General features: G+C 51.5%; 5 protein-coding genes across 19 annotated transcripts in view; 2 read left to right on the plus strand and 3 right to left on the minus strand.

The window, feature by feature from the left end:
- Positions 1-2,174, plus strand: part of PIGU (phosphatidylinositol glycan anchor biosynthesis class U) — a 21,740-nt gene extending 19,566 nt beyond the window's left edge. The window contains exon 12 of the mRNA XM_021416434.1: positions 480-2,174. Within this exon, the coding sequence (XP_021272109.1) occupies positions 480-593 (114 nt within the window). The 3' untranslated portion in view covers positions 594-2,174. The remainder of the gene's footprint in view (positions 1-479) is intronic.
- On the plus strand, positions 3,742-8,015 carry TLDC2 (TBC/LysM-associated domain containing 2). Of its 2 annotated transcripts, XM_021416437.1 has the most exons (6): positions 3,742-4,320; positions 5,032-5,193; positions 5,982-6,134; positions 6,293-6,388; positions 6,791-6,864; positions 6,951-8,015. In XM_021416437.1, exons 1-6 carry the CDS (start codon positions 4,288-4,290, stop codon positions 7,084-7,086), a joined length of 654 nt encoding a protein of 217 aa, XP_021272112.1. In that variant the 5' UTR covers positions 3,742-4,287; the 3' UTR covers positions 7,087-8,015. The 2 variants fall into 2 exon arrangements, with proteins under 2 accessions (XP_021272112.1, XP_021272111.1); XM_021416436.1 differs by lacking the exon at positions 3,742-4,320 and having other exon boundaries at positions 5,078-6,134.
- On the minus strand, positions 10,496-37,169 carry SAMHD1 (SAM and HD domain containing deoxynucleoside triphosphate triphosphohydrolase 1). 4 transcript variants are annotated; one of them, XM_021416430.1, is made up of 16 exons: positions 36,951-37,169; positions 36,802-36,868; positions 31,506-31,575; positions 29,486-29,646; positions 26,786-26,901; positions 26,344-26,414; positions 24,914-25,069; positions 22,651-22,751; positions 22,436-22,544; positions 22,235-22,326; positions 20,922-21,037; positions 18,223-18,362; positions 15,599-15,694; positions 15,010-15,114; positions 14,488-14,625; positions 10,496-12,444 (listed from the first exon to the last, which is right to left on the minus strand). In XM_021416430.1, exons 1-16 carry the CDS (start codon positions 37,132-37,134, stop codon positions 12,322-12,324), a joined length of 1,845 nt encoding a protein of 614 aa, XP_021272105.1. In that variant the 5' UTR covers positions 37,135-37,169; the 3' UTR covers positions 10,496-12,321. The 4 variants fall into 4 exon arrangements, with proteins under 4 accessions (XP_021272105.1, XP_021272108.1, XP_021272107.1 ...); XM_021416433.1 differs by lacking the exons at positions 36,802-36,868; positions 36,951-37,169 and adding an exon at positions 36,209-36,305; XM_021416432.1 differs by lacking the exons at positions 36,802-36,868; positions 36,951-37,169 and adding an exon at positions 35,927-36,075.
- On the minus strand, positions 41,157-62,443 carry RBL1 (RB transcriptional corepressor like 1). 4 transcript variants are annotated; one of them, XM_021416971.1, is made up of 22 exons: positions 62,049-62,443; positions 61,815-61,948; positions 61,491-61,691; positions 60,344-60,408; positions 60,123-60,251; positions 59,849-60,009; positions 59,091-59,140; positions 56,273-56,459; positions 55,300-55,466; positions 53,623-53,760; positions 53,021-53,108; positions 52,438-52,575; positions 51,356-51,520; positions 51,042-51,177; positions 49,385-49,651; positions 48,653-48,831; positions 47,529-47,705; positions 46,946-47,017; positions 46,493-46,577; positions 45,114-45,280; positions 43,809-43,973; positions 41,157-43,561 (listed from the first exon to the last, which is right to left on the minus strand). In XM_021416971.1, the coding sequence occupies exons 1-22, from the start codon at positions 62,199-62,201 to the stop codon at positions 43,391-43,393; spliced, it is 3,195 nt and encodes a 1,064-aa protein (XP_021272646.1). In that variant the 5' UTR covers positions 62,202-62,443; the 3' UTR covers positions 41,157-43,390. The 4 variants fall into 4 exon arrangements, with proteins under 4 accessions (XP_021272646.1, XP_021272644.1, XP_021272645.1 ...); XM_021416969.1 differs by having other exon boundaries at positions 53,021-53,124; positions 53,623-53,735; positions 62,049-62,269; XM_021416970.1 differs by lacking the exon at positions 61,815-61,948 and having other exon boundaries at positions 62,049-62,177.
- CHD6 (chromodomain helicase DNA binding protein 6) lies at positions 63,245-121,482 on the minus strand. Of its 8 annotated transcripts, XM_021416967.1 has the most exons (38): positions 120,109-121,482; positions 114,854-114,909; positions 106,182-106,678; positions 103,191-103,338; positions 102,596-102,745; positions 100,956-101,021; positions 100,438-100,496; positions 99,982-100,099; positions 98,669-98,755; positions 98,236-98,385; positions 97,813-97,934; positions 97,013-97,256; positions 96,390-96,566; positions 94,407-94,550; positions 93,352-93,607; positions 92,612-92,822; positions 92,046-92,241; positions 91,511-91,675; positions 90,640-90,819; positions 89,173-89,283; positions 87,902-88,104; positions 87,301-87,503; positions 83,319-83,478; positions 82,908-82,997; positions 81,930-82,033; positions 81,510-81,639; positions 81,178-81,238; positions 80,440-80,497; positions 79,485-79,704; positions 77,208-77,416; positions 74,537-76,099; positions 73,781-73,929; positions 73,299-73,505; positions 72,332-72,778; positions 71,489-71,680; positions 69,735-69,854; positions 68,330-68,434; positions 63,245-66,733 (listed from the first exon to the last, which is right to left on the minus strand). In XM_021416967.1, exons 2-38 carry the CDS (start codon positions 114,884-114,886, stop codon positions 65,843-65,845), a joined length of 8,226 nt encoding a protein of 2,741 aa, XP_021272642.1. In that variant the 5' UTR covers positions 114,887-114,909; positions 120,109-121,482; the 3' UTR covers positions 63,245-65,842. The 8 variants fall into 8 exon arrangements, with proteins under 8 accessions (XP_021272642.1, XP_021272640.1, XP_021272639.1 ...); XM_021416965.1 differs by lacking the exon at positions 120,109-121,482 and having other exon boundaries at positions 102,596-102,724; XM_021416964.1 differs by lacking the exon at positions 120,109-121,482 and having other exon boundaries at positions 87,304-87,503; positions 98,251-98,385.

Genomic DNA, 137,116 nt, shown 5'->3' on the forward strand with positions numbered 1-137,116 from the left:
CTGAGGCTGACCTCTGAAGCTGTGGTATTTCTGCTGCTGCCTGCAAGGTTCTTACCCTGTCTGAGTGGAAATGGCAACAACAATTAAAAAGTACTTAATTGCAGTCTGCAGCAGGGGACTTGGAGCTTTTGGGTTGAGTTTCGTGACAGCATTTGCATGGAAGGAGTCCTGTGGGTGCGGCTTAGGGGTGGTCGGTAAGGCTGTGGCACAGATGGACCTGCCTTTGTCATACATTTTGGGCAGTTCATGGAACTACGGTCTCCTTCGATGAGGTGTCTGTGGGAGCACACCGGTAGCAAAATAGATAAATTTAAGTCTCCCATTTTTTTGCTGGAAGGCAGAGGCCAAGGAGTGTTCACAGGATCACAGAGCCTTGTGATGAACAGCCTAGGAACTTCTTAAATCCCTTCAGAGTTTATCACAAACACATGTCCCCCTTTTTCACATGACTGATGTGTCTGAACATCTCACTTCTGCAGATCCTGCTTATCTCGGATTACTTCTATGCCTTCCTCCGGCGGGAGTACTACCTCACTCATGGACTCCATTTGACAAGGCAAGATGGGACAGAGGCCATGCTTGTTTTGAAGTAATGGTTGAATCCACCGTTTCGTGGGCCATGGACTACTCTAAGGAACATGCAAAGCTTGGTGTATATGGGGTGGGTGGGGAAGGTTCCCTGGATGAGGTCTGGCTTTGGGAATGATACCTACTGAAAGAATGGGCTGAGGTTCTTCTGGGAATACCCTCTGCGGCAGTGGACTCAGTGTGGGCTAAGAGCTGCAAGTAGAACCTTCACTGGAGGATCTCCCTTCTTTCTTCAGCTGTGCTTTTCACTGAGACCTCAGCCATCAACTCTGGGCAGTCCAGCCGGAACTGGAGAAATCATTTGAGCTAAAAACAAGGCTCAGTCTCTGTCCCAGAAACTGCTCAGACCATAAACTGTTTACTTTATGTCACTGCTTCTTGAAGGTGTTTGTTTCTCCTGGAAATTTCCCCATCACAGCTTTTACCAGTAATGCTCCTGTTTGACACGAGACAATGTCCGCGTACTTGGTGCCAAAGGCCTGCCCACCGTTGTGGGTTCTGGAAAAACCATGTGCTTGGACACATCAGCAACTTTTGAAGCAAGAAGGTGACTGAACAAACTGTTGGAAGGAGGAGCTGCTGCCAGGGGAGCTCTTGGCGCTCACACCACTACTGAGAACTGGAACTAGGGGAAAGCAGGAGCGGGGTGGGTAGTGTGTAAATGTTCTATCCCTTTATGAATAGATGCTCCCTTGTGAGGAGCTACACAGAACCGTGTCAGGGTCTCAGAGGAAGGAACACTACTGTGCAGACAGTCTCCTGCTGCTCCTTATTTCTGTATGTTAACAAAGCTTGGCAGTGCAGGGCTTGCATTACCCTGTTGTGATAGCTTGGTGCAGCAGCACAGACATGGAATGAGCAAGCTGTGTTCCTGGGCTGGGGACCAGGAGATGTCAAAATCTCCCCACAGACCAAATTCAGAAGGTGCCTTGGACTCCACTGTTGTGGAGTTGTTGGGCTCCAGGTGTTTCACAGCAGCTTAACAATGCAGGATAGTCACTGTGCAGTATTACTCCCTTGTATATACAGCGATGGCATCTTGTTGCTGTGTGTGGAGGGGTCCATAACACGCTGTCCCTCAGCTCCCCTGCTGCTTCCCTTGTGTTCAGACCTTTTCTCCAGAGCTTCTGCTGCTGCTGACCCCATGAATGTGACCTACCAGGGGAATCCACAGGGCTCTGCTGCTTGCATGTGGCACTGGGAGTTGTTAACTGCAGTGCTGAAAGCCGCCTACAGTGTTGGGGCAGGAAGTGATCGGTGTGCCCCACTCATCCCAAGAAGGAAGTTGAAGGGCTGGTGATTTGTCAGCATGGAAACCGAACTGTCTGGCCCAGAGAAATTGAGAGACCAACATGCCCAGGGCCTCCCCAGGCAGTTCTATGAACAAATCTATTTCTTTTTTTTTTACAGTTAAAACTTTTGCCTTACTGCACTGCTATTAGCGCTTTTGCCGGGGGGATGTTACTGCGAGTCCAGCTCAGCCCGCCCTGCGCTGCAGCCCTGGGCTGGGGGTCACACAGGCAGGGCTGCTCCGGGCTGCCCCGCGTGGCATGGCGAAGAGCACAATAAATTGTGCAAGTTTTAAATTTCGTGTGTCCTCCGTGTTGAAGAGGATTAGAGGGAGGAGGTGCACAGTCTGTCACCTGGCGTTCGGGGTGCTTTGGGAGAATCGCAGGGTTTGTTTTACTTTTGTACAGGGAGAGGAAAGAGCAGGATGCATTGCCACTGCACTTTAAGGAGAAAAAATACTCCCTGACTGAGGGGCTAGGCTTAGGGTCAGGGGTTAGGGTTAGCTAGAGGAGTAGTGACTAGTGGGCTCTGAGCAGCACGAAAAGGCAAACAGGAATGCAAGAGGGGGCTGCTGAGGAGTATCTGGGCCTTGGGGACACCAAAGCTGCAGATGGGTCTGCCCAGAAGGCGCTCACAGCCCAGCTCAGGAAGCAGTCACTACCCAAGGGAGGACACTTCCTGAAGCATCACTGTGGGGTACCTGAGAGAGGTGTGCAACTGCCAGCACCAAACTGGGCTGGCTCTGGTGTCTTGTGGCTATGGAGAGGAAAGACAGAGGTAATTGCATCTGTGTTTTCCACACAGTACCCATTTTGCAGCTCCCTCCTTCCCCAAAATTGAAAATAAGTCGCCTGTCAGGAGGGAGGCAGTAGTGACACTGATGACAGAAGGTGACCGGACAGCAGCTGAGGGCTCCAGGCAGCAGCTGAGCCTTTGTGGCTGTGCCCAGTGCCCTGCTCCCAGGTTGGCTCCATCTGGATCTCCTGGGGAGCAGCGTACAAAAGCAGCCCTGAGCAGTGGTAACAGTGTGCGGGAGAGCATGCGGTGGGTGAAACATGCTGAGCATCCTTGCTCCTAAACAGAAAGGGATGCAAGTGCTTGGTGGAGCTTGACTATACACTTATGGCCTTTGGCAGAAAGGGAAATTGGCAACTCGTTCTGAAAGATACATGAAAGATTTTACTCCTTTAAACTGCTATTTCTTAGTATTAGAGGGAGACTCTGCATGTGGATGATTCCTCACAGCTGGCACTTGCACATCTCTGTGGCAGGACACGATCCTGCAGCACTGAGCCCAGCGGGTGCCTGCACCACGCATGCTGGTGTCATCATGGAACCCAGGCAGGAGATGGGGCCAGAGACAAGGACAGAGCCAGGATGGCCACCCTAAGGCAGCCCAGGGAGAGACTGGCTGCCTAGTCCTGAGCTTTAATGGGGCTCCTGGTGAGGGGTGCCAGATCAGCCTCCTGGGTCCACCAGGCCCCCAAGTCCTGCCCAGCTCCGTGATGGTGGCCCAGTGCCAGCCATGCCAAGCACTGAGACACTCAGCTGGGAGTCCTGCTGACAGAGCCTGGTGGGGTGAGTGGGTGGAGAGTGAGCAGCCAGGACCCAGGGATCTGCAAATGGGACAGGAAGCAAACCCTGAAATCTCCCCTGAAAGTGCTGGGGGACCAGGCACTGTGCAGCGAGGCAGAAAGAAGCCATCAGGCCATCCTGCCACCGTGCAGCATGCTGCCTTGTGCCATCAGCTGCCATGTATGATGTTTGCATAAATGGAAAGTCATTCCACAGCACGGGCTCACCTGGTGCTGACTGTTATGGAGCATGGGTATTGGGACAGCAGCAGGAGGAGGCTACCACGGGTTCATTACAGTCTCTCGCTGGCCTGCAGTAGCCCCAGGCCAGGGCAGGGGACACCGCAGCCCAGAGTTTCCTTCTTCCCGCAGCCATCAAGCCCAGCTCACCTGGAGCACCAGTTCTCCCAGCTGCCCATCCACTGAGTGCAGCCCAAGGCCATGCATCCCTGCAGCTGTGCCATCCCCAGCGCGCAGTGTTGACACTTAACACAACTATTGCAACAGTTGTGTTGTGAAGAGCAACACAGAGCGCGACTTGTTTGTTGCTCCCAAAACAAGGGACCTTCATGCTGTTGGTGGTCAGTTGAGCCCACGTGGTGGCCAGGGTACAGAGGCAGTGACAGCCACCGGGCTGGCGGCAGCTAGCACCTGCCCACTCATCCCAGCTCCACCAAGCTGCAGGGCTCCACACCCGTCCCTGCGTCACACTGACACATTCAGGGCTGGTAGAGGCGCTGGGGGTTGGGGAGGGGCCAGAGAGGTGAACATTAACCTGGGGCGGTGGCAAGGTGTCCCTGGCAGCGCAGCACCCAGCACCCCAGGAGCACCCGGGATGAGGGGGCTCCGTGCCCACTACCACCTCCTGGTAGGTCTGGCCGTGAGGGGACTCACAGGGGGCGCGGGCTGGCAGCGTTGGGGCTGGGACACATGGCCGGGCAGAGAGACAAATGCCATTGCAGGGCCACTCCTACCTCTCCCCCTTGTCCCCTGGGGTGTTTTCTGCCTGTCCCCACTGTGGAGAGCCTGGAGGAGCTGCTTGCTTCTGCCCTGCTGCCCTCCTACATTCAAGCGGGGGCATGGGCTGCAACACACAGCTGTAGATGGCTGAGACTTGTCACCAGCTGCAACCTGGCCCAAGGTGCATCTATGTCCTGGGGCACAGGGCCAGGGTAGGGGAAGATGGAACTGCGATTGGCTGCAGAGAACCCTTTCATTGGGGCTGAGGTTGGGCTGAATCTGTGGAAGCCTCTGCTGCCTCTTCTTCCTCTTCCTCCTCCTCCTTTCCCCATCTCCTCCTGGGGCAGCCCTCACCCTTGAACTTCTGTGCAATGATGGAACTGGCTGGCAGGGTGCCAGGGAACGCCATGCCATGGCAGCATGTGTCACAAGCGGGGCAGGAGGCTCAGCCAAGTGCCCACCCCTGGGGGCCCAGGGCTACATGGCCTTCGAGCCCCCTTCACTCAGCCCCTGCCCTCTGCACAGGGTGGGAGAGCCCCATGTGGTGCAGGTTTGGGGATGCTGCCTCTCAGGGTGAGGGTGCTGTCCCAGAGGAGTAATTACCTCCATTCACCCCTAGCCTGACCAGGACGAAGATCTGCCCACAGACTGCACGGAGCCAGACAGCGAGGGGCAACCAGGCTGGGAGGGGGCCCCGGTGGCACCCCCAGCCCCAGAGGAGCCACCAAGTCTGGTGCTGAGCACGCCAAGCAGCATCCTGCAGGAAAGGGAGATTGAGGAGGTAAGGTGCCCTCGCATGCCAGGAACTGGTCCACGCAAGGCTGGGTGGGTGACAACTCCTCTATCCCCAGGGATCAGAGGCTGGCACTGCCAGAGAAGGGGTGCCAAGCACTGGGGGCCCCATGTGGGTTCCCAGTGCAGTACCTCCGTTACCAGCCCCCCTGCATGGTTTCCTGTGGAGGGCAAGGGGAGGGGCACAGATGAGTGGGCAGCTCCCCAAGGACCCAGTGAGGGGTGCCTTTGGGTGACAGTCCTGGAGGTGTAAGGCCCCACACCCCACCAGAGGGTCAAGGTGTGGCTCATCCTGAGACAGCTGCCTGGTCTGCTCCTGCCTGAGTGGTTCTCTGGCCTCCTGCAGGGGGACTCAGGGTGGGGATGCTTGGGGAGACCTCGGGAGGATGCCAGGGGGCTGGGAGGATACTCAGAAGGACCTCTAGGGAAAAAATGCTCTGGGAGTTGTCTGAGGATGATGTCTGGTGTTGGGAGAACACTTGGGAACACCTCTTGGGCACGTGAGTATGGGTGAAGATGCTACAGGGGAAGACTGCTTTGTGGGGGGAGGATGCTGGGAGAGAGGATGGTGGGGTTCATCCCGGCTGGGTAGGAGGTGTCTGGGAGCACTTGCAGCCCTGCTCTCCTGCTGCAGGTGGGCAGGGAGGGGTGGGGAGCAGGGCTGGGGGTACAAACAGGGGCTGCTGCCCACGCCAGGATTCCCTGCAAGTAGCTGGGAGGGGGCCAGGCTGTGGTGAGGAGCAGCCTGCTAGACCCTCTGAGCCCGCTCTGCCCCAGCTGGGGCCCCACCTGCCCACCCGCCTGCGGCAGCAGCCCTGGAACCTGCTGTACTGCACTGCGCGGGATGGCTTCAGCCTGAGGACCCTGTACCGGTGCACTGGCCAGCTGAGCTCCCCAGCACTGCTGCTCATCCGTGACACTGAGGCGCAGGTATGGCTGGGACCTGTCACCTGGTAGCTAGAAAAGTGGCTTCACCTGGGCCTGGCGCTTCCTTCCTGCTGCTCAGCGGATGCGAATGTGCCAGAGTCCTGGTGCAGTTCGTACCCCCACCCCACAGCGCTGGCATCTCTCTCCTCTCCCCTTGCCAGGCCTTTGGTGCCTTCTGCACCAGCCCCATTCACGTGAGCAATGGCTTTTACGGCACAGGAGAGACATTTCTCTTCTCCTTCTCCCCGGAGCTGAAGGTAGGGGCTGTTGGACCAGAGGAAAGGGGGATCCTGGGGACGGGGACCAGCAATGCTCCATGGCCTGCCCTGCTGGAAGGACCCTGAAGTACTGAAGGGTTTGGGGAATGGTCCATGGTAATGCAGCTGCACTTGTCTGCCCACGAGCAAAGACACCAGGTCAGCTTGCCCCATGTTCCAACCACCACATGAAGGTCTGCGTGTCCTGGTGGGACTGGTGGCATCATGGATGGCAGCTGTTCCCTGGAGGGGGCAGGACAGCAGCAAAATGGCACCCACACCTTGGCGAGGCCTCCCTCTGCTCTCTGAGGCTTTAAGTCATGACCATTGGGTGCAGGGCCCTTCCTGTGGGTGGGATGGGGACAGGACGGGGACACCTCCACCTGACTGCTCTCCCCACAGGTGTTCAGGTGGACCGGCAGAAACAGCTTCTTCCTGAAGGGAGATGTGGACCTGCTGATGATCGGTGGGGGCAGGTAGGGGCAGCCAGCCACGGAGCTCATGTGGCTGAGCAGGCGGCAATTGGAGGGCCCTGGCTGAGCACAGCTTCTGCGTGTCCCAGTGGCAAGTTTGGGCTGTGGCTGGATGGGGACCTGCACCGTGGGGGAAGCTGTCCCTGTGAGACCTTCAACAACGAGAGCCTCTCGCCAAGGGGGGAGTTCTGTGTCCAGGACCTGGAGGTGTGGGGCCTCGCCTGACGGGCACTGGTACCACAGGATGCACCTAAAGCTACGGGTTGCGGGGCCAATCCCCACTGTGCCCCGTCCTGCAGGCGCTGGGAAGGGCAGTGTGGACAGGCCCCTGGGGGATGCTGGACCTGCAGCAGCACTGCCGCGCCATGGTGCCCACAGTGCCTGCAGGCCCAGCCCTGCCCGCAGCACCTGAGAACACAGACCAGCAGAGGTGGGGCACAGGCCCCGCAGAAGGGCACGAGGCAGGAGCCATGCAAGTCCCGGGGGGAGCAGTGAGCCATGATTGCTCCCAGCAGCACCTGGGACAGCCCTGTCCCATCAGCTGTTGCCCTCGGGACAGTGGGAGTAGGGCTCGTGGGTGAGAGGCTGCTGGCCACCAATAAACGGGAAGAGCTGTGCTCCGAGCCTTGTCCTTATCGTGGAAATAACTAATAGTTCCATGAAGCTATATACAGAAAGCAGTGTGGGCCCCTAACCAGGGGCCCAGACCCAGACCCCCAGCCCAGTGCTGCAGAGCAAAGCTAGTTGGGATGGCCCCTTGTGCCACATCCAAGCACAGGGCCATCCTCCCTGAGTGCTCAGGCAGCATGCACAGCCCTTCCCCTCCACACAAATCCTTCCTGCTTTGGCTCCTCACACCTTCTTTATGACACCTGACATTCCTTTTGCTTTTCTGGGGGGAAGGTTGTGGCTGGGCACGGGGCTGGAGCTCCCACTATTGCCATGCTTTCACACGGCATCACCTTCTGATAAAACCTGTAATTCAGTGGAGTTTGGATCCCACCCATCACCCCAACGGCATTGCTTTACTTATACTCCCCTTACCCTGTACGCACCTGCACTGAACTTCACCAGACACTTCAGTCTCCCATGGCTGAAGATACACGTGATGAGTTCTGAATCCCCATGAAATAAAACACAGCCCATTGCTTAAACCTCACTGTTGTTCTGATGGGATCATGTCCGAGTGATGAGTTTTAGCAAAGCTACTAGCCCATAGGTGCTGGGGCTTGGCGGCAACTGTTGTTTTTTTCCAAATTCTGCAGGACGCCCTGTGGCTTCAGCTGCCTGTGCTTGGCTTGGTCCCACGGAGCTGTTTATCCTCTCTGCGCAGGCACGGACCTTACAAACATGTACCCATGTAGCCCGAGGCCTCTCCTTGCCCTGCCCCAATGCCCACTTGTAGCTCTGCTCACGGTGCCCTCGTGCTTCGTGTTCTCCCATGCAGGGAAAGCTCTGGATAACCACACTGGGAGATCACTACCACCATGACACGTGGGCATCACGGGGACGCTGGGGCATCTCTCATCACAACGCCCATTGGGTTCCGCTTGCATCTGGCAGTACTGGGCCTGGCTGGGCTCTGCCATAGAAGGGTCCTGCAGAGGGAGCCAGCTTCAGCTGTGGACTCCCTCCTCTTTGGAGGGGCTGACAGTCATCTCTGCTCACTGTGTCCCCTCTTCCATGGGATGAAGGAGAAGATGGGGATGCTGCTGTGAGCACTGAGGAAGACCAGAACATCTCCTCACCCACCTTTCCCCAAGAGCTCAGGGCAATGGCCAGCTGTGACTGCTTTAAATGTGTTTGGTGGTTGATTGAGGGAAGCTGTGTGGTGTCACAATGCTTGAACAGAAAGTGCTGGGAAGGAGAAATCTGAGAATTTTTGAATCCAGCAGCAGGGAAAGTTTCACCTGTCAGCTCCACCTGCACAGAATGACCAAAGTGCAACCGCTCTTTGATCCACCTGACTCACCCGCTCCATCTCTGGCTGAACAACACTGAGCAACATGGATCCTGCAGCCAGCAAGGTACGCCCGCTGCTCTGCACAAGAACTAGTCCCAGAAAGTGCTGCTAGGAGGGATGGACATCCAAATGAAATACGCCTTGGTAATAGAGGAGATGGGGAGAGCCGTAAATATTCTGATGCACCTTTTCAAAGGGCACATTTGCCTGCAGCAGTTCAATGCCTTAGTTCTCCTACCCTTGTGCTTCTGGGTGTCGATGTGCAGCAGTGGGTAGGGCCACCACACAGCACCTGCATCCCGGCTGCTGTTTGACCAGCAACCTCTTCCAAGTTCCTGTCCTTTCCTTACAGCAGGATCCCAGGCTGTGTTTCTATTTCATCTTGCAAAAGGAAATAGAAGCAACTGCTCTACCACCAATTTCAGGATGTGCCACAATTTGCAGTGATGCAGTCCCCTGGAGCCTCCTCTTCGGCGGGAGGACCATCCCAGCTCTCTCCTCCTAGGAAAGATGCACCCATCCTCCCAGCAGCTTGGCAGCCATTCCCTGGGCTCTCTCCAGTGTGTCCAACTCTCTCTGGTACTGGGGAGCCCAGACCTGGACACTGTGGCCTCACCAGGGCCTTTTCTGCAGTGGCTTTGCAGCTGGATGCTCCCTGCATGCCCTGGTACCTCCAGTTGTTCCTCCCCAGGGGCAGGACTGTGCATTTGCCCTTGTAAAAATCCATGAGCTGCTCATCAGACCATTTCCCCAGCCTGTCAGGGTTCCTCTGGATGGCTGCATGGCCTTCTGCTGCATCAGCTGCTCCTCCTGGTTTGGAATCCTCAGCGGCCCTGTAAGGGTACACTCAGTCCTGTCACCCAGATCATTTGTGATGCGGTGGTACAGGCCTTGACCCACTACTGACCCCTGGGATGAACCTCCAGGATGGCTGCATTTGTCCCAGAATCAGACAAACAAGCAGACCTGCCAAGGAACAAAGGGGCCATAGGCATCTCACCTTCATATCATCCGCAGATGAGCTGAGAGCACATCCTGAGTCATCATCCAGCTGCAGATGAAGTTGCTTCATGACAGCCCGGAGCAATTCTAATCTGAACCTCTTTAATGAGCTCATCTGCATTGGTGAGCAGCAGGTCCAGTAACAAGTTGGTTTGCCTAACACCTGCATCATGAGCACGCCTTACACCTCTCCCACCAGGGCTGGGGCTTCCTGCATTTCTGCACCTGCCACCAGGTGCACCAACTCTGCGCGCTCCCTGGGCTGCCCACCTGCCTTCCACAGCCCTCCCTCTGCAATGCCCTGCAGCAGCAGCCTCTCCTCTGAGCACTCCGAGGCAACTCCTGGCAGCCCTGCACTGCCCTGCTTGCACCCTGAAGCACCCAGCGCTGTGTCCAGCAGCTGCTGAGCTCCAGGGAGGAGACTCCATGGCCTCTTTGGACAACAGTGTGTGTTGATGACCGCTCAGCTCCTGGTTTGTTTCTGTTGCTGAACTGGCTCCACCACAGCCCCACTCCCATCATAGTTAGCTGCTTAATGCACGTGCACTCATCCCCAGGTTGGTAGTGCTACTTCCACAAAACAGCATTAGTCCTTTAGAAGTTCATTTGGCTGTTTAGCCCTGCACAGAGAGAGTACTGTTTTTAATGAAATTCACACACTGCAATTCATTAGAAGAATATTAAAATCATTGTTTATTAATTTATTTTTTAGCACAGAAAGGCTTAGATTATCATGTCTGAGAAAAAGAAACGCTTTGTCTCAAGTCTACCAGATGTTAAGTTGTAAGTACTAGTTTTTGCTTAAGCTTGAGCAGAAAGCTTTTCCCAAATATAAAGTGCACCTTTTGTAACAGCATCAAAACAAACCCAAGGAACAGCGATAGAATTACATTATTGTGGAACAATACTTGATTTCACGTAGATAATGGGGATAAATGCCTTCACTCTACAATGTTATTCCTTCAACCATAAAACAAGTACTTCAAAAGCTTTTATAAAGGTCCCTCCACCTTTCAACAGTTACCTGGTACACTGCAGATGTGAAATACTCTTACTGACAGGAAGAGCAGAGGCGGTGCTGCATCACCATTAAACACAGGTTCACAAGCAGCTGAGTGCAGAACAACTTCTCGTTGTTTCAGACCGCATCTGGAAAGCGGGTGAATACCCCCTCTCCTTACATCTGCCTCACAACCACCAGCTTCCAGACAAAGGAAACAATCAGACAGCAGAAAAGGGACACAATTTTCTTACACAGCAACTTCTCGTGTTAGTCTCAAAGCTTGGCTGTCAAGACTGAATGCTGAACTTCTATTTTCTCGCTTCAGATACAAAAATCCAAAGCTCTTTTCCAATTTCTGAGCATTATTACACTTCGTGGTTTTAATTTTGAGGGTGGGTTTTTATTAACTAACTTCACTTAATGAAAGCAGACTTCAAATAGAACTCCTTGGACCTGAGTAAAACAGGGGAAAAGTCTTCCTTATTTGCTTTTTGATGGGACAGACACTTAACAACGCTCGCACTAGTACTGCCCATAGGGTAGATTGTAAGAACCCTTATTGTCCTATAAGGGAGATAGAAAAAAATTCTCCAGAACAGCAACCATCGAGCCAGAAAAACAGGGACGGGATGCAATAATCCAAGGGTTTCTGAAGAGCCTGTGACTACCCAGTGCATTGAAATGCGGAAACAAGGTGAGCTGGGTGCAAGGAAAAGCAGAACCACACACAGCACCTGCAGGGCCCACTGCCACGCTAAGAACCAGGCACATGAGCACAACCCTTGACCAACAGCCACGTAGCTCTGCTTTCCTGCAAGCACCCCAACCACGGAGCTTTTGAGTCGTTTTTGCAGTTCAGTGCAGCAGTAAAAAAAAAAGTTACATTCAATGTATCAAAAATGCATTATAAAAACAGTAAAATGCTGCATTGTCACTGCAAGGCAGAGTTACTTCAATAAAAGTCGTGTGGTCACTTTCATAGCAAGAGGCCTGCATCCCGATGGGCTTTCTGAACACCAGAAAAGTCATCTTTTTTAAAAAGATCATTACAAAAAATAAGAGGTGGTGGAATAATAAAGTTTAAAAGAGAGATGGAAGTCTTTCTACCAGCTCTAGTAACATTGCAATTACCTTCAGAAGGGATCAGGACAAGAAGCAGCAGTAACAAATCCACTGCGCTTCTCGTCATTATGATGAATATTTTTTCAAATGAAGTTCCTCTTGCTACAACAGTACCAATACATTCAAAAATAAATGAGAACTGAGTTTGCTTTGCTATAACAGGTTATCTGTTAGTTTTGTAGAAGTTCAATCCAAACACGCACTTAGTTTAAGTGCACACATATAAAACCACTGTATTGTAAAATGCACTGCTGCATTGCTCTGTTTTTTTTTTTCCAGTTCATTAGATTGCATTTTAAAAGAGCTGCTGCTCTGCTCCGAGCTACCCATCTTCTGAAGCAGGTGGTTGAATAGTGCAAAAGGAAACGCATTACTTATTGAAAGAAAGCTTCTGCTTGCAGCTGGGTTCTGAAGCTGTCACGTATTCATCCCCACTTCTGTTATTCCAGCTTTGTTTCAGTGGAGTCAGATGAGGGGCAATCACATCACCATCCTGTTATTAAAAGTCAGAAAACATTCAATACAGTGTATTCATTTTCACTTGTTGTGCTAAACCAGGGAAAAGTGGCTTGCTACCAGACTTCACAGAAGAAATAAACACAAGGTTCCAGAGGCACTACAAATCAGCAAGCATGGAAGACACTGCATTGCAGAGATGGAAACTGCTGTCAGTCAGTGGTAGAAACGGGTGGGGAGAAACAATTCCCACATATATAAGAAACCTTCACCATTCGTAGTTCTCCTCTTCCTAAATTGATAGCAGCAAATTCAGGAAGCTGAAGAGAGTTCTATTATGGGCACTGGTATACAACTTGGAAACATTACTGTAAGTTTCTGTACCATTACTGCAAGTTTTTGCTCTGAATTCCCCAGTCTCACATTAAAAGCTCTGCACCTACCAAGGGCAGTTGCTTGGAAGTGCCTTCACCATTTTAAGGTACATCCCATACAGTAACTAGTATGGCCTAGGCTTTGTGCTCATACTTGTCAGACATGTATGTTAATCTCACCATCAAATACTGCAAGGGCAGGACAGAAGAAGCAGAAATAAGCCAGGATTGCCCGAGCACAGTCAGATGGAAGCCTCTGAACTAGGGAAATGCGGCTGCAGGGTACTGCTGTGCTCTGCAGGCTACAAGCAAAGGCAGCCTCTTATGTGATCCATTCGCAAAACGCCCTTCAGAAAGTAACTGGAAGTATCATGTAGGAATGAACCCAAAACAAAATTGCTCGTGCCTCTAGTTGTAGCTCTAGCACAGGAGAACACTAATCTACCACCTGATCTTTCATTTCAGAGAATGTATCTCTTTCCTTGAATGATATTTGCAGGTGTATCTAGGAAAGAAGATGCAAGATCAGGGATGTTAACATATGCAACAAAAAGGAGAAGTGTAAGGTTCACAGAACAAAGTGTTTACGCTGCACTTCTGAAGCAACTTGCAGGTTTTACTTTGAGACTTGATCCCAGAGAAGAGAAAATACCCAATAAAAGAAAACCAAACAAACATGAAAATGAAGAATGGCTGTTCCTTCTCATGGCATGACAATTAGACAAAAGCCAATATGAATAATTGGGAGAGAAATGCAGCAACAGAGTTGCCAGCTCATCGACCAATCCTGTTCAGGCTTCCAGCCTGACCCCTCACACACACAGTGGAACAGCTCCATTAGCACATTCTAGTGAGAAAAACTTGCTTGATAACAGTCATAACTGCTACCTTACAGTGAAGTATAATGTTGGAAGAATCAACACACAGTAATTTTATTAGATAAAGACATCCATCTTTCTGCAACAGAGACACAACAGGGAAGCTACATCATGCATCTCCAGTTCACAGCTAGAGTTGTTACGGGCTTCTTCATCACTTTTGGCAGGAGGAATGCAAGGCAAGGTATACGGACTCAGGTTCTGCTTTAGGTTTTCCCTTTTACTTGCCATGGCAGCTCTGACACCTTTCCCAGTGCAAAACAAAACTCCAGAGAAGCTGTAACGAGCCTCTCCTTCTGCCTCACAGCTGGAAACTTGTATGCCTGAGATGTGACAGGAAAGGGACACAGCACAGGTAAGGCCTTCCAAGCACTCAGCCTGCACATTAGTTGCCTTGAGAGTAGAGGTTTGCATTCGTGATGCCCCGGGGATTTTGCACTCTCAGACCCAAGGGACTAACCATGAATATCCAGTGGGAGCAGTGATTTAAAAGCTAGTGAGCAGAGAAGAAAAAGAGGTAAGGCAATAGGAAGAACTGATCTGACTGCTTCTCTGGATCTTTCAATCTCTGTGGCATTTTAAGCCATTCTATGAGGAAACCTGCATCAATGAGTATCTGCGTGGATGTTAGCTATTTTTAAATCAACATGACTTCTCCAATGACTAGAGTTAAACTGGGGAAAATCTGTCAGTATTTCAGTGAAACCAAGCATAATCAGATGTAGGCCACAAGGAAAACAGTGGAAGCAGCTCTGCCACAGAGACAAGGCCTGAGTCACAAGATTTTTAATGAAAGAACATGAAGAAAATAATACATAAATTTGTTACCTGTGGTTTGGTGAAATCCCTGTTTATACACCACTGAACAAAATATTGTTTTGCAGCTGAAACAATAACCTGATCCTGATGCTTGCAATAAACCCGGATAACCTGCTCTGAAAAGGTCCCTGGTAAAAGCCTTGAAACCTTTGGAATAAAAAAAAAATACACAAGTAAGCAAATAAGCTTTAGTCCTTCTTTGAATTTAGAGTCCTTGGAACTCATCTCAGTACAAATTGAAAGCAGTAAGAACTCTCTCCCTATAATCCTCGAGTTTTATCGAGAAATTATATTTTCATAAGAACAAGTTAAAGGCCGTTCATATGTAAAGGCTATCAGGACTTCACATAGATCACCAAGGTTGGAAAAGGCCTCTAAGATCATCCAGTCCAACCATCCACACGGAAGGACACAGATGCCACCATCCTCATTCACAACTACTGGAAGAACCACCATGAAGCACTGCGATCGCTCCCACTGCCAGCTGTGAAGCTGCCCTTCAGAAGCCAGCTGAGGAGGATAAAAGTCTACCTGTTCTTTACTGATCTTGATGGCCTTAGAAGGATCAGCCTTGCAGTAGAAGAGAACATTATCAATGGGGTTCTGATCTTTCATTCCATAATCCATATTGACAACCTTGCAAGCAAAACAAATAAAAAAGACATTTGTTAACGTTTGTCGTTTGTTTTATAACAATAAATACAAGTAGATACGCATGATACTTCTGTAAACGACAGCAATCAAATAGAAGAGTAATTAACAAATGATTACTTAATGAAACAATCTTTTCTTGCACTTCTCACTCTGCAGGAGCTGGGTGGGCCTTTGCATGTGTAGCCCAGCACTGGGGAACGGCCCCACCGCATGGGCAGAAGCGTGCCTTTCCTGCAGCAGCCTGCGCCTCCCCAGCCACGCAGCCTGCTCAGGCAGCACTAAAAGCTCACGGTATCAAACACGAAGTTTAAGTAACAATATCTGCATCTGTTTGGTACACCATCATTTGCATGGCCAGAGAGAAGCGCCCACCTCCCCACACCTTCACTTTATGGGACAAGACAGACCAACGTCTGTGTGCAACTGAGCAGGTTTAGTTCTAAGCTCACTCTGGAAGGATAGTTACATCAACTATGAAGTCCTCAGCCGTTAGCTCCACATTTGGAGGATCCATTTCTGGCTTGGAGTTAGCAATGTCAGCTGCCAGGCCATCATATTCATCCTGAAAAAAAAGAAAATGGCTCTGATTGTATTTTTGCATCATCGGGTAAAGACCTACAAGCAATCTGGATGTCAGAACCCTTTTATACCTTAGGCAGCCAGAACCCTACTACTAGATTTCAGAAACAAAACAAAAACAAGCTTAACAAAATACCAAGATCCAAAGAACCTGGCAGCAGGAACCAAGGAAAGCACATCCAGGATATTTCATGAAAACAGAAACTTCATGAAAAAAGAAACAACTTCCAAACAAATTGTTTGCTACCACAAATGCATTAGGCAGTTAAGTTCCCCAAAGCTGAATACTAATAAAAAAAAAAAAAGTTCAGTACAAATAATTAAATGCTGCAGGATCTCACCCTCTAATAGTTTTTGTACTAGAAAAAAACCAAACACTAAAAAGTAAAAAAGAGACAGACAGGATCGGTAACATCATTGATCACTACAGAAAAGCAGACAAAGCAAGCTCCTCGATGAGCTTCAGAGGGGATCGCACCCACCTCCAAAGCAGAAATCCACAAAGAGTCTTGTCTGGTCTTGGACCTAGAACATTCCTGCCAATAGCTGGGCTAACGCCGAGCATACACGGTGGGGTGGAGAGATGTTATTTATGGAAAGGTGCATACCCTCTTTAAAAGGTTGTGGCTGGGCAGGAGAGAGAACACTGCCTGCTTAGCGTTGGCCAGGGCAAGATGCAAGATTTGATGAAGGAAGATTTCCTGGGAGCACCTGAGACTCTGGGGAGAAAAACTTAGAGCACAGAGCAAACAGTAGACAGCTCCAGAAGGGAAGGAATTTGGCAAGCAGATTTGTCCACTGCAAAGACAGAGGGACTGCTGAGAGAAGCAGGGATTACCACGAAGTGTATGTGCAGCTTGCAGAGACTCAAGAAGCCAAGGAAAGGTTTCAGCTTAGACTGAGGGCAAGTCCTCCCCACCAGCCTCTCAAGTGACCCCCACACAGTGCAGACCAGCGGCTGGGTACGACAAGGGCACCACCAGCAAGCCAGCCTCCTGTCACAACAACACAGTGTTTTTTCAGAAAACAGTTTTTTCTTCTGAAAACATTTCTACAACTATCAACTTCTGATTTTCTATTTTTCTGGCTGTCTGTAAATAAAACTCTTTCCAGTTTTCTGTAAAATATTCTGTGGCTCAGCAACATAAAGACAAGGATGGGTGGGAGAGAACTTTTGACTCTGTAGGGCAACTGATGTCATCTACCTGGACTTCCGAAAGGCCTTTGACATGGTCCCACACCACATCCTTATCTCTAAATTGGAGAGAGATGGACTTGAAGGATGGACTATCTGGTGGATAAAGAATTGGTTGGACGGTCATTGCCAGAGGGCTGTGGTCAATGGCTCTATGTCCAAGTGGAGACAAGTGATGAGTGGGGTCCCTCAGGGATTCACCTTGGGACCAGTGCTCTTCAACATCTTTATCAGCAACATAGACAGTGGGATTGAGTGCACCCTCAGCAGTTTGTGGATGACACCAAGCTGAGTGGTGCAGCCAAGAAAACAGAAGGAAGGGATGGCACCCAGAGGGAGAGGGACGGGCTCGAGAAGTGGGCCCACAAGAACTGCATGAGGTTCAACAAGGCCAAGCGCAGGGTGTTGCACTTGGGTCAGAGCAATCCCAGATATGTGTACAGACTGGGAGAAGGACTCCTTAAGAGCAGCCCTGCGGAGAAGGACTTGGGGGTCCTGGTGGGTGAAAAGTTGGACTGAGCCAGCAGTGTGCACTTGCAGCCCGGAAGGCCAACAGCACCCTGGGCTGCATCAGCAGAGGGGGGCAGTAGGGCGAGGGGGGAGTTGTCCCCCTCTGCTTTGCCCTCATGAGACCACATCCAGAGTACTGTGTGCAGGCCTGGGGTGCCCAGCACAGGGCACTGTGCTCCACAGGCTGTGGAGCTGCTGTAGCAGGTCCAGAGGAGGGCCATGAAGATGCTCAGAGTGCTGGAGCACCTCTGCTATGGAGACAGGCTGAGAGAGCTGGGCTCGCTCAGCATGGAGAAGAGAAGGCTTTGGAGAGACCCTTTTACGACTTTCCAGTACATTAGGGGAGCTTACAAGCAGGAGGGGTACCACTTACCAGGAGTATGGTCTGATAGATAAGCGGGAATGGCTTTAAATTAAAAGAGGGGAGATTTAGGTTGGATGTTAGGAAGAAATTTTTTTCTCAGAGGGTGGTGAGGCGCTGGAACACGTTGCCCTGGGAGGCTGTGGATGCCCCATCTCCGGAGGGGCTCAAGGTCAGGCTGCGTGGGATCCTGGGCAGCCTGATCTGGTGTGGCTGGTAATCCTGCCCGTGGCAGGGGGTTGGAACTAGATGATCATTAAGATCCCCTCCAACCTAAGCCATTCCATGATTCTATGATTTCTGGAGTACTGCTTAAGCTTTTTAAAAAACAGAAAAAACAATCTCTACCAACAACAAAAAAACAGGAGAGGAAAAAAGGTAGTCAGCAACTGAGAGAACATTCTCAGAAGGGCAGAATTCAGAATCTCCCAGCAACGAATATTACCTTTGGAATTTCATTCACTTTTTCAGGTTGAGTCTCTCCTAAAAACTTGTATAATTCACGCCGTTCTATTTTATGCAAAATTTCTCGTGCCTCGCTCAGTTCTGGACGACTTGAGTGCAGAATTTCCAGGTAGATATTATCTGTCAAAGTGGTAGTGATTTCAGTTAACTATGTTAAAATCGATCGCCACAGCAAAACGCACATACAGGGACAGAGGCTTAACCAATGAGAAAAACTGAAGATTCAGGAAAAATTCACACTTTGAGAGAAGTGCTGAACATCCTAGACATCTCAGACAACTGAGAAGCCACTTACAATATGATCCCAAATATCCCCAGGTTTCTTTTGCCGTGGTTTCAGAGCAGAAGGGTTACTTGTGGCTGTCCTGAAACCGCTGGGGTCAGGATGCTGCTCACCTGTCACACAGCCAACACAGCTACCTTCTGTGCATCTATTTGCATTCCCCAGCCAGAAATAGCCGTGCAGCTGCGACTTGCTGCAGGTACAGCTCTGCAACACCCCACCTAGCACAGCAAGAAGCTGTTCCCCCCCCCCACACACACACACACACACTGCCTAGGTAAGTGACGAACCACGATGACCAAAACACCTTTACCAAGGTTAATAAAAGTGTGAAACTGCCCTCAGGGAACAACAGACTGTCTCTTCAGCTTGAGAGATGAGATAACCCAGAGAAAACAAGAAGGCCACGAACACATATTTGTGTTAAGGTAGTATTAGCAAGGAACCGTTAGCTGTATCATCATTACAAAATGGATTTGCTGTCAAAATCAGGAGGCTACAAATCCAGAACTGAAAGGTGGTTCTTCACCCATCACAGACAGAAGCTGGAGAACCTGCTGCTGCAGATCCTCACAAGAGGTTGAGCATTAGCAAAGATCCAGATGGCAGTTAGTTTCACAGAAGCATCGCTCACCATGGACTACTGAAAATAAGCCTACTGTCCTCTCAGAATCCCCCAGCTTGCAACCACTAGACGCAGGGAAGGAAGCGTCTTGGTTTAGGATGAGAACACGTGTCCTTTCACCATTACATCTGATACCGACACACTCTCCTCATTCGTCTCCTTGCTGACCAACTCTCCCTCTGGATCAGGAACACCCCGACACTGATGTTCAGCTCCTCACTGCTGCAGACTGTAAGAGGCAGGGGACAGACCTGCTCTCCTTGCCCTGAGCTCACCAGATGCCGCAGCTCAGCTACAACAGGACCCTGGTGCTCAGCTCCAGCACTGATGCTCTTACAGACCACACAGGTCCTAGTCCATGCAGAATTTACTCTTAATCAGGCTGAACGTGGCTACGGCAGATGAAGGGTCACCAACAGAAGACCCTCAGCAGCATAACACAGATTACAGCACGCAGGACCCTCTGCAACAATGCCCTCAGCCTCCACCACCTTGCCTGTGGCCAAAGACAAGAACTCCTGAGTGTCTCTGGTGGCCAGCCAAGGCTTGATGGTAGAGACTCAGGAAAGCTGCCTTCCCACTCAGGAAAGAAGTTTTGGAAACTCTTGTGAGCAGTAGCTCCCAGACACAGCAAGAGCTGCCAGTCCTTGTGTTTGCAAGCAGGCTTGCAGTGTTCCCAACAGAAGAAAATAGAATACATGAACAAATTGCTGTACTGACTAAATATAAAGAGCAGCAGTCCTTCTGCAAGGACTGAAGCTTCCTCTGCCCTGCAGCTACTCCAGCCACAAGCCCCTCAGGAGCAGCAGGGTTTGCCATGCCCACACTGGCCTCTGCTCCCCATGCCGCTGCTCAAAGCCAGCACTGAGCACCAACAAGGAGCACTGTCATGGCTTGCAGTGAAGGACAGGAGGGACAGGCAAAACCAAGACACAGCAGTGATGAGAAGACTGAACTACATGACGGAAAACACAACTCAAGTCAGCTTTTGGGAATTTAGTAATTTCTCGAAGTTTTTCCTCCTCACAGCGCTGACCCTTGGAGAAGTGGCTGCTAGCAGTCAGGCTAGCAAAGTCTAGCAAAGTCTAGTCAAAGTTCAGTCTAGGAAACAATCACAAGTCTCATCTCATTTGTTTCACTATGTAATCATACTGGAATTTCCCCACAGGACTTCAAGTGGACTGCTGCTCCTTGTATTTACCCTACAAGAACAATATTTACAAGACCTTGTCTAAGAAAATAGAAACTTCCAGGAATAAACTAATTTATGTATTGTTTTCTTCTGTTGCATTTGCAAGAAGGGTTGCAATGCCTCAAGCAAATTTAACTAGATCTTAGCAGAGCCCTTCAAAAAAATCTCTCAGGGTTAGTTTCACACAACACACACACAGTGCTCCTCTACCTGATGTAGTTACGTGTAGCACTGCTCTGAGCTGACTCACACCCCATCTGTGACAAGTACAAAAGAACTAGGGCACGGGTATGACTGTATGACTGGGTTTCAATGCATGCAGAAAACCAGAAGTTGGTGTTTCTCTCTCTCCATAAAATTAATTTAAACTAGAATGTTTTGCTCTTCCAGCAAGATGTGAGAGCACACAGATTGGATAGATGTTCCAGGTCTAAATTTCCACCCGTGCACAAAAGCAATACTTGAAGAGTCCTAGTCATGGGCAAGCATCCACTGTGTCAACAGCTGTACAAACAAAGAGTCCTATTCTAAGAGGTACTCACATTCTTCCACTTTAAAAGAAATTCTGAGAGCTCATACCAGTCAGCTTAGTGTAGGCTTCCATGTCCTCCATCGCTGTAGAAATCTGGTACAATCTTCCTTCAGAGCCTTCTATTTGAAAAAAACGGTCTGCTTTTTGAAAGGCTTCTGTAATCCTAGTTGGAAGCAAAAGAAGGAATTAAGCAACGAGGTGTTTCTAGGTGATGCTCAAGAGTAAAAAAATAAACATTTTAGTTACATTATAAAGAGAAGACAAATGAAACTGTGTCCTAAACGTGCAGCAGAGCTGCACTGCAGTACGTCCCAAATCCATGCTGTCATTTCACGTTTGAACGGAGCCTTTTCCATTTACTGAAAATAGGTTCAGATCAGACCTTAACTTTATTTCAAGAAACGTGTAAGTCTGCTTCGTTCTGCTTAGGACTATGGGTTTAATAGTGCTCAGATGGCTGCAGGACCCTGCAAGACACTGACACGGTCAGCCAGCTGCAATGATGCCCTCAGAAGACCACAACCTTTTACAGACTCAGTTAACCGAGTGAACACCAAATTTTGTAGAGATAAAGCACCAGCTGTGTGCAGTATTTTTTCAGGTGGGGAAAAAACATATATAATATATTTATTATATATATTATATTATATATCTTTTTCTAAAGATAAAGCTATATAAAGATACGTATCTTTATATATTTTCTAAAGTTAAAGCTCTTCCAAAGTCCCTAGTACTTCCTGAACCATGTAAACCTCCACATTGTTCTTTCCAAACAGAGCACAGTTATTTGGCAGTCAAGATCTGTATTAAAAAAACATCTGGGGATACTTTTTAAGAACATTAAGCAGAATAGCGTTACCAGGAAACTTGTACAGGTATCAACAGGACAAGTACAAACAAAGGCAGACAACCAAGTTGGCCCAGAGCTATTCCTGCTGCAGCTTTACACAGACAGGCCTCAGCAAAGCCACGGTAAAACTGCTCGTTACTTCCACCTATGATAATAATCTTGTTCCACTAAGCACTCAGTTGAAGCGAAGCTGTCTCTAACTTGCAGATAAAGATTCAACTCATGTTGTCAGCAGTTATAACAGCATAACAACACCTCAGTCCAGAGCTTCTTCAGGGCTTTAGTCACCTGCTTCTAATTGGATTTAACGGGGAAAGATGCTGTTGTCTGTCTATTCCACTATTTTTTTGTTTGTTTTTGTTTTTTTTTTCCCCCCCACAGCCCCACCCCAGCCCCGGGCTGGCTGCCCTGCAGCTCAGGCTGCCCAGGGCCCAGCAGGGATGGGGCACACACAGCTCTGGGCAGCATAACGATAAATGATGTGCAAGACAAAGGAACCATAATACTTGCATTATTTCAATGATGTTGCCAACCTTATGCTGGTACGCTCGCCGGTGCAGGCAATTTCGTGTGTGGAACATGTCATACAAATTCCCAACTTCCTGAATCAAAAACAACCAAACAAAACAATCATTTGCTTCTTCCCTGCTCACACTTACCTCACAGACACGTTGCTGCTGAGCGCTCCCCCAGCTCACACGCACTGCTTACCTTGTCACGGGCACAGATGTGCTTCTGGTTTCCCGCTTCACAAACACGAGTGAATTTAATTAACCGCCTATAATCAAAATTATTTTGGATCCCTAGGTGGTGGCAATCCCTGAAAATATTCCACAGTGAGAGCTTAACAGTGAGGTCACACTTGTAAGTAAAGCAGTGTTGTTTCAGTAGGGATTTAACAGAAGCAGAAACTGTAAGGTTCGTACCTTGCAAAATAATCCCATTTGTCAACATCGATGCCATTTTTCTTGTTTGCTACTATCTCATATAGGAAACTCTTCTCCTTTGGTCGTCCTCGGTAGGGCCACTAATGACAGAGGAGACAAGAAGAAAAATCAGCAACAATAAGAAATTTAATGATGCAAGCAATGATAAGAGGGTTGCTCCAGAAGTAATGCCTCCTACTCAAGTGTGTTGGCCCATGATGTCAGAGGCAGATGTAACAGTGGGTGTGAGCACAGCGAGGGGCAGCTGGTGCATTTCAGCACTGGCAACAACAACAGTGGGTCACCTCTGCTGGTGCAGATTTGCACAAGTGCGGCATGCGGGCTCTTGTTCATCACTGGTGAAAATGCACAGGTACTGGTGGTGACCACGTTGAAAAATAGCGTTTTGTAGCTGCAAATTTGCTCTATCAAACAGTGCTAATGTGCTCGTTGTATCTGTTGTGGTTTCCATATAAGTAAATAGGAGGCGTTACTTTTGGAGCACCCAATGCAGAATAATTTTTCTGGCATTTTTGACTTTGCCTATGATAAACATCTAACATCAAGGTAACAAAGAACACAAAGACAACAGAAGAGATTCAAAAGTTGCGTTGTGCATAACAAGGCCAGAACAAGGACTTAACAGAAGACTTCCTGGAATACCAGGAAGAACAAAATCCACACTAAGAGGATTTAATTCCCCTTTCTACCAAAGTGAAGCACGCAGCTTTGAAGTGTACACAACCCGTAGCAACAAAGAGAGGAAGAGGTTGGAATTATTTAACCCCGAGGGGAATGAATTAAACCCACCCATGTCACTCCCTTGCAGTCCTCTGCAATCAGCTCTACAACGTGACAGAGCGTACTTTTAAAACAACTATGTTAAACAATGACTGTTCAAACAGCCAGCTGACTTGAACTCTTAACCCACAACTGAGGAGTGACTCAGCCACGAGGCAAACAGCAAACCAACACCAAAACATGAAATACAAAATGCACATAAACTTCTCTTGAACATTTAATGATTCTTCAGTTAAATAAACATTGCTTTGAAATTCTGTGGGGAAAATTACTTAATATGTATGGTTTTAATGTTAACATTAACATCACAGAGGTATTAAAATGGATGCAAAGGAGAATGGAAATGTGCAATAAACTGTGGGAGGAGAGCACATCAAGGATAAAACCATCCTGTGCTGACAATAAAGAGCTGTTACAGGGACAATGATCAGGAGCGTAGATCACAGCAGCAAGATGGAGGAATATGTAGTTTATGTCAGGACTAGGATTGCAAGGTGACAGTGTCACAGCACAGGTGCTCATCAGCAGAAGAATCTCTGCTCAGCTAAGACCACCACAACCCAAATGACTGCCAGCAGAAGACTGGGCAGATGTCAAGAAGGTTGGCAGCTCACATACGATGCTTTTTTTCCTGTTATCCTGCTGAAAAAAACAAGCACGAGGTCCAAACAGGGAACAGGCAAGAACTTGGCCCAAGATCATCAGAAGCAGTAAGCAGCAACACTTGTGTTCAAACAACTGCAAGTGTGTAAAATCAACTTGCAGACTTTGTGAGTGACTACTGCCTTCCCATAAGATCTTGTATTAAGCTTTGTTATGCTGAATTTCCTACGTTTTGTCTCCACTGCGCTACAGCGCACGTGGTAGCACTACACACTAATACAACAGAAAATAATGGGTAAGTGCTAACGTTTAGGGTGACTTGTTTAGGCCAACATGCAGACTTTGATTAGGACCAGGCTGTCGTGATAGATCTCCTACGGACGAACTCTTAATTGAACAGATATCACTGATGAAAAGACAAGAGCAAGAAAAAGGAGGAGGACTTGATTCTTTCATAGAGTTGCAAAGATGAACAATTACGCTGTCTTCTTCCTTGCCTCATGAGGCAAGGCATTTCTCCAGGTCTTATCCCTGCGCCTCTGTATGTGTCACTGGGATAAATCGAAATGTTTTGCTACAGTCATCAAAGCTGCTGAGGCTCTGGCACTTCTCACATACTTTGCGGTGACTCACTGCCTCATTTCTGCCAGGTGGCAGCTTTGTTATCTGGTACTAGCCTGTTAACTTACACCATCTCCATGTTTTCTTCACCTGGCCGATTAAAAACACAACAATCTCCAAAAACAGAGAGAATAAAACAGAAGAAAAGGAAAAAATATGTACTCTCTTCACAAAATTTACTCTCAGAACAGTTTAAGATGTTTGTTCAAATAACCTCTCTAGCAGTACTGCAACTCACCGATTTCTCACAAGTTGTTTCATCTATAGGCCCTCCTATCTGTTCTTTGATGAAGGTCATGTCTTCCTCCAGGACGAGACCATACTTTTTCATGACTTCTTCTAGATTATTGGATGTGATCAGGTGCTCAAACATTTCAACAGAAGCAGTTTCATGCTGTGAAAAATTTTAAAAAAAGATACCTAAACATTACATTACCATGTCCAAGCACCTTCCTGAAGTGCCACAGCTTTCTCCTAACACAGCAGCACTGCCTGGTGCACTGGCAGTGATGTGCAAGTGCAGCACTAGGATGATTTTCTGATCATTTTTTGTCTACTCAAACGGGAAATCACTCTGTTTGCAGTGTCCAGAAACACACTCTTAAAATGATGGGTGCAGCTGTAGTGAGTTCTGCCTCTTCAGAACCTCACCACAGGAACTGACAAGACCCAGCCCTTTAATTTTATTTTCCATTGCGTCTTACAATGAGAGATCAGAAGACACAAGAGGACACACACGCGCAAGTATCTCAAGGTATTACACAGAAGCTCAAGAGCACTTTCTCTTCCGGGGAGATCACAGAATCGCAGGGGTTGGAAGACAGCTCTGGAGCTCCTCCGTCCCAATCCCTAAAGCAGGTCACACAGGAAAGCGTCCAGGCAGGTTTGGATATCTCCAGAGAAGGAGACTCCAGCACCTCTCTGTGCAGCCTGTGCCAGGGCTCCACAGTGAAGTTCTTCTGCTTATTTGCGTGAAACTTCCTATGTTCCAGTTTTTGGCCACTGCTCCTTGTCCTACCACTACACACCACTGAAAAGAGTCCAGCGTCATCCAATTGCCTCATGGCCAAGCTGTTATCCACAGGACAACCAGGGCCTTCTCTGCAGAGCTCCTCTCCAGCTCCTCAGCCCCCAGCCTGTCTGGTATATGCAGTTATTCCTCCCCAGGTGCAGGACCCTTGTCGAACCTCATCAGGTTCCTCCCTGCCCAACTCTCTGTCTGCCCAGCTCTGGCTGAATGACAGCACGGCCTTCTGATGTGTCAGCCGCTCCTCCCAGCTCTGTATCATCAGCACACTTGCTGAGGGTAGACTCCATCCCTTCCTCCAGGTCACTGATGAAGATGTTGAATGAGACTGGATGCAGTACTGACCCCTGGGGAACACTGGTGACAAACACCTGCCCCCACTTCTCCTCACACCTCTATTTCACTGGTGAGGCTGCATCTGCTCACAGCAACACTAAGGGGGTAGATATCCTCCAGCCACTTAAAGAGAACAAGAAAAATCATGATAAGATCATGATACAACTTTAATTATGCCATCAAAATGATTCAATAAGGCCAGATGATCACTATATGCTCACAAGCTCTGGCAGTCTTTACAGATGAATTATTTTCCCTTTAAAAATCAGAGTTTTTTCTTTTTACTTTAGTATTGAAATGCCTACCTTCCAGTTCAAACCTTCACGAGCAAGTGGAATAAATCTTCCATCAAACATGTGCGAAAATGGCCCATGACCTTAAAAATAAAGATCACACAGGTTTAATCTGAGACATGGTTGTCAGCAAAAATACCTCGAGCAAGCTAAGGATCTGGATTCTCTTATATTTGACTTGATCTTAACATCATCTATGAGGAAAACACAGCTACAGAACTCTAAAACACCATATGAAAACAACACAAAAAATTGTGCAAAGTGCCTACATACTCATCAAGTGGACTTGCCTCCACAGAGGTACTCCGCACCACACAGGAATAGACAGATCCTGTCTCGGGACATGGCCATGCACTGAGCAGCCTGAAAGAGCTCTCATTTTCTGATTTCACAGCCATCTCTTCCTCCAGGTCAGCGTTCAAAAGAGAAACAAGCCATTTCAACTCTTGCTCACCCAAATCGTGACAAAGCCCAGCAATTTCCACACAGAGGATGTCTCGTTGGGTTATATCCAGTTCTGGTTGCCGCTCCTTCAGTTCACGAACCAGACATCCCGCAAGGTAGCCCACGCTGTTGCAGAAAAAAACCCACAAACACAGGAAGTGAATACAACAGTATTTTATCTTGAACAGAAACAGAGCAGTTCCCCTAAGCTGCTTTAAGTCACAGCCTTCGTCTGAAAGATAGCACACAACAGATAGTTAAGCCCTGACCTGTAAGATGATCACAGAAATATTATTTCGTGTCATAGAGCTTGAGTAAACAGTAACACATTTGAAAGGAGAGAGTATGAGATACTACACCCAGATTTGGAAAGAACATCATCCTAAAATGGTATTCTGCTAACTACGCAGATTCTACAATTTCCTCTTTCCCATAAATCAATGAGTTACAAATCAACTTTTGGTTTCATTTCCAGGTTCAGCTTTCCCCTCAATTAAGCAAAGCTTCTGAGTTTCACATCCTTGCAGACTTTTGTTTCCATGTAGTCATTATTGCCTCACAACCCTACGCGAAAACAAATGCCCTACCAGATCCACCCAGCCCTGCCCCTTTACTTAACAGGAGGCTACCTGAGATCCCTCAGCAGCTCTAGTATTTCGTAACAGACAGACACAGAATAACATCATTGTATAAGTGAGCCCTCTATATTACTGCCAGCGTGCTTCCTGAAGCATCAGAGCTTACAGATCACCCTTCTACTTTCAGTCGGTGCAACAACAGAGCTCCACAAAAGCATTCTGTCCTTTCAAATTCCTATTTTAACAGCTTATCGTAATTATTTCACTTCCTTTGTCCACTTAATTTCAGGGATGCTGCACATCTTAAAGCAAGAGAAGGTTTTATTAGAGGTACTACAAGTCCACAGGGCCTGCCAGGAGTGAGCCCAGAGCACTGAGGGAGTTAGGGCATGTTACAAGTAGGCTCCTCCCAACAATTTACCAAAGGTCTTGGGAGCGTGGGGACTGTGGCCGAAGGCAGCCAACGTCACAGCCATCCACCAGAAGGACATGAGGGAAGAGCCAGGACCCTCTAGACCTGTCAGTCCAGGGAGAAGTGATGGAGAGGACTGTCCTGGGAGATACTGAAAGGCACTTAAAGAACAAAGCTGGTATCAGGCACAGTCCACAGTCTGCAGGCGCTCATGAAGGGAAAGTCCTGCCTTGGTAATTTGGTCTCCTTCCATGGCAAGGTCACCCGCTTGGTGGATGAAGGGAAGGCAGTGGATGCAGTTTCTGTGGATTTGTGAGGCCTTTGATGTTATCCCTCGTGGCATCCTTCGACAGATTGTCCAAGTGTGCAACAAACAGGTTCGCGCTGCCCTGGGTGATGAACTGGCTCTGTGCTAGAGCTCCAAGGGCTGTAGGCAATGGGGCTACATCTGCCTGTGGCCAGTCACTAGCACTGTCCCCCGCAATGGGAACAGCGCAGAGCTGTGCGAGGGGTGGCTTGGAGCAGGCATTAGGAAACGTTCCCTTACCTTGAGGGGGCAGATGGCTGGTGCCTGTCCATGCTTCCGTGCTCAAGGGGCATTTGGACAGTCCCTCATTACCTGCTTTAACTTCTGGTTAGCCCTGAGGTGGTCAGGCAGTTGGACCAGGTGGTCTTCAAAGGTCCCTTCCAACTCAGCTATTCTATTCTATCTTTTACTAGACACAAGTTTACTGTCTGCTTTTATTTTATTTTACTCTACCAATACACACAAAGCTCACTTCCTCTATTTTAACCTTGCGGAGATCTTCAAAATGAGTTGAGAATAACTGTCTTAAGTTTAACTATATGGATTAATAGAACTGTTCGGAAGAAAAGGCTGCTGCTGCCACTGGAGTTTTCAAGCACCTGTTTGGAACATTTTGTTTTTATTCCCTGTGGTTTTTGTATTTTTTTTTTCAGGCTCATCAGATGCAGTCAGTTCAAGCTCACCTCACTAGTGTGAACCTTTTGCAATAGTCTTTCACATTTTGTTGGCTTCACAGTGGGCAGTGGCCAGCCTTGCTCTATTTCAGCACTACAAAAGCAAAGCAGGGCTGGACAGATCACCTGAACAAAAACATTGACTAGTTTAAGCTCCCTGCACCTTGGGATATACATTCAAAACAACCTTAAACCTATCAGTAATCAGCTTTTCTGTGGAGTGTGAACGATTTAGCAACACCCTGGAAATCCTTATGTCCACAATCTGTTTCTTTAACTTACTGAACCGCTAACAGCCTGACAACTTGCCCCGATTGCATAACTACAAATGCAAATATTACAACTAAAATCCATTTTATCTGTGCTAGGCAATCTAAGGGGATTACAGTAGTCTGACATGTCATTTATAGCAGTCTCAGTACCCTTCCCTTCATGCTTTTAAACTCAAATTTTGACCTAGGAGAACATAAAGCACTCACCATCTCTAATTAGCATTATTCTTACCAGAAAAGAAGAGGGGAAAGTACTGACCCATCTTGCAGGTTTCTTTTTCTATCTTTAGTAAACAAAGTCCACAATCACACAGGCTAGAGAGGAAGATTCACGTGACAGAAAATGCCATGACAGCAGTTGTCACAAACCCTCAAAGGCAGCAATGCTGGCACTCCACATTTGTAGAACCAATCTCAGAGAAATTCAAATGCAAAAGAGACATGCATACAAGGCTACATCACCTTACCCTAACGAGTGTTCAAAGCGGTTGTGAGAGGCTCCTGGAAAAACAAAGTAAGTGCCACCCAGCTGCTTAATGTATCGCAGGCGCTGAAATTGAGGCGTGTCAATGATGCGAACAAGAAGAGGGTGTATTTCAATGTGCCCATGAACTGGATCATTAAAAACCTACAAAAGCCAAACAATAACGCAATCAACATTTATTTGACTTTGAAAGTTAACAGGGCTAACACAGAGTATATCTTTCTAGATATCCTTTAGGATATCTTAGGATATCCTAGGATATCTAGGGTCAGGTATTTGGTGGGAGAGGCAGCACTGGTATAAGTGATTGTTTGGTTTCACCTTTAAAATAGGCATATTCTGTCTGTCTTAATCAAGATTTATCCAGGAGAGTTACTTAGGCATAGTATCAGAGAAGGCAGAGTTGTGCATTTCAGAGGGCAAGGCAATTCCAGGGAACCTCTAGAAGCGCTACCTATTTAATTCCAATTCTTAACACTTGAGAAAACCACTGTCTTTATCAATGACATTTGCTACTCCACTTAAAGGAGGACACTGCAGTGCATGTTGGAGATCGTAGAATCAGAATGGCCTGGGTTGGAAGGGACTTTAAAAACCATCTACTTCCAACCCATACCGTGGGCAGGGACACCTCCCACTAGATCAGGCTGCCCAGGGATCCAACCTGCCCATCAACACCTCCACAGCTTCCCTGGACAACTTCTTCCAGCTCCTCCCTACCCTGAGTAAAAATTTCTTCCAAATATTTAATCTACATCTCCCCTCTGTTAGTTCAAAGATGTTACTCCTTGTCCTGTCACTACTCTCCCTCACAAAGAGTCCCTTCCCATCTCTCCTGTAGCTCTCTTTAAATACTGGAAGGCTACTGTAATGTCTCCCCAGAGCCCTCTCTTCCCTGGGCAGAACACCCCTAGCTCCCTCAGCCTGTCTCCATAGCAGAGGCACTCCAGCCCTCTGAGCACCTTTGTGGCCTCCTCTGCACTCCCTCCAGCACGTCCATATCCTCCCTGTGCTGGGGACCCAGGGCTGGATGCAATGCAGCAGGTGGGACAGGGACAATCCCCCCCCCTCGCCCTGCTGGCCATGCTTCTTTTGATGCAGCCCAGGATGCAGTTGGCCTTCTGTGCTGTGAAGGCACGCTGCTGGCCCTTACTGAGCTTCTCATCCACCAACAACATCAAGACCCTCTTGCAGGAATGATGTCAATATCCACTAAGAAGTGTTTGGTTTGACACTGCATGTGTTTTTTAAATCTAAGTGAAAGGTCAAAGAGTGGAAATGACAATTCTAACCTTCTTCACAAAACAAAATCCCAAGACAACTGAAATCTGGAGAAGTATTCCCTGATCACCTCTAGGTATGCAGATTAGAAGACTTGAGTAACTAGTTACTTACTAGGGAAGAGAAGCACAAAGATTCAATCCTTGCATTAAAACAGAAGATGAAGCCATTTCACAATTTACTTATCTCAGTAAAATACTGAGGCAAATAGGGCTTTTTTGTCTTCTCTCTCCTCCCTGTCACCAAACTGGCAGGGCTGCAGCAGACGTGCAGACAACAGAGGCGTGCATGCTGACAGGCAGCCCAGGCTCGGTTTAAACCAACACAGACTGCTGTGAGAAGCTGCTGGACATTACAAACAGCAGAAGGGAAAGGCAAGCTGTTAACTGAGACCAGAGGCTGGCGTAGCAAAGCACAAAAAGCAGTGGCTCTACAAGACAGAAGACGTGAAAGGGCAGCTTCTCACATTTCAAACAGCAGCTCATTTCTTATCCAGTCTCCCACAACCCACATCAAACTCTTAACTGCTGATCTTAATTCTTCTGGTTAGCGTGGTTTTGAGACCACCAGCTACTGAGAAGAAGGGCTTGGAGGGAAAGGCACAGCAGCAGCACCAGCTGCTGGAACCAAGCAGGAAGGAAGGGAAAGAGACGAGGAGAGAGATATGGCTGCAGGTGCCAGCAGGGTGCTGGGAGCAGAGCCCCACACAGCACTGCTGTTACCTTCATGATGTCCACTGTCTGTCTCAGCTGGTTCAGGCAGGCGAGCACTTTCAGTCTCTCATCTGGGAGGCTAGGAATAAGATAGCAATAATAAATTATTTGAAAGCAAAGTTCACTAGGTGCTCTCCTTCACAATCTGCATATTTAGCAAATTACTTGTGCAAGTCTATATTACTCTGATGTTCGTTGATTCTTTCATGGAAATATTTCCATGGATTTTTCAGAAAAACATTGAAAGCATTTATCCCTCTACAGTCAAATAGAGGAGGAAAAGCCCAACTACCTGCAGAAGTACACTAAGCCTCAATCTCCCAGTAGAGCTGCTATGCTGAAGCCACATAGCCTTAAAACAAGTCTGGAGGGAGAGATAATACACCTCCTTACGCCCACTTTTATTAACTGTCTGCAGACTTTGTCCTTGAGCAAACTGGTTTCAGCCTCAGTACAACAGCAAACACCATGAGAATACAATTTGATATCTTTTACACTTTTCAGCAATTAACCACTGCGAGTCCAGTTTTACAACAGTTTGAATTTAAACTTCGACAGAAATTAATACTATAAAATGTCAGCTATTAGCAAAGACAAATACTGCTAGATGCACTACATATTTTCAACCGAATCATTTAATGATTCACAGGCCATATAAACAGTAAATGCACGATGCCTGAGCTGCTGGTGGGCTTTTCTGTCTTAATCAGTCCATCTTCCCCTAGCAGGGGAGGCCTCGAGCTGCAGCCTCTGCTGCTGCCACCTGCAAGTCTTTCACTGTCTCTACCTGCAAACACAATGAGAAGCATGGCAGTGCTGCTCAGAGCGCTGCATTACTTCATACCTTAAGCAGCTCAATCTGTACGGAGTGGTCACAAATACTTAGATGCTTACAAGGGAGCTCCTGAATGAGCCCACTACTTACAGGGCAACAGAAAGCAGCTAGAACTGAAGACACGAGAACCACTGTATCTGCCTGTCCTTCTGTGCTGTGATAAGATGACAAACTGTCTTAAGACCAGTTCGGGCAGAGCCATGTCAGAAGCTATTTGCTTCCAGCCATCTACATTTACTTCACTTCTGCAGAGAAGATTTTTTCTCCAGACTCTTTTCTAAGATGTTGAATCACTTTTGGACCAAAGCAGAGAAATATTCCAGCAAACTTTAAAAACTAACACCCCAACTCAATGTAAAGAAATGGTGCCCAAGTTACTAATTCCAGCACAGGTCTCAGTGGATATGACTTAAAAGCACGCTAATAAATCAACCTCACAAGTATGTTTTTGGAAGAGCTGTAATGCTGCGGGAGGTACAGTGACACCACCACGCAGTTGTGTCATCAGATAACAATCGCTCACAAGGACACCCCGGGTCACACGAGGTCCACGAGGTTCCTGGTACTTACGGGAAGGCGAGGCAACGCAACGCACGGAGCATTAAGAGCAGGACAGCACCTCCCAGTGCTGAGCACAGGGCGCAGCCTGTTGGCTGCAAGCACCTGCTTACACTTCAAAATGCCACAGAAACTCAGGAGCAAGGAGCGAGTTAACTGGAAAACAATCAGGTATGCACAGAAGATAGCACGAGGGCATCTTGACAAATTACCAATGGCTGCAGCTACGGGAAGAGCAGAGAAAGGATGTATCTGTTCTACTTACACTGCACCCACGTAAACATTGTCCACAAAGAACACAGAGCAACGTGCTTTTCTGCTCCAGAAAAGCCTCTCAAGCAGGGCTGAACTGCACAGTGCTAGTGCAGCTCTGCACCACAGGACCCATCCGTGGGAGGCGATCCCAGGCAGGGCAGAGCTGCAGGTGGGTGCTGTGGGGCATGGAGTCCCTGATCGATGCACCACCCATTACTGGGTTCCGCCCCACCTCTGGGAACACTAACAGCTTTGGGCTTGGTCTCCACCACATTACGGTCCTGATGCAACTGGTCGCTCAAGAATCAAATCACAAAGAGCTCTTTGTTGTTCTTCAGAGAAAGAACACCAGACACTTACTTACTTTGTGTCCTCTGGATGAGGCTGCCTCAACGAGAAGATTACACACACAGAATTGGTCAGGCTGGAAAAGACCTTCAAGATCATCAAGTCCAACTGCATCCTAACCATACTGCCCTAACAACCCACCACTAAATCATGTCCCCGAGCACCACATCCAAATGGTTTTTAAACACATTCGGGGATGGTAACTCAACCACCTCCCTGGGGAGCCTGTTCCAGTGCTTAACAACCCTTTCTGTTAAGAAGTTTTTCCTGATATCCAACCTAAACATCCCCTGCTGCAACCTGAGGCCATTTCCCCTTGTCCTGTCACCTGTCACCAGTGAGAAGAGACCAGGCCCACCCTTACTGCAATCACCTTTCAGGTATTTGAAGAGAGCAAATTCTTCAAAGTCTTCCCCAGACTAAACAGCCCCAGTTTCTTTAGTGTCTCCTTGCTGTCCTTCTTCGGACCTGCTCCAGCACCTCCATGTCCTTTCTGTACTGAGGCGCCCCAATCTGAACCCAGCACTCGAGATGAGGCCTCACCAACGCCGAGTACAGGGGCAGGATGACTTCCCTAGCCCTGCTCACCACCCCATTTCTGATCCCAGCCAGGATGCCATTGGCCTTCTTGGCCACCTGGGCACACTGCTGGCTCACATTCAGCTGACTGTCCATCAGCACACCAAGGTCCCTTTCCATCAGGCAGCTTTGCAGCCACTCCTCCCCAGGCCTGTAGGGTTGCCTGGGGTTGTTGTGACCAAAGTGCAGGACCCGACACTTGGCTCTACTGAAACTCACATAATTTGCCTCGGCCCATCGTTCCAGTCTATCCACATCCTTCTGTAGTGCCTTTCTACCTTCTAGCAGATCAACACTCCCTCCCAGCTTGGTGTCATCTGCAAACTTACTGAGGGTGGACTCAATCAAGTAATCATTAATAAAGATGATGAATAGGATCGGCCCCAGTACCGAGCCCTGGGGGAAACCGCTCGTGACTGGCTGCCAACTGGATTTAACTCCACTGACCACAACTCTCTGGGCCCAGCCATCCAGCCAGCGTTTCACCCAGCAGAGTGCATGCCCATCCAAACCATGGGCAGCCGGCTTCTCCATGGGGATGTTGTGGGGGTCAGCGTCAAGCATTTTACTGAAGTCCAGTAAAGTCCACAGAAATCATCCTAAAGGATAAAGGTACTGCTTTCCCAGGGCTCCTTAAACTATCCTCAAAGCAGCTGTCTTTGAGAGGGTGAAAGCTTGCCCCTTCCCATGCATTCCCTTCCACCTGCCTGCTTCCCCCACACCCTTCCTCCCACCACAGGCAGAAATACAAGAAGCCTGCAGCCCCCCACATCCCTTCGGGACCAAACTGTTCCACAGACATCAAGTGGACAGCTCTGCTCACCATCTATATTTCACATGCACCAAACCTCATGCCATACACAACACCCACTTCAAGGAACACGAGAATGCATGGACAACCCATAGCCCTGTGTCATGCATGGTTTTATGATTTTTGGTTATCGGTATTCCACATCATAACATCATGTAGTGTATGTATCCGATGTGGAATACCGATAACCAAAAATCATAATCAGCCTCCAGGCTTCTGGCATTCCCAGCTCTGCCCTCTGAATGCCTGAGAACAAGGAACTAGACGGGTGCATTTATTGCTGGGGTGACACAGAGCCCCAGCACAACTGGAAGAGATCTTCCACACCCACAAGACTCACCCGACCTAGAGAAGCCTGGAAGCAGCGCACAGATGTCCCCTATGCCCAAGTACTCAGTGTGAGCACCTGATGCTCAGACAGGCACCAAGGTACTAAGAGCAACCAGCCTTAAGGAATAATATAAACAGGAATTACGTAGGTCACTCAGGAAGTAACGTCTTCTATTCATTTCCACGGAAACTACAACAGATACAAAGAGCATAGTAACACTGTTGGATAGAGCAAATTCTCAGCCACAAAACACTATTTTTCAAAATAAACACTACCACTAGCTGTGCATTTTCACCAGCAGTGAACAAGAGCCTGCATACTGCGACTGTAGAAGTCTGTGCCAGTGGAGGTGATACACAGTTACCGTCACCACTGCTGAAAAGCACCACCCACCACTCACTGCACCTACATCCGCTCTGTAAATGTTCAAAAGCATCAATGAGTGCCATTTTTTTTGCACGGAGCAATTCAATCCCACCTCTTCGCTCCATATGCACTTCCATGTCCAATGCTGTTCTGCCAGATGGCCCCTCTGTCACACGGCAACAAAACGGCATGGGATACTGGTGGGAAGGTTCAATCTCAACTTGCCATCCCACCAACACCCACCTCTGGCACTGTGAGCCAGCATCATAAAATAGGAGGCATTACTTTCGGAGCAGCCCTCGCCCTTCTCTGCTTGTTGTGTCAGTGACACAAACGCCCCAACGCACCAGCAGCCGCCTTCCTCGTGACTCCGCATCTTTATCTGCGCTCTTTAAACATCCACAGTCCAAACCTTCTTTGCAAAAGACAACACCACCTCAACAACAACATCAACTTCCGACAGCATCTTCCCTGCTCCGAAGCACAGCTCCTCTCCCCGTCCCCTCGGCTCGCAGCGCCGGGCTCACCCAGGTGCACCCCCCGCAGCCCTTTCCCTGCGGAGCTCTGCACGCAGCACGAAGGCGGCTCCGGCACAGCTCACCCGGCACAGCTCACCCGGCACAGCTCACCCGGCACAGCTCACCCGGCACAGCTCACCCGGCACAGCTCACCCGGCACAGCAGCGCCCAGAGCCCCCAGCGCGCACCGCTCCGTGCCCGCAGTGTGGCCGCGGAGCTGCACCCGCCCTAATAACAGCGTTAGCGAACCACGTGAGTGGAGCTGAAGTGCGTGGAGATATCTGGGGGGGGCGGGACCGAGGCGAGCAGGGGAACTGGGTGAGGGCTGCTGAGGACAGAGCAGTGCCGGGAGGGACGCGGCGGCGAGCGGGCTCAGCCGCAGCACAGAGCCCGGGGCAGCCAGGCCGTGCGGACACGGCGAGCAAAGAAACAGAACCTCAGCACGGCTGCGATGGAAGGGCCCCCCAGCCCCACCCCTGCCTTGGGCTGGCTGCCCTCAGCTCAGGCTGCCCAGGGCCCAGCCGTGGCCTCGGGCACCTGCAGGGCGGGGGAACCCACAGCTCTGGGCAGCAGCGCCGGGGCCGCACCGCCTCCGGGAAAAGAGCTTCCTCCTCACACCGGACCTATCCCCTCTTTCAGTTTCAAGCCGTTCCCTCCGGGCTAGCGCTGCCCGCGCACGGGGTCGCCCCGCCCCCCACACTCACCAGGCGCGGGTGATCCGCAGCGCGCAGGCGGGCAGGTCCAGCAGCATGGCCCCGGTGACGCCGCTCTCTGCGGGGACGAGCACACGGTGAGCGGCGCCCAGCACCCGCCCGCCCGTTCTCTCGCCCGTCCGCTCGCCCGGCCCCGTTACCTCGGAAGCGGCGCAGCAGGCCGGGCTCGCCCACGCCGCTGCGCGAGAGGTGCTGGCAGAGCCGCTCCGTGTCCCACAGCCGCGGGTCGCCGTCGGCCGCGGAGCCCCGGGAGTTCTCGGCGAAGCCCTCGCACCGCGCGCGCTTGGCGGGAGCCGCGCCCCACGCCGCCGCCGGGCTGCCCATCGCCCGCTCCGCTCCGCTCCGGCCCCGCCGCGGGGCACTGGCGCCGCCGTGACGTCAGCGCGCGGCGCGGCCCCCGGTGCTGCGGCGCGTGGCTCTGCCCCCCGCCCCGCGCGGGAAGCGCCCTGCGGCGCGCGCCCCGCCCCGCCCCGCCCCCGTTCCCAGCGCGACGGAACAGGTGCGCCCCGGTGCCCGCATCTCCGCGGGGTGCGGACGCCGCGTCCGCAAGGTCCCCGCACCCCTAAAGACGAGGAGAGCCCGCTCGTGCGCTGGGTTTGCACGGAAAGTTCTGGGAGCAGGGCTGCTGTGAGCAGAGCGGCGGGGCGGGCGGTGCCCCTGCCGTAGTGGACTTAAGGGAGAGCGAAAACGCTGTGCGGCAGCAATGACAGGGTGAGGAGATGCGGGACAAACAGCCCCGCGGGCACCCAGGCGAGGGCAGGAGGTGCTCTGCGCGCGGAGCGGCAGCTCCCCGCATCACGGGAGAGGCCCGTGGTGGAGCAGGCTGTCCCCGTGCAGCCTATGGGCACCGCACAGAGCAGATCTCCACGTGCAGCTATGGAGGAACCCATGGTGCAGCAGTGGATGTGGGCTGAAGGAGATGCAGCCCACGGAGCCCCACAGGAGCAGAGCCTGGGCCGGAGCAGCAGCCCATGGGGAAGAGCTGCAGGGAGCAGAGGGCCTGGAGGAGCTGCCACCCGTGGGGCCCCATGCTGGAGCAGTGCCCGAAGGATGGGCCCCATGGCACAGAGCAGTGGTACAGCTGCAGCCCATGGGAAACCCACGAGGCATCAGCTCAGGAAGGACAGCATCCATGGGAGTGACCCCTGACAGTATCAGGTGAGCAATAGCCCTGTTCTTATCTCACCACAAGCTTTTTCACTGCATTCCCTTCCCCTCCCCTCCACAGTGGGCAGTGGGAGTGTGGCTTGGCAGGCCTCAGGCATGCAGCTCAGCTCAAAACAGCCTAATACATTTCTGTGAGTCCTTGTGCTCTCATGGCAAACTCTCCTCAGAGATGTAGCAAAAACAAAAAAAAAAAAAAAACCAACAACAACAACAAAAGAAAACAACACAAACTTTCAGGGCTTTTGCAAGGTCTCTCCGTGGAGCAGCAGAGCCAATGTAATGCTATAGCAATTTGCTTCTGTAAATGAACACAGTTTTCTCACTTCCACGTTTGTGCCCGGAAAGCACACGCAGTTCTTACTGCCTGTATGGCTGAGCCTTTCCACACCTGCTGGGGAGTTCTGAGCCGTCCTTCAGCCCCCAGCCCTCCCTGCTGAATGGGTCAGCGCTCAGAGCTAAGGAATCACAGAATTAGCTAGGTTGGAAAAGACCTACAAGATCACCTAGTCCAACCATCCACCTTCCACCAATAACCCCACTAAACCATGTCTCTCAGCACATCATCTAAATGTTTCTTGAACACCTCCAGGGACGGTGACTCAACCACCTCCCTGGGCAGCCCGTTCCAGTGCCTGACCACTCTTTCAGAAAAGTAGTATTTCCTAATGTCCAGCCTGAATCTCCCCTGGCGCAACTTGAGGCCATTCCCCCTTGTCCTGTCACTAGTTACAAGAGAGAAGAGGCTGACCCCCAGCTCACTACAACCTCCCTTCAGGTAGTTATAGAGAGCGATAAGGTCTCCCCTGAGCCTCCTCTTCTCCAGACTGAACAATCCCAGCTCTCTCAGCCGCTCCTCATCAGGCCTCTGCTCCAGACCCCTCACCAGCTTTGTCACCCTCCTCTGAACACGCTCCAGGGCCTCAATGTCTTTCTTGCAGTGAGGGGCCCAAAACTGGACACAGTACTCGAGGTGGGGCCTCACTAGGGCTGAGTACAGAGGGAGAATGACTTCCCTACTCCTCCTGGCAACACTATTTCTGATACAAGCCAGGATGCCATTGGCCTTCTTGGCCACCTGGGCACACTGCTGGCTCATGCTCAGCCAAGCATTGACCAATACCTCCAGGTCTGTTTCCTCCACACAATTTTCCAGCCACTCTGCCCCAAGCCTGTAGCGTTGCCTGGGTTTGTTGTGGCCGAAGTGCAGGACCCGGCACTTGGTCTTGTTGAACCTCATCCCATTGGCTTCAGCCCAGAGATCCAGCCTGTCCAGATCTCTCTGTAGGGCCTCTCTACCCCCAGGCAGATCGACACTTCCTGCCAGCTTGGTGTCATCTGCAAACTTACTGAGGGTGCACTCAATGCCCTCATCCAGGTCATCAATAAAGATATTGAAGAGGACAGGCTCCAGCACTGACCCCTGGGGAAAAGGAGCTTACTGGGGAGGAGCAGCTCAGCCCTGTCAGAAAAACAAAACTGGCACAAAACAAGAAAACAAACGAGAGATCTCATGGCATCTGTGGCCATGAAGCAGGCAGCTAACCTTCCCAAATCAGTGCAAAACCCGCTGATATGCCAAAATCAGACAGATACAATGTAGCAACAGGTCCAGGGGTTACCAATGTCACCCTCTCTAGCAGGAAGTAAAAGGAAAGAAACCAAAGGCAATCCCTGGGGAGTTGGCCTGAGCAGCACAAAGTGAACAGAGTGCAGAGAAACTGAGACAAAAAGTATTTGCACTTGTTTACATGTGATAGACGCAGACAGAACTGCCTCTCCTCCCTTCTGCTGCTGTGCACCAAGGCTCTGACTGGAGCCTGGTGCAGGCAGGTGGTCGTGATGAATATCAACCTAATGCACACCCAGCAGGAGCCCCTCTTGGAGAGTTCTGACAAATGAAGAGCAAATGATGAGATTATTTTGGGGCAGGGTCTTGTTTTTTTTAATTAGTTTTTAACTTTAGACATCTCTACTAGCACTTCCCTGGTTCTGGTGGGCTCCCTGGAGCAGCCGTAGCTGAACAGCTAGTCAAAGCAGCATTCTCACACTCAGCTGATAGCTGTTTCTCAGGAGCTGCTATTGCAGTGATTAGTTATGCACTTACTGTAAATGAAGATTACAAGAAGCTTACTTTCGACTGTTGCTCAAGCATCAAATCACAGAAACACCCTGCATGACTCACAGGGCTGGAACATAAGAACGCTTCCTCACAGGAAACTGAACTGAATTTCAGTTTCATTTCTCCACGCTGCTTAATCACACTCTCGCCCCATTTTCTTGAGGCTCAATGTTAGCACGCTTGGGATGTGGCAGCCTCATGTTAATGGATCAAGTCCCAGCAGATCTGTTGTACTCTTCTTGATGGTGTTAACAAGCTTTCTTCCTCGGACTCTCTGAAATCCCAGAGTCTTATTTCTTCCTCTGTACTGCCCACGATGCTTTCCCCTCATTGACACTTTTATCTACAAAAGGGAAGTTTACAAAGAGAAAAAAACAGCCCCATTTCCACAGCTATGCCCCTCAACATCCTCTTAGGCTGTTAACTCCATTGTAACATATCTTCTGAAACCAAATTTTGACTAAAGCTCTGGTGCCAAGATTTCAGTACAGCTGAATCCATACAACCGAACCACCCCACTTTTTCCTTGAGCAGCTGCACAAGCAAAATTCAAAAAGCTCTGAGCACCGAGTTGGTGCCAACTTTGTGCACGTGCGCAGAAAGAAACACACCATAAAGCCAGCTGGTAAAAACCTGAACACCTTCAACGTATGTTTAAAATCCACCTAACCTATGGGATCAGGGCTGTTGTGACCAGAAATGCCCCACGTGGCTGCAGAGCAGGAGCTCAAGAGCCAGGAGCCATGGCAATTGTAAGTGCTCACCTGGGCAGGGCCACTGGCCACGGCCACTGGCCACTGCAGGACCGTCCCCTGCTCAGCATTTCTTCAGTACAAGCATCACTCAGTCTCTTCTCCAAGAAACCACATCTAACTGTAGCACAAACTACTAGAGAAATCTCAGGAGGAAACTTCAGGTAGATCCAATATAAGATAACAAATTCAAACTGAAAAAGATACAGAAGAAATGTGAGGAGGCACAAAAACAACAAAGGTCTTCGACATTACGGGAGATGCAGACAGACATAATTTAATGAATGACCACAGAAAACAGAGCAACCTCGGGTTAAAATATCTTTATTATATAATATATATTTACACGTGAAGGCACTTTAAACCGTTACAGAAGTTTCACATACACTACTGTTTCAGCTGTTCAGCAAGTCCAAAAATATTTTTCACATTGTCACCTACACAGGTGAAAAATCTGAACTGCATCCAGTTGTAGTACATCCATTTTTCTAATGAAAAAAACACTATGCTTAATGACACCAGTGAGGATCTTAGCACCATCGGTTCTCTGCTGTTCCAGAGAAGGCTGCAGGAGCACGGGAGGCATGGTGGTACGGAGAGAGATCTCAGGGGGATGGGACTTGACAATCCTTGAGGCCCCTTCCAACCCTAGGAATCATCAATGATCTTCAAGGGATGTTACACTACAACCGAATCAGCTATGTTCTTAACGTGCAATACTGCTGAAAAACTTAACCCTGTTAAGCCTGATGTTACATTCATCACCCAGGAAGGCTGCAATCCTCCTGCAAGTAGGGCTAAATCAGGATTCATTTCCCCCACAATGCCGGAGGCTTCTAGGGAGTGGGTTAAGCACTGAAGGGATATGGTTGTAACAGCACAGAGGAGTGGATCAAGACAAAGTAAGTTTCTGTTGTACATTTTGTCTCACGATCTGAAGACAAATATTCAAACTGAACAAAAATAAAGGAACTGAACACTGACACAGTAGTTGTCTGTGTCCATTACCCCATACTACAGCTCCATACTGTCACATCTTTTGGAAATGAGCACCTTTTTTTGGAAATAAAAAATCAAAGTAGTTAACAGTTCAAAAATGAACTGGTCTGTAAACTTCCTATCCTTGCTGAGTAGGGTCCCTGCACACGTACAGTATGCATACACTCCCCATGTTCCCTGGCCAGATTCACTAGCTGAGGCTGTCTGAGATCACACAAGCTTTCTTCCCCATAAGTGCAGCACAGCAGACCTGGCAGCACATACTAAACAAACCAAACAACGAAGTGAACAGAGCCCTTTGCACAAATCCTATGGAACTGCTATTTTTTTCCAGCATAATACACACACACACACAAAAATACAGTGCTGAGAAGTTTCTGTATGGCTCTAACTTAATTACATTTAAAGAAATAAGATCAAAATACTGACTTACAGTAAACTCAACTTTTTCAATTCTGGTAAAACAAATCCTATAAAATCCCTCAGTGCTAACAACTTAGTTGTAAGAAACAGATCCTGGAAGTTACGCATTTCCAATGAAACCAATCCTTTAGTAGCTATAAAAGACCTATATACAAACATACCTTATCCGATGGGTTTACTTTCAGTGTAGATACTACACAACAAGAGAGTAAGATCTTAAAATAAAATGTAGAGATATATAATATGGTAAATGAATTTGCACGTTTCAACAGCTGTAAGGCAGTGAAGGCCCAAGCTGTTTTTCCAACTGTAACCAACTCGTACGTCTTTGTAGTTAAGCTACAATATCAACAGCTTCTACAGCAAGGCAGCAACCAAGCTTCCCATTGGAAAGGAGCAGCTCCCATGACAGCACTCACTGGCTTAGGAGAAGGGTAATTCAGACTTAGTATTCAGAAAGGTATCTCAGTGCTTTTTCAGTTCTCAGCATCCAAATTAAACTACTGCTGTTTCTACTTCTTGATTATTGCCACAGAAGCTCTCTGATCCGTGTTATAATGTACACCTTTGCTGAAGCTCTAACAGGAGATAATAGCAGAGGACATCAAGTCACGCACTTCAGAACTGTTCCACTCTTCCTGAGACTGAATCAGTCTGTTCTCCTCTCCAGTTACTCCACATTCTTTTAAAAATAAGGCACTTAAAAGGTTCTACCTCAAGTACCAAAGCTTGAGAAACTTAACCAACTTCACTCATTTCCATACTGTTTTTATTCTACAAATAAAACGGTTACTAGAAGCTGAGTTACACTCAGAACTTCAATACTCTAGATTAGGCTCAAGAAAATCCATCACAGCTTCCTGCAGATCACTCTTTTCCTAAAACAACTCAAAGAGAGTAACTTATAGTACAGTATGTTCACTGGGAATAAAACCCACCTTCCATTCTCTGTCACTTACTACCCAACTCTTGCTCTCTGCATCCCGTGGAAGTCAGAGGTTCAATGTTAACGAAACATGGCATTTGTCTGTATATACCACATCGTAAAAGGAAGCAGTAGCAGAACAGCTGCATCAAAGTGTTGGAGATAGCTCCGAGATCCCACAGAAAACTGGCAGTTTTAGTGATTTGCTCTTTCACTGACAACATCCTGAAGGCGCTTAAGTAGAACGTCATCATTTTCCTGGCAGAGTCGCTTCATAGGGGGGTCGGTGTCATTATCAATTGTTATCGCTCGTTTCTTACTCCTGTGTTCACCTTGTTTTATCATATTGTTGATATCCTTCAAACTCTGTGAACGAGAATTTAAGAACAAAGTAACAGAAGTTACTATGACTTCATTTCAAACGTGATTTGGTTCTCAATTATTTGAGAACCTCTCTGCTGAGTGAGTGAAGAACTCCACGTAAAGAACTCTGTTCCTCACCACAAACCGAGGAACTATTTCAATGGATTCCCATTGAATTAGAGCGCATTCTAGTTGTGAGATGAATTCATCCTCTCCCAAATCAACCTCTTTCCACCCTTTTATTTTCTACCTTGGAAGGGCTCCCATTAAATTTATACAGGAGCGCAGTTCGCGGTGTCAGGCAGGAACCGTTCTTGTGAGGTGAAACGTAAACAGAGTGCTGCTGAGAGATGCGCCGAGGTGAAACCGGCTGCTGCTTAATGCTGGGGAACGGAGACAAAGGGGGGGCTTCCATCTGAAAGGAAGGACGGATGCCCAAAGGAGACGAATCAGAAATTACTGAACAGCAATAAATTAATGGAAAGGCAACATAACATAGCCGCATTTCCAGGTTTTCTTTAGAACATTTTATCCTATAGCAGTTAGGCAACCGAGCAAGTATCCACAAAACCCACGGAACAAATGTGGGAAGGCGGCTCCAAAAGCAGTGCCTCCTCTTTTATGCTGCTGGCCCACGATGCCAGAGGCAGATGTTGGTGGGATGGCAGTAGGGGTTGAATCTTCCCACCAATATCCCGTTCCATTTTGCTATCATATGACAGATGGCAGCAGAGGGGCAGTCTAGCAGAACAGAGTTGGACGTGAGAGTGTGTGTGGAGCGTGGAAGCGGGACTGAATTCCTCCATACAAAAAAACAAACAATGGCACTCACTGATGCTTTTGAATATTTACAGAGTGGATGTGAGCACAGTGAGTGGTGGGTGGTGCTTTTGCAGTCTGAGAGAACAGTGTCTGACATGGGACTGTGTATGGAGCAAAGGGGTGGGACTGAATTCCTCCGTGTGCAAAGAAAATGGCACCCAGTGACATTCATCAATGCTTGTGAACATTTATGGAGATCAAACAGTGGATGTGAGCGCAGCGAGTGCTGAGTGGTGCGTTTCAGCAGTGGTGACAGTGGGCCATATCTGCTGGTGCAATTATTTTTTCCCCCCTATGAGTGCAGCATGCAGGCTCTTGTTCATCACCGGTGAAAGCGTACAGCTAACGGTGGTGAATGTTTTGAAAATAGTGATTTGTAGAATTTGCTCTGTCCAACAGTGTTATTTTGCTCTTTGTATCTGTTGCAGTTTCTATGGAAATAAGTAGGAGGCATTGCTTTTGGAGCGACGTATGTATTTTTCAGAAGTGCTAACTCAGATGTTCCACAGCCACTTGAGCAAATGAGCATTGCTACGTAAAGAAGCTGAAAATGGGGTTGTAAACTGAACTGCACAGCTCCCAAAGGGCTGTTAACATTACACATATCATTATTCATAACTTTTTGACTTCTGTAACCAGGCCAGGTAAATACAGAACAAAACACTGACGCAGAATGCCAGGAATAAACCAGCGTCTGGTTATTAGAACAAAACTCCAAAAACATTTTACTTACTACATGATCCTGGTTTGTGATATCGTACTTCAGTGCAAAAGATTTTACTCTTCCTACATAGACCGCATTGTAAAATTTAATGAGATCTCCTCTCTCCTCTGTTCCCAACTCAGTGGAGTTCTCTGCTGCAGATCTTCCCAAGGAATTACCAGTTCTCACAGATGAGTCTAATTATAAGAGAAAGCTTCAGATTTCAGAACGTGGTATTAAACTGACTTCTTCAGATTTAAATTTCTAATATCTAACCGATAAAAGCTCATTCATGAATTGACCAATTAGTAAGATGAACTCATGAAACATGCCTCAGACAAAGATGCACTGTAGGCAGTTATGAACATCAGAGGGAGTTATGAATCACTGCCAGCAGACTAGTGGATTATGGCTGAAGTGGATAATGCAAATCTGCTACAGCTATTTCAAACTTAGGAGTAAGAAGTATAGCAGTACTGATATATATATATTTTTAATAGGAGTAGTAAAAAGTTGTTTGGTTTTTTTTTGGCTCATCTTTTTGGGGCTGTTGTACAATCCCAGTACAGCAATAATGAAATTAGACAGGATGTTGAACAATGCTAAGGTACTCGGAACCTTCACCTTGCCAACACTCAGTGTATGTACTATGCAAACTTGCAATAACGCTTTAAGCAGTCTAACAACTTGCAGCTTTTAGCTTCTGTGAAACTTTCTAGTCATCAGCTGGCAAAAAGAAATAGCTTCTTCATCTACTCGGACCTACTGCAAGGATGCCATGACATCATCTTCGTAATTCAGTGGTGGAAAAACGCGGCAGCTGCGCAGCAAGGTTATTGCAGTTAATGTGATCTCTTGCCTACTTAAGTCGGGTCACTACCAAACACAACGTTCTGATTCACTCTTCACACTACTGACTACCAAGCAAAACGAGAACACAGAAGAAAGCCTCTTGCCATCCATGCAATATGAAACAAAACATTGAAAAAAACCCAAAAAGCTTCAGTTGATATCTGTAATTCTTTAGTACATCTGCCTCGTGTTACAACAAAAGGTTGTCAAAAGTTGTTCTCAAAAAGCAGGAGTTCATACTAAATAAAGGAGACACTAATCTATTAACAGCATTCAAGCAGGTGCTAGACAGGATGCTGAATGTATAGGAGGATCTGCATTTTCCTTAAAACAAACACAAAACACAACGTTAAACATTTGATCAACTGGAAAGTGTGTTTTTTTCTCTCTCTAACACAGCAGAGCAGTTGATAACATGGTTTATTTTTCAGCAATACACTTATTTTTCTAACAAAACTTCCTTCCTTCCTCTTTATTACTTTCCTTCCTCTTTATTACTTGACAGTTCAGTTCCATAAAAGCATGCATTCTAAAAAAATATCAATTACTTTACTTACCTTCTGCCATCTGTACATTTTGGTTTGCATTTCTGTCCAAAAGGGCATCGGCAGAAGTGTTTCTTAACAAGACGCTCCTATAAACCTATAGGACGCAGAGGGGGAAAAACACACTTGACAAGAAAAACAGAAAAGTCAGAAGATGATCAGGTGCTGGAACAGGCTGCCCAGGGAGGTGGGGAGTCACCGTCCCTGGAGCTGTTCAAGAAACGTTTAGATGTTGTGCTGAGGGACATTGGTCAGTGGGGCAATATTGGTGGTAGGTGGACGGTTGGACTGGTTGAACTTGGAGGTCTTTCCCAACCGTAGTCATTCTGTGAGTCTAACAGATGAAATCCATCTGAGTAAGAATGACTACAGCAATGAAGTTGACTTTTCCATTATCATCAGAATCATTTGAAGGCCACCTCTGTCTAACATTTATACAAAGGAAAGGTGCCATCATTTACTCACATGGCTGTTTGCTTGTGGCTGATTCCTGTAACTTTTCATTATATCCTGGAAAGTTCTTTCCTCTTTGGTGACCTGGAAAAGAAAAGGCTACTGAAGACAGTGCACAGACAGAAAGATCAGGCTGCTCAGGGGCAGCGTACTCAGTTAGCTTCCTTGTACCTAGATCTTTCATGAGCATTAACATGCTGATGGGATGGTTCTAATGATGGGAATATGAACAAAAATACACATTTCCATATTCAAGCATTTTTTTTTTAATTTCTGATAGTAAAGCTATTTGTTGCCTAAGTTAATTAGGCATCATTCCTTTTCCAACTTTTCATCCAGCGATACTAAAAATTAAAAAAGGAAGTATTATCCCATCAGATGTATTTGTGAATTTGAAAACCTATACGTCTTAACTTTTCTAAGTAGAAAATGAGGAAATACTCAACAAAACACCACAGAGGTATGTACACACACATACAATTTTAGTTTTCTTTCATATGTCAGAATTGCTCTTGTGCTACAGGACTCATTTTTCGAGCCATCCGATTTACATTTTCAACCGAAATAAAACTAATTCCTTAAGCCTGCATGTTACCTTTGCCATGATATAAAAGGCACAGAGGAGAAGCTGGTCCAAATGTCTGTCCTTCATTAGATCAGCACAATGAACCAACGTGAATTCAAAACATGTCCATATCTTCCTGCGCAAGTCGTTGGAGACATCCAGCTTTAAACACAGATCACGCAAGCGCACGCTTGCCAGATGGTAAACCTAGAAGAGAAAGACGCTCCGTAACGAGTCAAGCCAACTGAGCTTAACCTATTCTGCAGAAGTGAAAGCTGTCACTGAAGTACAGCTGTTTTACATTTCAGTCCTTCGCTTCCACAAAGCTTTCCCCTTCTGCCCACAAGAATGTCTTCAAATACTAAATTGTCAACTCTGTTCAAATGCTGGATGCTTACAGGAAACCTGATTAAAAATATTCTATTCCTTCTGTATTACATCACTCACTCACTACCATGGATGTATTCAACCCTCTGGCTATTACCATCCACCCAGTTCTTCATCCACCAAATAGTCCAGCCTTCAAATCCCTCCTTCTCCAGTTTAGGATATAAGGATACTATAAAGAAGAAAATCTCTGAAAACAACTTCTCCAGCAAGAATGTATTTCCCTTCCCTAAAAAAGGTTTTTCTTTACCACCCAGTTCTTAACCTACTCCTTTAACTCCTCCTTGTTTTAAGAATTTCCTTCTTCCCAGAAACTTGAAGATAGCGTGTGTTTCATCCCTGATTTCTGAGGCCTCACACCAGAAAGATCAGCAGCACTCAAGATCTCAAAAATACAAACAAGAGAATCTCCTGGTACAAGATCCAAAAGGTGGCAGTTTTGAAAGACCAAGTCACAGGAGGGCAATTTCATTTCTGATACATCTAACTCTTGCAAATGGCCATAACAAGAGACGAGAACTAAAAACTGACAATGTTTCCTATGAAAGCTGTTAAGAAAAAAAAAAACAACCATCTCACGATGGTGCAGGGCAAGGGATGAATGGGTTTACTGAATTCTCTGTAATCTCTTATCCCTTCTCCGAGCTATATGAGAATTCTTCAAGCCACAGAGCAGGTATGTGAAGACTGAAAGATAATGTAAGCTGCTCATGGAGTTTCAACACATCCACGGGGGTAAATCACACCTTCCTAACAAAGATGCTTACCTTCCTGTAAAACAGCGCCAAGGATCCTGTTTTCTTTGGTTTGTTTCCTGATAAGAGATGCACTTCTTGTTCCTGATTCACCTGAGGGTAGCAGGGAGCCTGAGGCTCTATTTTAGGTGCCTGACCTAGATTCATCGAGATGGGTATCAATGTGATCCCACCCAATTCGTTTGCGATACCTGGAGATAACACATGCATCCAAGAAGTGAACTGTTTGCTGCCACAATGATACATAATAGAATTGCAAATCCCAAACTCTTTCACAAATATTTCATACAGAAGATATTTCATCCTTCTATATCGAATGCTAAGACGACCAAGTCTTCATGAACAATAGAAAAGTACATTTCCGGTAATGCTTAAAGGAAGAGCATGGTTATTAGTCGTCTTAGATTACAGCAGACAAAAACTAAAGCAAGCAGGAATTAATCACTATTAGAGTTGAGAAACAAACCAATGCTTAATCTGTGATGAGATTTAACTGTAAGAAGGAAGAACTCCACAACTTTGTTTGCCAGGTGGAATCCTCGGGACTCTAGCCAAATATCAGATTAAAACACAGAATGAGATGTTAGTACAAAAGCTTAAGTTTTGGTGTGGCATTTGTTTTCTTGCTTTTTTTAATGATCTCTTAAAAAAGGAAAAATTGATCCAAGATGTATGCTCCATCTAGCCAGATCTTAAGAGTAAGCAAAACATCTCACTTGGAAGAAAACCAGAAAGAATTCATACCGTGCAGTGGGATAGTAACTTTCTGTCCTGCTTTTCCCGCTACTGTTGCTGTTGTCACAGTCAGTACTGTTTGCCCAGGAGAGATGGACACGTTTTCAGCAGCAATGCTTGATGCTGGAGCAATTGTCAACTTAGTTCCCTCTTTTAAAATCTTTTCCATCTGCATTTCTTTGGGGCTGTCATCTCCGAAGAGTCTTCTCTTGGCACTTCCTGCCATAGGCGAACTGTAGCGCTCATGCACAGAGATTGGTGACAATGGCTGCATGTCTAGTGCACAAAGGAGAAAGGAAAACATCTTCAGTGGAGCAGCTGAACAGGAATATTTCTCCGTAGGAGAAGAAGAGGCTATCTTATCAAACTGTAAAAACAGACTGAAATGCACTATTTCTGGTTAAGAAGTAATCTCACAGTTCACTGTTTTTTGGCAATATGAACAGAGACCTACAGTCCTTTAACTGATTTCTGTTATCCTGTAGTTATCCCAGACAGTTTGGTTTCGTAATCTGATAGCAACAGGAAAGACAGGAGTAACCAAGCTACCAGTGCCGCCTGTGGGCAGAACATTTCCCATAGTGCAGAAGCCTTCTGGCTAACCAGCAAGGTGAAACCGATTGGACACCTTACTTCCACTCTGCGAGGATGGTCTTCTGGGTACAAGGAGCAAACAAACACTTCCAATCCCCATCATTTTCCATCTGAAGTAGTTAGGAAGAACACTTCGTATCATACAGATGGTTAGAGGTGTGTGAGAACCTGGTACCATCTCCAAGTTGCCTTCCCTTCTACTGAACAACTCACCATAACATCTACAGCAACCATTAATACGTCACTTTCCTAATACACTTGAGTATTTAAAACAAAAGTTTTGTAACATCACTTGCCAGATGAACACAAAAGACAACGTCATCACAGCACACAAGGAAGAACTTATGGACTGCTGTTTGAGATATGGCAAAAGCAGCACTTCCTAACAAGTGAAGTGGGAAAAAGCAACAGCAGTGCTGCCACTGCCTCTTCATCCTCACCATTATGGAGCAGTTCTATGCGATACCTGGGAAAAGCAAGGCAGTTCTTCAGAGGAAAAGTGTACTGCAGACAAATTATCATCCTCCCCTCCTGCAAAAGCAAGTTCTGTAGGAACTAAGAGGACTAAATGCAGCTTTGTTACTGCATGATGAGATGACAAGAGGTGACAGTGGTAACCATCACTGAACCAGTAGGACAAAATGCAGGGAGACCGTGGTCTGAAGGATGAGAACAACAAGAATGAAACAGAGCTACCAAAAATGCTGGACGCTACAGAGAAGAGGTTATACTTGAAGGAGAGGAACCAAAAATCCAGTCCAGCTCACTGAGAACAATGACAAAAAACCCCAAAGAACCAGCAGCCCCAACAACAAAAACCCCCACAACTCCCAGAAAGACTGCAGAGCTACCAGACGACAACCCACCCTACGAGTCAGGTAACCCTTGCACCTACACAAAGGCACAATCCTGCTCCACTTCACACATGAAGCATGATTACCAATGACTGCTGCTAGTAAAACACACCAAGGGTTTGACTGGGTGCATCTAGACTTTTCCTATATCAACTGAGACTAGAAGTAAATAAATAAAATCGCACATCCAAAATATATCAGAAATCTATAGAACATACCCCGTCTTAAATTCCCACCAAGATCTGTCCGAACCTCTTTTACTCGAGGATGAACTATAGGAGATATTGGCATCATAGGCAAATGCCCAAGCCCACTTCCTCCATTGCTTGCTTCAAAATTATTGGGAAATATTACCTGAGAAATAAGAAATACCAGTGTAAGATATCAAATAGCTTTCCTTCGTCCCAGATCTTTAATAAAAGTGTTTTTTTTTTCCCTGCATAAACTGTTCAATTCAAACAGCGTTCTGTATAAAGTAACAACAGGAAGATGATCACAATTTTTTAAATAAAGAGGAAAACAAACAACATACTTCTTCACAGGTGGGAACCTTGTTTTCTGAAGCCTGGAGAGCACTCCAGAGCACCGAATCCCGAGTCCAGGCGAGGCTCTCCAGGATTTGCTCCTCAATGCTGTTAAGGTGCTTCACCATGTCTCTGGAAAGTCCTTCTTCAGACCGAATCAGTACTTCAATTACCTAATAGTAACAAGGCACACACATCAAAGCAAAGTCGTATCACACCTGCTTAACACGATCAAACCATTATTCATTTCAGGACCCTGTTCCAAACGTCTCTTCAAGGGGGGATGCTCCAGCCTCCTCCTCACCCTTGAACCCTCCCAGCCCTTTCTGACTCTCCTGAGCAACCCAGCTACCACCAAGACTCCCACAGAAGCAGATTCCCCAGATGTTCTGCCCTGAACACCACCTTCCTCTATCGGTTTGGCTTTCTGATTTTTCATCTTAAGTCAGATCTCAACAGAAGGCCTTTGTGCTTTGGTTCAACATCGTTCTTTTCCGTTTCAGTACAGCTGTGCTATTGTCTGTCTATAGAAGCACGCGACTTAAAATATCCACAATACAGGGCAAATTTACACGAAATAGACATGTCAAGCCCGAACACATTCCTTTATTTCCTTTTGAAATACAAACTAGTTACATTATTTTTACTCCCTTTGCCAAAGAGGATCAGGAAATGGACAGCAAACATCCTATTAGCAGAGAGTAACTCCTAGCAGGGTGCCTTCAGGCCCCCTCTCACCACCACTGAGCACATACAGAACGGATGCACAAAGCACATGCTGTGTTACACCCAGGCAGACATAAGCAGGTCACATGATTCAGCTGGGCAGATGAAAAGAACTAGAAGTTTATCAATAGCATGTTACAGTGAAGTACCATTTACAAAATGACTTAATTGCTTTAAATTCCAGCTTCAACTCAAACCTTACATATTCCAGGTAACGTTAAGGACAGGCAGAATTTAGAATAAGCAAGGCATGCGCTACCATCTGCCTCTCCCCTACATGACTATCTAGGAGAGCACCACCCTCTGAGACCGTCAGTCCAGTAACGTGCCATTTTCAGTGCAGATTTAGACAGGACGTATTTACCTTATAAAAATAGAACGGCCTGAGGTCAAGCACTTCGATTATCCAGGGAAAGGTGCGAGGAGAGCTGTACGCAAAAAGCACAATCTCCAAGCAGCATGCCATGAGGGAGCGGTGAAACACATCTTGCTCCAAGAGAGCCTGAAGAGATTAGAGAAGATGCCAACGACCTGAGCTTACAAAAATGGAGGCAACTGTATCTGAAAAGCCTTCTAGGCAGAATCACAGGCATCTCAGTATTAATCTAAGAAACTCCATGCTGCACAGAGCCTCCAAAAAACGCAGCTTTTTAGGGTGGGGAAAGATGGGATGATCACTTTTTTTTTTTAATCTCAAAAGACACTTAAAAACGGCCCTTAAATTCATTATTATAAAAACCAACACAGATTAACATAATAATGGCAGATTTATACAACTTTCAATAGTAGTCAGATTACGCTTAAAAGAGAAATACATGGGAGCTGTGTAACATTAACAATATATATGGGTTGCTTGTCTGCAGACTGATCTGTGCTGGAACTGTCTGAACATATCCCCCCATAGAGGACTTACGAAAAATGTTCACTTTCGTTGGTTCTTTACTTACAGTCATGTCCTTTCCATGTAGTCTTCGCATTTCTTGTACCATTATAGTCTCCAAGATCTTATAGTACAAGATCTCTGCCAGTTTTAATCTGTTTACAGCAAAATCTGAAATTTAAAACCAACGCTGATGAAGCCCTGTGCTGTCCACAAATGGCCTCAGACTGAACTGACCCGTACTTGGCCTTCTCATACACATGCTGTGTTTTGTTAATATGTTCTGCAAATGCAAACAGTATCCTTTGATATATGCTAGTCACAAGAGCAGCATGCTATTCTAGAAATACCATCGAGGATTATTAATACTTATACTGAAGTCATTCTGCAAACAGTTGCAAGGCTTTTCCTAGTCGTATTCCACTTCCACTTTAGGAATACAAGTCTACAATTTTTATTAAAATCTCTAAAGTTTCAGCGCTCTCTTGGTTATCTCATTTTGAACTGTAACCTTCTTTTAATTTTGTAATAAGATATTATTCATTGTAGTGTCAACAGCAACAATTTTCAGTTTGGGAGTGCTGATCGTTAAGAAGAGTTCCCATGTATTGAGACAGCACATGGCTGAACTTTATGTTCTGAAACATCCCATGCATTTCACCTTCGTACCTATATGAGATCCTGGCAGTTCGTCTGTTGGCTGAGTGTAGCTGTGACAGAACGTCTCTCCTATTTCTCTCACTCTGTTCATGATGCTTTCCGCAGGGCTGCGTGCACAAGACCTGCAGGAGAACACCAGAAGAAAGCCTTGGCTGTGTAAGTAAGTGTCCTGTTCCCAGGCAAACAAACTAACCCCTATTACCATAAATACCAGAGGAAACATAGACCACATGGAAGGATTGTTTCTCCTGCTGTATAGATTTTAGAGCCAATGCAGGAGAAATTGAGAGCTACAATAGCTCACTGGGGAAAACAAAACATATCCAGTAGGAGCAAAGTGTGAAAGTTCAGGAGAGCTTTCAAAAAAAATAGTAGCAAGGTAGAAGGGAACGGATGAACTCCTATCATGGTCACTGCCAGGAAAAGGAACCAGAGAAGCTCTCCATTTGGAGATGCTCTTTCTGAATGTCTCCAGATTTAGAGGACAGTGGCTCAGGGCTGGTATGAAATGCAGACACTAAGTTACGCTGAAAAGCTAGCACTGCAATGATGGTTTCCTCAAGCAAAGCCTTCTAATTAATTAAAAAGTTACTCTTCTAAGGAATTTATATTTGAAGGACAGAACATTCAAAAGCATAGACTATGTAACAGTCAAAACCAGAGCTCTTTCTATTCCTCCGAGTCAGACAACACATATCCTAGCGTTTGCTGAACTCAGATTCAAGATGAGCAAAGCACTCAACATATTTGTTAACAGATGCTTTTCTCAATGCTTATCTAAGTTCTAATATTTACATCTCTCTTTGACAGACAGGTTATTATTTGAATGAACACGTTTTTCACTAGAGATTACAAATACATTTTAACTGTATCATGGAAATAACATCAGACTTTCAAAAAACACCTGCCAAACGGAAACACATCATTGTAAAAGTTGGAATTACAAATGCTTAAGAACGTCTGTTAGGAAGACCTTCCAAACAGACATAATTCCAAAGATGAAAACTAGAAGTAGTATTTTCATTTATTTAAAGGTTGCTATAAAGCATTACTTTTACATATTGGATATTAAGCGCTAATACTAAGTGCCCATTATTACTAAAAGTAGTACTAAAAAAATCCAGAGCCCATACACCACTATACAGCAAGACCCTGCTTAGTACAGTTAGACAAAAGCCCAACAGCCCTATAATTATTTATTATTAAATTGTTTATTTGTTACGAAGGACCACTGGTCTACCTTTTACTGCTGCACTATTTGTACTTATCTGCTTACACACCAACATTTTCAAGTGCATTTAACTACAGTCAGCATGCAGATGTGCATCTGGGAGGCTAAAACATAGACTGATCTACAGAACAGGGACTTGCTCCCAGAAATGGTGATGAGGAAAGCCTGGGGCTGCCTTCAGCAGTCACTTAATACTACTTCCCAGTATCAAAGAGTGGCTGAAAGGGATGGTGGTGGTGACACCTCAGGGATGGGAGGGTCCAGCTCTCCTCCAGAAGAACAGACCGTTTTAAAAAATAACGTCTTACTTATATCAAGACTCGTTAACTGGAAATAATAGAGAAACACAAGCAAAAATACACTGCACCAGACAAAAAACTGAGAAAGAAAGCAGCCCCAAGCACGAAAAGATGAGTATGCACTTGTAAGAGAACAACTGCAGTGGATGTACTTACTCAAAAATAGTCATAAGTAGGTCACTAGGTGCGTTTTTCAACCCAGCCACAATGTTCTGCAACCGGCTCACACTTTGTGTGGCTGAAGCAACAGGAGTGATGACAGCTTCCTTTTCTCGTAGGTATCTTCTTCCAGTCAGGGGAGTTGAAGGTGCAAATGACCTTTTCTGTGAGAGAGATGGGTAATCAATAAAAAACAACAGAAGCGGTGCAGAAAAAGCATCTCCTGTAAAGTAACTTCTAAGTTTAAAATAACATCACTAAAACACCGCCAAAGGCGGCTGCAAAATCTGTGGTCTCAGAACTGGCTAAAAATTAGTTTGCTTTCCCAATGCTGTGCTCCTTAAATACATACAATCCCCTTATCCAAGTTTAAAAAGTGATCAGTTGGGTATCTTCCCGTATACCCACTTCATTAGTTCACGTTTTTAAACACAGTGAAACACCAACTTTGCTTACAGGCTGCTTTTTGTAACCAAAGCAGAGGAGTTAGACTTTGGTGGGTTTCATGTCTTGAATGTTATTTTTTCATAGAATAGTATACAGGTTGACTTTTCCTGTCATCAAAAGGAAACACAGGAAAACACGTAAATGAATACATTGTAAAGGTTTCGTGGTATTCCTACTAGCTATAAAAGAAGCGTGAAATAACTGTAAGTCTACACATGGAGGTCTTAACTACCTAGACATTCCTCCTGGACAAAATAACACTAGTTCGCATATGAAAGTGCTCCCTCCCTCCTTAAGGAGCAGTTATTTAGTACATTACATAGCAAAGACAACACCACCATTTCTCCTTAGCAAGACTGCCCGCCTAAGCCCGCAAGCGGCATTCACCTCCTTCCCCCCAGTGAACCACTCAAGAAATGCAGCTTTTCAAAGTCATCTCAGGGATTCAAACTGCATACAATGACGGGAAAACCTGACTCCAAATGAAGGAGTACTCCGCATGAAAACAAGTTAAATGAATCACCTTTTCAAAATGCTGCTGAAGGTGACACTCCACATGAGCTCTCGCTGCTGTTTTCCCCCCTGGCAAGTCTGTGGGAAACTTCCGAGGAGTGCCAATTTCCTCCTCAGCATCCGCTCCTAGGAAAACTCTCTCGTCAAAGTCACCCACCGTTAGAACATACTCTTCGTACTCTTTATTCAGCGCTTTGCTGGAAGAGAAGCCAAAGTTTTACAGTGAAGGTTAAACTGCTGAACAAACGCAAAACTGAAGCCAACACAAGCTCAAAGCTTCTAACACTCTCAGTAGCAGTAGTGCTTGTACACGGAGCTTCACTATGCGAGCAGCCCACTCACCGCCCTCCTTGGCTGCCTTCAGCTCCAAGCCTCCCACAGCAGCTCACCACACAGCCTGCTCTTCTCCCACCAGCACTTCATGGAATCACAGAATGGCTTGGCGTGGCAGGGACCTTAAAGATCACCTTGCTCCAAGCCCCTGCCAGGGGCAGGCATGCCCATGCAGTGCGTTAATCTCAGATAGCGCTGAAATCAAGGCATCCGGCTCCACAGCTGAACTGCTTCACACACACACAAAATATATATTATATATACTCATATATATGTCTTTTTTTCTGCACAATTTTCCCATCTGCTGACCCAGAAATGTTGGGATCTTAAATTGAAACCTGCCAAATTAAGATGCATTTGCTTTAACTGACATTCACCAACATGCACATCTTCAGAATGATTATGTTTCCCTTATAGTTTCCTAAGGAAGTAGAAAAAATTGCCTTTCTTAGATGGCATTAAATTAGTTCCACACACTGTGCTGTGTGGAAACAGGAGAAATACTCCCAAATGTTTTGAAAACCTAACAGGTAAATATGGAATGTGGGACCACAATGCCCTCAGTGATGCACTCCAAGGTTGCCACAGCCTTCTTCCCCACTTCCATCCCTGTACCCATTCTCCTCTGTGCTGTAAAGTGAACTGACATAAAATCTCATAGCAATGCGTAAAGAAAATGGAACCACTCTGGACTGGGAATGGAAGAAGATCTACTATACCAGTGCTGGAATTCAGAAAAGTAAGATGATTGTGCAAGTTGGGCTCCGAATTGCATGTGAAGAAAGCACTGTGCCTATGCAGTGAGCTGAACAGCATTTTTTTTTTTTTTGGAACAGAGCTTGGAGACATCTGTGAGATACATGGCAAGTTCTTCAAAAGGAAGAAAATCTAGACGTGAATGGAGCTGTCTCCTTGGGGCAGTGGAAGTCTAAGTGCAGAATTTAAAACACTGACAGAAATTCCCAAATCAAAACAACTGTGGACTGACTAAGCTTCGATACCATTGGGTGGAGTTGTGCCTCCTACGACCCTACTGCTGCTCAAGAGTTTCCTAGCAAATCCTGATTTCTTTTCCATGAGGACCATAAATGAGTTGAGCTTCAATGCGTTCCACTGTGAAACGTCACAGAACAGAAAACTCATCCTGACAATAAATCACTGGGCTCGCAGTAAGTACAGGAAGAAAATCTGCTTCCATCTCAGATGCAAATAAAGCAGTTTTGAAACATTCAGCCAATCAGAAGTTAAAGCTTTGTCCAAGCAGAGCAGCAGGGGCTGCATTAAACAAGCTAAGTTTGAGCTCTGCTTTGGCCTCCTGGCACTCAGTGGCAACCTCCCTCAATGGCACAGAGAAAGGGAATTTGAAGCTCCAGTTCCTCAAATCACCACTGACATACTATGATACTGAACAACTCCTTTAGTTTCTGATTCCAGCTAACCTGTCTGTAAAAGGAGAACACTTAACCTCACAAAGGCTGCAGAGCCTTCCATTTGGGCAAACAGATAGACAGGTTTCCTCAGATGTCATTTAATAAGGAACAGGGAATACTGCCTTATTTGACATGACAGTAAGTATTAATACTATTATCCTTTAAATAGAAACACTAATAGCAGCTCACTGCTTCATAGGGATCAGAGCAGCACTTCTATATCTGAATGTGATCCGCACTGTTACAACACTGGAGTCACCGCTCACACTTCTCAGAAAGCAAACTGATGAGATAAAAATCTCACTTTGCAAAAACGAATTGCTAGCTATTTTTGGAAAAGGCCAAAAGCTCCCTATAGGATCCAGAACAAAGCAGCTGCTACTCATCTTTTCATTTAAATTGGTTTTGAGAATTCAATTTCTGAAGTTCCTGAATCAACTCCACTTGTGTCCCCGGAAACGCTCCACTCCTTTCTTATGGTTTTGCAATTGTTGCTCCTTTTTCTTTTGAGTCCTCCTATTGCATTCACAGAATTATACACTTAACTGGAGACTAGTAAACAATCCTAAATGCTTCCCTATTCATATTCAATATTTGAGGTATGCACAGAAACATATTCATAAACTTCAGAGGTTTGATTTGCATTAGACAAATTACACAAAAGTAACAGCTGCCAGAAAAACCACAGTGTTATTTATGCTGGAAAAGACCTTAAAGATCAAGTTCAGCCATCAGCCAGTACTACCAAGCCCACCACTAAACCACATCCACACATCTGCAGTATCTCTAGGGATAGGCAGTGCAGCCCTGCCCTGGGCAGCCTGCTCCAGTGCCCGAGCACCTTTCTGTGACCTGATATTAAGAAAGAAAACCTGTAGCTCACCCTCTGATATTGGAAGCATCTCAGACCCAGGAAGCATTTAGGCAAGTAACAGCACTGGTTCTCAAACCACCAACAGCAGTGAGATACAATAAGATAAGGAAAACCTGAGATTTAGCATACAAAGATGCATACTTAAGAAAAGAAACCCAAGTCCATGATTAAAAATGCAAGCTATAACTTACTTATTTTCTGTAAAATTGTAAAGATCCAACAGACATTCTCCTTTTAAGATCTAAGAATAAAAAAAAAATCAGAAATATCTTACATAATAAATCAAAACCATTCTATCTCTAACAACATGACAGCATGATGATTATTTTTGCCAAGAGTGGAGTGAGATTTAGGACTTATCTTTTTGCCCAGACCAAAGCAGCACAACGCCGTTAGCGAGAGGCACAGGCCAGGCCAAAGCTCAGCTCTATGCAAGCTCTAGGAAAGCATGCTGCTCAGGAGCAGCGCTGCTACCTCTGCCCCCTCGGAAGGGAGGAAGCAACCCGCTGGGCAACTACAGGCATCTCCATGGAGCTTGGAGAAGTTTCCAGGAGCAAAACCACACAGAACAGTTTTTCCCTCTGCAACTCCAACCTCCTCATTCAAAGCATTTTGTTTAGTTCCAAGACACGCACTAGGACTGAGAAAATCATTATGGTTGTTCCACAACATCTTTAGTTAAAAAAAGGTTATTGCCCATGATTCAGCTTTCATACTGCCAAGAAAGTGAGGACTCTCCACTGACATAAAAAGCCAAAACAGAGGGGCCCCTACAGCACGCATCATTAGAAGGGAGAGTTCAGTTCTGCTCCCGCTGAAACACATACAGAGAACAGACCTGAACCAACCCAAGTCCACATGCTCACAAGCACATGCAGGATTTAAATGCTCTCAAGACAGGACTGTCTGTATGAACACTATCACACATCCTTCAGTTAGTAACACGTACCTTCCTACTGAACAGCTTTGAAATGTACGGCTTGAAGTAGTGCTCCTTTATTCCTTTCGCTTCTACGAGAAGCCCGTCATGCAGCTCACACAGTGTGGCAATGATGCACGGAGGGTCCTCCAAGGCTTTTGTCTCTGATGCATGGAAGTCTGCTGGTAAGCCTGGGAACAGGGACGAGGAGAAAAAACAAAATGACAACCTTCAACTTCACTTAAAAAAAAATAAAACAAAGAACAAAGAATATTTCATTTCCAATAACCTATCCCCACTGTACCTTTAAATGACGGATTTAGCAAATCTCTTCGATTTGGACACAAAAGGGCATTTGCAAAAACCAGGTCCAAGCAGCACAGAAGCAGATGATAGGAATTCACTAAATCATCTCCAATCATACGGAAATTACCTTTAAGAGACAGCACATCACGTCAGGCAACGCAACAGAAGTCCGTAACTCAGAATGGACACAAAACACACGGCTGCAAAAAGCAAGCCTACCCTTAGTGTATACAAACAGGGTCCAGCAGAAGTTGAAGAGATCCTTAACACCACACAGCACCCGCCTGTCAATGAGAGGGACAGGAGTCAGTGTCCGCTTCCAGGAAGCTGAAACGTGCTACACAGCAAGAGTTTCATTCCGTTTCCATGTTCAGAGCAACAGTCGGAACCATCACCTCACAGATGCACACTAAGGCATGCTGTAAGCTACTGGTGCACAGAGCAGCTCATGCTGCAGCCTCCAGGCTAGCTCTGCAGAGCTTCTTGCACAGCATCACCGGCCATTCTGAGCCAACAGCTGCCTGTGGTTGGTGACCCAGGCATTTCAGTGGTGCTGCAACCGCGACAGGAGTCTTGCGGAGCCGCATGCAGAGCAATGCTGAGGGCTCTATCAATGACAGCGAACCTTCTTCCTAAACATTTTACTAAAGTGTCAAGCATCCTTTCAAAATATGCAACTACAACTCGCATTGCAGCTCTTCTAGTGAATTCTCTAGGAGTAGAGATGAATCAAAACCACCTGACAAAGAAGCTAAAGGTGCAATCACGCTAACGAATGCTGCTCTGATGAAGGAACACAAACAGAGTGCACAGACATTTCTCCTCATACAGATGCAGCAAAGCCCACAGCTCACCCCAAGGCACTGCAGCAGCAGCTCTCTTTCCATTTGAAGACAAAAAGCTACACCAGACTAATACACAAGGCAGCAGAAACCCCCAGCACAGAGCCAGCTCAGCTCCTTCCGATGAAGGTTTTATCCTCACCAGAGCTACCAGGGACAGCCATGCAGCCAACAAAGAATAAGGACACAAAGTGAAGTTCTCTGTGCATCAGGAAGACGCCGCCACCAGTTACTACATGTCATATGAATGAGCTGCAATTGGCTGCAATTTTCTTCCACAGAAGTGCTGGCACTCACCTGGCAGTCACGTAAAGCAGCCGAACACAGGAGCCCCACTGATGCAGCACAGTGAGGAGTGCGTGGAGGGACTACAGCACGGTATCAGCCACCACCCTGTGTTGGCACCAAGCATCCCTGCCCATCCGTTCAGACACTTCAGAACTTGGCCTTATTTTTCAAAGCAGAACTAACGCTCTTGTTATTTGTAAACCTGCTGCAAATCCACACGAAAGCTCCCCCAATACCTCTGCTTCCTGCTCCGTTGGGGTTTCGAAGCTTCTTCGTTAGGGTTTTGAAAGATATCCAAAAATATCGGTTCAAACTTCCTGAAGATGACAGTGGACACCTCGAAGTTCCTCTCCAGCCTATCCACCCGCTCCCGAAACTCCTGCGGCACATTCGACATGTCCATCCACTTCTTCATTTTGCTAAAGAACTGAATCAAACTTAAAAGGGACAAAAAAAAAAAAAAAAAAAGACAAAGAAAGCGTTGTATTATCATAGGCTTTAACCGACGTTCGGCCTCAGCGCTGCCCCGTGCCGCTGCGGGCGGGGACCGAGCGGCGCACCTGAGCCTGGCGGAGCGCAGGATCCGGGTCAGCGACACGCAGTTGCCCTCCATCAGGCCGCTCCCCACGGTGGGCAGCACGCTGCGGCGGCACGCGGCGTACAACGCGCAGGCCAGCCAGTGCTGCGCGTCCCCCTGCAAGGCAACGCGGCTCGTGGGGCCGGGGGCGCCTCACCACGGCACGGCCCAACAGCCCGCCCCACGGCACGGCCCCACGGCACGGCCCCACGCCCACCTCCAGGCTGTAGGTGCCGCGCAGCACCGTGAAGTCGCGCAGCGCCTCGGCCGCGCTGCCCGCGTCCAGATTGAGCTCCCGGCACAGCCGCTCGATAGTGGCCCCGGGCTCGGGCTCGGGCTCGGGCTCGGGCAGCGGTTCCTCACGGGACATGGCGGCCCGGCCCGGGCGGCGCAGCGCCGCACTGCGCTCCGCGCGCCAAAAGCTCCGTACCGGAAGGGCGCGGCCACTTCCGGCGCCGCGGGCGCCAACGGGCGGGAAGCGGGAGAGCGCCTTGGTGGGGGGGGATGTCTCGGTGTTGCGGAGGGTTGCGAGCGGCAGAGCTGCCCGGCTCGAGCCGCCGTCCCGGAACCCGAACGTGTCCGAGGGAAGGTTCTTCGCTCGCGGAACGAAAGCCGCTGAGCGCGATTAACGGCTGCGCGCGCGCTCTGCCCGCAGTCCCGCGCCGCTCTGCAGAGCAGCTCTCCCACGCGCGGTGCGGGCAGGCCCTCCGGGGAGGCACCGCGCTGCCCGCAGCGTCACCCCGCCCTCCGCAAAGAGCCTCGCGGGGCTGTGAGGCCGCGCACCAGCGGGCGCTGCCCGTGGGCCTTCCTGCCAGCCCCCGCCCGCCGCGGCCCCTCGCTCTGCCCGGTGACGAACAGCGACGACGCGCGAGGACCCGCGCTGATGTGCGCGGGCGGAGCGAGCACGAGTCCCCGGGCCGCTCCGAGCCCCGCAGGTTTTCTTGCACCTGCAAGAACTTCGCTTTTCCTGGGCGTTTATTCATTCGTCTGAAAAACCGAATTACGACCTGCTTTTCTAAAGCATGAGGCCCTTAGGTGGAGATTCATTGCAAGCCTTTTTTGGCACCTCCGAGCGTTTTACGAGGCTTCTGTGGGAACGCTTAATATCTCAGTAAGAGAAAGCAGCGGCCCAGCTCCTCCTGTGGAGGGGTGCTGTCCGAGCGCAGGGGGTGATGACGGCGATTACCGGGGCGCCGTGGCTGCTCTCGGGGCTCCACCTGCGCCAGGAGCCCCTGGGCACCCCGCGGGGCGAGGGCTGCGGGATGAGCCCGCTGCGCCTTCGGGGAATGGCAAAGCCCTGGGAGCCCTCAGCACGGCCCCAGCACCGCTCCGCTGCAGGAGCACGCCGGGCTCGCCGGCCCTCGGAGCGTTCGTGCCGAGAGAAAGGCAAGGAACTTTTATCACTGAGTCAGGTGAATTAAACGTTCACATATATTTGCTGAAAAAATTTATATACATCTGTAGCAAGGCTCTGCCAAGTCTGAAAGATAAGCATCATCTAGTCACTAAATTAAAAAAATAAAAATCTGACCTTTAAATCTTTTTCTTTTTATCCATGTCCAAGAGCACAGACCGTTTATTTTGTTAGCACATTTGGTGGAGGATGTATGTTCGTGTGAGTATCCATGAAAACCGGCGAAAATTTGGCATTTCTTTTGGATAGGATGGAAAATTATAAGAAGCCACTTAATGCCTTACAGTCTAAGTAATCCACAGAGTATATCGGGTTGCAAAAGGGTCACAAAGTAGCAGTCAAAGAGAAGCCTAAACACCCAGAGACTTAGCATACACGTCTGATAATAAGAACAAGGTATAGAGCATGCCAGCTAATTAAATAAATGCCACTTAAAACCCTGTTCCTTATGAGTGTAACCCTGGAAAAACCATCCCGTACGAGAAATGGACTCTGAAGAGATGTCTATATCCAGTCACAGTAAGGCTTTGAAGATATATGAAGTTTTATAGCATTTGTATTTAAGGATTTAGGGCAAGTACATGTTCTTCTACTGAATAAAAAGAAAGTTAGTACTTAAAAGGTTCAAAAATATATCAATCGTGATTTTTTTTTTTACATAAATAAATTATATCGATTTTGGATTTAACAGCTGAGAAAACCCTTTCTGCTTCCACTGGAGGCAAAACTGAACAAAATGTTAGTTAAATAGAGATAGCAGCATTTCTAAGAAATCTGTCGATAGCGATACAGTATCTATGCTACGAGGAAGTTATTAAATAGAAGACATTTAATTATGGGGGTTGGGGGGGTTGCATCGTGATTGGTTACAGACTTTAAAAAAATCATCCAATCCAGTAATCTGGGAATACGTTCCGTTAAAGTACGAAGCAAATGCTTTTCAGCTCGTGGGTAACAGACTTCTTTGAGATGCTAATTTCAACATGTACACCATTTATAATTCCAAATGTATAAAAGACAATGACAAAAAAAGCATCATAAATAAATAATGCAAACCGAAATAGTTATGCCAAAACATTTGGACCATCTGATAAATTAGCAAAACTGTAACAGAAAATAAGTAAAAAATACAGTAAATTGTGACGACCAAATGTGTGACTGATGACTAGCACGCTCCCAACGCCCTCCACAGCCGTCGCACCACTGCGCGTTTACTTCAAGTCTCAAACTATGAGCTGCAAATAAGAACAAGCCCAAGTGAAAGGAAAACGAAAGGAGGAGTGAAGGGAAGGAGAAACGGAGGAGTTGCCTGTGGAGGTGTCTCAACACACAGAGTTTCGGGCACTGATTGCATTAAAACCTGTCCATTTAAAACGCGTATGTCAAAATCATTTGCTGATGGGGGGGAGGGGGGGGGACTCGGAAATACTGTTCAACAGCACGTAGAGGAATGGAAAGAAGAAGCAAACGTGATCTCTTCACAGTCTACCACTAGAAAAGAACAAACTCAAGCTTTGGAGACCCCGCTGTCCTTCTGCGAGGACCCTCAGAGCAGCACAGCCGGCCCACGGCCTCCCCCTGCTCTGACAGCACGCCGCGTCTGGGCACGGGCCCCAACGTACAGCAACTCAAAAAGCCTCAGTGTTCATAAAAGAGCATTAAAATCAGCGTGGCCTGTTCGTGGCTTGAAAAAATAACATTACAGCACTCCTAATGCCATAGACGAGGACTAACGCCGTAGATGAGAACGGAATTCTAGCAGGGCGATGGGGGAACCGGTAGCGATGGGCACAGGAATCCCAAAAAGTCATGCAAGATGTGCAAAACGTTTTCAGCTCGGGCTGAAAAGCTCTCATAACTATCGAGGAAAGGGCAACTAAAACTCCACTTAACATAAAACCAAACTTTGGTTTGAAAAAATACAAAAGAACGCCTTGGTAATATTTTCACTGACTGTCGTTTGTTTCCAAACCTTTGAGGTGGGGGTGATAGAGAAATTATACCACTACCAGTTATGTCTCTGTTTCAAAGAAATGAATATATGCATTTTCAATCATTAGGTATATACTTCTGTCTATACTACTATTCTAGTAACCATGATAAAATAGGGAAATACTTCAAATCAAAAATACACATCAGCACTTACTATAGCTGTGCTTTTTACCCCCAAATACAGGCTTTGTCACTCAGTGTCACTGGAGAAAGAAACACCCTTGTCTGTGTGTAGACCAAGAGGTAAGAACTCTGCTTTTGCTCTCTTTTTGCTTCCTTTTCTTGTCAAATGTGTGAGCGGTTTGGGGGGTGACCAAGAACTGGATTTGCTCTTGTCGGCCGGGATGAACGACTGGAAAACAGAACGAGAATTCTGTGCCTCCCACACTAGCTAGACAACACTGTTTATCTAATAAAGTGGCAAGACCCTGCAACTATTAACATAGAATATGTCACCATAGTTTTCTGACAGGGAGTTAGGTAGATAATATTACTCATGGAAACACAGGTTTATGAAGGTGGAGTGGGGGCAGGAGGGTAAGTAACAAATAGGTATGGGATAAGAAACTTACAAGCCACAATCTTTTTTCAATGAAACAAAAGTTCTAATTGGTATCATTAACTTCTTTGACCTCCTCCTCTGCTGGTACATCCTGCTCTTTCTCTGCTGGCAAAGGCGGTGTTTGCTCTGTACAGTTTTGACCGTTTGCAGCTTCTTTTTCAGGCAGCGAGACAGTTTCTGGTTCCAGGTTTGCTGCGTCCCCTTTTGCTTTCTTTCTCTTCCGCTTCTGGCTCTCCAGGTTGGCGGCCTCCGTGTGCCTGGCCTGCTGCATGCCTGGCAGCGCCATGCCAATGCCAGGGGAGAGAAACATTGACGGATAGATCAGTCCGGGTGACATCCCTGGGATAAGAAATGGGTTAAAAGCTACAGGACTACTGGTAGTTATTGCAGATTCTGTCTGATTAGAAAACGAACTAGGACCGGGCTTATCTTCAGAAAGAGTTTCTTTTTTCACATCCTGGCTGCTCTGTTTATCCTCAGTAGCTTTTTCTGCGTTTGATGTACCACTTTTTGTTGTGCTTGTTAAGGAAGTTGGAGCAGTCGCAGTACAAGTAGTTGCCATGGGTGGGTTGAGAAGCCCTCCAACACCGAACATTTGCGGTACGGTGGCCATGCCTGGCAGCATCATAGGCAACATGCTCAGGGTGCTCTTCACGTCCTCGCCAGCGGGCACCGCTGCAAATCCCGCAGGAAAGCCGACCAGCCCAGTCAGGGGGATCCCTTGCATGTTTCTCATGTTCTGAAGTCCCACTAGATCCATTCCGGCAATCAGTCCGTTCATGAACAATGGTCCCATTCCGGAAGAAGAATCAGCTACAACGCCGGGGCCTTTGATGAGCTCGCTTCTGGGCCGCCTCCCCCTGCGGCGTGGCCCCACGTCACGCAGCACCGGCTCAGTTAGCACTCGGTTGAATTTGCTTTCTGGGAGGTAACCCTGAGAATGAAGCACACACAACAGAAAATGCCTCGTTACTGCATCAGAGAAAATCTGGCTTTTCCGTACTCGCGTCTGCATCCCAGATGGTGTCAGCACAGAAACATTTGCTTACATGATTCTGGATATGGAATTTGAGAGGTACGCACAACTTTTCCCCAAGGGATGCTGCCAAGTGCAGAACATCCTCACTGTGCCCTGGCACAACGCTGCAGTGACAAAGCGCGCGGGGGGCAGGGAGGCAGCAGGGACAGCAGCCTTTGGCTCCCCCAAGCCCCCGCCAGCTGCTCCTGAGGACTGGAACCCTTCCTAGCACAAGGAGCGCTGGGGCAACTCCGTGTCAGAGGATTAAAGTTCGCTCCCATCCCAGCTTTAGTCCTGGCTTCAGCAACAGCCAGATATTAGCTCTAAGGGCCAAATTTTCAGTGCTCTGCTGGACAGTAGAGCTGCAGGAGATGGCACAAAGACAGCGGGTGTGCTGCTGAGCTCCATGAGCATTCACTGTAGGAACAGAGCCCAGCAACTGCAGTGAGGGAGAAGACAGCCCACCTACATGGAGCAGTGCAGGGAGACCCACAGCACAGCTTAAGACTCCATTTTTCAGCGTTCTCATCACAAATATTTGAATGTTTCCTTTTGTGCCTCCCTCAAGCTTCAAAGACTTTTGTGCCTTTGAGCAATTTCCAATAATAGATTTGCACGTGAACTGTACTTTCCATTGACACCTGAAGTGCAGAACAAACTGTTGGGGAAGTTTTCTCAGCCCAGCTGCTGCCTCAGAAGGGATGAGCACACGCTGCTGCGTGTGGAAATCTGCACAGAAGCCCAGGCAGCCTGGGCACGGCAGGGCAGCCTGCCCGACACCCAGCCCCGGTGCCCCGATAGAGACCATCCCTCTGCATGCATGCATGCAGCCAGGTGGATGGGGCTGCTGAGCGCTGCAGGCTGGTACACAGCTCTCCCTCTGGCAAAGTGGGGGTGCCTAGGGGCACCAAGTGGGGCCTCCGAGAGCAGCCTAGGGGGATGCATGCGGTTGCTGCCCCTCACCAGGGCAGGGACCGGTGGGTGAGTGCGTTGATAGGGCCCTGCTCCCCACTGCCCCTGCCCTGCCACTGCCTGAGCCCTCGGGCCCCTGAGCTGCACACCCGGTAGCAGGCTCAGGCTGGCATGCACAGAGCTTGCAGGAGCGGATAAAAAGGCTTGGCCCAGGGAACTGCTGGAAAATGTGACCCACGAGAAAGCACTGCGTGCAGCCCCTGCCCTGCGCACAGGTGGATGACTGCTCCTGACTTGCTCCTGCTGCCCAAGCTGACTCCCAGCCTCCCAGGCCTTCCAGGAAGGTTCTGCAGTGGGCACCCTGTCCTCCATGCCCCGTCCCAGGGGCTCCAAGCACCTACTCTCCTGCTAGGCCATGATGCAGAGCCGTGGCTGTGCCCAACCTTCCTGTGCTGCGTGGCCCGACCGGCCCTCTGGCTGTGCCCTCCCCGAGAAGCCCTGCCCTGCAGCTCATGGGGCCTCACTGCAGAAAGGTGGTGGGGATGGGGAGGAGGAAGAAAAGATGACATGATACAGATTTCTCCAAAAGCTCTAACTTACTGAAAGCTTAACAATGTCAGCCCAGTCAGCTGCAACAGCATACTCCAAGTTTGCATCAAGCCACCTTGGCAATTCCTTCAATGCTGGTGCCGTGGCTCCCCCTAACTATAAAACACAGCAGAAGGATGACCTCTATTGCAGAAAGAGTTATGCAAAATAACACAAGAAATATGATTAAACGTCTAGGCAAACACACATTTTAGGAGCATCCGCCAGCCTCTGAAGGGGATGGTTGCTACACACCTGAGAGGCTCATGCAGGAGGTGGCCGAGAAAACAGAGGCCATCCTGGTCCTGTCCAAGCAGAGGGAGGACACCCTGAGGCTGAGGTGCTGTTTAAGGTGCAGCTGGGAGCTGAGGCCAAGGTTCTCTGCTCACGGCTGCGGGCCAGTCCCTCCACCCGTGCTGTGAAGGGGATGACAGCATGTCCTCTGGCTCACCGTCTGGGGCTGCGGTTTGGCTGGGGCAGAGGCTCTTCCCTTGCTATGCCACTTGGCAGGACTCTGTACAGGACTGCTGCTTCCAGACACGCAGCTCAGGGAGCAGAGGGCCAGCCCCTGTGCCCTACCCCACCGCCCAGCTCTGCCCTCCCTGCCCACGAGTGTGCCATGGGATGGGAACAGAGCATTTGTAACAGACACACTCAGAACTGGAGGAACCCACCCAACTCACCCAGGTCTCCAGCAGCCATCGTGAGTGTAACACGGAAACACAGGTGTGGCTGAATCAGACTCTTTCTACCCCACCACTCTGCTTTGGGTTTAGAGGTGATTACGGCCACGTCACCTCACGAAGCCCTGAGTGTGTTTAACAGCTAAATTTAGGTGGAAAGTTTCCTGTCTCATTCAGAGAGGACGATATCAGTGCACAAGAGGCGGGTACCTCCATGTTCCCAACTCATGTCACTAGCTGCTCAGTACGCACATCTCAGTAAGAGAAAGCACTGCAAGCCCTCCATTCCCGCATGCCCCTCACTCTGCAGGGTGTCAGTGCGCTCTTGCTGCACCTCGTAAGGAGGAACAAAACAGAGACATTTGCAACACATGAGAATATTACAAGTTTTGGAAAATTGCAGTGAGTTCAAAGGTAACAATCAGATCCAGAACAGGAAATGGCAGCCAGGGCTACGCTGACAGCAGCTCTCACACCAAAGGCTGTTCCTGTGCTGCTGTGGGGCCAGTGTACAGCAGCAGCGGCAAGCACCCAGCCCTTCCTGCTGCAGCCAGTCACGTGTAGGTGTCTCCTCTGTCACACATGCGTCACAGAATATCATACACCGAGCGTGTGTTCCAGACTTTAGCCCCATCAACGTGGTTCCCTGGATTAAGATGTATCCCTGGCCAGATCAGGTTCTGCTAAGTGCTTCAGGACAGTGAGGGCAGAGCACAGAATAGACCTTTGCTTACCCTCCGTCCGGTACCCTTATGTACCACCGGCACCCGCTCCTCGCCCGTGAGTGCACTAATGTCCAATTTGCTGGGGTCCTTGCAGCGCTGCCTCCTCTGCTTGGGCTTGTCTGAAAAATTCTGGAGTGCAAACAACACAACATTAATGACAGCGGACAGCTTAATGAGCCTGGCTGGCTAGCAGCCCTGCGGGAGGACGACACAGATGAGCACGCCAGGGACAGGGATGTCCCCGCAGCCCTGGGCAGAAGCACTGCAAGCAGCACACACCAGCCTCTGCCACAGGGCCCATTTTCAAATGAGTATTAATTGCTGTAGGTACAAAGGGACTTCCAGTGTGCCCCACTGACTGGCTGCGGCACCACCTTCTGGCTCCCACCAACCTGCTCCGCACTCCTACACATGCATCTGTAAGGAGGGTGCCCTGTTTCTCTGCAGCTCAGCCATACTTAGTTCTGCTGTATTTCAGCCGTTCCCACTGCACAGCTGCTGCACTCTGTTTGGGTTCCCAGCCCTTCAGGACTGCAGGGCAGTTACAGCTGAGTTGTTGCACACCCATTGTACACTTGCACACCAAGCCCCAGGACACCCGTTAATGTGCAGGCATGTATATAGCACTGTAACAAACTACTGCAGGCCCTGAGTCCCAGGAGTCAATTAAAAAGCCTTGAGCCTGGTCTGGCCTTTGAGAAATCAATGGAGCTGCTCCAGGACCCCAAAGCAGCTTTCTAACCAATCTCTCAGAGAGAGGACACCTGCCTCGAGGCAGGGAACCCGCAGTGCTGACAGGAAGCTTGCTGGTAGCAGCAGGTCACTGGTGTGGCAGATGTGTGAGCTCCGTAAGCCCCCCGAGAAGGCCAGGGCAATGGGAAGTGGTGGAAAAGAAGCTCCACTGCTGCTCCACCAACGGACTGCTTCCTGCCATGCTCCTGGTCTAGGGAACAGACCTTTGTGTGTCTCTGGGTCTTAAAAAGCAAGGGCCCTGCTGCTCAAGCACACACTGGGCTCCTCAGCTCTCAGGAGCCCCACACCCTGCCCAGCTCGCCCCTCCTCCATGCTCCTGCACACTGGCTCTGGGGAACCCCTGCCTCAGGCACACACAGTCTTCTGTGACCAAGAAGCAGTCTATTATGCACAACATCACATTTCTTCCTGCTCTGCTCTGTAGCCTGAGCTCTGCCTACCACATTGTCCCAGAGGCTAAACAGGCTGAAATCTGAGGAGCAGACCACTCTGTGAAACCCAGAGACAGATGGATGTCTAGGAAACTGCAAGAAGAATCAGACAGGCCTCACGTTCTGGTCAGTGCCACTGTGCTCTGACTGTGCCTGTGGACGTGTGCCCGCAGCACAGTGCTTCTGAAAGGGAGCAGTGAAAGGGAGCTCGTGGGCTTTGAGCATCCCAAACGCCTCTTCCCATTTATTTCCTTATCCCTGCCACTTCTGGAAGACATTGGACTATAGACTCACGCTGCACATCTCTGATGCCCAGGACTGGAGCTGCAAAACGGACCTTGGGGCACGGGCATGCAGCTCAGCAGGTGGGTTCTGCGACTCCACAGGGAACCATGCCCACCCCCAAAAGCGTGACCCAGGCCTGGCAAACATTGCCATCTGTGGCACAGGGAAAGATGCTACACTTCGAGATACTTCACGAAGGCTTGAACTCAAGAGCAACCACACTACAACTAACACTAAAGGCAGCACATAAGGCAGACACAGAAACACACACATGCCACCAAAGGCCACCCTTACTGTGCCGAAGCCGGGAACGTCGAGCGTGTAGTCGGACTGCTGACGGAGCCAGTCGAGAAGACTCTTGTTGGGGACAGCCTTCTCGGCCTGGCCGCCTGCAGCTGGGACTGGCTGCGGAGCTGAGGTAGCAGCTGCCGGCCCATCTGGGAGGGGGCTGTTCTGGGGTGGCTGCAGCTGATCGTCCTGAACATCCTGGAGTGAAGGGAGGAGCAGGGGCAACCCATCAGCAGCATGTGGTGATGCATCTGCCCCCACACAGCTCCCAAAGCAGCTCAACTGCCACCACAGCATAGGCTGGCTTCTTCATCCCCATACTCCCTGCACCTGCTCCTTGACCCACCCCCTCTACAATGCATTCTGCTTCCACTCAGCCCCAGTGCTGCACGGAGTGCAGAGAGCTGGGAGATGCTTCTGCATCTCACTCACTCACACTCTCATGACCAGGAGAGCCACTTCCCCAACAGATCACTACTACACATGGCCTGAGGGGACTGCTCTGGCTTCCAGTCACCATTCCTTGAGTGGATCCCAGGGCAGAAGCCTTTTGGCAGCTTAAATGCAGTCATAGACTTTTTCTCATGTTCTCTAACCCCATACACTCCCCATCTGGAAAAACTGCTTGTGATAATGCTTATCAGGACTCAAACACTCCAAACATTGCTGCAAGACAGAGAGAGTACTTTGCTTCCTTCCTGGATGCTGCTGCCTACTCCAGCAAAGCCATCTATTCCGGAGGAGCCCCACCAGGCCAACAGGAGGAGAGCTTGTATAGGGGAGCTGGCCCATGAGACAAACTGTGCTGACTGCACGAGGGCCACATGAAAGAAGGGAGCATCAGCTCACCTGCAGCCTGGTTGGAAGAGGTCTCTCCTTCAGGAAGATGAGGTCCATCCCTTCTACATTTTTTCTCCTGCCCCGTCTCCTTCTCATGGCAGCATCGTCTCTTCGGAGGCTGCCATTTACAATTTGTCCTGTGACAGGATGGATTAACCCTGCCTGCAGAATGCCAGACAAGTCCATGCCCAGGGAGCCCTGGAGGGTGTTGACAGTCCCCAGTTTGGGCATGTTCGTGTTCAGAGGGAAAGGAGAGGAGTTCCCTGGGGACCCATCAGAGGCTCTGGACAGGTCCACAGCTGTGTCGCGCCAGCCATTCAGCACGATGGGAGGATGAACATGGGCTGCAGCCAACTGCTCCAAACTCCTCTGCTTGGCGTCCCTCTCCATCTCAAATTCATATAGCCTCCTGTGTTTCCGCTCATCTTTTGCAAAGGCAGGGCTCAGGAAGCCTTCCTGTGTGGATCAGAGGCACAGATTGGGTTATGGCTGCTGGTGCAGTGCCACGGATCACAGCACTTCAAACCAACACACAGAGCTAGCAGTCAGGCTGCTCTGCTCCTCTGCAGGTCACCCTTTCCACAAGCACACCACACCTCACCCTGTGAGCGAGTGGTGCCATGGTATCCTCGGGCCAACACTGACTCCCATGTGCTTCATCCACTGCTGAGGGAGAGGTGGAGTCCCAGGTCAGCAGCTTTTGGCTCTGTGCCATGTCCATCAGTGAGAGATGAGAGATTGACAGGGCAGTGCCCTCTCCTGCACTTCTTCCTTTGGGACAGCGGGGCAGCTGGGGGCTGGGAGCTCACCAGGAGCCCTCACCAGAGGGACCGAGCAGCCCAAGCTGCACGTTATGCACCACAAATGGCACCAAGTGGCAGTGAAACTCCTGCCCGGAGCAGGAAGCTACTGAGCACATGGGGAAACGCTTCACCCCAGGGTCCTACACCTGTCCCCACCCAAGGGTCCCCCTCACCTTTTGTACCTGTGAGATTAACACTCCATTGTTAAAGCTGGGATCGGGGGCTTCTGACTCAGCAAAGCTGTTCCTGCTGCCAGCATTGCTGGCTACGGCTGGCGCTGCCAGCAGGCTCTGGGTCTCAAACTGCTGGCTGGAGGATGGCCACTTGCCCTTCAGGATGGCATGGCAGATGTTGTCAATGCGGTTGATGATCACACGATCCTGCAAACAGGATTGGACTATGGGAGGCTGGGACTCGAATGATTTTAACTCATGTATGCCAACTCAGGATTAAAGATAAACCCAACTCTTGTGCCCCAGCTCAGCAGCAAACTGCTGGGGGGCAGCTACAGCCATGGCCTGGTGAGAGCACCAAGCACAGCGTCCATGGGGAGCCACGTGTGGAGGAGCAGGAGGAGGCAGAGCTGGGGCTGAGCCACTGCCTGTCAGGTCAAGGCAGTAACATCCACAATAGAAAGTGTGCTTCTTCAACTCACCTTAGGCCACTCAGAGAAGGAGTAAAGTGTCTTTTCCTGCAGCAGCTGGGCGATGGTTGGTGCCCGGGCATCCTGCAGGTCATTGATCTCCCCAGGCAGGACAGAAGTCGAACTCTTGCTCTCTTCCTCCAAGTACTTCTCTGGGCCATCTGAGAAAGCAACAGAACAGAGCCCACCATTACCCTCCCTCCATTACCCCTCAGGGTGGCAGCACTCCTTCTCCCCTTTCCACCCTGGTGCCCAGCAGGTCCTCCACAGATCCCACTCCCCAACCTACCAACAAGAAACACAGCAGCCCTGGGCCAGGAGCAGACAGCCCGCACTGGTCAGAAGCAGGCGGCTGAGCACCGCCCCGAGCTCAGTTCTGGGCTTTTATTACAGTGGCCCCATACCTTCCCCAGTGACACAGCTGGAGACCTGAGTGGGCAGGGAGGAGGGCAGGAGCCTTACAGAAGGAGCTGCTCACCAGAGAGTGCTCTGGGCCAGGAAGGGAAAGGCGTGGGCAACCCATGGCTATACCCGGGGCAGAAGAGCTGCTGGGGTCCTGGCAAGCCGTACTAGCAACCAGCCACCAACTCCTTGCTCCTTGATCACATCAGCCAGAGGGGCCCAGTTCCTGCAGAGGGGGGTAGCTGCTCCGGGAGGCTAGGCAGCCCTGCAGCTCTGGCTCAGCACTGCTGAGGGACAGCAGGTCCCTCCCATCCCAGCTGGAGGGGAAGAGGGGACTGTCAGCCAGCGGGAGCTCTCAGACTGTACCTTGACTCTGGCTGCTGCCAGTTTTCTCCTCCTCATCTCTGATCTCACACTCTTCTTGCTTCACCCCTGGGGGCTCAGGGTGTAGGGTCTCCCTGGAGCCTGCCTGCCCTTGGGCCTCTTGGCCCCAGGCTTCCCCCCCAGCACGGAGCGGCTCTGCCCCTGGGGCCCCCAGAGGAGGGGGAGGCAGGCTGAAAGCCTGGCTCTGAGACTGGCCTGGCGAGTGCTGCAGGGTGCTCTCCTCATCCAGGCCATGGTCCTCCCTGCCTTCCAGCTCAGGCTCCGCAGGCCCTTCGACCGTCCCCAGCCCCAGGGACCCTCTCTCACTGTTCACGTCTTCAGGACAAGAGTCCTCAGGTGTGTGGAGGCCAGGGCTCTGCTCCTTGCCCCCCAGTTCATTAGCCTCAGCGTTAGAACTGGTCCTGGCCCTTGGAGCACTCAAGCCTTCTGCAACATCTGCTGCTACCTCCGAGTTATCATCATCCTCTTCCTCCTCATCTTCCTCACTGTGGCTCTGACTTGGAACTGCTTTTGCCTCCATTCCTTTCTCCTGCAGCAGATTAATGAACCTCTGCTCAGGAGGAACCTTCATGTCATAGTCGTGAAGACTGGGACTGTACAGTCCCACACTTATCACCCCTTCCACGGCATGGTGCTCAGGCAGCACTGGCACAGGGCTGCCGAGGTCTCTCTTCTGCTGCAAGGCCTCGCAGAGCTCTGCTGGGACGCTCTGTGAAGGGTCACTTTCGGGAGTAGAAGGTGAAGGCTCTGCTTCTTCATTCTGACAGTCCATTTGGTCACAGCCCACCTGCAAACCCTCCAGGAAGGAAGCCTCTCTCATGGCCTCTGCCTCACAGCTGGACGGATCCTCGTCCCCCTCTAGCTTGCCCTCGGACAGTTTAGCAATGCTGCTTCCAATATCTGTGCAACTCGGGCTGTCTCGGGCGAGGGAGCTCTGCTCACTGTTGCAGGCCTTCTCATCATACATCATGCACATCAGCGAGTCTGGCAGCGAGCTCTCATCATAGTTACTGGAAATAATGTCCCGGACTTTAGACATGAATGTTTCACAGTTTGCATCCAGCGGGCTGCCCCCAGCCTGAGACATGGTGCTTTCGATGTTTTCCAGCTTGATCTGACTCTCAGACTCAGTCTCCAGGGATTCACAAGTCCGGTCCACCTGGCCATACAGAGGGGAACTGTAGAATTTGGAGTTAGTCTGGTAAAGGCAGCACAGGGTTTCTGAGCCTGGGATCCCTGTTCTTTTATGCTGGGCATAGTTCCTGTACGCATCTAAAAAAGACAGCTGCGGGTCATTCATGATGTAGTAGTCTGTACGATTCAGGCCGTGCTTGGCGGTGCCAATCAGCAGGTCCCGGTCGTGTTTGCCACACTCCCACCACACCGGCAGGTAGAGGCTCGGCCGGCACAGCTTGAGCCGCTCGTGGAGCTGTGGACACTTGAGCACCTGCTCGCGCACCTTCCGCAGCAGCTCAATACGGTACAGGGTTCTGGCAGCGCGCTCCTCTGTGATGGGCTCCACGTAGATATCGGGGTCCGGTGGACCTACAACAGGGACAGAAGAGCCAAGGCCCTATTAGACAGACTGATGAGGGCTGCACAGAGGCAGAGAGAAGCTGGATGAGTTTTCTGCTGCTCAGACTGCAGGTGAGGTGGGGGCAGCGCTTGAAGCTGCCACTGAGATTGAGTTTCCCAGTGCCACCACCTTCCACTCATTTGTCATCAAATGCTCACACTGGAGTACACTTTCTTGAGTTGATCAGCTGGGCCAAGAGCAGCACTCGGCTGCAGAAGGTTCAGCGCTTTGCCTGAGCTCTGCCCATCAGAGCCAGCAGTGCTAGAGCTGTTGGGAACTGCCATCAGAGCAGCTCCCTGAGGTGTGAGCCTGGGGCAGCCCTTCAGCAGCTTTCAGAGGAGTCCTTCAACTCATGCAAGCTCTTTTGATGAGGAACACCTACACATCCATACCTAAGGCATTAACACACATCTCTAAGGAAATCTGCATAAGATTCCTGGCAGGTTAGAGATGAGATCCTTCTGGCTCCTGTTTGAAGCAAATCACTTTGTGCTTAAGTAGCAACCAGACAGCTTTTCATCTGCCATGTCCTGTGTGGGCCAGCGTGCTGGGGGTCTGCTGGACGCTCCCAGAAAGCAGATGCCCGGTGTGTTGACCAGGCTTCCCAAGACTCCCGTGCTACCTTCAGACACCCTCTGCCCTGCAGGAGAGCTCCACAGACAGCTGGGCAGCAGTGCGGGCATAAGACAGACTCTGTACAGCACCAGCAGAGGGGTGCTTAGGCAGAAAGCAGCAACATATACTGCACAAACAAACCCCAGCTTCAGTGTGGAGGAGGTGTGAACTGCTGATTTTCTGCTTCTCTTCCCTCACATCTAAAGATCATCTGCCTTGGATAAAATTAGTTGAGATTTCATTGTGTGAGAACAGGGGCTGAAGCCTGTGCAGCAGTCCTGCTTTTCTGTTGCATCAGAGAGCCAGCCAAAAATGCAGGTGTCTTCTGCAAGCCCATAGCCTGGCCGGTGTCTTGCTGCCTCCTGCTCTCCCTGAAACTCCTCCCTTGCTCTCCCTCCATGAGAGCATTTCTGGCCCACAACTACATGGATCTCCCACAAAGGCCAAGCAATTTTCACTTACCATCTTCTTTCCACAGTGGGAGACCACAGACATTCTTGCACATGGCCACAAAGCTGTAGAAGTACTTCTCTAAGCTCTCATCTGTTTTCTTCTCCAAACGAGAGATGGCTCGGAACTGGGTCCAATCAAAGGTCTTTTTCTCCTGGTCATAGATGACCCCAAAGGAAGAGACAGTGCGGTAAAAATCTGCCTGCTCCCTCCTTGTCCACCTGTGGGGCAGAGAAGGAGACACATGAGCACCAGTGACACACGCACTGGTGCCAGCATGGACAAGACAGCAGGCAGAGAGCCTTGCAGTGGTTATCAGTTACTGCCCACTAGTTCTAGGGGAGCTGCAGGAGGAGCACCATCACCCGAGGCCCTAAGGTGCACAGCGAGGAGGAGCGAAGGCCACAGGCTCTCTGGCTCTTGGCTCACTGCGGTGTCCAAAACCCAGTGCAGCTCCTGGGTGTGCTGCCAATGGAGGGCAAGCTCCATCAGCTTCTGTGGACACATGAAGCTATCACATCTACTTGCTGTCTGCCAAATTGAATTTGGTCTCACCACCTCCACAGAAAATTCAACTCAATGTACCAGCAGTTTGCAGACAAAGTTCTCATCCGCCCTCTTTAGGAGGTGAGCTGGGACTGGGGCTCGTTGCCGCAAGGGTCCTACTAACAAATACCAGCCCCTCTGATGAGAGGAGTCAGCAGGATTCCTGGCGACCTGCTCACCATTGAAGGAAAGCAGCCCCAGAGATGAGGCTTTTTAGATGCAGTACAGTTACAGCACCATCTTCACCTTGCCTCAGACCCTCTGAGCTTTCATCCCATAGAGATCACACAAAGGAACGATCCAGGACAGAAATGGTGAAGAGCGCATGGGGTACATACAGCCCTGGGCAAACAGCAGAGAAAAGTGGGCTACAGAGAAGAGGTCAGGGAACAAACTGTAGGGCCAGAGCAGAAGTAGGTGAGTGGTGTGTGCTAAAGAAGTCTTGAAGTCAAATCTGAGCTCCAAATTGCATCCCTGTGCCAGCAGCTGCAAACAGCTGGAACACATCAAGGGAGAGCAGACAGGGTGACAGCACCCACAGCACTCCAAACCCAACCCAGTACATCCAGACTAGCATTTCCACCTCTGCTTCCGCAGGCTGAGTCTTCTGCAGAGATGTTTCATTCCAGAAAGGAGAATAACACGAAGGAAATCAATAAAAAAAATGAATGATCCAAACCAATGAGCCAAAGCAGAGCTTATTACAAGGCTTCCTGTTAAAGGGACACATCTGTGAGGAGAGCAAAAACGGGGGCCCACAGGGATAAAGCACAGGAAATATTTGGCTGCTGCGGTGTCTACAGCACAACCATGTCTTGACCACCATGAGAAACAGTGATATCCCCACCTCAGAGAAGAGCTCTGGGGAAGGTCAGTGGGCTGGAGCAGCTTCCATACGACCACAAAGTGAGCAGGCAGGGATGCTGTGGTTCCAGTAAAACCATCCTCAAAACGCAAGTGTGTCAGACCTTCCCATGGCAGAAGAACTAGGGAGGAGCAGCAGATGTGCTCAAAATGGGCAAAGGGAGAATTCACCCAAGGTGGATCTAAACCACCAAACTCCCTGCCACCAGGCAGCACAGAAACCACAGTTACATGGGTTTATGCAGCATGGGCAGATTCACAGGAGATAAAACCACTGAGGAGTGCTGACCATGCAGAGGCCCTGCAGTGTAGGACATGTGCTGGGTACTGGCAGGGCTGCAGGCAGCATCGCCCTGCCTTGCACCCTCCCAGTGCCCACAGAGAACCAAGCTAGGTACCAGGTGATGGTCTCACCATTTGCTGGAGAGCAATGTAATAGGAACATATGGCAGTTAGCCACCAGCAGCCTCCAGAAGACACTAGCAGGAGGCTAATGCAGCCAGGAGGGCTGGGCAGCCCTGTGATGGTGTTCATTCGTCAACCCTCACCCATGACGAGCTCTGAGTGCACAGCTGTGCTCAGCAAGACTCTGCTGAGGGCGGGAGGTGGATCCCTAGCCCAGCAGATGCTGGGTTTGACGCTGATGGGAAACCCTCTGCTTCTTTTCATGCTGCCACCAGCCATTACCTGCAAACCACAGTGAGCCACTCCCTGGGCTGGGCTGGTGGCCGGGCCTCGGGGATCCCACGTGCAGGAAGGAGCCATGCGCCTCTGCCACAGGCAGCTGCTGCAGGGACACTGACTGCCAGGGCGAAGGGACTTCACCAGGCCTAAACCAGCTGTGAAAAGGACCCACTACCTGGCTTGCTGCTCTGTTACCTTTTCTGCATCTCTTTGTTCACCGAGTCCATCTCAGAGGCTCTCCGGAACACCTCATCCTGCAGCCAGTATCCATGGTTACCAGGCACCAGCATCTCACCACGCGCAGGCAACTCTTTGCGGTTGCAGCGCTGGTAGACAGTGACGAGCCGCCGCAGCCTGGCTGTGAGGGCAGACGAGACAGGCCAGCAGGATCTGTCTGAGTCGGAGCCATCCTGGGCTTCAAACATCAGCAAGGACATCAGTATTTAACGCATGCTGCAGAGCCCCAGGGCCACACGCTGCTGCCTGCCTCCGAGAGCTCCCTCCCACCTTCCCCTTGCATGACTGGGGACGGGGCCTGTGGTGGCCACCCCCAGGCCTTTGTACCCCAAAAGCTGCTGGTTCACACCCTGACCAGGTCTGAGCCTCTTTCAGAGAGCCCAGGGACAGAGACTGGGGTAGAAACAACGGCTCTGGGCCAAGCAGCCCCCAGGACTTGCTCTGCCCTGCCTGCCCTGCACAGGAGCTGGCGGCCCACAGTACTAACAGCAGAGACCCCATGCACTCATCTCAGGCCCACAGCTGGCTTCAGTACTGCTCTTTAGGATGCTGCCCGCCCTGCCACAGGGTCATGCATGACTCAGTTCTCAGAGCACATTCATGCTCTCACCCCGGAAATGTTCTTCCCATCACTGTATTGGGCTACAGCAAAGCCAAGCCAAATGCTCCTCCTACAGCCAGCAGGGCTGGATGCCAAATGGGCTTTCTGCGAGCCTCCTCTGACCTTCAGCAGAGCCAGGGAGGAGTGCAGGGTGAGCGCTGCTGCCCAGCTTATGCCCTCAGCCACGAACACAGCTCTGCATGTCCCAACCCCTCCCTGCCCTCAGCAGCCCTGTGTCACTGCTCTGGCTCAGGCCCTCCTGTGCTGGTCCCTGGGCAGCACTGTGTCATGCTGCGGGAGATTCGGCCTCACCTGCCGATGGCTCATCTCGCTTCTCACCAGCTTCACCTGCCCCAGCAGCCACGATGTCCTGCAGAAAGAAACCATCAGAGGAACCTCTGCAGAGCTGCGCGGCAGACCGTGCTGCCCACCTCTCATTCCACGGCCCTGGCAGGGTCTGGGCCACAGGACCACACGTCCTTGCAAGCAGCCCTCAACACATGGGAGCAGAGTAGTGCGGACAGCAGAGCTGACAGTTCAAGCATGCAGTGTTGTCTTCTCTGGGCCCCCCACCACAATGAATTGGGCCATAGCAGCGCTAACAGCAACACAGAAATGCTGCACCCGCACGGGCTGCGTGATCCATTGCTTGTCATCCACTCCAGGACCATTTCTCTGGAGATGCCTGTGGCTCCTTTGCCAATGTCGTTTGTGGCTGCTGAAGCCAAGCGTGAGAGCCTCCTGGCTATTCCCAGCCCCTGACATCCCTCTGCTCCCTGTGAAGTGCATGCTGTCCAGGTCAATAAGAAGAAGCCATGCTCCAACAAGCAGAAATGGCATGGGCCAGAGATCCTGTTCTGCACAGAACAGGCACATGGCAACACCTGCTCTATGCAGCTGTTGCCATGCCAAGCACCTGCACAGAACAGAAATGCAGGCAGCACTGCTCCCCTGTGCTCCACAGCAGGGCTGAGCCACATCTGCAGTACCAGGCAGGACAGCATGCCTGGCAGCAGCAGACGTGCATCCATCACTGCCAATCCCACTCACCTCCTGCTTTGTCAGCCCCTCCAGCTTTTCTCCATTGCTCTCTTCCTTTTCCATGCTGCTCCTGGATAAGACAGAGAATTAGTCCTTAGTAGTGCAGTGCCACTTCCCTTGCAGTGCCAGCTGTGCAGCCAGCAGTGTCAGCCCTCTGCCTTGCAGCACGGAGCAGCTCCTACCTGCACTCCTTGCTGCCTGCCATGCTCCCACCCACATTGCTTCCTTCTCCCCTCACTGCCCTACGTAAGCACAGCTCACTCCTTAACACCAGCCCACTTCTCACACAGATCGAGGAGCTCTGCAAGGTGCCTGAGGGCTCAGCTCCATCCCCTGCCCACCTTTCAGCAGCATCCTGAGCCCCGTCGCTGATGCCCTGCTCTGCAGAAAGCAGCTTCTCGTCTGGCATGCCCACCTTCTCCAGGAAGCACAGCGCTGGGTCTGCCCGCATGGCATTGTACCTCTCGTAACCTGCCACAGCCATGAGGGAGGAGAAAGACAGGGTGAGGGCAGGCCTGAGCCCCGCTCCAGTGAACCTCCTGCTGCACATCTGGGAAAGAGCTGCCTTGACCCTGCACAGCTGCAGGTGACTGGAAAGAGCTGCTCTGGCCCTGCACAGCTGCAGTGCTCAGCTCTGCCCCTCACATGGATGTCAGAGCATACAAAACGCATCCACTTTGGGTCCTGTGGCTCTGGCCAGGTGCTCCATGCACGTCCCTCTCACCTGCTGCCCGCTCCCCCCAGGCAAGCTGGCAACATACCATGCTTGAAGACCCCGATGAGCAAAGATTTATCAGCTTCCGCATTCCACCAGTCCACCGGAATCTCCACGTAGTCGATGTCTGGCAGCAGTACATCCAGCTCTCTGCGGCAGACAAGTGTGAGAGCTCCTCTTGCAGCCTCACCAGGCACGGCAGCGTGCCAGGCGCTGCGGGACAGGGGCAGGGGGAGGCCAGAGCTGGGGCAGGTAGGAGTGCAGGGCTGGCGTGATACACATCTCCTTGGGGTCAGAGAGCTGGGGTCTGCTCCACGGTACCCACTCTGTTCCCCGTGCTATTTGAAGCTCCAAAGACCATGCAGCCCCTCTGCCCTCCCACCCAAACAACAGCAGGGGACAAGAGCTCCTGTCTGCTGGGAGGAATTACTGCAAGCCAGCCAGACCTATAGGAGCAATACAGCTGGTGGGCTGGGGTGCAACATCCCCTCCATGCAAACTTCTGCTGATGGAACTGGGCTGGCACAAACCATCCTGGGGAAGGCAGCAGCCCCTCCTCTAGGAAATTCAGCTCAGTATTTCATGCTTCTTTCTGAAGCACCAAGAGCTGACTGTGGGAAGGTCAGGAGCTGGGTGGCATTAACAGAGCCCCTTTGTCCTCAGCATGGGGAAGGGATCGCAGGCCCCAGCACTGGGGCATGTTCTGCTCTAAGGCCTGGCCCTGGGAAGCGGGGGCAGTCCCTGCAGGCTCCCTCTTCGGGACTGAAGGCCAATTAATCAGACAGCACATGGAGATTTTTCACCGAGCTGGCGCCACGGCCTCAGAGCTGCCACAGTCCCTGCTCACGCACAGTCACCACCAAGGGACAAGGCTTTGCCTGGTGATGGGGCCACAGTGCCTGGCTCACCTCGAGCCACAGTGAGCTCAGAGCAGGCTGGGCTGGGGTGGGCTGGCTGTGACACTGCTCAAGCACCACCACCATCTCCACCAGAAGCAGTGCTGGAGTTCACCTTAAGTTCCTACCTGGCAGGGGTGCCCTCGAAGGCTTTGTCAGCAGCCTCCCCCAGCACCTCGGCCTTCAGGTAGTAGAGCATCCGCACTCGCAGCAGAACCCTGTTCTCGGGCACACAGAGAACACACACTCGCATGCAGGTGCTCAGAGCTCTCGCTGGAGCATCTGCAGGGGGATGCTGTGAAGGTCTTGAGAGCAGCAAAAGCTGTCCCATAAGGTGTTTCCACGTGGGAGGACTCACTCTCTGAAAGCCACCTGACTCCTTGTAGGGTGGGCAGCTCAAGGGCTGCTGCCAGGAACACTGCTCCTGCCTTGTCAGCAGGACGAGCACCCAAGCACGATGCTCTGCATGGGCTGAGCCCCCCATGGCTCGCTCCCACCCCCTTATTGCCCCAAAGGCTGTCACAGGCTCCTACACTCACTTGTTGCAGTGCTGTTTGAGGTGCTTCTTGTAGCTGTCATCATGCAGGACCACCTCGGGATTGCATGTAGCAAGCCAGTCTGCGTTCTTTATCTCAGGAAGCAGCATCTGATTCTTTGTCTTCTTCCCCTTCCTGCCTCTGGGCACTGGTGCTGACAAGCCTGTAACAGCAAGTGGCAGTAAGTAAGCATCATGGGCACCGCTGGCCAGGCCAGGCACCTCCAGCACAGCGGTGTCAAGGTACAGCAACATGGCTAGGAGCTGAAGCAGACCCTGCAAGGCTGCGGGCTGCATGCTGGGTCACAGAGATGAGTATGTGGCCAGGTTTATAAAATGCTGCCACTGAGCAGCAGAGTCCGTACGGCTGAGGTACGTGGTGGGGTCATGCCCCTTCCAGCAGCCCGGTAAGGCTGGCAGCTGCGGGGCAGGCACTGCTCAGCACACTTCAAAGCCCCCAGTCTGCCTCATCTGTAGCTCTTCAGGTCATCCCTAGCACAGAGCTGGGAGCATCACACTGAGCTTTGAGATCCTGTGCCCACAACCAGAGAGACAGGCGTGGCCACACAGCTTGATAGCTGTTTCAAAAAGGTAAAAGGGATGGACTGGAAAGAAGCACTGGGCTGGGTAAAATCACAGGAAGATTCATTCCTCTGTCACTGCAACAGCTCCGATAAAACTATCAGTCAGCGCTGGATCAGCAGAGGACAGATCTTAGGAAAGCAGGCTGTTGCCTTTTGATAACACTACAGGGCTGGCTGATGAAGCCAACAAGCAGCACTCTGACACTCTGTTTAACATGATGTGCCATTTCTGTTTAACACTTGCATCACATGGAATAGACATGGCACATCTCAGACGGATCAAAGCTGACAGATCTCAGGGGGTTTGTAACATCTTCACTCAGCCCAACGCAGGTGAAGGAGCTGTCAATGGAGTGCATGGGGTAAACCTAGAGCGTGGGAGACTCCATCTCCTAGAAAAACGTGGGGATCACCACAGAAATGATATTGCTGTGAGTGCTCAGCGCTGTGCTGAGCCTAAGGGATAACAGGATCCCTTGATGTACACATGAACATATCAAATGGAAGCGTGGAAAGGGACCTCGGTCCCGGGCACAGCTCTCACAGCCTTCCCTGGCCAACACTGCCTGCTCTGAAGTTCACTCTCCAGGGACCACAGAGTAATTCTGGACAAGAGTTCAAGCAAGAGGCTCCCACACGATCAAAAACCAGAAAATAACCTTGATGATCTGATCTCTTGGGGTTGTTTCCCACTCCATGCACCAGGAGGAGAGCTATGTGGGAACCAGATCACTGCAGGTGGTATTTGCACTTGGCAAACACACTAAACAGGAAAGCAACACAGTTCCATCTGGCTGACAAAGATAAAGTGAGATCCAGCGGCTGGAGCTGAAAAACACATTTTCAACCTTGAAATAACATCCGAATTCAGAGCAGAGCTCGGGAATGACACCCAGTGAGGTCACTATTGTTTGGAGTACTCCGAGAGAGATGAGCTGCACCGTGCGCAGCCACTTCCCAGGCAGAGTGCTGCCTATGTCCTCTCCTGCATATGTGCACACAGAGGGGAAAGAAAAGCCTCAGCAGTGCTGCCCCAGCCATCTGCTCTGGGACGCCGGGCAGAACAGAGCACATCACGGTGCCCTCCACACCTGCTCAGTGCTTGCAGCTCCACGACACGAAGATGGCTCCAGCTCAGGCAGCTGTGGGGCCTGCACTGGTCACGAGGCTCTGCTCCCAGCACCAGTTTGGCCTCACAAAGTCTGGGCAAACACTGCCTTCCTCACAGCTCAGCCCTTGGTCAGGATGGCTGGCAGGAGCCCGCTGGGCTCTGCAGAGCTCTGAGCAAGGCTGGCTGCAGGCCCCCACTCACACTCTCAAAGTCATCCTGACACAGGATTGAGAAGGAGCCAGGAGGCATGTGCAGGGGCTGCAGGTTTTCTGTTGCTTTCTGCACATCAGAAGTGCCTGGAGCATGTCTTGCCCGGTCAGCTCTCTGCATCCAAGAGAGTTCTGGTTCCATAGTGAGCCATGGCAGCACCCGCTCCGTGCCTGCTCTGCACCGGAGGGCTCTGCTCTCCTCCAGCCCCCAGCATTGACTAGATGGTTCTGTCAATCCCCGGGCCGATGCCACAGTTGGGTTCCACAGCTGAGAAAAGCCACTCTGAAAAGCTGATGGAGAAGCTCCAGGTCGCTTCCCCGTGCTTACTATCCAAATGCACTGGTTATAGTGCTGCTCTTGCAGTAAAGCATTACTGATCCTTCACTGAAACTGCTGCCTGTTTGTTACTTGGCACTACTTACATCAAGTCCATTCATATCAGCCAATCCATTTCTTACTCTTGCTCTGCTACCCATGGGCCTCTCAGGCTCAGACCAAGTGCTCTGCGCAGGGCTGCATGGCAGAGCAGGAGGGAGCCCTGCCAGCAGCTCCCGCTGTGGGATGCCACTGGATGAAGCCCCTGGAGGCCACATGCTCAGACCTCATGCTGTAAAGCCAGTCAGACATTTCCAGACAGAAGGAAACAGTTATGCTGGATCTTGAGAGATTGCACCAGACACGAGCACCATGTCATGCTCAGCATGTCCACCTGCATGCCACTGCCTTCAAACAGGAGCCTCAGGTTTCAGCCTGTCTCAGTGGTCCCAAAAGCAGGCTGGGGAGACCCAGCCTCCTTGCTCCTCACTATGGGCCCCACAAGCAGCACACAGCCATGGGGCTTGATCACCCCAAGAGAGCGCTAAGAGCTCCTCCCATGGCTTCCCAGCCCACCTCACCTGACCTAAAAGCCATGTGATGCAGGCATGGTGCTGCCTGGTGCAGAGTCCTCTGAGATGGAACACGCACATGTGTCTCAGGCTGCAACCCTCCAGCTGGTCCAAGGAGCCAGCAGAGGCTTCGTACCAGGAAAGACAAAGGCCACTGTGGCTGCATGATGGCACTTTGCTGTGGTACAAGGGACTTCTACAGAGAGCAGATGCTGCATCGCAGGCACGGGGGCAAGTATGCAGAGCCTCATTCCCCTGGGAGTCAGAGGGGCAGCAGAAGAGTAGAGCAAGGAAAGGCTCTGCTGGACCCCAGCAGAAGCTGAGGACACATAGGAAGCCTCAGCCCAACGGAATCCAGATGCAAATAAAACCTGAACACATGGTGTGATATGTCAGGTATTCAGTCTTCACATATACATGCACTAGTCCTCTCAACAGGGAGGGCATAGCCAAACCTGAGATAAAGGGTTCTGCACCATCTCAGCAGGATTCTGCACTGCAGCATCTCATGACAAATCATCAACACTGCACCCTCACCGACCAGGGCAGGCACTGCAGAGCAGTGTGTCTGGGACAAGAACTGTGATGAGAGCTGGTGACATGGGATGAGACAACTGCACAGAGTGTACTGCCAGTGTCCCCTGCCATCTCCAGGGAACTGGGCAGCTGCAAGGCCAGGGCCAGGCAGATCCAACATTAGCCTTTGGGCTGGGCTGGCACCGCTAGGTCCCTGTGTGATACATCCTAAGGTGCCCTGAGGAAAAGCCAGGCACCCTCACAACTGTCCCAGCCAACATGTTCACCTGGTCACCAACACTCATGAGTTCACTGTGCAGTGTCCCCCAGCACAGGGAAACCCTGAGAGCATAACGATAAAACTTTGCAGGCCCCTCTCAAAAGTGGGGTGGCATTTCTGCTCCTACTGGAAGGCTCTCTCCACATCAGCCACAGCCAAACAAGGATTAGGAGGCATGAAACGCACTCCCACACACAGGCAGCCCCTGCTGCTGTCTCTGAGGTCTGCGTGGAGGTCAGTCCCATGGCAAACACTTTCTCTGCGATGAGAGAGTTGTTGTGCTCAATCACAAGTGCTTCCTGGCTATTTCAGATGGTTTTGCCTTCAATTCTTCAGCCTAGCCCTGCACAAGGCACGCTAAAAACAGGTACTGGTGCAATGGCAGAGAGAACACGCAATACCTGAGTGATTCTGCAGAGCCTGGTTCTGGCCGTCCTTTGTTGGTGTGATGAGATCCCAGATAAAACTCTTTATCTTCTCATCCCCTTTGTAGTGTTTGACGCAATAAACCAGCAGTGCTCGACAAATCATCTCCATGTCCTTCTCGTTCAGGTGCCACTTGAAGCGCCCGTGGGTCAGGATATCTTTCCATCGTCCCCAGCTGGAATAGCAGTAACAGAGACACAATAAACACTCTTGTGCAGCTAGAGACTGCATCGGCACCACCCTCCGGGAGTTCACACAGGGGCACAGCTCTGAACGACAGGGGTCTTACATCCCCACATCATGGGAGCAGAGATGGGGAGAAGTTTGCACAGGATTGAACAGGCTGGAGGTAGGAGCAGGCTCTGGAAGCTCCAACTGTCAGCTCATGCTTTGCCCCTTAAACTCCCCTTCCACTCAAATGTCTGCTTAGAGCCTAGGAGTCCAGGTACCACTGGGGAGGTCACTGCGAGAAGAAGGGAACACTGTTTTGGGCATCCGTTGCTGAGGATGGACAGAAAGTGACTGTGGCAGCTGGAGGCCATGGCTGTGGTCTCAAGGAGGGGTGAGACTCACCCAAATATGAGCAGGTTCTTCTCCACGCGGAAGCACTCAGCCCGCAGGTACCGCCGCGTCTTCTCATTGAAGCGCCTTGAACGTGTGGGTCGCTCGTCCGAGTCGCTGTCCAGCTCAGAGAACTCCATCAGCTCATCCTCCTCGAAGGAGTTGTAATGTTTGGTCTGCTTCCGCACACGGGGCCTGTCGATGACCAAACTCTCCTATGGGGACAAAGAGGGAATGCACTCAGGTGTGGGCAGAAACACCTGCCCTCCATCATGGCACAGTAAGTCCTCCCTGCTGCTGCTCCCTGGCTCCGCTCACACCTCTGGTTCCTAGCTCCCGGCCCTGGGGCTGGTCACCACCTTGCCACTAGGATCCCAGCCCCACATTTGCTTTGTGTGGCTTTGCCTGCACACAAGACAATTCCTAGCCAGCACAGAATTCAGCCTGAATGCTCACAGGCTGAAAATCAGGCCCTCAGAGCTCAAACTGCTGATGCTCAGCAGCTGATTCAGCTCTGAATCACACTCCTGGCCCTCCCAGCAATCCCTCGACAAGCAGCGCTGAAGGTGGTGTAACTGCTGTGTCGAAGGGGAGGCAGGTGGGCTGGAAGAGGAAAGGCAGCTACTGAGAAGGGGCAGCAAGGAGCAATGGTATATACGACTCTTCTTCCCATCACCCTGACAAATGCATCCATGTCATCGTCAGCCCAGCTCAGGGCAGGAGCCCCATCTGTGCTGCCTCCAGACATACGAGTCACCAGCATGCTCGCAGCTCGTCTTAGCATTCACACAGCAGGCAGGGCCGAGAACAAGGATATTACCCTGGGAGATGCTCTGTAGAGGTGCATGGGGAAGGTCCAGCAGTTTTGCAATCAGGTCAGGGGAAGCCAAGTTCGGTCTCCCTGGAGCTCCAGCTGCCACATTCCCCATGGTCCCTGCTGGGAAGGAGCCTATTTGCCAGGCAGGGCAGTAGGCAAGATCACTGGATCATGCAATTCACAGACCACATCCCCTTGCTGAGACATAGCAATAGGGCCGCTGGATAACCTGGCTTTATTCCTTGTTCCCATCACTAGCCTGAAGGCAGGACAGCAGGGCTGCAAACGCAGATGGATAAAGCAGTGGCACAATTCAAACCTGTCCCCACTTGCTCCATCAGGGCTGAAGAACAACTTGGAGACTAAACATGAACTACATAGCCCCTGATGAACCTCCCAGACTTGGGTGAATGTGGGGCAATTCTGTACAAGCTGTGGGGCTCACATGCCATGAGCTGGATCTTACCTTTTCATTCTTGGTGTCGGTATCGAGCTCTGCTATTTTGGCCCACTTTTGCCAGAAGTTGGGGTCATCTAAGGAGATGTCAGTTCTGTTGCCTGATGCTACAAAGCTGGCCTGAGAGTGAGAGAAGGTGAGTGAACAGGTTGCAGCTGTGCTCTCCAGATGTGCTTTCCCCAGAAGAGATCCCCAACACATTACACCCTATGTTTGACACATGTCAGAGGGCTCTTTGTTTGCTTAAGGAAGCTGAACCTCTCTCCTCTACAGTCCTGCCCGGCCCGGTGGAAACTGAGCCTGGGCTGTGCCACCTGTGGGGCTCCCATGGACAGCAGCCAAGAGCGTAGCACAGAGCTTGCCCATTGGACTCCTTCCTGTAAGCTGGCTGCAGGAGGCTGCTCTGGTGGAGCTGTCAGGATCCCAAGGCACACAGCTCCCCATGGTGTGGCAGCACACAGCTTCTGTCATCATGGAGGCCAGCAGCCAGGTCCTGCCACCTCCCCAGGCGTCCTCTTGCAGAGCCAGGTCCTACTGTAGAAGTGTGAGGCTGGCCAGAGAGATGGGCTGCGCTGAAGGTACCACAAAGCCTTCCCACACCACTTGCAGCCTCGGCTACCACTTGTACTTCTGTTCAGCAAAGCATCATATTGAGGCAGCACCGGTGTTCAGAACAGCAAGAAAACAGCAGCAGACCAGCCCAGATTAGCACCTGCAGGGATGGGGTCCCCACAGCTTCTCTGGGCAGCCTGTGTGAGGGCCTCATCACACTCATAAGAAAGAATTTCTTCCAAATATCTAATCTAGATATCCCCTCTTCTAGTTTAAAACCATTCCCCCTTGTTCTATCACTCCCTCATAAAGAGTCCCTCCTCAGATTTCCTCTAGGCCTTTAGTTACTGGAAGGCTGCACTGAGGTCTCCCCAGAGCCCTCTCATCTCTGGGCAGAACACCCCTAGCTCCCTCAGCCTGTCTCCATAGCAGAGGTGCTCCAGTCCTCTGAGCATCTTCGTGGCCTCCTATGGACACACTCCAGCAGCTCCGTGTCCTTCTTGTGCTGGGGGCCACAGAGCTGAAAGCAGTACTCACAAGAATGGGGTCTCACAAGAGCAAAGTAGAGGGAGAAAATCACCTCCCCGCCCTTCTGGTCACGTTTCCTTTGACACAGCCCAGGATATGGCTTTCTGGACTGCAAGCGCACATTTGCCAAGCTGGCACAGCTCTCAACCCACTCAGGCTGGCAGCCCCATCCTCACTGTTCTGCTGACCTCCTGAGACAGGAGAACCTGCTGTCTCCATGCTCCAACAAGGTCTTACTCCTGGGCATGGAGGGAGAGGCAGCATAGCTTGACCTTCAGGTGGACACAGCTTCGGCCATACGCAGGGAAGAGGCCAGGCCAACAGTACTGAGCTATGCCCCCTCAGAGCATCCTCTACATGAGGCAGTTTCCTTCCCACCAGAAGAGCATGACACACCTTGGCAAAGGTGGAGCCCTTCCCCTCGGACTGGATTGTGATGGTCTGCGTCCTGCGCTGGAGGATCTGGTCGATGTCCTCCTCGCAGAACTTGGACCCTTCATCCTCCTCGTCCATGAGAGCACCATAGGCACCCTTCCGCAGCAGGTCCTCCACCTCCATCTTTGTGAGCTGCTGGACCTGCCCAAACACAACTGTGTCACCAACCCTGCCAGCTGCTCTGGGCACCAGCACTGTGGGATAAGGCTCTTCTGACCCAGACCTCCTGCTGCATGAGGGACTTCTTCAGTCCGTGTCAACCAGGCACAGTACCATGTGTCCACAAACCCTGTGACAGTGCAGGGGCAGCATGCCAGGGTGAACAGCATCAGTGTGAGTGTGTGGGACTGGGTTTTCCCGCCCCAGAAGCCTGCTGCAACTTGGCAGTCACTTGCTCTTCTTCCAGGAGTTACCCAGTTTCTTCCTCTCTCCAGTCTGCCTTTCTGCTTTGCACAATACCGCACAATGCTCACAAAACAGCTCTGCATGGCTGCAATGGGCTGGGTGAGCTGCTAGTACAGCCCGCATCTCTTCTCATGAGAGGCTTTGGCCTCTTCAGCTGTGGTAGGAGTGGGACAGACAGGCAGGGGATGTTGGCCAATCTGACCAAGCAATGGACCAGTGCCCTTGTGACAGCACCCAGTGCTGCAGGAAGCCGTATGGTCTGAGCCCAGGTGAGATCCTTCCCACCCTGAATCTGAGGCTTTTAGCCCCATGTGGGGACACAGCCCTGCACAGCTGCCCAGAGGAAACAGAGGGACAGGATGCATGGGAAGGAGACGTACTCTCTCTCAGAGCCTCCTGCTGAATCCCGCTCTGATAGCCAACCTACCCCGTTGGTGCCGCCCTTGCGGTTGATGTCCTGCAGCACAGCCTTATCCAGGCCCAGTTTCAGGCTGGCCTTGTCAAACATCTCCCGTTCATAGGAGTTCCTGGTGATGAGGCGATAGACCTTCACTGCCTTGCTCTGCCCAATCCGGTGGCAGCGAGCTTGAGCCTGGGAGAGAGGAGGACACTGGCTTAAACATCATGAGCCCAGCATGACAGAGACAGCTAGGCTTGTGGTACCCCTATCAGCAACCACTACTCACCCACCAGAGCCATGGTCACCTCCCACCTCGCGGTGCACCCCTCACTGAGCACTTGTGGTTGAGCTGGGGTAGGAGACGGACCCACCACTACAAGGTGTTGCCCACTCGTGCTTTTAAAGCCACAGTGGGAGCTCCCCCACGATGTGTGCCGGCTCCCCAAGTGCTGCACACCGTATCAGAGCAGCTAGGTGCTGCTGCCCACACCTCTCCAACTGCTCAGGGCAATAGGAGCCATGCTGTGGGACCTGTATGATCCGGCCTCGCCCGGCCTGTTACCTGGAGGTCATTCTGTGGGTTCCAGTCTGAATCGAAGATGATGCAGGTGTCAGCAGCCGTCAGGTTGATGCCCAGCCCACCCGCCCGCGTGCACAGTAGAAAGACAAAGCGATCCGAGTCAGGCTTGCAGAAGCGGTCGATGGCAGCTTGGCGCAGGTTGCCACGTACCCGCCCATCGATTCGCTCGTAGGTGTACCTGCTCCAAGAGGGAAGAGGTGAGAGCAGGGTCACGGCAGGGCCTGACCTGGCTACAGCTACAAACCCCTTCTTGCTCCTTCCTCCAGGCTGTGCGTGTGCATGCAGTCAGCCCAAACTAGGGCCAAGGGAAGGTCCTATCTCCCCCTGGTCATTCCTAGGACCAGCCCTGAGCAATGCAAAATGGCCAGGTCAGGCTGCCCAGCTTTGGAGTCTCCACACCCATCAGCGGTAACTTGTAACTCAGATCCTTCAGTACATGGGCATAGAATGACAAAATCCCCACCCTGGGCTTTTTCCACTCCATTATCTACAGTGCAGAATGAATAAGACATGGAGGAGCTGTGGTGAATGCTGAAGCTTGTACTAACCGCCTCTGAATGAGATAGTCTTCCAGGATGTCAAGGCAGCGCACCATCTGGGAGAAGATGAGCACCTTGTGCCCACCAGCAATCAGCTTGGGAAGCAGCTTGTCGATGAGCACCAGTTTCCCAGCTGCCTGGATCATTGCCTGCAGCTGGAAGTCTGGTGCCTCAGGGCTGTGCGTTTTACGGAAGTCTTCCAGTATCTTTTCCTCTGCACCTGCCAGGTGAGAATGGATCACAGAATCATAGAAAGGCTTGGGTTGTAAAGGACCTTAAAGGTCATCTAGTTCCAACCCCAAGGGATGTGAGCTCTTGGTCAGGCTGGCAGTGAAGTTGATCCCAGCTTCCTGTCTAGGGCAACAGCAAGCCACCATGCAAGGAACAGAACCCTTGCATCTGACTAGATCTAGGGAGGCTGGCTAGAGATAGCCAAAATCCCCTCCACTCCTCCAACTCTACTTCTTCAGGGCTTTCACCAGCTCTTGGCAGAAAATGCCACACTGGAATGATAAAGAAGACTCCACTCTAAAATGCCCCTGAAACAGCTGTACACAGAGAGCCTGGTAGGACCCTGAGGCTGGCAGCGCTCACCAGCAGGCACCACTGCAGGGGAGCTGGGCTGCCCATGAGGGCACCAAGGCAGATCACTGCAGGCAGAAGGCCAGAGCTGAGTGAGCCCTGCAGGCAGCGACAAGTGAACACTGCAGTGAGACCCAATCCTCACACCACCGGTGCACAGCCCTCACCATTGATGAGATATGGGTGATTGCAGCACTTCCGCAGCTCCATCATGGTGTTGATGAGATTGGGCATATTGTGCTGGTTGGCACCCTTGGACAGAAAGGAGAAGTTCTTCTCCAAAATGGCCCGGTAGTATTTCTTCTGGATGTTGGTCAGCTCCACCTCAATGATAGTCTCCTGCTTGGGTGCCAGATTCTTCTCTACATCATCTTTCAGCCGCCGCAGCATCATGGGCTTCAGGATGGACTGCAGCTTCTTCACCTGCCAGAGCAAGAGCAGAGATTCACTGCCCTGCATGGCAAGCACATGGTGACAACAGCAGAAAGGCCAGCAATACTAGAGCCTCTCCAGGTTGGAAACCCACTATAAATGGCCCTGAAATAGCTGCTCTGACAAACAGCATAACTTTAGGATCTGGCTTCCCTGCAGCAGGCAAGTGAATGGGCCATGAACTCTGCACACTTCTGCTGCATGCAGCCCTGGATACATGTGTCTGCTGCAGGAGAGCCGGGGGCTTCAATCGCAGCTGATGGGTGCTCCATGCGTCCATGTCTGCTTCCCTAGGATGATGATCTTTTGCAATCTTCACTTAAGTCAGGCACTCAAAGAGCACTGAGGCAACCCAAGGTACTGTGCTGCTCCCCATGACCCATGCTCAAGGGGAACTTTGGAGAAGAGTTCTTCAGGGGAACCTGACAGAACAACAGACACATGGAGTCACTGACTTCCTCCTCACCCTACACTCCTGCTGGACAGACAAGATGGGAAAAGTGGGTGCACTGAGCTGCCCGATCATGCAAGGGGCGATGGGGAGCTAGGCAGGGAGCAGACCCTGCCCTTGGCATGGCACAGGTCTCCTCTCTCCAAAGCAGCACTGGCCTATGGCCTCTGTCATAGTTTTGCTTCCCCTGGCTGAGTCCAGGGACTACATGTAGCGCTGCACCTTGCAAAGAGCAGATCTTTAAGCACTGAGGGGTGGTGCTCACTTCCACAAAGTCTGAGTGTGTGCCAGGTGTCTCAGTGATCTGCACTAAGTCACCAGCCTAACTCTTCTAGGTACCTGCTCTTCTGTCTTCAGGTCCCCAAACTCCTCCAGGAAGGCTGTCTCTGAGGGAAACTGTTGTGGCTCCAGGAAATTCAAGAGGCTGAAGAGCTCCTCCACTGAGTTCTGCAGGGGGGTGCCTGTTAGCAGCACCTTGTGCTCCTGGGTGTACACAGAAAACAGGATGAAGGCTGACCCGCTGGTTAGGTCCAAAGGGCCCCAAGATCACGATGTTCGTCGTCTTCCAGCCCCAGAAGTGCACAACCTGACCTAGAGGCAAAGGAACCCCCAGAGTGGCTCTTTGGCCACAGCACTGACCCAGCTGCTGTCTTGTGGCTCCCAGGATCTCCTCAGGATATGTACCAGTCTGGTTGTGCAGCAAGAACGGCCAACGCTGAGACCCCCATGCTACGCCCATGGCTCAGCCTTACCCTGGCACGAGCCCCTCAGCAGGGCTGTGCTGGCATGTGGACAGAGATGCTGACAAAGCCCAAGACCCCATGCACCTAGGGGCAAGATTCTCTCTGGTAGATCAGAGCACTTTTTTGAGTGCTGCCTCCCAGGGCTCACCAGCTGCTCTGTCTCAGCACTGCCAGAGATGTGGACACCCACTCATTGCTCAGGCTAATCCTTCTGCTAGACCTAATGCAGGTAACCTCCTCAAGAGTAACCTGCTGTGAAAGAATGGCAAATGTAAGGTTGGGAGGCTTCCATGGGACTTGTGTAAAGGAAGGTGATGGTTATGAAGGCAGGACAACAGCATACCCCCTTAGCCCCAGGTGGCTCACAAGGATAGGAGACAAGGTCATGGGGGTACAGCAGGGATGGGGGAACACTGGAGACATCAGACTAATAATTTCTGGAGCTTGGACCAGCTACAGGTGGGTGTAACCCAGCTGGGTAGGGCTGGGTCATAGAATCATGGAACGGCTTAGGTTGGAGGAGACCTTAATGGTCATCTAGTAGCAACACCCTGCCACAGGCAGGATTGCCAACCACCAGATCAGGCTGCCCAGGATCCCACCCAGCCTGGCCTTGAATGCCTCCAGAGATGGGGCATCCACAGCCTCCCAGGGCAACGTGTTCCAGCGCCTCACCACCCTCTGAGAAAAAATTTCTTCCTAACATCTAACCAGAATCTTGCCTCTTTTAATTTAAAGCCGCTCTCCCTCGTCCTATCACTACCAGACCATGTAAGAAGTCAGTCCCACTCCTGCTTGTAAGCTCCCTTCAAGTGCTGGAAGGCTGCAATGCCGTCTCCCCGGAGCATTCTCTTCTCCAAGCTGAAAAAGCCCAACTCTCTCAACCTCTCTTTATAGGAGAGGTGCTCCAACCCCCTGATCATCTTCATAGCTCTCCTCTGGACCTGCTCCACCAGCTCCACAGCCCTCCTGTGCTGGGGGCCCCGGCCTGGACACAGTACTCCAGATGGGGCCAATAGGCCTGATGGCCCTCTGCTCAACAAACAGCTGTGAAGGAGGTGGACATACAAATCCATTTCCCTAAGCAGCTCAATAATCCCTTTTTCATCACTGACAGTCCAGCACCCCTATCCCTGGCACAGACCGGTCCCATGCTTGCACAGAATTAAAAGAACACCTTAAACATGGCAGCCCTGCTCACTGTAGGTTACAAGGTCAGCCACTACCTCTGTGTGCTGAAGCAGCCTAAAGCTGTGCTGTGTGGCCAGCTAGTGCTCTGCCAGGGAGTGCACACAGATGGAAGGACATAGGAGGAGTCATCCAGATGTGGGTTAGTACTCCACTCCAGCACAAAGGATACTGTGACGCACACAGGTCAACAGTTCCCCCTCCATCAAAGGGCCCTCCATCCCTATTGCTGCTTTAGCAATTCAGTGGGTCCCAAACAGCCTCCCCTCTGAGACAGCGAGATCTCAGCTCTGGCCCTGGGACTAAGCAGCTGGCAGAGACATCTAATGGCTTGGCATGGCCACCTCTGGCCCACCCTACTCTCACATGAACCTGGGCAGGACGTGCTCACCAGGGCCATAAGTTTCAGCCCCTCCAGCAGCTTGCAGTTCCTGTTCTTCAGGCGATGTGCCTCATCAATGACCACGCAGCGCCACTGGATCTTCTTCAGCTCTGGGCAGTCGGCAAGGATCATCTCAAAGGTGGTGATAACCACCTGGAACTTGAAGATCCCAGGGAGAGGGTTGCCCTACAGAGACATAAACCATATGCAGTGCTTGACTCCTGCAGGGCAGCAGAACACTGTCACACATCCTGTAGGTCCACAGAAGCCAGCTACCACAACGATGTTAGCATCTAAATCCTACTTGGGATTCTCCCACATTCACCTCCCTCAAGCAATGGGCAGGTTCCTGCAAGCCTCCATGCTGGCTGCAGACCGCATGTCTCCAAACCAGGCACCGCTTCAAGACAAAAAATCAGGCCTAGACAAGAGCTGCGGCTGGGACTCAGCTGTATTTTCCCCTTTCTGCTTGAATTGGGTCTTTTCTTTGCTTATACACAGTGCACCCTGAGCCCATGCCACCAAAGGGGTCTTAAAAGACCACCATAAGCCCCATGTGCAACTCAGTGCTCCCCAGTAAAGGAAGTCAGAACTGGAGGACACATCCTGGGAGTGTTGTGTGCATCAGTCACCTGTGTGTCCCTGTACACCATCTCATACTGCTGGATCATCTGCCGGCTGATCTGGCTGCCGTGGTACACGATGGCATTCATCTCTGTCCAGGTGCGAAACTCCCTCTCCCAGTTAGTGATGGTGGAGAGGGGGGCGATGATGAGGAAAGGGCCATGGATGCCCATCAGGAAGATTTCTGAGAGGAAGGTGATTGACTGGATTGTCTTCCCCAGCCCCATCTCATCAGCCAGGATGCAGTTCTTCCTGCAGATATGGGCAAGGACAGGTTAATGTGGCCCTCAGGGGCAGGAACCACCCTGTCACTAGCCCTTCAATGCGATGTCAGGCATGTCACCTCCATGCACACCTGACTCCGTGGTGTAGGGGACATCAGGTCAGTGGCCCAAACTGGTCTGGGTAAGCCAGACCATCCAACCTCTTCCAGATGATGGACTCGAAGTTAGTGTGAAAGAAGCTGCCTTTTGGGTGCACTCTAGCTTGTGAGCAACACCTGCTGATGCTGAGAACATGTATGCTTCTGCATTCCTGCCACAAAAATGGGTCATCAGAAGCCTGACCAATACCAAAAATCAGCTGTACTTTAGACCCATAGCTAAGCCCATACTATCACCACAGAGAAACATTCCCAAAGACTCAGTTGCAAGGCTAACACAAACACAGCTGCTGTGGCCACTGCCCATCAGCTCCAGCACTGGCAGCTCTCAGCAGCTGCTGTCAGGCCCCTGCTTATCAACTCTGCACCCACAAAGGCATGTGCCAGCGCCCCTCATGGGAGCCCAGCGTTCCAGCCCCTCCTCACCTGTTATACCAGTTAAAGAGCAGCCAGTTCATTCCTTCCAGCTGATACTCCCGCAGCTGGTTGCTATTCTTATACTCTCGGGACTTCTCCAGTTTCTGCCAGGACTCAGATGCTGGGCGCTCCTAGGCAAGAATGCAGGAGCAAGATTCATGAAGAGGAAAAGGCAAATGTCCAGTGTGGCCAGCCCCTGATTTTGGGACTGTGCACCAGGACAATGCTTCAAAACAGTCATTCAGCAGATTCACAGAGAGGTCTTGGCCTCTGGATCCCACCCGTAAATCTCACTAGCTAACACCTCCAGAGGGGAGGATACTGGGCTTGCACTGAAGCAGCGGGGACAAGAAGGTGACCACTGTTGGACCCTGGGAAAACACCAACAACCCCTTCCTGCCCAGGGCAGCAGTTGCCAGCTGGGTACGTTACCTCTGGGTACGTTACCATGTGCTTGATTTCTGGAGGGATTTGGAGGGCTTCAAACTCTTTAATCTTCCCTGGGTCGACATCCTCCTCCAGCTCCCAGGTGCTCTCCTCATAGGGCAGCGAGCACCACTTCACCAGGTAGTGAGTCACCTCCTGCAGCACATAGAGAACCCTGTAGACCTTGTAGACCAGTGCAGGGCTCACGGCTGCTCAGCCCCACGGCACAGGCACAGGCTGCAATTGAGACTGAGTCACTGCAATGCTCAGTGGCCCTTGTATTACCCCGGTGCCGGGGGGACCCCAGAAGTAGCGTTTGAGTTGTGCAAAGCTGGAAAGGCAAGTTGATGAGAGATGACATGCGATGCGTGTGCTGGATCCAGCCCTCCTGCTGAACCTCCCTCCCTCTCTGGGGTAGGTGAGTGATGCAGCCACTTACCTCTCCGGTGTCAGGGTCCTTTGTGTGAGCCACCTCCAGAATTCGATCTACCTCCACATAGTCCGGGTTAAACAAATCCTCATCAGGCTGTGACAGCAAAAGCAGAGGTAAGTTCACGGTGATTTGAGGGTTAAACAGATGGTGGGCATGAGAAAACAACTGTGGGACATCTGTCCCCAGCACATTGCTTGCTGTGCACGGCGCACCAAGTGCCTATGGACACAGGTACGTGACATCTGTCTCTGGGCAGGGAGGATGCAGAAGCCCTGCAGAAGGCAAAGGCCTCACTCGAGCAGCTGCTGGCCCTGTGCTGCCCTTGCTGGGAGGCAGAACTGTCTGCTCTAGCCCATCTGGCCCCGAGGCACAAAGACTTGAGCTGTGTGCTCCAGCTTACATAAAGCATCCGGAGCTGTGACTGCCACAGACCAGAACCACACATAGCACTACCTGGGTCTCTGCAGCCGACTCCTCACAGACCCCAATTCCCCTACAAGGGATGGCACCTTGTTCCCTCCGTCTCTCTATTCTTCCCCACTTTCAACTCAGCAGACACCAGCAGCAACTGCTCAGAAGGCAAGGGCTTACTCTCATGCCAGGAAAGCCTGGGGAGGAGTGGGCTTTAGTTGTCCTTGGAGAGAGGTGTCTAGGGCTTGGGAATGAGAAAAAATAGGCTTCTGTGCTCACAGCTCCCCAAGCAAAGCTTAGTCACAGGAAAGAGTAGTTGCTCTTTATTAAACTGTCAGTGGAACAATGCATCCAACATATGCTGTTTCTTTGCATCCTGGGATAGTCCCAAACAGACTCAGGAGTGAGAAATTTGACACACTCCCCTGGGTTTGCAATTACATCCATGGAGAAACGTTCATAGCCTACCAGCCCAGTTTACAGTTCTAAGGGACAGTTCGAGGAGATCCAACAGCTATCTTTGGAACAGCAAGATAAATGATAGAACACCTTCCATATTAAACAAGATTAATCTGCTTATATAGCAAAGGAGGCAGCAGTGGCCCTACGTCCAGGTATTTATAGGTCTCTCTCTCCTCCACTCCACCACGAGCATCTCCATTCCACTACAAGCAGGCACATTCCCCAGATGAACACAGAAAGCACCATCAGCACTATGTGTTGCCTTCCTTCCCATTCAGCAATGCTTCCAGGGTTGCCAGTGTCTAGCAAGGGCCATATGTCACCCTGCCCATACCTCCTCTGGTGACACTAGGGGTGTTCAGGGCACTGTCATGGCTTGCTCAGCCACAGCTCTGGCCCAGCTGTGCCAAGTAAGGCAATGGCTGCCTGCTGCACTCAGCTCTCACCTCTGTAAAAATATGTTTCATCTGAGCCTGTTTGTTTCGGAAGCGTTTTATCTTCTGGGATATCCTGGGGTCCTTCTCCAGCTCCTCCAGAGTTGCCCACTTACAGTGCAGGTAAGAGCTGCAGAGGGAAAAAAATTAAAAAAAATGTGACTAAAGAGGCACTGAGGCAATGATCCTATCCACCACACAAACAAGCAAGGAGCTCCCAGAGACTCACAGAACACCCAGATCATGCCTCACCACATGGGGCCCCAGACCAGAGAAAGCCATGGAAAAGACTGAGCACTGCAGCTGCGGTGGCTGCCCCACTTCCCACAGCGTGGGCCTGGCTCAGGAGGGCAGCAGCAGCAAGGTCAGAGCTGCAACTGGGGCTGAGACAGAGGTGAGAGCACACCGACCACACTCCTGCACATGGAGTGTGCGCCACTGCAGCACAGAGCACAACACTGCACGTACAAGTTCCTGTACTTGACATAGAACTCCTCCATCTCGAACGTCAGGCCTCCGGGATGAGTCTGAAACCAAGGGAAGGAAAGTTAGTGGCGCCCAGACCCTGTGCAGAACACGGAGGGGGGCATCCCCAGCCATGGGCCCCAGGCAGGCTGAGTCCCACAGACAGCAATGATGGCCAAGCATGGCATGGTGCCTGCTCCAAGGCTCAGTGGCCCGGTGGAGCACAGTGCAAGATCACCCTTGAGGATGAGGGACTCAAACACCCGGGGACCGGTCCAGGTCTGACTCCTCTCCAGAGGCTTCCTGGTGCCCAGGGCAGGAGAAGAACCACACTGATTCCCAGCCCAAAGAGGTGATGGTCTGGGCATGCCCCACCAGCACCTTGCAAGGCACAGGTGCAGGGAATAGCACAGAAACATGGACTGCTGCTACATCTCCTGTGCCTGATGCACAAAGACAGCCAGGAATCCTCCCTCCCCTGCCCAGGGACCTCCAGTCCCATTGGCATCTTTGCCACTCACCTCCTTCTGCACCATCCTGGAGGCAAGGATTTTCTCGATGATATTGGCATCATCCTCTGGAGGCTCCTGGGGACAGTGGAAGGAGAGCAAACAGCTGTTTTCCCAGCTTGGTCTTTGGCATCACTCTGCCACAGAGCAGTTGCTTTTCCTCTGAAAGCTCACTAGCCCAGAAAAGCAGCAGAAGCTTGAGAGCTTCTCTTCCGAGACTCATGGAGGGAAGGTGCTCCCTCCATCATTGCCACCTGCCCATGGTCACAGTACATGCAAGGGGACAGGATCAGGAGGGACTTTGGGCCTACTGTGAGGAAATCCCCCCCTGAGGCTGCAGAGACCTTCTGATGGCCACCAATGGCACCCACTCCACAAACTTGTGCTGGAAGCGGTCCTAGAACCATCCTGCTCCCAGCCCCGAGATCATAGGCACAAAAAAAGCGGGGAGCCTGAGGCCCTCCTGGTGATGCTCTGTGGCACAGGATCCAGGGAGGAAAGCCACAAGCTCAGGCCATGGGGAGAGCAGCTCTGGGGCCTCAGGGCTCTCTTCTTGTCCGGCTGGGTCAGTCATGGTACCAGGAGCAGCTATGGCCAGGCCTGGCCAAGCCTGCTGGCAAGAGCCCAGAGCAGGTCCTCAGCTCAGCCTGGCTGTGATGCCTGCCCTTCACAGCTCACACTGTGGCACACTGGGCACACTGAGTTGGGTGTCCAAGACTAAATGCAATGAGAAGCAGGCTTGAAGCACAGACACCTGACACAGGCAATCCATTCCCAATAGCTGTTTTGAAAATCTCACTTGAAGAGTTCACTGGTGGGAGCCTAGCAAGGACCTGGCCCCAGGCAGCCACTGAAGGAAAGGGCAACACGTCCTGAGGGTGCATGGCAGCCCTCCAGACAGGGCTGGGGGCACCAGGCCAGGTCTTACTGGCTCAGCAACAGGTCTGGCTAATATCCACAAGAAAGCCTTGATAAAAGGGACTAGAGAGGGACACAAGAACACGAGCAGAAAAATTAGCAACCGTTATTAATATCTGGCAGCTTTGTCAGTGACCACAGAAAGGCAGTGAGCTGCAGGCATCTGGTGCACAGGCCAGCAGGAACAAGGAACAAGATCAGTGCGCAGAGGAAGAAGGGCAGTGAGCTTCAAACCATGGCGACTCCAGTTGGTCCCTGCCATGCTGCCCATGCCCCTGCCACACTGCCCAGCAGAGCAGGTTTGTGACAGGTGTCAAGCTGGGCATCTCTACAATCAGAAGGACTGATGAAGAGTGGCAATGTGTGCAGAAAGTGATGACCTGGCACCCACAAAACCTTTGGTGCTCAGCCAAAATACTGGGTTAATTCCAAGGGCAAGAGCTACAGAGACAGGAGACAAAGGTGGGCACAGGCAGTGGGGTGGTCATGCATTCAGGGACACCTCCAGCTACAGGACATGTCCCACGGGCCTTACTCTCCCAGCAGGAGGAGGTAGGTTGGACCTTTCCTATTCTTCTGTGCACGGAGACCTCCTGCTGGCACACTCCTAAATGTACACTGCTGCCTCATCCTTGTACAGGGATCCTAACACTTCCTCGAATCCCACAGTGACACTCTTGGCACACCATGACATGCAGGAAGCCCCACCAGCACAGTTCCACCTCCAGCCCTACCTCTGCCTGCCATGCCAGAGTGGAGGCGGAGAGTGCAGAGGTTCGCCCAGCTCCCAGCACAGCTATCGTCTCGCCATCATCATCCACCACCTTGAAATCCAGGTCCTCATTGTACTTCCTCCTCTTCACCTGCCGGCCAGAGCGGCGTTTCTGTGCATGGGATGCAAGAGGTAGTCATGGGGAGACAGGCAGCCCAGGTACCTCCCCTTCCTGGTGTGGGGATGGGAGCCTGAGGAGAGAGAGCCCCAGGGCTGCCTGATCCCCAGTCCATTGATCCCCTGCACAGATGGGGTGGTGGTGGTGGGAAAGAACAGGCCAGCATGGGAGGTAAGCCCCTGCACTGCTGCCACAGGTAGAGCAGCTGCCATCAGTCCTGTGCGAGGTCTCCACCGGTGCCTTGGAGCAGAGCACCTTGCCTGTGCTGCACTGCTGGCCCCGAAGCCATACGCAGCAGAGTCCTGCAGAGACGCTCACCAGCCTCCCTATGCCACCCTGGGGAGGGGCACTGCCAGCAGGCACAGAGGACAGTGCCCAGCTCTTTTCCCACTAGGATGTAGCCAGGATTTCCCCAGCCAGCCAAGGGTTTTGGCCATACCTGGCTGTCAGCTGACTCCGCAGACTCCTCAGGGCTCTGCACTGATGTGCTCAGAAGATCCTGATCCAAATCCAAGCTGTCTACTGGGATCTCATTTTTCCTCTTCCCTTTCTTCTTCTTCTCTACGGGGGTGGGCCCCTGCTCCTTGCTGCCAGGACAGACCAACAGTTAGACCTTCCTCCTTAGTGCCAGGACAGACTGATGGTCAGACACTGCTCTGGGGTCCTGGGCGGAGCCAGCAGGCACCTGCACCGGGCTCTGCTCCAGGCTCCTCTTCCCTCCTCTCCCAAGGGTAGCACAGGGCTCCCAGGGCCTCCCCCAGCACTGGGCGTATCAGCACAGCACAGCCAGTGATGATGGCAGTTTGTACCTTCTCTCTGACCACCATCAGGTGTTTCCAGCTGATTCCAGCACACCAGAACTGCGCGGCCTGGCGTGGGGCAGATGGAGGCTGGGGACTCCCCCTGACGTGGGGTGCAGCACCACACGGGTTGCTGGAGATGGGGTTCAGCTGCCAGCCTGCACAGCTCCTGGGGCCTGGGAGCCAGGCTGAATGCTGTGATAGAGGTGGGGTAAGGAGCCAGGAGAAGCCAGGCCAGCACCTCCCCACCCAGCTGGGGGGCACAGTCATCCTTACCCACTGCAACAAACACTGCTAAGGGAAAGATTTCCAGGAGCTGGTGCCTGTCCCCAGGCTGAGCAAGAAGCCAGGGAACAGAGCTGCCTACTGCTCTTGCCAGCAGCCCCTCCACATCCAAGACTTGCACAGCTGCAGAGAACAATCGGTTTCAAAGCCCTGCTGAGGTTTTGTCCCCGTTTCGTGAGATAATCATGCTTGTCTGGGGCAAGAAAAAGCCACACAGTTAAAAATCAGCTGTTCAGGCCAAATTTGACCTGGCTGTGTAGTAGCAGTTCAATTAGAGGCCCTGAAAATGCACGGAGAGCACTGCTTCCACCTGAGCAATAACTCCAGAGATATTGATTTGCAAGTCACAATTAACAACTGCTCCATTCATGAGACAGTAGTTGGCTGTGATTAGAAATAATTTAGAAGAAATTATGCCACCATTATCTGCCACTTAGAGGACTCCCAGCAATCATTCCCTTCTAATGGAGCGCCCGCCCCACCAGTCGCCTGCTTGGCATAGAGCTCTCGCACTGGTGCCCCACGTCCCCAGCCCTCTCCGCGGTTGGGAGCAGGCTCTCCATTCCGCCTCGGGGTGTCTGCAGCCAGCACCTGTTCCTGCTTAAGGTGGGTTCATTCGCTGGCTGCTGAGCCAAAGGCCAAGGCAACCATCCAAGAGGCTCATAACAGGCCCTGCCTCGCCTTCTGCAGCAGGGACAGCGGCCCCCAGACTGCAGCTGGCATGACCCCACCACATCTCCTTGCCTGGCCAACCAGGCTGCTGCCACAGCAGGCAGGTCACGCTGTCGCAGGCTGCCTCTAGCACTGTGTGAAGGCACTGCTGGCAACCAAGGGACCTGTCAGGTGGCAGCAGGCTCTTGGACAACAGCTGGACCCCGGCCTCCAAGGTCTGCTCTTTCCCAAGCTTCCCCTCCGCTGGCCTGGACCCCAAGGTTCCACCACTGGGTGCATGTGTGTAAACCACCCACACGGCAGTTTCTTATGGGCACAGCAGAGGCGGCACTAGAAAAGGCTGCCAGCTGCATCCTTCACCTCTGGCAAAGGTTGAAACAAGCTGCCTTTGAGGCCTCCAGTTCAGCCTCCTGCCAGGAAAGGCCACAGCAGCCCTGTGAGCCGGGCACGAGGCCAGGCTGGGCTTGGCGCCAAGGTGCGGGCTCCGGGAGAGCAGCGTGCTCACCCATCCTGCAGGACACGGTGACCACACCGCCTGGCTGGCCCACGGGCCACACAGAGCAAACAGAAATCCCGATTTTTGGAAACAGGGAGGGTTAAGAGCAGGCGCTGACCCTGCAGGTGCTCTGAGTCTGAGACTGCAGTTTGTGCTTCCTAGGAACAGGATGATCCTTCTGGGCACTGAATGCTGCCTCTGCACATGCCTCATCCTTCTCTTCTCCACTCTGCTCCAGCCCTGCTCCCTAGGACCAGCCTCCCTGCTCTCTGCTCTCGGGCACTCTCTGCTTGACCTGTCATCCACATCTCACCAGCCCACGACACGGGGCCAGGCATTCCTTGTGCGGAGAGCACTGGGCTCGAGGAAGAGCAGAAGCCACAGCACTGTGCAGCTCAGCTGTGGGTGCTCCACCAGGGGCAGAGCGCAGCTCTCACCTGTTGAGCTCCCCACCAGCCTGCTGTGGGAGCTGTGTCAGCCACTTGAGCCCCGGATATGGACGCCCTGGCACAGCTTCTCCTCCAGCCACAAGTGAGCTACAAAGGAGCTACGGCCCCTGGGGCAGGGAAGATCTGGGGCTCCATCCCATCCTGCATGCAGACAACCATGGCAGGAGGGAAGCAGGTGGGGGATGCAGTGGACACTGGGAAGCCTGTTCTGGTGACTGTTTCCAGGAAAATTCCTTCAAGAAGCTCTACCAAACTGATGTCTTCCAATAAAGAAAGGTTTTGATGAAAAAATCCGAGCTGGATCCTGTACTAATCTCATTTCTGGCACAAATACATTAATCCTATGGGTTATTTACAGCACACGAGGAGGGCCCGGCTCCAATCAATAAGCCTGCCTTATACAGGACTCTCCAAAAACATTGCGAGTCCTTGACAGTAAATCAAATGATGCCAGTTGAGACCTGCTCTGCTATCTGCACACATTCCCAATTAAAAAGAAATCAGAGCTCCTCTTCTGGCCAATGATGTTAATTAATAGGATGAGGAATTACCAGAGGCAGTGGTGTTCAGCTGTGCAGCATGAGGGAGCCCTCAGGCCTCCCAGCCACAGCTCTGCTACAAGCCATGGCCACTGTGGGGGCAGCTCCATCCCCAGGGCGCACCCCACACCAGCCCCTGGAGCCCACAGCCCCTGCCAGGCACCAAGCCCAGGTCACAGCAGCACCCACCTGCTCTTCCTGGGCCTTGTTCTGGGGCCAGGCTCAGAACCGCTCTTCCTGTCTTTAGGCTCCTTGGGAGCTTTGGGCTCCCGAGGCTTCCGGGGCTTCTTGGCTACCTCCCTCTGCTTGGGCTCCTTCTGCTTCTTGGGCTCCTTGGCCTTTTTAGGCTCTTTTGGTTCTTTAGGCTCTCTTCTCCTCTTTGGTTTCACCTCCACAGTTGCTTTTTCTCCTCCTTCCTGCTCTCCCAGATCCTTTTTCTTCCGTTTCTTCTTCACCCCCGTGCCCACGGCCCCAGTGTCCTGCATCCCGTTCTGGGCACTTGGCCGTCGCAGCAGAGCCCCGTCGGGCTGCTCCTCGGGGCACTGACACTGCCCACCTGCGTCTGTGGCCGTGGCCTGGTGTGACTCCTGCTCTTCACTGCTGGCCAAGGGGCCCTGTGCCTTGCACTCCCAGGTGTCCGAGGCATCCGACATTGGGGAGTGGCTCAGAACTTTTAAGCTGGGTGGCTGCAGAGAGAACAGAAAGGAATTGTGTGAAGCAAATGCCACAGATAGAAGCAGCAGTTATTTGCAGAGGTGATGCTGGGCTACAGACCCAGCAAAGCTTTCCATGCCAGCGTGCTATGTGAGCCATGCCCCTCAACGTGCAGGGGACCTGCTGGCCACCCCACGCAGACAGCTCCATGGGCAGGAGCCCCAGTCCTGCTTGACAGCGGCACAGCAGGACAGGCCACGGATCTCAGCCTGGCACCTCTCCTGCATCCCCAAGCACAGCCCTGATTTGGCCGCACCCCGCGGACCCTGACCCTACAGAGACCCTGAGCCCACGCACCAGGCCCAAGGCCTCCTGGCACCCCACATCCTCCTGCCCCGTGCCAGGACAGCTGCTTCCTGAGGGCAGGACCCATCCTGAAGCAGTCTCTGGCAGCCCTGGGACTTCCAGTCTCATCCAGCTCCTTGGGTATTCCAGAGCTGCTGGGGCTTGTAAATATTTACATCCCATAGGCTGAGGCTGGAACCCATTCACAGCGGTCCAAGCACAGAGCACTCTGCGCACTCACTTCTAATTCAGATTAGCAGAAGCACTGTGTGACACAGAGCAGCCCTGCCAGGCTGCCCCGCCACTGGGCAGCACAGCACTGATACCCACGTGGCACTGTGCTCCCAGGCAGCTGAGAAACTTTTTTATTGCAAGGAGAAACACTGCACTACAGGTGCTGCCTCCAAGCCCAGGGACTGAGCAACAGGGTCATTCTCAGCCGCAGCCTTTGCACCTCTCAGACGTTGCAGGCTGCCCAAGCTGGGGATCAGCTGGAACAATGTACTGGATTAGCTACAAAGCGTGCAGACCCCATGAGAATGGATCTCCTTCTGCTTTTCCACTGAAAAACAGCCAAGCACGGGTACCAGATAAGAGAGCCAGCCTCCAGCATCCCGGCATGGCAGGAGGGCGAGCTGCTCCTGAGCCAAACTCAGTCCCACACTGAACTACGATGGCTGGGCATGGGCAATGGGTTCCTCTCATGCATCAGCTCTTCCCAGAAAGCCATCACTCCATGCCGTCTGCCTGAGCAGCGGGACATCCACACATGGCCACAGGCTGCAGGGCATCCTGTACCTCTCACACTGCACAGAAGTCTTGGAGAGGAGCACACGTGCTCCAGGCACTGTTGCTCACTGAGCATGAGCACACTGCTTTGGTGTCAGCACGTGGAGACATCCCAGCCTGCCGCAAAGGGTGCTGTGACAGGAAGGCAAGAGCTTCACAGAAACAAACAGCAAAAAGTCAAAAATCTCTGAGAAGGAGAGCACAAGGCAGGAATCCTTCTCCTGCTCCATTGCCCCGGGCTGCCAGCAGCTGCTCCAGCTCCAAGCACCACCAGAGCCCCAGGCAGTGCTGTGGGCTGTATGCCCCAAGGCCAGCGCTGGCCACAGGGCACCCCGCAGGCAGCTGTCACCAGAGCCTGCCAGGTGGGTCACAGCAGAGCTCTGGGAGCAGCCAGCAGTACACATCTGCCACCAGAACAGCCCGAAGCTGCTGCGCAGTGAGAGGGCCACAACCAGCAGCCTTAGGACCGAGCAACATATGGCTCACACAGGCAGCAGCAGAACACAGGGACACCAAAACCAGGCACCTTCAGATAGGCTGGATAAGGGCTGCCAGCCCAGACACCCTGCTGCACCCACAGCAATGATTTGGTCTGCCTCAAGGGCGGAACGCTGCTGCACTGCCATGAGGCTGCGGCACACTCCTGCTGCCCACCTGCGCTGTGCTTGCTGCCATTTGCAGTTGGTTTGTTGCAACGGGGAGAGCAAGGGACAGGCTCTTCCTGCTTCCTTTGATAAGGTTCAGCTTATCCTGGCTTCTTCCCAGCAAAAGCCAAGAGGAAAAGCCTGGGAAAGCAGTGCAGGTGCTGTCTGTGCTCCTTCATGGCTTCAGAGTGTGCCTGCAGCTCACCTGGCATAGTCCTGCCAGCCCTCTGCAGCCCCACAGCCCTTTGTAACCACAGGCTCCACGCGCCCGGCAGCATTCTGTGCTACCAACTGGTAAGATGTGGGAAAAGACAAGCTCATTTTGTTTGAACCCTGCTGCCCTCCTGCGTGGCTTCTGGTTCTCAAGGGGTGAATACAAGAGTCTCCTCGCTGCCCTCTCTGCCCCGTTCCCTGCTTGCCCCTCTCTTCCCCCGCAGAGCTCCCTGCTCAGCTCTGGCACAGGTGCCCCCCTCTCTGTGGACACCAGCTGCTCCATCTCTCAACTACTTGCCTGGGCTGGCAGCAGGAAAGTACTCGGCATCAAAGATGGACCATGGAGCAGCAGAAGGGTACAGCTCTGTTCTCTCTCTCTTTGCAAACCACTGCAGGCAGAGCAAAACCCTCTTAGTGCTTTACAACCTCCTCCAGGAGCAAGAACAGCCCCAAAAGAATGAATGCACATAAACAGGAGGGAGAGTGACTCTTCACAGGAGCAGACAGCATAACAGGGAACGAGTTTAAACTGAAAGAGGGGAGATTCAGGTCAGGGATGCGAGGAAGTTCTTTACCCAGAGGCAGCATGGCCCCAGCACTGCTGCCCAGAGCTGTGGGTGCCCCAGCCCTGCAGGTGTCCGAGGCCACGGCTGGGCCCTGGGCAACCCGAGCTGGGGGGGCACCCAGCCCACAGCAGGTGTGGGGCTGTGGGGGCCTTTCCATCCCAGCCGTGCTGGGATGCTATGATATGGTGGTACCCCTACGTGTTACTTGGCAAGATTTTTCTTCAGCTCTCCCAACTCTGCCTCCATCTCACCACTTCACATACCCGCAGCAGGAGGACCACGCACCAGAACAGCACTCCACACACACTGCTCCTGTGCTGCCCTGTGAAAGCCAAGTGCTCTCCTACACACGGATCCTCTTCTTTAACCCGTCATTCGTACACAGAAGGCCTCCTGTCAGAAGACTGCACATCTCCTTTAACAGCACCTGGCGAGGAACACGCTCAGCAGCAGCACAGACTCTGTGTGCAACATAGTGGTGCACTCACCTCATCCTTACCATAAACCCACAGCCACGGCTGGGCCCTGGGCAGCTTGAACTGGTGTTGGGCAGCCAGCCCATGGCAGGCTGGGGCCTGTGAGGGCCCTTCTCATCCAGCCACGCTGGGATTCTATGATTTCTTCTGAGGTTCAGTGGCTGTGGCAGCCCCATCCATCCCTGGGCAGCGTTCCCAGCTGTGTCCTGCTCCCTGGGCACCAAGGGCGCTGCTTACTTTCTGCCACGTTAGCTGTAATTTAAGGCAAGCCCTATGCACACGCCACCGGGGACGGCCATGCCCCTGCCCCGGCACCGCTGCCACGCAGCCGTTCTCCACCCACAGACCCTTAAAGGCGTTGTGGTCTCGAGATATTTGAAAAAGAACCTATTATTAGATTTCATGCTTTTAGCAAGCAACTCTTTAAAATATTTTTAGCCCTGCCTTGTTATGGGTTTATTTTAAATTCCCAGTATGTATCCCTTTCCTCACTCCAACTTTTTTAATTAAAGCAAAAACATCTTTTTACACTCAGCAGCCTTCCACACGTCTTCTCGTGTACATGTGTGACCAGGAGAGCTTTGCTGCTTCCTCCTGGGGGATTCTGGAGGGGAAGGGAGAAGTACAGAGCTCCCCCCACCTGGCACCCCTCCCCCTCCCCCTCTCCTGTTTCCCTGCACCAGGTTTATCCTTAGGACTGTTCCTTTGAATTCTCTCTCAATTGTTTTTTTTTGTTTTTATTGGTGAGGACTGTAATGATTCGACACTTTCAGAATACACTTCTATGTATAGTTTGGACACATTTTTAATTTCCAGCGGAACCTTCCACAAATCACTTTTGGTAGAGGGAAGTCCCCCAGCAGCTGCATGCAGTCTTCTCCCACGTGTCGAACTACTGACAAAGTCGGGAGCAAGTAAGTGCTTAAAGCCCTTACAGCTTTTTGGGGGGTAACGGAGAGCACTCATAATTGCATGACCCCATAAGAGGGCAAAGCTGAGTTCAAGATGGGCCTTAAGGGTGCGTTTCCTTAACTTGAAATTGGTTTATTTCATTAGGAGTCACAGCCTGACTTGACTTTGCCGCTTTTATTCAGGACTTGAGGGAAACCAGCACGGCAGAGGGGCAGCAGTGGGGCTGCCCACAGCCCAGTGCCATGAGGACCGGCAAGGGGGCACGGCTGGGGGGGCACAGCTGGTACGTGCCCACTGCCAGCCCAGCACCTGCACAGGGGGCAGCTCCGGGCTGGGCCGCTCCTCATGCACAGCCCCAAGGGAGGCGGTGGTGGGCACCCAGCAGCGCAGACTGCCCAGCCGTTCTCCTGTGCACCACCCACAGCTCCCTTGGTTAGATGGCACCCACACAGCGTGCTCCTGCAGGGCATGGGACTGCAGCCAGCAGCAGTGGCTGTGCCACATGTTGTCCTTTGCTTCCAGTGTCCTGCAAGCTCTACCACCATTCAACGCCCTTCTGCTGCAGCCTCCGGCAGCAGGATGCCTGGGGACACCCGCCAGGCCTGGCTCATACCTCACAGAGACCTGTCCTACACAGGGAGCCTCAGCAGGGACCATGACAAAAGGGTCCACCAACAGGTTTCCTAACGCAGAGCCCAACATCCAGGGGCCAACCTTTGCCCCTACCAGCTGCCTCTCCCTGCAGTACCAACGTTACCCAGCCAGTGGGCCCCATCCCCAGCTCTGTCTGCCTGTCCCCATGGCCGGTCACAGGGTACCAGAGGGATGCAGAAGGCAGTCTTTCCCACATGCAGTATTTCCACAGGCTGTCAAGCCACCCTCACTGGCAGCTGCAGTCCCGCCGGCAGCACAGCACGGGCTGGTGCATCCTCTCATCAGCTGTCCACACCCCTTTTCCCAGCTCTTAATGCAATGCAGCAGAAGCTAAAAATACCCAAGTGCCACCCTCCGTCATGTCTCCGAGCAGGCTCCGCAGCCAGCACGGGATGGGCGTGACGGAGGTAGAGGCTGGCTCCATTCCCAAGGCGCTCCGTGAGCCACAGCCCTCAGCTGGGGAGCTCTGCCCTGGGGCACAGCCAGCAATGCAATGTGCACAGGGAGGCAGGAACCACGGGCCCTGCAGAGAACCATGTGCAGCAGCGGGGTAAGCACCCCAGGGTGGGGACTGTGGGGGCCGGCAGGAGGAACAGGGCACCCCCACCGCTCCCCACTCACCTGAGGGAATGCCAGGAGCCCAGGGACACAGCTTGGGACTGAGCCACAAACGCCCACAGGGTGCCCCAGCCCCTGCACGAGGTCCTGCTGCTGTCAGGTGAGCTCTGTTTATGGCCCTTGACACAGTCTGCAGTAGGGGAAACACCAAAGTTCACGTTTCAATAAAACAGACCCATAACACTCAGGGAAAAGCAGTGAGTACTGGAAGCAAAGGCAAAGCGGAGCCTCCAGGCTGTGTTCCCCACAGTCCCGGGCTGTTCCCACCTGCCCCCACAGCCTCACCTGCACGCCCAGGCTCAAACCAGAGGAGCTCCCAGGGCAGGCAGGAGCCAGGGACACATGCTGCTCTGCTCCAACAGCACAAGCAGGACGGGGCCATTTCCACGGCAGCTGTAGAGATTTACAGGCACCATGGGATAATCCCATTTTAGTTCAGTATTTCTCACATTACTCAACAAGTCAGAGCTTGGCAGAAATTAGTAGGAGCAGTGCCCTGCTAATGTGGCAGAAAGTAAGCAGCGCCCTTGGTGCCCAGGGAGCAGGACACAGCCAGGGATGGATGGGGCTGCCACAGCCACTGAACCTCAGAGGAAATCATAGAATCCCAGCGTGGCTGGGTGAGAAGGGCCCTCACAGGCCCCAGCCAGAACCCCTGCCATGGGCTGGCTGCCCAATGCCAGTTCAAGCTGCCCAGGGCCAAGTCACGACCTTGGGCACCTCCAGGGATGGGGCATCCCCAAATTCTCTGGGTAGCAGTGCCAGGGCCTCACCACCTCTGGGTAAAGAATCTTCTCCTCACATCTGAACTAAATCTACCCTCTTTTATTAAAGCCACCCCCTTGTCCTATCACTATCAGACCGTGTAAACAGGAGGGAGACCAGCTTTTCATGAGCTCCCTTCAAGCACCGGAAGGCCGCACGGAGGTCTCCCCAGAGCCCTCTCCTCTCCAGCAGAACACCCCTGGCTCCCTCGACCTGTCTCCACAGCAGAAGTGCTCCAGCCCCCTGAGCATCTTTGTGTCCTCCTATGGACACACTCCAGCAGCTCTGTGTCCTTGTGCTGGCGACCCCAGGGCTGGATGCAGTGCTGCAGGTGTGAGTCCCCAGCCTGATGCTTCTCCTGCTCTACCAGCGGACAAGGTGTCCCGGCACGTCCCATCACCAGTCATGAGGGAAGTGACCAGTTTCACAAGTTAGTCACAGCCTGGTGACAAACCCCCTGGAATTCTGAGCACTGCTAGGGAAGAAGAATCATGCCAACATAGGCCCTGAATGCCAAGCAGGGCCCCTCAGCTGGTGCTGTCCTGGGGCACTGCCTGGGCCGCCAGGCCTGCCGGGAGCACATCCAGAACCCAACTCAAAGGAAGCCAACAGCTCTCCCAGCATCTGTCACTAACACAAAGGGTGCCAGCACTCTGCCAGCCCCTGCAGTGCCCCACGGTCCCATGGGCCTGAACAGCCACCTGCAGGGTGACAGCCCAGCTGAGATCCCACAGGTGAGCAGCTGGCAGCTTCCTCCCATACACAGAGCTCACCCTGGCAGCTGTCAGTGCTGCCCCGGCCTCTCAGGAAAGGGGACATCCCCACACAGTTCTTGCAGAGCTGATGACCCTGGGAACGCTGCAGCGCACTCCGTGACACGCTGTAAGGAATGTCCCACGCTGCTGCTGGTTCAGAGAGCACACAAGATGGACAGCTCGACCCTACATCATCTTCCTCGTGCTAGTTTGCCTTTATCACCCTCCCAGACTTGATCTGCAGGGACAGTTGTACAAAGCACTGACAACTGAGCTATTTAAAAACCTCCAAATGTGGGAGGAGGATGGTTTTGCTGTGCTCAAACCCCACATCATTTCAGCAATCCCATTTACAGAGCAGCCAAAGCTGCTACACAAGTGTGGGAATCTTCTACCTGGGCAGACAGGTCTCACACAGGTGTGTCCCAAGGCCCCGTCTGGCAGCAGAGCCCAGGCCTGCTGTGCTCCCACCCTCAGCTTGAGGCTGGCTCTGCCTCCTCGCAGCATCTTTAGGACATGCAGTTATTAAACTCCTTACCATACCAGCTGACTGCACACACTCCTTCCTTCACGTATCACAATCTCGTATCATGGCCACATAGCTTTTCCAAATCCTTCCCCATTCCTCCTCCCTGCCAACACGACACAGCCACAAAGCGTTGCCCTAAGTGGCACCGAGCACTGCTCCACAGCAGGAACAGCACCAGTTTGTGCTCTCCAGCAGATTCATCCCTAAGCTCCGTGTTCAGCTTTGTGGTTTCCCATCAAAGCAGCACGGCACAAATCAGCTCAGGGCAGAGTGGGCTGTTTTATAGCCCCAGCCATATTTCAATCCCGTCGGCAGTCTGCACATGTGTAACAGGTCCCTTCCCCCTTCCCAGAGCAACAATGGCCAGGTTTTCCTGTGCATGCAGTTAATACAAAGACCACTGGCTCATAAATCTCCACTGGGACCAGCAGGTAGTTGCAATCTGATGCAGCAATTCGGAAATGGCAGCTTGGTGGGATGGGATTATTTCTGAGCAAGGGAAGATTTGCTGGCCAAGCTCTTGCAGCATCGCAGATGTGCTGGTCCCCAGCCTCCCCAGCAGTGTCAGCCCCAGAGCATTACGTTATTAGCAGCAATCACAGCAAACATGCATTTCTGTAACATAAGCACGATGAGATTCAAACAAGAGCCAGAACTAGTAACTCTGGGGGAAAGAAAGGCTGCTTCTACACAGGGACCAGGACCAAATCAAGAGCATTTCCATTACTGAACACAAATCCTACTGTGTCCAATCACCCAAGTAAGATTTATCCACTCCAGGCTGCAGCTCTGGTCAAATTTCAGCATCCTGAGCTGTGGCCCTCACTGGAAATGCAGTGACCCCCCTCTGCCCCCTTCCCACCGCACATCCACTGCAACAACACAGCACAAGCTCCCAGTGCCTCGGAGCTGAGTTAGGAGAAGGAGAGAGGGTCACAAACCTGTTTGTCTTTTTTCTGTATTTTCATTATCATCAAATCTGGGATGAATGTTACTTCTGTAAGACAGAATACAACAAAAAATTGACAATAAAAAGACCAGTGAACCCAACACACTCAAACCTTCCACCTCACCCCCCCAAGTGGCCATGCAAACCCCAGACCCACTCAGAGCAATAAGGCTGCAGCAGTGAAATGTGGCCACACAACCCCGTGCAACTCAGTGCTACCCAAACCGAGCTTCACGCTCACAGTCTCAGCACAAAGTGGAGCACCTGAGCCTTGCAGAATTGCCCTCCAGCCCACCACTGCCCAAACCCCACATTAGGACCTGGGAGACCTGCCAGATGCTGCCAGCCCTGCAGCAGCAAAGGGAAGCAGCAAATCAACCAGCTGTGCCAAGCTGCGATGACAGGAGTGAGATATCTGCAGAAAGGATACAGGAGTCCAGCATGCCCAGAGGCGAGGGCTACCCCTGTGCTCCCACGGCCAGGGACAGGCAGGAAGCACACCTGGACTCGGAACTGTTCGCCATAGGGAGAGTCAAAGAGAAACAGCGTAGTTTCAGCCCCACGCCCTGCCCAATGCAGCCTTACCATGGTGATCCAACAGAGCTGTCAGGCCTTGCCGGAGCCCCCACTCCAGCAGACACTTCCCAAAGGCCAGCAGGTCTCTGCTCCCACAGTACCAAGAATGGGAGCCAGGGAGCCCAGACGCATTTGAGACACAAATCCAACAAACACGTGTCTCATTTCCCTCCCATATCATGCAAACCCCATTCCATGCAGCATGGCACAAGGGCTCACCACAGACCACTGATCCTTCCTTCCCCCATGCCGAGCGTCCCTGCCCAGCACAGGCTCTAAGCTGGGAACAGACATTACCAAAACCCAGAGCCACTGCTCCCCTCTGATCTCCTGGGCCTCTTCTCAGAGCAAGAGCCCAATGTGAGGAGCACCTGAGGGGACCGATCCTGTGTGGTGATACTGGTCCTTCCCGGCCTCCACAGCTCACCCCTGCCACACACCAGGGAGAAGAGCCAAAGGCTTCCAATTCCCATCCTGGCTATCTGGCAAAAACCAGGCCAGCATGTCCCATGGGAAGGCCAAGCTTGGTGGAAGTAAAGGCATCCAAGTGCCACCAGCTGAGCAGGGATGATTTTGACAACATCTGGATGGGATGGCACAGAACTTCTCCTTGCCTTACAGCCAAGTCTGCCAGTCCCATCTGTCTGACAAGACATGGCCCAGAAGGCCCAGAGGTCAGGGAGCTCACACAGGCTAGGCAGACATGCACAGCTGCCCACAAAGGCTCAGGCAAGAAGTATCAGGCTCAGCAGCCGCTGCAGCTCAGAACAATCCTGCCAGGCTCCAGTAGAGAGCAGCCCCAGCCCAAGAGTTTGCTCAGAGCAAGAAATGGCTAAAATCTGGGTTTGGTTCCACTTTCAGAGGCCTCTGGGCTGCAGGAGGCTCCCAGGCTCTCAGATGACCCTTCCTCACCATCAGACTGTGCCCCTCCAGCTCCCTCCAGGTCCCCAGGCTGGAGATGCTCTTAGCCCTGGCTCTGCTTTCCAGCCTCTCGTTCACAGATTTTTTTCCGAGGTAGCCCAGAAGATGGATCTTGGGCTCTCCAACTCTTGAAGGCACTAGTACTCTCTTCCTGCTCTTCATGTTCTTTGATTCAAATAAAACAAACATGATACATTATGGATCAGACACACTCAGCGTCCCACGTCCCAGCACGATCACCACTTTCTATTCAGCTTCTTTTTGACACAGGCGGTGCCAGCAGCTGAATAGGAGGGCAGGGGGATGCCAGGAGGTGCTGTGCAAGATGCCCACAGAACCAGCGGCCGCTCCAGAGCCCCACTGTGGGCTACCAGGCCCCACTGCTAACGGCCCTGCTGGCCTCCCACCCATCCGGCCTCTCTCCTGCAGCTGCTGCTCCTCCAGCACCATCCCAGCACCGCCTGGGGCTGCCTGTTCCTGATGTCTCATTTCCCCAGGGAGCAGGCACAGACTCTGCTGCCTGCACAACATGCACACAAAGTGCCCATAAGCAGCTTTTCCCAAGGAAAAGTTAGCACCAAAAAGCACTCCTGCAGCTCACTGCAGCATGGCAGGATACAGGCAGCCCCAGCCCCAGAGGGCTGCAGGAGGCATGGCAGCAGCACAGCCCCATGCTAGACAAGCCACGGCCAGCAGTACTGGCACACAGCAACAGCCAGCTAGTGCCTGGCCTGTCGCTGGCAGGCTCTGAATGAGGACGGGGACAGGAGGGGACAAGCGAAGAGGTTCAAGAGGGGACACTGGAGGATGTTTCCCTGTGACCAATGTTGTGAAGCACGTGGGGCTCTTCTTGGCACACACCTTGGCAGGGAGACAAGGCAGGAGCTGTCCCCACAGGCCACAGGACAGAGCTGCACCGACCAAGTCCAAGTTGTACTCAGGAGCAGTCCTAAGCCCCAGACGCAGGTCTGCTATGCCCTGTTCTTGATTCCAGCGGATACCCAGCGCCAGCCCTACAATACACCCAGCTGATTTCCACAGCACCAAAACCAGTGCAAGCATCTGTCTTGGAAAATCAAAGCTGAGATGTTCGTTAGTCCCAGAGGATACAGCTTTAACAGAGATATCAGCTTTGACAAAGAGCAAAGCCCTTCCAGCACAAGGAAAAACCCAGCCAAGTCACTGCCAGCATCAGCAGAGGTGCTTGGTCTCCTGACACTCAGAGCTGCCCACTCGGCTGTCCCCTTGGGTCCTCACAGGGCCCTGCAGCGCCAGGCATGATGTGCTCCTGGCTTTGGGAGCTGGCCCTTGACCAGAGCCATGACGGCCACGCGTGAATCCAAACACCAGAGAGCTGCTGTTGACACACATTCCTAATGCTCCTGATAACAAAAGACTTAAATTCAAAGGCTTAAATGCATATAATGAGGGTGATTTAGCTCTGGGGCATGCACACTTCGTGGTGAGATCCCCATGCACCCAGTGCTGTAATAAACAAGTGTCAGCTGTCTAAACTGTCATTTGGTTTGGAGAGCTTTCTTGGTTATGGTTTTTAGTAACAGTCCCATGAATCTGCCATCACTGGCCAGGGGGAGGGAAGGGCCATGTCTGTCTGTGTGCGGCCTCGTGCTCTGAAGTTTCTGCTGCCCAAGCACCTGGCCTGGCCTTGGAGCTTCACCACCTGCCAAGGAGCACCACCATGCTGGCATGTGGATGTATACACTTCAAGCCCCATTTAGCTAGCCATTTCCACGCTAATTAAGTATTTGCAGATTAAAGAGAAACTCTAATCTCAAAAGAGGCAGCCCAATTTTCTAAATGAGCTTATGGTTTTCATATGGAGATCAACATGTTCTCACTACTCATCTAAGTGCTCCAGGCTGCTAGACTCAGCTTTATTGCCACCATCACTAACGGGAGTTTTCACTCTGCGCTGGAGTTTTCCTGCCTTTTGAACCCAATAGGAGTGGCACGGGTCCCACACTGGTGCTGCCAGCCAGCACGGCGTGCCCACCCCAGGACAGGCAGCTCCTGCTGCACAGCAGGTCCCGCCGGGCGCTGTGCCCACGTGCTGCCAGGCACTCGGGAGCTGTCCGGTTGCATCTGAAGCAAGCAGCAAAGCGGTGCCCAGAGCTGCGCTGTCCCTCTATGCAAGCAGACCATCTCGCTATGGCATGGCCTCTACAAAGCATCTGCTGCTAGCAGTGACGTTCGTGGTTACACAATTTGGGGCACATCAGGTTACCAGCATCTTCCCTGGAATTTATTTTTTTTGTTTTGCAAGAGCACAACATCTCTTACACCACTGACACCACATCATGCCTGGACTTTCTGGCATGCCTGCCTGTGCCTCGCCAAGAGCTGAAGCATTTGTGCACAAGCCAGAAACACGATCAGCAGTTTCCACATCTGAGCCAACACCACCCCAGGACCAAGCAGCAGTCGCGCGCTCTTCCCCTCTCTGGGCTCCTTGCATGAGTGGCTGGGCTCTGTTCTGCAGCTGAAGGACTCACTTTCACAGTTTCACAAGCTCCGAGCATCCTGCAGACAAGCAGAGTGCTCTGACCACCAGATCTACCAGGACAAACCTATCGTGGCTCGTACGAGGAGCAAGCACCTCTCTGCTCGGTGCACACAGCTCCACCAGAGCACGTCCCTGCACAGCAGTGCCCCTCTGTTTTTCCTTAGAAATAGGAGAACAGATTTTCAAGATGAGTGTCAGGGAGAAAAGGAGTGTTGAAAATGAGCTGATTGCAAAGGCACAGGGAACAGAGGTGGCCCAGACTTGTAAACCTGAAGACAAATCTTCCCTGCTCCAAAACTCACTGCATTTTGCATAGCTATTGAAGAACTCTGAAAATGCATTTCAGAAACACCCCAGGCAGGTCTAGGGAAGGAAGCAACAGCCGTAACAGGGTGAGGCCGCAGGCTAGTCCCTGTCAGCCTGCATACGCACAGTGCTTACAGGGCACCCGGGCTGCCGCCTGCAAGGCACAGAGCCTTGGCCGTGACACATCGTGCAGCATCAAAGCAGTGTGCTGACACATCTGTGCTACCATAGTCAGAGAAAAACAATGTTAGGAGACCATAGCAGGCACGGAGAGGCTGTGAACTAGGACCAGCACCAACATGGGTAGCAGCAGAAGGGAACCCCGGGACTGGCTAGGACAAAGCCAAAGCCACTGCTGGGGCCGGCGTCAGGATTGCACCTGATGGACAGACAGATTGTCATTGCCTATGTCCCACTGCATGTCAGGAGAGGAGGATCCGGGCACAACAGCCAAAGCACCTTCCAAAACTTTCTACCACACAATGTCTCCACACCACAGCATCCAGGTTCCCACTTGCTGAACACCACCTGCTGAAAGCCTAGCACCAAGGAAACAAAACACACACGTGTGCACTCACCCCCAAGTGCAATCTGCAACCAAAGCACAGGCTGGGCAATGCACTCCATTCATACATGCAGCTGCAACGTGACCTGATGTCAGGTTAGGAGATGCACACTGCTGCATCCAGACTGCAGAAGGAGAACAAGAAGCACCTGGGCAAAGCAGAGCTGCGATGTTCCGGAGCAGCAGGTACAGCTCCTGTACTCAGCAGCATCCAGCATCTATCCCTGTGTGCAGCAGAAAAGGTGTCAACAAAAACCCAAGCACTCCTGGAAGTAGGAGCTGTGCTCTGGAGCTCCCATCACACCATAACAGCTCCCATGGTCGCTCTGTGCTGCCGCCCTCAGGGAGCTCCTACCTCAGCCCCGCGGTGCTCCACAAGCCAGCCACCACATGCCAGGCAGGGGTTCCACAGCTCCACAGGCAATGCATCCTTTCTGGCTCCTACAGCAGCTCTGAAGCAGGGAAACAAAGCACAAGCTTGTTCGAGGAGACATGTAACACAAGCTCGATTGGTAGGAGCCGTGTGGAATTACCCTGGGCACAGCTCTGGCATCACCCTGTGCCAAGCTGGTCAGCAGTGCCACACCACAGAGCCAGAAGGAGCCATGGGCTCCAGCTCCCAGCACCACACTGCGTATCTGGAGCTGCACTGAGAGCAAGGCCGGCCACAAGCCAGAGAGGTCTGAAGCTGAAAATGATGAGGCACGAGGCCTTTCTGCACTCAGACCTCCACAGCAAAACTCTGCTCGTGATGAGCAATTTCAGTGTGCGTTTGCTGCTTACAGGAGTTGGTGAGGCTGTCTGAAAACAAGTAGGCAAATTTGGGAGGGCTCAGTGCTGTTTCTTTGTCCCAGGGAGAGACGGTGCTTCTGCGCAGGATGCCTCGGCGTCAGAACAAGCAGCCCTTCAGGGCCCCCCTCACTGCCAAATGGATCTCAGTTCAAACATATTTTGGAGCAGCTTCAAAGTCAGCATCCAAAGCAGTCCCCCCATTTCATGGAATGAGCACATTTTTAGTCTGGTTTTGAAACTTAAAGGACAACAAACTCCCAAGGAATGTTCTCTAGTAAGAATTTCATTTACGTACCACATTGCTACGGTCTGCAGCCACAACAAGCAGCATTTTTCTGCTGCGTTGGTCTGCCGGGAAGCTGAGTGCTGCATTGGGCTGCAGAAGTCCAGAGGCAGCACAGCAGCACACAAAGCTCCAACGGCACTGCGCGTTACCCCACAGCCCTGCTTCCAGCATGGAAGGTGCTTCATTTCACCGCAGAAGAATGAGTAATTTCTGATACTCATCACCTCACATGACAGCGAGCTCAGAGGCTGCTCCAGCGAGGTCTGCACAGAGGCTGCACAACGCCTGCTCCAGTGCAGCTCCTGTGGGCAGGTGGGATGCAGCACAGCTGGGACGTGGCTCATGGGGCAGCACCTCACTGCGCCCAGCCGCTGCCTCCTACAATGGCTCCATCAGCTATGGGGATTGCCCCAGGGCTGCCTTCACCTTTCCGCAAACTTTGCCAGGTAAGAGGACAGCAATCAAGGCAGGCAGTGCTCCCAGCACGGGCAGGCAGGAGGGACTGCTTTCAGCTCACCACTCTCTTCCATGGTCTTGCTTGCCCTAAGAAAATGAACCCGTTTCAAAAAGAGGCTTGCTTTTTTGAAACCATTTTCCAGCACACCTAGGATGCTGCAGTTTCACCCAAGGAAAACAAAATATTCAACCCTTCGCCCATCCCCTTCCCCCCAGCACCCACCCTGCCCTCCCAGAGTGCCTGCAGTGCACCCAGCCACAGGCAGCGCCAGCTTTGCACCCGTACCCCTCACTGCTCTGCAACCTGCCCCTGGCTCCTCTGCCATAAAACCTGCATAGGTCACCTCTAACAGCCACATGAGAGCTCTAAAACTGCTTTACATGCTGCAAAATCCATCACACCCATGAAGCTGTTGACATTCTTTACAGCCACATGTGATGCCAGCTCAGGAGCTTCTTCCTCGCTCAGTGGCACCAGCTGCAGCCCGGGCAGAGCCTCTCCCCAGGTGATCACAGGATGTCTGCGGAAGCTCTCAAAAGCCCCAAAATGCTTCAGCGAAGGTGGCATGAGCACTGACAGGTGAACTGCTGCTGCAGTACGGCAGAAGCCCTGCCTGATCCTGCTGCACGCTAGCAGCAGCACCCAGACCCAAACCCTGGGTCCAAACCCAGGGAGGGGCACTTTTGTGCAGTGATGGGCATCGTTCATCGCCCTGCAAGAGGGAGGGCTCTGAGCTGCACTTCCTCAAGAGCACCAGCAAGAAGGAAACACAAAAACAGGAGTTCATGTTGCACAATCCCCTGAGTGCTCCATTCTGAAATAAAGGTTTCTTGACTTGTTTAAAAAAGAAATATCCAGAAATGTGCACATGGCATTTTAAGGTGTCAAAGCAAAGTGGGAGCAGCCCAAGCACCCAGCTGGGAGAAGCCTCCCTCCAGCAGCCCCTGCCCAGCCCTCAGGTTCAGATGTAAACCTCACTTTTGGGCTGACAGAAAGCCAAAAGCTGCAATGTGAATGGGGCTGGAAAGGGCTCACCAGAAGGAAGGAGGGGCTTTGGAACGACCTGGGCTTGCAGAAACTGTCCATAAGGAAGGTCTGGTCCAACATTCAGCCCTGAGATTGGGTTAGGATGACACCAAGTCAAAGAAAGTCAGAGCTGTAGTTGTACCAGGGCTGAAAGCTGCTGCAGAAGTACCTGGGAGCTGCCAAGAGAGCTGGGCTGGGTGAAAGCAGTCCAGAAAATCACTCGGAGGCTGTCCCCACAGCTCAGCTGGAGACCAGCTCCTGGGGCTGGGGGATGGCAGGGAAGCAAGGGGAGAGCTCGGAGGGAGCCGTCGCAGGAAGCTGAGGGCTGCCAGGAGCACAGCACTAGCAGAAAGCTTTGCTTGAGCGAGGGTCTTCTCAACAGCCTTCCACAAAATAGTTAGGGTTGAATGAAAGATAGAGCTTACAGCTAAGCCTGGACTGGGGCTTCATCAGCAAAGCAGGGGCTACCAAGAGAGCTGGGCTGGTGGAAGTCATTGTCACAGCAATGGCTGTGGGGCCTTTTCTGCTGTTCCGCAGGAAAATGAGAGCAAGGTGAGTGCAGTGGCTGGGACAGAGAGCAGGGCTGTAGCTGGACTGTGGCTGGAACGGGGCTGCCAAGAGAGCTGGGCTGGGACAACTTCCACTGGGGTTTTCACATCTAGCACTCAGATGCAAAATGAGGGCCAGGGCTAAGGCTGACATAAGGTGGAAGCCCAGGGTTTCCGTCAGAAACAGGCTGCCAAGAGACCTTGGCTGGGAATAGTCTTTGGCATGGCAGCCGCTTTGAAAGGTTCAACTTTAAAATGAGGGTTAGGGTAACACTGAGGGAAAGGGACAGCACAGAGAAATGACTGGAGCAGCACTGGAAATGGGCTGCCAAATCCAAGCGGGAGCTGAAAAGACCTGGGCTTGGAGAAACCTCTGGGCTGGAAATGGCTTCGCAGCCTTCTCTGCAGCTCCTCCAGAAGGGACGGACAGCACTGGGAAAGAGAAAGCCAGAGCTGCTGACAGAGGGGGGCTGGAAAGGAGCTGCCAAAAGGAAATGCTGCTGGGAGCCCCATGCTGGGGGAAAGCCTTTGGTTTGTGAAATGGCTCCGGGGGCACATCCAAGGGACAAGGAAGGCTGGGGACTGGAGTGCAGGATAAGAGTTGCTGTTCGACTGCTGGGAATGGGCTTTGAGAGCAAACTGGGGGCTGCTAAGATGCTGGGAAGAGAGAAGTCTTTCACCTGTGCAATGCCTGGGGGGTCCTCGCGTACAATTCAGCAGGAAAACAAGGGCTGGGTTAGAGAAAAGGACGACTTCTCCATGTAGGGTAACACAAGGCAGCCCTAGAATCAGGCTCCTGCTTGCCTTCGTTCAGGTGCAAAGGGAATAAGAGCACAGCGACAAACAGCATTTTTTTAAATCAAATGTTTGTTTTCAGAAACTGATGCTTTGCTGATGCTGGCTGAATTCTTACAAGGACAGGTAAAATATCAAATTTTGCCTTTTTCTTCCTCAAAAACAATATTCATTCCCGTTGAAACCCTACAAAAAAGGCAGCCTGAGGCACTGCAAAGATTTGCACTGCAAAACAGTGAGAGCTAGACAAGGATTATTCCAGCTGTGTAGAGCAGCTCCAGCACACAAAGCACCAACACCACCTAAGATGGAATTATATTAAAATGTATCTTGTGGGAATGAGCTGTAATTAGACTGGCCCACAAGTCTGATAATCTTCACAGCCAACGAGCTCAGAACATTACATGTGTTAACAAGCAGAAGAAGACTATGCCCACAGGTTATATATTCCAAGAGCAGGCAATGGGATGAGTCTGAACCATCCACATTGCTCTCAGGTGATGCCCTACTTGCTCTTGGGCTCTCACTTCTGGAACTCCAGCTGATTTCACAGCGCATCCAAATCCAACCAACCAAAGGATGCAAGCTCTCTCATCACCAGGATATCCACCGCCCACCAGAGGTGCCCCACACAACATCACATACAGCAGCACAGTCTCTGTGCCCCCTGCCACAGAGACGTTCCAGAAAGAAAGTTTTATTCCTCTCCGTTATCCAAAGAGCAACTTTCATTTCCTGCAGGGAAAATCTGTGGGGTGGCCGAGCGAGCCCAGATGCCCCCGGTAGGTGGGGGCACAGCCCTGCCACACACTTTCCAGCCGCAGCCAAAGGGGCTGCAAACTCAGACAAAGGAGAGATCTCTCTGTCTATAGAAACCAATGGCACCTTCCCAGGAAAGCTCCTTATTGAGCACGGACAAGAAATTTTTGCTTTATTAGACACACATCCCTGCAGCACAGTGCCATTTTCAGCTGCCTGCAAGAGGCAGGCAGGTGGCTTCCCTCTTCAAAGGGGAGAGCTAACAGATTTTTATCTGCAGAAATAAGCTGCAGTCAGGAAACAACGTATGCAGTTATAACAAAAACCAACCCAAGCGCCAGGTCCCCAGAGACTGCTGATCCTTTTCAGGCAGACGAGCAGAAGGGGCACGCAGCTCCTCACAAGGGAAGCACGAAGCGTGCCAAGAGATGGGATTCTGGGCACCAGGAGTGCTCACAGGGCACCTCCTGAAGGGCACCATGGGTGCCAGCAACACCAGTGCTCATACACCCACCAAACCTCCTCTTTCCACTTTCTAGAGATACCCAGAACTGGAACACATCCCAAGCTTCTGCGATGCGGAGTGGCACAGAGCAGAAGCAGGCAGCAGCCCAGGGCCATGGCCACAGAGGCAGCAAGAAGCATCCCACCTCCATCTCCCTGCGGCGCTTCCCACCAGACAGGGGGTGCAAACCTCCCTTGCTTCCAAAGCATCATGTGGATTCTCGCTCTCCTCCCTCCCACGGCTTTGATTATGGAAAGGATGCCTTGAAAATTCAGATCCCAAACAGGCACAACACGTCACACTCAGCCCCGAAGGACAAGTTGTAGAGGCAGCAAGACAAAGAAGAGATGAGAATGGCACAGCCGTGCCATAAAATCACTGATGTTCAGCAGCAGCTCTGCTCTGACACAGAAAGCAGCACATTTCCTTGGTGCTTGGGCACAGCTTGGAGGAAAAGAGGAGATGAGCCAAGAGGGCTGGGTCCCAACCTGCCAGCAGAGACCAGGCTCAAGGACTGCAGCCAGCCCACATCGTTTCTGTGTTAGGGTGAGGCTTCATGTGCAGCCTTTCAGCCTCCGCAGAGCTGAGGCACTAACACCGGCAAGGACAGATCAGGACTCCGTACCCTTTGCAGCTAACAAGAACTAGGCACAGCCCAGGCACCGAGCAGCCATCTGTGCTAGCTGGCACATCCACGCTGCACGTGAGCAGCAGGAGGAGACCTCTGGGTTCACCTGGGACAGAGCAGGAACAGAGCTCCAGGCCTGCACTGTCCTGCAGCCACCACCTGGATTGACCGGCACCCTTCCCCTAGTCACCAAGGAGCCGAGACAGGCACCCACAGCAGCCTGGTCCTGTTTGGCTCTCACTCCCTCACCAGCCCCTGTTCCTAGGCACATTTCAGCCAGTGGAGCTCCGGGAGCTCGCAGCCCAAGGATCTCTGGTACAACCCAGAGGGACCCAACTGCTACAATCCTGCATGCCCACCTGGAGCAGGTGCTCTGTGAAAGTACATCCCTGTCCTTGGACAAAAGAGGGCTCCTGCACACCTTGCAGCCCGCTGCAGTGATGTGGGCTGATGCATTACCTACCTGCAAAACCCCAAAGAGGCAGAGCTAGGGAAGGGGGAAGGAGCAACATTTCTCCCAGTTCCTCCCATCCAGGCTCCAGCAGGCTCAGCTCGGCATGGCCCAGCACAGCCACCTGCACCGGGCAGCACAGCACCCTGCAGCATGCTTGGCACCCAAGAGTTTCTCCATGGGATGCTCTGAAGGTGCCCAGCCCTGCCAGAAGCCCTCGATCCGCAGGGGTGGTGCTACATAACTCTCACATCAAGCACATGGGGCAAAAATGGCGATAGCTCCTTTTAGGAGTTTTCAAATGCAGCAGCAGCCCCACACCAGGCTCACTCCCCATAGCCACTGCAGCAGGGCTTGTTTGTGCGGCTGCAGCTGCTCCACCTCGGCCACGCTGAGAGCCCAGGCAGGGAGCAGACTTCAGTCTCGGCATGCAGGGCCCAGCAGGCAGAGTGCTGCTGGGGTGTGAGCCCCTGGCACGGATCCTGCGGGGCGGTGAGCTGTGTTCCCAGCGCTCCGCAGTGCCTCCCCCACATCCTGCCTCCAGCCCTCCGCTGGGGGGAGAGAATGCAAATCTTGGGTTGTAATTCTTCCAAGTTAAAAATAACCCAGTAGTTTAGTGAGAGAGAATCAGCAGCAGAGAGGCAGGGGGCTGGGGAGCCTGCAAGCTTGCTGCAAGGCAGCTCTGGCATACATTTTTTCCTTCCCAAGCACGGGATATGGAGAGGCAGCCTCCCAGCTCTGCACATGCAGCTGCAGAAACCCAGATCCCTCCAGCATCCCAACCTCACTGTGCAGCCAAATGCGCTTTGCATCAAAGCTGCCCCCAGGCTCCAGCAGGATGGGGGCACAGACCCCACTTTCCTGAGCAGGGACACAAGGCAGCACTAAGGGGAGAAAAGAGAGGGCAGAGAGAAACCAGAAGCCAGGTGGGAACACATATCGCATGGGTGCACATGTCCAGGGCAGGCGTGCAGAGCAGCACACCATGGGAGGCCTCAGGGCAGGCGGAGTTGTGCTCCCAGCAGCCTCCTGTCCTTAGAATATTTTCAGCTCTTTAAAAAAAAAGAAAAAAAAAGGTTGGGGAGAATTAAACAGTACCAATGCATGTGACAGTTCTACCAGCCATGCCTCCCCAGTGCACTCAGCTCCATCCAACCCCATGGGGCAGGCAACGAACAGCCAGGGTCTCCTCACTCCATGGGAAAAGGAACACGATCCTGACAGCAGCGCAGGGCTCCTACAGCATTCCCCCCAGAAGCTGGTTCAGCAGCATGCCGCCTCAGGCAGCCCCCAGTCCAGGAGCAGCAACCACGTCCCAGCACATGGGACAGTGCCACTGCCCGCACTCCAGGGATGCTGTGCTGGCACACAGCGAGCAGGAGCACACGCAGGGTGGGTGCAGCCTCCAGCCAGCTGTGTTACATGACTCTAACATCAAGCTCATGGGGCAAAAATGGTGATAGCTCCTTTTAGGAGTTTTCAAATGCAGCTCCTAACCCACGACTTGTAACCACGATGACCTTCAGCAGTTACTTCAAAGACACGCAGTGCCATGGGGCTGGTGAAGGAGAGTTTGCTGAGAGTGCAGCAAGCACAGCAGCAGAGACCAACAGCATGAGGGGAGGAAAGCTGCAAAACTGCGAGAGCCCCCTTGGTTTTGTCCACTGGCGGCACGCAGCAGAGCCCACAGCAGCACTGCCTGGCCAGCCAGCAGCTACAGGAGCACGCAGCAGCCAAAGTGAGGGAAATGGAGCTGGAGCTGCTGAGCAGCAGCTCTCAGTGCCTTTCTGAGCAGCCTGCAGTACTGCGGTTTGGAGCAGGGATGTGCCTGCTGCCAGCAGCACTCCTGGCACAGGGAAGCGGTCGAGATCGGGACAGGTTTCCCAGGGCGAGGTCTGTGCCCTCCCAACCAGCTGGCCGAGTCTCACTCCGCACAGTTGCTCATAAGCCCCTGGCAGCGGATTTCAATCTTCAGCATCAGCAGGGCAAAAAGGCAGAAGGAAAATAAAACAAAAGCTAACCCCTGCAGCTCTGTACCTGTGCAGACAAGGGAGAGAAGGGAGCAGGAGCAGCTTGCCCAGCCCTGCGGCCAGGGCCGGGAGCTCAAGGCATGCAGCTTTCTGCAGGCAGCTGGGTGCCACGCTCCAGCTCCTGCCACCATGCTGCCCAAGTCCACCACAAAGCACCAAAGCGTGGCATTTTCCAGCCCTTCGCTCCCCATTAAATACAATCACACACTGGTATAGCATTCAGTCGAGGCCACCACACAGGCCAAATGAACCCTAAGCTACCCTGTCCACCAAATTGTAATTAGACATTTCTCTGCCACCAGCATCATGTTTTTCCTCCACTTATTCACAGGCCCAAGCATGTCCATCAGCAAGCCAAGGGAAGGACATGAATCATGCTCAGAGAACAGATGCACCAGTGACCATGGAGCCTATCCACTTCTTCCATCGTGCTCTCAGTATTTCATTTCCTACTCTGAATGCTGTGGCTGAGCAGCCTGTGGCATGCTGCACCTCGTGCTGACCGTTCATGGTGCTCTGTGCTGCAGGAGCTGGCACCACGCTCAGCAGGAAGGCATCCCCTCTTGCTCACTCAGGGACTGCACACCAACCTGCCCAAGGAAAGCACGTGCAAAGGTTGCCAAGGAGGCTGTATGAAGCTAAGGGTCAAAGCACACAGGTGACAATGCAGCCCTGGTAGAATTTTAGGTGGAAAAGGGCAAAGTAGCAGCTCCAAGGACATGCTCTTCATGCTGGAAGAATGCATGAAGCGCCTGGCTGGTAACCTCAGTCAGAGATGGGATCCTGGGCTTGGTTCCTACAGGAGGAGCCAGACTTCCCAGCAGCATCCCAAAAGCCTGAATTTTCGGGCTGAGGTCCCAGATGGCCTCTTCAGAGGCTCCTTACAGCAGGCCCATCACATGGCTGCTCTCTAGCTACCAGGAGGGACAGAGAGGTTTCTGCAGAAACAAGCGCCCATGCATTCGGCACATTTTTCTCATTCTTTTTATCTTTCACTCAAAGCGCTCTTCAGGCTTCAGTTAGCTGCCCAAGGCCATCCTCAAGGTCACTGGGCCAATACAGATGCCACCAGGCACACAATTTAGCCCACAGCACCTTTCTTAGTGCTGAATGTATGCAACAGCCAGATCAACTGGTAGGTCTCAACAGCTGCAATTCTAAGAGCCTTTGGTAAGGCTGCTGCCTGAGAGCCACACACGCTAAGAGCGGTGTCTATCCCAAGGCAGACAGTCAAAAAATGAGATAGCGTTTCTGAAAGCAGACACCCTCCTCTCTTGCTGTTGACATCCTGCACAGCAAACTCAAGCTGTCAGAAAGCAGCTTTGCCACAATGCAGCCTGCTCCTCAAAGGCAATCAGAGCCCTTTGTGCCTCTGCTTTCCAACTGTAGAATCAGGATAAAAATCAGCCTCTGCAGCGGGGCTGCTGAAAGGATGAGCAAGCACTTGCAATGCCCCTCGAGCCAGGGCTGTGTGGATGGATGAAGACCACATCTGATGGCCCAGCACAGACTCCCAGCTGGGACGGCACAGCAGCACTGGCTGCATCTCCAAGCACTGACACTGAGCCCACTGTGGAGCCCAGTCCCTCTGTAGACTGTTTCTCCCCATGTTTCTGTCAAGACTTCTCCGCTGAAACTCTGTGCCCAAGACCTGCCCTGAGCCCTGGCTGCCCTCAGTATCATTTGCTGCTGTCTGCAGCCAGCTTTAAGCTCTCCCTACGCCTTCCCAAGGCAGGGTGCAGAGCAAGGCTCTGTGAGAGGGCTCATACTGCAGTCCTGGGCTTTGGGAACTACAGGGAACTGTGGTAATGGTGGGCAGACCAGGGCAGCCCTGAATTCACCAAGCATGTTGAAGGCCTGCAAGCTGTACTTCAGTGCACGGCAAGCGAGCAGCCCTGTTTAGGGCCAGGCAGCACTGCCAGCCCCATCCCACAAGGTCTCAAAACCCAGGTGACGAAGACTGCTCAGCTTGGTCTGTGCACCCTCATGCACAGAGGGTAGAGGTTGGATGGGGAGAAGAAAAGACCCCAGGAGAACATCCCTATCACAGGACATCTCCAGCACCACCACGACAGCCCAGAGAGGTCACTGGCTTGATGCTACCAAGTTCAAGGAGGCTGCACTAGCCCCAAGCCCCCATCCCCACACAGGGCAGGGGCTGGCTGCCCACACCCTCCCACTCTGTTAGAGCCAGCAAGGTGCTGTCCCGAACAGCCAAGGCCTGAGGGTTTGCTGTGTGCTGCGGTGAGGTCCCACAGCTCATAGCATCTGGTCCGCCTATACATCCTTGGAGAAACTAACAAACATCAGCCCAAAATAGCAACAGACAAATCCGCTGTTCTACAGGCCCAAGAACTTGCATACTGCAGCATCAGGGCTGCTTCTGGGGTGTCTAAAGACAAGGAGAGAACACAAAATGTAGCAAACTCTCCTGATCCAGCACAAAGCCCAGACACCTATTCCAGGCTGCCCATGGTCCTAAGGCCAATGTCCTCCAGGTTGCTGCTGCCTGCACCCACACCTCCACTCCAGCTGCTCTGCTCTGCCCTGCCAGGGCTGAGACTCAGCTGGTGCTTACCTCCAAGGGATTCAGCTGATTATAAATTATAACCCTCTGGGATACAAGTTCTTCACAATCTCAGCTTAATCTACTTTGAACAACGGTCTCCAGAGTTCAGACACCATCTGTAAGCTGACATCCCTCTCAATCATCTCCATGCTTCCTCGCATTTGTGTCCTTTATGCCATCCCAGGAAACACTCCAGCATGGGAGAAAGAAAGAAGTGCCAAAATATTCATCAGTCCCTCCTGTGCAAGTGCCTGGACTTCAGCAGCACTGGGTCTGGTACTCTCCTCAGCCACAGACAATTCCTTTATAAGCTTGAGTCCCCTTTCTGAAGACCTGCACAAACACACAGCCAGTAAAACACCACCAGAAGCACACACTGAGCAGCCCCTTCCTGCCCCAGCTGGAGTTCTGCACGTGCCCAGGAACAGAGCACAGCCCACGCTGCCCTGGTAACATCACAGAGCACCACATTTGCAGTTCCTTCTCCTAAGCACAGCCGGGAGCGCTGAGCACAGCTCTCCTTCCAGCACAGAAGAGCTGCTACAGGGCTACACAGAGCTGAGCTGATCCCATCCAGGGCACAGCCACAGAAGACAGCACCTCTGCCAGCTGGCACATACGTGGCATCACCTGCACTGCGGTGCCACCATGCTCTTGTCCCTGCTGCCCACAGACCTCTGTCTCCTCTGGCATGCAGCAGTGTGAAAGGGCAGGCAGGAGGCCTCAGGACACAGCAGCAGGGCCTCACAGCCTTGTGTCACAGCCCACGCTTACTGCCTTCACCTGCCCACATCAACATGGTCTCCTCTCCCCCAGTATCTGGATAAGCAACTCACTTCTGACCTTTTCCTGAAGCAGACATCTCAGGAAGGCCTTCCCACCTCCCGCTGTTCCAGGCTGCAGGGTGTCTCTGGAGGAAGCAGCACACAACAAGGCCCAGAAATGTGGTTCTGCTCCAAGAGACCCTCTGTTCCCAGCACAGGGCGGAAGGAGCAGCACACAGAGCTGGGCACAGGGCCCCGAGCTCCTCAGCCCCAGCACCACCCTTCACCTGGCAGAGCCTGGCCAGGAGCTGAAGAGCAGCGTCTGCAGAGAACCAGACCTCTGTGCCCTGCCAGATGCACGCAGCTGCACCTCCTCAAACACACACAGAGCCACATGTAGCTGCGGGGCTCTGAGAGAGGCCACTCTGGGTGGAACAACAGCTGTGACAGCTCCAACAGTGACCACTGCTGCCTTTGGCTCTCGGACCCAGGAGCCCACTCCTCACTCCAGAAGCATGACATGGGCTTGGCCCAGCTCCAGCCCTGTTATTGTCAGGCAGAAAGTCTCGCTCCCCCAGCGAGGAGGTGGAGCAGGCACAGGGCCCAGCCCACAAATCTGTAACCACCTCTGCAGGAATTGGGGGAACCACAAACCTCGGCACCTCCACAGATGCGCAGGTTGTGCTGCACTCGGCCTGCCCGCAGCATCGCACGCTGAGAACAAACGGGGCACAGTCTGCTGTCTGCCATGAAAGAGAATCCTGCCTTTATGCATGCACAGAAGTGCATGCTGGGAAGAGCTCAGATACCCTGGTGAGGGGCACTCTACGGGGACTGACAGATCTCCGAGGAACTGGACTTTGCCCACGAGCAGCAGCAGAGGAGCACACAAACAGGAGCAGGAGCTGCATGCCACGCCGTTCTGCTGGGCGCAGCTGGGATGCACCATGCACATATATAGAAGTTGCCAAGGCGGAACAGTGCTCCTGTGCCATCTTCAATCAAGAAGCACGTCACGCTTACACTTGATTTTATTTTAACTCAGTTGCAAGTTCAACCGAAGAGGATGAAACATTTAGGGTTAAAGGTGCTCTGTAGGCAAGGCCTGGAGAAGGCAGCAGTTCACACAAAAATAGCAGCTTTCACAGCACATCCACAGCAAAGCACTAATGTTTATTCTTGTATCGAGGACTGACTTTAATTCTGCCTCAATGCACATATATAACAAGGCATTAATGTTTCTTGGAGAAGCAATACTTCCGCTACCTATAAGACAAGAAAGTGAACATACCCTGTAACATGGCATCTCCCTTGCTCCAGCACGATGCACACCAGCATGCTGCTAATGCTGGGAGTCACCTTCACAGAGGACCATTGAGCATATGCTACAGCGCAAAATGAAAAACAGAAAGCACACACTGGCAAATAAAAAACTTCTCTACCCACTTCCATGACTTCTTATGGGTGCTTTAACAAATGAAACTTTTTTGAAGGGAACTCAACACTGTCCACTTACCAAAGCATACATCCAGCACAATACTAAGGCAGCAGCAACTGCTGAGAACTTCGCTAACATGTAGCACCTTGTAGCCAGTCCTTCAATTACTGCTTCCTCCTTCAAAGACAAACAAAGAGAGATTCCTCCTGGGGGGTTCTCACGACCTAGGAGAGCTTCTGCAATCCTCAGGGCTGTAGCTGTTGCCGTCATTCAAAGCACGCTTCCCATGCAGGACATGAGACTTTGCAGCCAGCTTGTCCCCCCTGCATCGGCTTTCACCCCAGGGTCCCTCACGGCACACTCCTGTGTGTCCTCCTAGCAAGAGCTGCACTCCTGTGCAGGAGCTCCCCAGCTGCAATTTGAACCCACAAGATACGAAGGGAAACAGCCTTGCTTCTCCTGCCCCTCTGTTGCAGGGACACACAGCTCTGCTGCTGCACATCCCGGGGCTGGATTCCTCCAGCCTGTCCGGCACTGCCTCCTTCTGCTTCAGGCAGAACTGGGCTCACAGATCCCACGCGTTCAGGGAAACATTCAGGAAGAACAAGTATTCTGTGAATTCTTGCACCTACAAGCTTCACTTTCGTCTGCTTTCAGCACAGAAGAGACAAAAACTTAATATCACCAGTTAAAATACAGCTGAAAAACAAAAGAAAGCCTGAGCAGATAAAACTACCTATATGGTGCAGCAACAGGACCATACAAAGCCGGGGCAAAGGCAGGACCATAGTGAGGAGGGATCCCAAGCAACGTGTGTGATGAGACATGCTGTTAACAATACCATCATCAGACTGCTATTGAGCAGCATCCCTCACGGGGAAAGTAGGGCTGGAAAATGTGATGTGCACCCCATGGCCAAGCCAACACCTCTCATCGTCACATTAACGCCTATGCTCCCTGGTCAGCGCCCAGCACACCTCTGCAAGCAGCCTCCAGCGCCCACGCTACAAACCAGCAGGGACCAGATGCTCTGTTCCCACACTTTTTGCTTTTTCTTCTGGACAGGACTGCTTTGCTCCCGCTAGAGCAGGATCTATACTTGCTACAGGCTGGGAATCCCCTAGAGGCAGCAGCCTGCAGCACAGAACAGCATGCACCCCTTAACCTCAAGGCAACACTTCCTCCCCAGGGGGAATATCAGAGCACCTCACCAACCTCCCGGTGCCAGCACGGCACAGCTGCAGCACCACCAGCAGCACAGCACCAGGCCCCAGACAGCAGGAGCCCCTCACCGGGCAGGGCCTCCTGCAGCGCCGCGTGCTCCCTGAGCTGACAGTCCTGCCTGGCTTCAGGACCTGCTCTGGCCCAGGTATCGCCTGCTGCTTCAGCCGGCGGGTCACAATGCTAACAATTAAAAGCCATATATTGGTGGGTTACTAGGCTGCATACCAGATTTTCCCATATAAGGGAAAGTTGAAGGCATTGTCCTATCACACGGAAAACATGCTGCACCAGCCTGAGATAACACAAAGCAAAATCAGAATCTCCTCGTGTCACAGGCAGACACCCACAGACCACGTCTGGCCGCTCCCCACAGCTCCGTTACTCCCCGCTGCCTCCTGCCTGCAGAGTGCTGGAGCCCCTGAGCTGCGGGCTGGCACAGTGGTACTGCTGCACTGCCACCATTCCCAGGGTGAAGCTCCGCTGTCCCATTCTTTTGGGGCGCTGAGAATCCACCACGCGAAGCCTGCGCCTCGCTGCCCAGCCAGGAGCAGATCGCTCAGCCTGACCACCTCCTCTCTCCCTGCGGTTTGTTTGCCTCCCAGCAACAGCCTCTGGTTCCACAGACCAGGACGAAGTGATAAATACCTTCCTGAGCAGGGAACGGGACAAGCCCAGAGAAGCCTTCCCACTGCTACTTACATGGGCCATGGGGACAAGCCTGCTCAGCTCCCAACAGAGCCCGGTGACATCCAGCTGCTGCGTTTGGCAGTGTTTCTTTACAACTCCCTGCACGTGCCTGCTTTCCAGCCCCAACACACCAAGTCCGCATTTCTGTACTAAGGGCTCACTCCTGGTGCGAGGCTGATCGGACTTCTCCTTCCCCCGCAAAGCAGCTCCTCCTGCACACCCACGTGCAAGAGCCTCACTCTTATCTCCATGAATCTGAGACAGGCCAGGACAGCACAGCCTCATGCAAAAAACAACGGCCTGCTCCAGTAGCTGAGCACTCGGCCTTGCCATCTTGCTAGAGCTCTCCTGCTTGTGCAAACCCTTCTCGAAATAACACAAACCAATAAAATGAACAGCTTTGTATTATCCACCTGTAAAACTTTATTGTCTTTACGGAAGCATTTAAGAAAATATTAAAGATATCTCAGGGAAGATTAAATCTTAAAAAATTACTGTAAGACTGTGCATATAGAGGGGGAAAAACGGTAAAGATTTGCTTCCTGTTAATGAAATACAGTAGAAAGCAGTCAGGAGAATAAAGACGTTCCTCTGACAGCTCAGTAAGCCACCGGATACCAGCAGCCCCCAAACTAGCAGTGAGCACTGGGGCTAACGCCGGCATAGCCAAGGCCAGCTGCTCCACGAGCTCAGGCAGAGCCATCCTCCCCTGCTGCCAATGAGAAACCAGTGGATGGGGATGAAAACTTAAGCCAGCTTTTGCTGCCCACCAGACAGCAGCGCACAGAACGGGTATTACGGAACCCAATGGCACCTTCAGCAAGAGATGCACATTCCTTGCACATCGAAAGCACCAAGCAGCAGAGCAAGAGCTGCCTCCGTTCCGCAGATACGTGCAGGTTAATTTTTAACACACCTGCAGCAGCCTGCAGCAAGGGGCTGCAGCCGCTGCCCTCAGCCACAGAGCAACCAACGCCACTGCTCGGAGGAACGAGACAACATGCAGAAATCAACAGCCACGGACACAGGATGGTCTTCAGACACTCCTAAAGTGAAAACAAACCAAGGAGATCAGTCTTTCTCCAAAGCTTCTTGCTGACTTTGGTTTTTACTGGAAGAGTAACAACACACAGTGTAGGTCCTGCTGCATGGGGTGCTGCAGACATTCTGGTAGGATGCAGCCCCACCACTCACCAACTTTACAGCTGGAAGAGCTGGAGGGGCAGCACCCAGAGAGCTTCAGCCCACTGCTGCTGTATGCAGCTTTGCAGAGGAAAAAACTCAGCAGCATGCCTGGCGCTCTGGCAGGACCCGCAAGTCCGGGCAGCTGTACTGATCCAGGGGTGATAGGAAGAATTAGCTTTCCAAAAGCAAGCAGACAGCAGCATTAAGCTTTATGATGGAAGAAGAGTCAATTTTCCACTGAGCAAGAGGGAAAGGAACCCTAAATGAAAGCAATCCAGTTGGAGGCCAGAAGCCTCAAGAGAAACAACCTATCTATACTCCAGGAAGAATTTACTCCCAGAGCAAAAATATGCTGCTATTGCTTCATCCTTCAACAGCTGGACCCAAACAACAATTTCTCTGCAGAGCAGCAGAGCCGCGCTCCCACATGAATGAGGTAAACAAGGAGAGACACGAAGGCACCGACTGGCATGCCATCACCCCAGCACCAACACCTCGCTGTGGGAAGGATGAACAGGTCAGCACTTCCACTCCGCTGGCAACAGCATAACCCCGCCGACCCCGCAGGAGCTGAATGGACAGAGGCAGCAGATGCCAAAAATCTGCAAGCAAAAGGGTCAGGGATAAACAACTGCATCTGACACAGACACCCACATCTGGCTGCAGGCAGGGCAGGGGGCTGGGAGCCTGCACAGACCTATGGAAACTTCGTGTGACCGCGGCGAGCGGTCTGCAGCCCTCCATCCCCTCTCCCTGTATTCGCTGCATCCAAAAGCATTTGCTGCAATTCTCAAGGGGGGGGGGAGTGGGGGGGTGGAAGAGAGAAAAATAAATGAAAGCTTTTTAATGTTGGTTCGGGGCAGCGTTCGGAGGAACACCAGCGGAGCGCTGGCACGGCACAGTCTCCCGGCTCAGCACGGCTGTGAGGGGGCAGAGCGGCCGGGAGCCTCGGCACCCCCAGCGCTGCTACCCCAGCGGACGGTCTCGCCTTCCCCCGCTCCGTCTTCGCGCATTTCCCTCCAACTCGCGGCGCCGACCCTCCGGGCCCCACCGATCAGCGCTACCATCCACGCCGCCCGCCGGGAAGAGCCGCGGCAGGATCACGGCAAATTCCGCGACGTCGTCATCAGAGCCGCACGGACGCAGGGGACGGCAGCGGCGGACTGCGGCGCTCCGTGCCACGGCCGCAGTGTCACCGCAGCGCTCGGCAGACCCCGGG

The sequence above is a fragment of the Numida meleagris genome, chromosome 19 (assembly GCF_002078875.1).
Source record: "Numida meleagris isolate 19003 breed g44 Domestic line chromosome 19, NumMel1.0, whole genome shotgun sequence".
Classification (NCBI taxonomy): domain Eukaryota; kingdom Metazoa; phylum Chordata; class Aves; order Galliformes; family Numididae; genus Numida; species Numida meleagris.

What these genes read in the sequence shown, in the direction of transcription:
- TLDC2 (XM_021416436.1), top strand. Translation starts at nt 5,721, where the DNA reads ATGCTACAGGGGAAGACTGCTTTGTGGGGGGAGGATGCTGGGAGAGAG. An exon ending in CCTTCTCCCCGGAGCTGAAG is followed by an intron (nt 6,389 to 6,790) that starts GTAGGGGCTGTT and finishes CTCTCCCCACAG; the next exon opens with GTGTTCAGGTGGACCGGCAG. An exon ending in CTGATGATCGGTGGGGGCAG is followed by an intron (nt 6,865 to 6,950) that starts GTAGGGGCAGCC and finishes TGCGTGTCCCAG; the next exon opens with TGGCAAGTTTGGGCTGTGGC.
- SAMHD1 (XM_021416430.1), bottom strand. Translation starts at nt 37,134, where the DNA reads ATGGGCAGCCCGGCGGCGGCGTGGGGCGCGGCTCCCGCCAAGCGCGCG. An exon ending in AGACAGTGGACATCATGAAG is followed by an intron (nt 29,647 to 31,505) that starts GTAACAGCAGTG and finishes TGGCTTTTGTAG; the next exon opens with GTTTTTAATGATCCAGTTCA. An exon ending in AAGTGAATGAAATTCCAAAG is followed by an intron (nt 15,695 to 18,222) that starts GTAATATTCGTT and finishes CTTTTTTTTCAG; the next exon opens with GATGAATATGATGGCCTGGC.
- RBL1 (XM_021416971.1), bottom strand. Translation starts at nt 62,201, where the DNA reads ATGTCCCGTGAGGAACCGCTGCCCGAGCCCGAGCCCGAGCCCGAGCCC. An exon ending in AAATGTACAGATGGCAGAAG is followed by an intron (nt 45,281 to 46,492) that starts GTAAGTAAAGTA and finishes TCTTATAATTAG; the next exon opens with ACTCATCTGTGAGAACTGGT. An exon ending in TCACAAACCAGGATCATGTA is followed by an intron (nt 43,974 to 45,113) that starts GTAAGTAAAATG and finishes CCTTCCTTTCAG; the next exon opens with ATGGAAGCCCCCCCTTTGTC.
- CHD6 (XM_021416967.1), bottom strand. Translation starts at nt 114,886, where the DNA reads ATGATAATGAAAATACAGAAAAAAGACAAACAG. An exon ending in AGGGCTCCACCTTTGCCAAG is followed by an intron (nt 89,284 to 90,639) that starts GTGTGTCATGCT and finishes TCTCACTCTCAG; the next exon opens with GCCAGCTTTGTAGCATCAGG. An exon ending in TGGCAGCAGCCAGAGTCAAG is followed by an intron (nt 73,930 to 74,536) that starts GTACAGTCTGAG and finishes TTGCTTTCTCAG; the next exon opens with ATGGCCCAGAGAAGTACTTG.